At 33.0% G+C, this 144,179-nt stretch overlaps 4 protein-coding genes and 2 long non-coding RNA genes across 10 annotated transcripts in view; 3 read left to right on the top strand and 3 right to left on the bottom strand.

The window, feature by feature from the left end:
* Positions 1-15,853, bottom strand: part of LOC148277210 (facilitated trehalose transporter Tret1-like) — a 17,932-nt gene extending 2,079 nt beyond the window's left edge. The window contains exons 1-8 of one of the 2 annotated variants that reach the window (XM_088233205.1): positions 15,599-15,851; positions 14,342-14,571; positions 12,379-12,702; positions 9,489-9,600; positions 6,658-6,690; positions 4,637-4,854; positions 2,312-2,512; positions 1-157 (exon numbers count right to left, since the gene is read on the bottom strand). The exon at positions 1-157 is cut by the window's left edge and continues 2,079 nt beyond it. In XM_088233205.1, coding sequence (XP_088089331.1) covers positions 1-157; positions 2,312-2,512; positions 4,637-4,854; positions 6,658-6,690; positions 9,489-9,600; positions 12,379-12,702; positions 14,342-14,571; positions 15,599-15,662 — 1,339 coding nt within the window. In that variant the 5' untranslated portion in view covers positions 15,663-15,851. Of the gene's footprint in view, positions 158-2,311; positions 2,513-4,636; positions 4,855-6,657; positions 6,691-9,488; positions 9,601-12,378; positions 12,703-14,341; positions 14,572-15,598 lie in introns of those variants that run through there. The other variant, XR_015823553.1, reaches the window with a different exon arrangement.
* Positions 15,854-30,731: 14,878 nt separating this feature from the next.
* Positions 30,732-44,960, top strand: LOC148277209 (ionotropic receptor 75a-like). The gene is made up of 8 exons (XM_088233207.1): positions 30,732-30,859; positions 32,768-32,825; positions 34,196-34,305; positions 37,243-37,481; positions 40,817-41,028; positions 42,936-43,071; positions 43,259-43,446; positions 44,865-44,960. Exons 1-8 carry the CDS (start codon positions 30,732-30,734, stop codon positions 44,958-44,960), a joined length of 1,167 nt encoding a protein of 388 aa, XP_088089333.1.
* A 16,505-nt stretch (positions 44,961-61,465) lies between these two features.
* On the top strand, positions 61,466-107,734 carry LOC148277208 (membrane-associated transporter protein-like). Of its 2 annotated transcripts, XM_088233187.1 has the most exons (9): positions 61,466-61,719; positions 77,547-77,655; positions 79,258-79,778; positions 92,873-92,974; positions 97,889-98,034; positions 99,904-100,197; positions 102,462-102,592; positions 105,454-105,628; positions 107,094-107,734. In XM_088233187.1, exons 2-9 carry the CDS (start codon positions 77,558-77,560, stop codon positions 107,313-107,315), a joined length of 1,689 nt encoding a protein of 562 aa, XP_088089313.1. In that variant the 5' UTR covers positions 61,466-61,719; positions 77,547-77,557; the 3' UTR covers positions 107,316-107,734. The 2 variants fall into 2 exon arrangements, with proteins under 2 accessions (XP_088089313.1, XP_088089314.1); XM_088233188.1 differs by lacking the exon at positions 79,258-79,778.
* Positions 107,735-109,786: 2,052 nt separating this feature from the next.
* On the bottom strand, positions 109,787-123,395 carry JMJD7 (Jumonji domain containing 7). Of its 2 annotated transcripts, XM_088233190.1 has the most exons (6): positions 123,229-123,366; positions 122,991-123,144; positions 120,659-120,817; positions 120,158-120,324; positions 118,671-119,181; positions 109,787-109,877 (listed from the first exon to the last, which is right to left on the bottom strand). In XM_088233190.1, exons 1-6 carry the CDS (start codon positions 123,278-123,280, stop codon positions 109,865-109,867), a joined length of 1,056 nt encoding a protein of 351 aa, XP_088089316.1. In that variant the 5' UTR covers positions 123,281-123,366; the 3' UTR covers positions 109,787-109,864. The 2 variants fall into 2 exon arrangements, with proteins under 2 accessions (XP_088089316.1, XP_088089315.1); XM_088233189.1 differs by lacking the exon at positions 109,787-109,877 and having other exon boundaries at positions 118,403-119,181; positions 123,229-123,395.
* A 1,723-nt stretch (positions 123,396-125,118) lies between these two features.
* Positions 125,119-128,505, top strand: LOC148277206 (uncharacterized). Of its 2 annotated transcripts, none has more exons than XR_015823550.1 (3): positions 125,119-125,714; positions 127,315-127,456; positions 128,244-128,505. It is a non-coding gene; the product is annotated as an uncharacterized LOC148277206 (long non-coding RNA). The 2 variants fall into 2 exon arrangements; XR_015823549.1 differs by having other exon boundaries at positions 125,143-125,714; positions 127,315-127,435; positions 128,244-128,503.
* A 1,775-nt stretch (positions 128,506-130,280) lies between these two features.
* LOC148277205 (uncharacterized) lies at positions 130,281-131,656 on the bottom strand. The gene is made up of 3 exons (XR_015823552.1): positions 131,639-131,656; positions 130,606-131,345; positions 130,281-130,458 (listed from the first exon to the last, which is right to left on the bottom strand). It is a non-coding gene; the product is annotated as an uncharacterized LOC148277205 (long non-coding RNA).
* Between the last annotated feature and the right edge of the window lie 12,523 nt (positions 131,657-144,179).

The raw sequence follows: 144,179 nt of genomic DNA, 5'->3' as shown, positions 1-144,179 counted from the left end.
AGTAAATTATCAGTATGGTGAGGACGCCGAATAAAGCGAACCCCCAGAAGACGCCGTGACTCCCGAGAGCTGAAATGGCCGAAGTGTAGAACTGCGTCACGACGAAGGTACAGACCCACATCCAGGTGAAGCCGATGCTGCTCGCTAAACTCCTGACCTGTAAAAAATAAAATTTTAGCGGTTGAAATGAACATAGAATTTTTTTTTTTCAATTTTAAAAATAAAATAACGCAAATTGTAATAACATTGTAACCATGACCCGGATTCAATTAAATAAATTAGTAAAAAACTGGTGACTGGGTTTACGTAGAAAAAAATTGGAAAATTTACTCAAAAACATTCTTAAATAATAAATGGTACGAGTATAAATAATTATTGTTTAACTGTAAAATAAATAAACCAGTCGGTAAAAATGTTGTTGTTTATTTTGTATAAAAATGTCTGCCTTAAAACAGGTTGTACCTAGTTAGGCAGACTAGACATAATCCAGAGAAATCTATTACCTAAGTGTGTATGTAGTAAATAAAGAAATTGTTATTTTTGTTTATAAACCATGATAATTATTATTATGTCTTCTCTATCCCATTGAGAGTGATTAATTTGGGGATTTTTATTTTTTGCATGCACCCAAACTTTGCTTCATTTATTTATTTAACCTCGGCGTGGCAGTACATACAAAGTGAATAATGAATACAGCTGAAAATATTTAAGCATGCTTCAGAAGCATGTATACCAAAAAAAATTGACAATCGGACTCTCTAAACCCGCGAAAATTAAAATTTCTTGTTGTTTTCTGGACACCCCGTATTTGTAATGTAAATGTATGTACTTGTTATGCCAATGTACATGCAACATATGCTATTGTTTACAAGTATTTAACCCAATTTTAAATATATACATATATATTCAAAATAATGTACAAAAGTAAACAAAATCTAGATCGCGCCAAACTAATAATAAAAAAAAAATTACCGGCGCCTTTGTAACACATTTTTTTAATGGTAAAATTATCTCAAAATATTAAATGAACACAAAACAAACAAAAAAACAACCACTGTAAAAATTAAACAACACAATATATATTTTACTTAATGTTATTAAATATTTGTATTTATCCACTGACCGACTTTTCTATGTCTACCGGTTTCGAGACGTACCCGTCTCTTCGTCAGGACGCCAATTAAACCAACAGGCGGCCTCCGTGATGTAGTGGTCAAGACGCTTGACTCACGCACGGGAGGTTCCGGGTTCGATTCCCGGTGAGAACACAAAAATTAAAAATGTTATTTATCTCAAGCCTGGGTGCTCTGTGATGTAATTCACCACTGTAATTAGGCCTCCTGGCCTGTTGTGGTGCAAAAAAAATGTAAAAAAATGTAAAAAAATGTAAATGTAACATGCAAACCCCACTATACACCTTCACCATGGTTGTTGCACAAAAATATAAAACCAACACGACATGCATTTTAATAAGCGCATGCACTGATTAGGACAAACATGCACTGATTAAATTATGAAAATATTATCTTGTTTGAGAATTAATGAAAAAAGTAGAAGGGATGGAGGGAACAACTATGGTGAAGGTGTATAGTGGGTTTTGCATGTTAATAATACAAATATACTTCGACTGGATAGACAGAACTTTACACCTTGAATTTTTGATTCTTGATGAGGAAATCCTTTAATCGTTTGATTTTTTTGATTTTTTGATTTTTTTTATTTGAAAATTTATTTATAAACCCTTACGGATTATTACATTATATATTCTTCGCTGCAAACTGGTAGAGCTCTTTACCTCGGCAGGAAGCTAATTAAATAGCTTTGGTACAATATATTATTCTGCCGTCCTGCTTCCATTGAAGTTTTGTGCTCTAGACTCTACCAGTTTCATGGCTGTTATCGATCTTGTTCCATGTTGGTGACTGAGCAGGGTTTTTTCCTTATCAAATTGCTTTATTATTAGCTTAAAGTGGTAAAATTGCTTCACCATAAGTAACCCACAATGTTTAAAAATAATTGTGTCATATTTTTTGCAAATCTTTTTGATTTCTTCATTTTTAATCATTAAGAAGAGAAGTCTTTTCTGAAGGTTGTAAATTCTATCAACGTATGACTTGTGAGTTCCTCCTCAAGACAGAATTCCTTATGATATAATTGATTCTGCAAGACTTATGTAAACTAACTTATGTAATTTAAAAGGTAATATTTTCTTCAGCTGATGATGATGCATCATATCCTATGAGAAAATGTTCCTTCCTCCATCCATATTAAAATAATTACATTTATTGTGATATTATTTTGATATACAAACCTGGACGACAAAGACTTCTGAATACAAAATGTACGGAATAGGTCCGATCCCGATGGAGAATGTGCAGACACAAGTTGATAAGGCAATGATTGGTATCCAGCCGAAATGGCTAACATCATGGCCGCAGTTTTTAACGTAGAAAAATGTTCCGAGGCAAGCGGTTGAAAGGGATACAGTTGTGCAGGAAATGAGAAGAAGGATCTGAAACACATCGAACGATGATTATTATACTAGTTTAAATGGATATATTTCAAAAAGATTTACGAATCAAAATGCTGGACCATGAAGAAAAAGCTTGACCAGAAAACTCGTACTGCAAAAATTAAGATCCTCAGATGGTCCGCAGCAAGAGCGTGCCGTGAGGTTTTAGATAAGAGAAGCAGTCACTTGGTACTTGGTACATAGGTTAAATGTGTAAATACAACCATAACAATAATTCTAGTGAGTGCTTTTAAATAAATTAAAAATCAATTTTATGCCATGATTTTAGAATAAAAGAGTTATACTTCATAATTTAATATTATATTACCATCGCGTTAACCGATTCAAGTGCTAAATTTGTTGTAAACTGTCACAATATACGAAAAATGAACGCGGATTGGTTTGTTGGAATTGCTTCCATAGACATACTAAAGGTCCCAATTTGCGCACGCGCAAACTTGTGAATTCAGTACTGGGCGACCGCCTTAAAGGAATCAAAATACTTTTGTTGTTCCATATTCCAGAATTAGACGAAGTACAAGTATAGTTTACTTCAGCCCACGCATAAATGCGCAGTCGAAAGGTTGTGTGTAGGCTTGCCGTAATTTTTAGAAGTTAATAATGAAAATATTAGCTAAAATTACTAAAGATATTAGTTAACCTATTGCTGATTTTATTAAAAAAAGAAAATAGATACTGATTGTTAAAAGGTATAATTTTGAGGGACGCATTAGTTCTATCTAAAGCTAGGGTTTCCTAGGGCAGCGATGCCCGTATTTTAACGGCCGTAGTGAACGGTGATGCAGTGGACAGCCGTCGTAACGGTGACTAGAGTGTGGTTTCCTAGGAAAACGGTGTTATCAACACCATTTAACACTGTTTCCCTAGGAAATCACTCTCTAGTCGACGTTACGACGACTGTCCACTGCATCACCGTTCACTACGGCCGTTAAAATACGGGCACCGCTGTCCTAGGAAACCCTAGCTTAATGGACGGACCGCGCGTGGTACGGTATCAGGATTGCTAAGACAAAAAATGAATACTTTCGTGGTAGTTTTGGGGTCACGCCTATTCCGGAGAAACGAGAAGAGATTAGACTCCAATAGTATCTTAGAGTGATAATACGTCACTGGCTAACAGAGTCGCTAATACGGGCAAAAACCATTCTATGATTATCAACCTCGAAGTTTGGAGAAATACAAGAGGCTAGGCCGTAGCTACAAAGGTCGAAACAGTCTGCAGGATCAGGAAAACAGGCACAAAGCCCACAAGTTCTCAATATAGAAGACACAGAATTTATGAATAGTATGGAAACATAGTAAAGTTGGCAACAAACACTAATTAACCCATAATGACCGTCAACAATTTATTATTTAATGACTGTTTGGATTCCTCAAATGTATCAAACCCTCCCTCCATCCACTTGGAGTAAACTATTAAACGTTCAACAAATTACAACAGGGATGGAGAATACCTTAAATAAGGGAATATGTGAGTCTAGACATTTACAGGGCCTATGACCTGTTATTGGCTGGTTTAAGTGGCCACTTTACACACTGTGTAACATTCACCATTTTGCCCATGTTTGAACATCCATATTTCTTCAATTCTTCCATTTGTTGATTAGTGAAGTTAAAGAGCTGAAATCTTTATTGTTGTGAAGAGATTCATCTCACATAATAATTTCACATACTAAGCAACGCCTGAAAACAATTTTTAAATTTTTAAACTTCTTCTCGGACCAGTTGGTTTCATTACAATATTTGAGTTTGTCCAATTGTTCGTAGACAAAAGACTGGATTTCCGATTACAGGATTAATGACTCCCGAAGGGGTGAAATCCAGTATTTTGTCTACAAACATTTGGACAAACTAAAATATTGTATTAAACGTTCGTTGAATTCTTGGTAGGAGTGAGTGGTTATCAATATTTGATTTAAAGATTTGCCAAAACAATAGTTGGTGATTTTGTGTCCTCTACTCGGTGCAGCAAAATTAATTTGTATTCTTAAGTTTGGTGCGTCTAAGGATGAATGAATTATTTTATGTAGGTGTATGTCTGATATTTTACGTAAAAATTAGCAAAATACTAACAACATTAGAAATTAAATTATTTTCCCAAACCTTTCTTCCAAGTCTATCGACCAAGACTGTGGCAATCACCGATCCCACCAGCTGCAGTATGCCAACAATTATGCTTGACACTGCTGGAGACAATGTGCTGCCAGCATCGATGAATATACTATTGGCATATACTAATATAACGAAGATACCCATGAAGATTTGCGCTGACAATAGAAATGTGGTCAAACCAAAGGCTTTCAACGATGCCCGGGAAGTGACTGCAATAAAATTGTTTTTAAATATGGGACTGCCTGGCCGCCAAACAACAAAGTTTAACAACGGCAGGCTACCCACAAAATGAACACACACTATCGATTTTCTTAGTTTTTCCTTTTGGACTGGATAGTGCCAAATTAAAATACGAAGACATATTGTTTTAATTTTATTTTTTAAAGTAAATGCTCAAAATAGGCTCCATCATTCGCTTTGCACAGACTAAACCTTTTTATATTTTTTTTAACGATGAATCGTTTCGAAAAATATTGCAATGAATGTGTCAATAATCCCCGATTATTAAAAGCCAGTAACTATTACCAACTTTTAATAGGTTAAAAATGATATTATAATGGTAGGTACTTAATATTATGAGTTAGCAGCAACTGGCTTCTGTTAGAAATGAAAAGTATGCTAAAACATTGTTTGTCTCGTTCTTGCACTGCTGTGGTTGGTTTATTAGGGGGTGTGGTATTGTGAAGGCTATTGTATTATTTGAAAGACTTGTTTGGGTTGACATTACTTAGTCGTTTACCATCTTCCCTTACCTGTGTTACGTTTTGCTTTCCGATCTATTTAGTCAATCCTCAGAATTTGGCTTGTTTATTGTAAGACTTGGTGTAAAATGTAAAGGAACATTTAAATGAAGTTTTTCTACCCTGATGGATTGGTTGTGGGAGGCCAATAGCGTGGCTTCAAAGTTCCCAGACCTAATTCCCGTCTTTTTTTTCATTTAGGGCTCTCTAATATTCCTCTATTGAACACTTAAGGCCGAAATTAAACCAGGGCCAAATGAAGATAAGAGAAAAGGAAAATCCATTCCGTCGACTCAAAAGAAATTTTATTAAAAGGTGTAGTCTATGCAGTGCGAATGATGGAGCCTATTTTGAGCATTTACTTTAAAAAATAAAAATAAAACATCATGTCTTTGTATTTTAATTTGACACTATTAATTCCTTTTATCAAAAAAATCTTTATTCTTTACTTAGTATAGTTGCGTAATCTAACCAAAATAAACTAGCTAACTTTTTATGTACGTCTTTATTGCATAGAAAAAATATTAATTTCAACACTTGTACAATTAAAGATCACTTTTTAACATGATGCCTTAGCACTAGCCAAATGAAATTTTCAGGAAAACTTTTCCATAAATATGAGTAGTTTTTGAAATAGGATGCAGAATTTTTTCGCAATTTTTTTATAGTCTTTAAAAGTTAGTTGAAAAATTAAGTTTGAATTTTTTTTGGAAAAGTCTATTTTTTATTCGGAATTAAATCAAATAACGGCTCAAAACTGTATAGTAGGATAAAAAACCAACTATTGAGCTTCTTGTAAAAAAAAAATACTGCCCTAGACTAAATAGTTTGGCTACACTTGGAACATCCAGCCTCAAATCGGATTTTTACTAAAAATTCTTAAAAATCCGAATAACTTTTAAACGACTTAATATCGCTAAACATACATGGCGGTTAAATCGATAGGCATTCAGGTCCCCCGTCGTTCTGCCACCGATGATCCGTCCTCACAGTTACAGGCTGTATACATTTGAGAATAGCGTTCATAATTGCGGCCCTGGTAAGGCTATCTACAAATATTCATTTAAAACAAATAACTATCCCCAAAATAATTGGTCGGTGATCGGGGGAGGTCTGTTAGTTAAGCCGACGGAAGTTAGTAGTACATGCGTTAGTTTTATGGGCAGCCTGGCGTTGTTCAGCTTTGTTGTTTAGTGGACAGGCAGTCCCATAAGAGCATTATGCTTAACGTCTAGTAATGTTCAAATTATAACAATGAGAATATAAACTTACAAAGATATTTCCATGGCGATACATTTGCATTTTCTGAAACAAATTTTAAAAACATTTACTAACTTTTGTGTGGCTGTAGCGTAACAAGAGTCTACATAGGATACAAGGCAATTATTTGTTTGAATTATGAAGTCAGATTTTTTGTAATCATCAAATGAACATTTTCGTACATGGGTTTGGAAAGTGAAATTTGTATAAATATGCCCTATTTTAAGACAAAAACTAAAAAAAGAAGAAATTCGTTCCATCAGTCAGGTATTAACAGCGAACAGGAGTGCACGCTAGTTAAAGACTGGCGTATTGATGATATTTTTTATTAATATTATTATTATTTTTATTTAAAATTATTTCAACAGAGAGGGAAAACATTTTGAGAAGGGAATATGGAAGTCTTATTTTAAAAAATAATTTGTTATTTTTCAATGTTTTTTTTTTCTTTTCAAATGTTTGAACTCTAGAATATTCTGTCTTTTGCGAGGTAACATGATGTTACATCACCGCATATAAAGGAATTTTGCAGTACAGCCTTTTATAAGTTCAAATAAAGATTCGAACGTAATGTTAACATTCGGAACAATATATTAAAATTAAAAGGCACGTTATTAATTAAAAGGCACGTTATTCCTGTACTAGCTACATCTATTTCGTAGCAAATATTGCGTTGCTCTCAGTAATATTTAAAAATATAGAGATATTGTATTATCAAGATTCTCATGCAAGAAATATATTAACATATTTGAGGGTATTAGAAGCATACTTAGAAATCTCCACCAAAAACGGAAAATGAGTTATTGATGTTAAAATAAACAATACATAAAAACCTACCTACCTAAATAATAGCGTAATTCAAAACCGTCTCTAAATCTTGTAAAAACCGACTTCAATAATACTACTTGACACCGCAAACTTAGCATTGAGTTAGTGAAGCGTAATTAGAAATCTTTTTTTTCAAAGTTTTTCGCAAATATCTCAGTAACTCCTTCAAAGTTTGCTTCTAATTCTCTCATTTTCTTATTTCATATTTATTTCTATGAAACTAGCTACCATAGATACGACTCTACCCGGCAGCTGTCAATTTTTGAAAAAATGTGCTTAAAAATATAACCTATTATCTGCATTTTCCATAAATTGGATTGTATTTACGTATAAAGCAATATACCTTTTTTGTTTTTTGCAATTGCAGTGCATTTAATAGATTTTGCATCACACGCGACGCGAAGGTATCTTCCTGCGTAGCATTACGTCTGATCACGATAAAAGTACGTTAAAGAATTAAATCACCCACGAATTTTGTTAATTTTCTTTGATCTTATAGCGTGTCCATTTCAGTTTAACTAATTAGATTTCAAATATGTTATGTTATTTTTGTCCTATTATTACTTCCCATATGAAGAACAATATAAAACCAATAAACAAAAAAAACATTAGTATTTCTGTGACCTGTTATTTGCTTAAACATAATTGTTTTGCCCAGCGGAATTTTTAAATATTAAAAAAATATATATATTAATGTTAAGCGAGCAGCTGAAAGCTGCTATCTTTAAATCTATTTAAACGGAAGTTAGTTGTTGGCGCACTTAAACTTTTCCCAAACAAATCTAGTCCATTGTTGAACCCATTGAGACTACACATTGAGATCAGCTCTTGTGGCAGCTTGTTCCAACCATCAACAACCCTATTGCTCAGGAAATGCTTCCGTGGATTTAGATTGAATCTTGTTTTCTCCAGACTGAGACTGTAGCTTCGAAGACGAGCATCTCGTTTAAGCTCGAACATGGGATCCAAATTGGGCAGCTATAGTGACCGTTGAGTGAGTATCTTGTATGTTTCTTTTAGGTTACCCCTTTCTCGCCGTTCTTGCAGAGTTGTGAGACCGATAGTTTCCAGCCTCTCCACATATGGAAGCCGTTTTAGGCTCGGCGACAACTTTGTCGCTCGTCTTTGGACTCTTTCCAACAAGTTGATATCCTTAACAAAATAATGATTCAATATTTGAAACCCGTATTTGAGAGTAGATCTGATATAGGTTTTGTATATTTTTCGTAGCATATTCAGTGTTATTTATGAGAAGGCTTTTTTTATCAAGTAGATAATTGTATTGGATTTTTTCGTTATGTTTATGTGACATTCCCATTTTAAATCATCTGTTATTTCATTTAAATTTTTTATTGATAATTCTTCATGGAATTCCATTGTAATGATGTAATATGTAACTTATATTTACATATAAGTTATTAATTTAAAAAGTACTTGGTACACTTCCACTTATTTATTTTGACCAATTAGCGCTTTCACCCTCTAATGGGCATCTTCAGACTGGCAGATATTAATCACTTATATGTAAATATAAGTTATTACATCATTCTTCTGTTATTGTTATTCCTGTCTTTTTGTTGTTTCACAGTTATAAAATCTACACCATTTAGACTATATTTAAATTTGTATGGAGTGAACCGAATGCATAATTATTTGTCGAACGCAAACTTATCGGGTTATGGTCCTGCGGCTAGTGTCTCGGACTCACGGACCAAAGTACTGTGGTTCGAATCCCACTCTACCCCAACTTGATTCCCATTTTCTAATAGTGAGTTATTTACAACTCGTTGAAAATGGCCCTCAAAATTAAATATTTGGGTAAATCATAAGAACGCAAATATTTCTTTAAAAAAAAAAATCTTTTTAGAAATAAATAACAAATTGCAACAGAGATGAAGAACATTTTAGAGAAGGAATATAAAAGTGTAGGCATTTACAGGGCTTATATACCTAACTTACGCTAGGTTATAATAAAATATGCGAAAAATATACAAGATATAAACATAAAATTTTACCAAGGTTTGTATTTGTTGATTTGGATTGGGCTATTAACATTTCTATCTCTTTTTTAATTACATCGCTATCAGCTGGTAATTTTCGAAGCCACGCCAAAGATTTGATTGCTTCCTAAAACGAGAACAGTATCATTATTAATTTTTCATCATTTCGTCCTTCCACACCAAATGGTTCATAGGGCATAGCAATGGTAAACCAAACGCAGCGTATTTTAATAATATGTTTCATAAAGATAAAATGATCAATCCCGAAATTCAGGTGTTGTAGCTCAATCACAAATAACTAGCGACGTGCTTTTTTGCTAAGCATCTGAGCGATCACAATAAACAATAATAAACAACATTATTTTTAAGCATCTGAGCGATCACAATAAACAATAATGAACAACATTATTTTTGGTACGCGTATTTGTACTAGTACTTAATTTAACTCGGAAGAGTCTTAACTACATAAAATAAAGTAATCTGGTAATTAAAATACTTAACTTCAATATCAATACATAGATGGCGCTCCAACTCGCTTGTGAATGGTTTCTCGTTTGGTAACATATATACAAAAATCAAAAATGTTACCTGTGTGGATATTCGCTAATAAGCGGAATGGGAATGTTGTAGTACCTACTTAAAGTGGCCACTTAACCCAGCCAATGACAGGTCATAAGCCCTGTAAACGCTCGAATATCCATAATCCTGAATTTGAAAAAATTCTACCTCATCTCTGTAGGGATATAAATAAAAATAATGAACAAGCTTATCGCAGTCATAAGTCAACGCGTGTGTAATCTCTAAGTCGACGCTCGTGTCGGTTTGTTTTTTGTTTTCTTCGAAAATAAATTTAATACAGTTCATTGCCGAAAAATCGACGTTTACTATAAAAAATAATACAATATATTGCATTTGCAAAATAGTGAGGTGTATCAAATAGAAAAAAGTGAAAATCAAATTGTGATTACTATGGCGACTGCTTTTCTTAACATTTGACTTGCCAACCGCCGGCTAAATGAAATAAATAGTTTGATAAATAATAAATATATAAATAAAAATAGCAGTTTTGGAATATTTTCCATATTAACTAACACCGGTGAAATTTAAATATGTGATTGCGCAGCAGGATAAAAAGTCGTGAAACGTAAATATTTTGTCATTTAATATTAGGTGTTCACAGATGTTCCATTGTGATCGGGAATGCGATAAACAACCATGGTGACAAATTGTTATCACGTCGCTTATCAGAGCGTAGATAGTTATTTGCGATTGAGCTACTGGACTGAACCAGTAACAATGATAATATATTGATTCAACAATGTTTTGAGTATATCTAAACGTTTGCAGACTGGCTGGATTTCCTCCCTAGGGAGTTATTCTGATCTAAACTTGTTGCAACAGAGAGGGAAAACATTTTTGGGCAGAGAATATGGAAGTCTAGGCATTTACGAGACTAAAGACCTATCATTAGCTGGTTGAAGTGGCCACTTTACACACTGTGTAACATTCACCATTCTGCTCATATTTGAACATCTATATTCCTTCAATTCTTTCATCTGTTGATGTTTGTGAAGTTAAAGAGCTTAAACCTTTATTTATGCGGGTGAGATTCATCTGATTGAATTATTTCACCTACATACTAGGCAACGCCTGAAAATCTTATTTTATCAATCTCTATACTTCTTTATGGACCAGATGGATTTGTTTTATAATTAAATTCATTTTTTTTATTTTAAATTTTTCATTGATAAACTCTTATGGGTTAATAATAATATTTTTAACATCTTTTGTAAAGGTTGTCTGAGTCTTTAGTTAAGTTTTGTCTGGTAGTTTATTGTATAATTTCAGTCCATGGTGTATTAGTCTCGACTGTCCTTTTCTCGTTTTAGAAGGTTTCATATTATATTTTTCTGATATTCTCGCATTGTGTTGATGTTTACTCTAGTTTTTTTCAAGTTTTATTTCTTCGTCTACAATTACATCAGTGGTTAATTTATGAATACATTTCAAAGATTCTACTTTAAAGAGTTGAGTTACATTAAATTGTTTAAGTTTGTTTAAAAAATTCTTTAGTTGCTTTAGATAGAGTAGGCCATATACTAACTTTAATATTTTATTTTGCTGTCTTTGAAGTCTGTTTATGTCATTTTGATTATCTGTTCCCCATAGAAGTTGCATATAACATATTTTAGTTTTGACATAGGCTTCGTACGTAAACAATATTTTCGATTTGAAAAAAAAGACTCGATAATGTCGCTACTTTGCTAATCAAATTGTTGATATGAATTGTCCGTGTCAATTGTCTGTCTATTGTTAGTACCAAGTATTTAACATGTTCAATTTCATTTAGTCGTTCATTATTTGTGTAAGCATCTACTTTATGACATTTTTTTCTACATTCAAAATTGATAATTTTGCATTTCTTTTCATTAAGTGTAAGTAAGTTTGTGTTTTTACATTTAGTCAACATAGTAAGGTTTTCGTTTATGTCATTGTTTGTTAATACGTCTGTTTGATTTTTATAGAATAGTCGAATGTCGTCGGCAAATATGATAATTTTTCTATTAAAATTGTACAGTGATAAGTCATTAATACATATATGAAATATATAATAGTGGACCCAAAATAGATCCTTGTGGGACTCCAAAATTTACTGTTTGTATTTTTTTTTTTTCATTTACGAAGGAATACTGCTTCCGATTTGTTAAGTATGATTTTCGAAGTTTGCATTTAGTAGTTTTTTTTTTTTGTTTTTTTGTTTTTTTGTTTAATGTTACGCCATTGTCTCGGATGCTTCCCTATGCAATTTTGTGTACACTTTTTATCGTCTTAACTTTCGTCAAGTATTTCACGTCCAACTGCAGTGTTAAAACGAACCTTTTTGAAATGTTTACGAAGTACCCACCTCAATTTTGTTGGTTTTGACCAGATACGAAGGGGTTTCTGGCATCCGGCTCATCAGGATAAAGAACACAACCGTTATACCCAGTAAAATGCCAGGAACCGCAAAGTAGTTGACGTAGGCGCCGATCGTATAGATGAATACTATTCCTATGTTGAAGGCAAATATGAGGAAGCTACCCAGCGTCCCTCTGCTGTCCAGGCTCGCGACTTCTCCGGTGTACATCGGAGTCATGAGGACGATACCGGAGCCGCCCATACCAACAATCAACCTGGCGCAGATCAAGGCTACGGGATTTATTCCCGCGATTTTCAAACTCCAGGATATCTGATAAAAAAGGAATAATAAAGTGTACCAAGTATTTTAAAATCAATAACTTATATGTAAATACAAGTTATTACAATGGGATTGCATCAAGAATTGTCAATAAAAATCATTGAAATCAAATGACGTATAAAATATTGTTATGATAATAAAAAAAACATATATAGTTTTATTCAAAACAAAAAAAAATGTATAATGAATTAACTAGTAGTTAGGAATTGTATTGTTTATTTTTGCATAAAAATGTCTGCCTTAAAACAGGTTGCACCTAGTTAGGCAGACTAGACATAATCCAGAGAAATCTATAACCTCTGTATGTATGTGGTAGATAAAAAAATTGCAATTATTATTGTTATCTTTATATTAAATTAATTCCTCTGTACGTGTGATGTCACCGTACTCCTCCTAAATGGTTTAACCGATTTACGTGCGGTTTTCAGAAAAATATATATCTTTGCGCCGTGCGTGTTCGTAGATATTAAAATCTTCAATTGAATATGTAAATAAGAAGTTAGGAGAATAAGTGTTTTATTCATCGATCTACCAAGGTTGCATTCGAGGAGAATGCATTTGTCAAAAAATTGAAAGATATTGTTTTTTTGTGTATAAAAAAAGTTTGTTTTTGAATGTTTTTTAACAGCTTTTGTTTTTTGTGGATCTTAATCAGATTCTTTTCTTAAATTCCTTATAATTTCTACCAATTTATTTCTTTTTATTGGATTTTTGGTAACACTAAAATAATATGTTCACATCAAGAATATTGAATCAGTTCAACATCGATTTTTAAGAAAGATAGGCTGGAGGTTGGGCTTATCCAGAGACCTATATACGTATAATGAGTTAGAAACTACTTTGAATATATCTTCTCTTTAAGACCGTCGAAATAAATCCGACCTTATAGTCCTATTTACAATTCTCAACTCACTCTTTGATGCGCCTGAACTACTGAGCTTAATAAAATTAAATATCCCAACTAGAAACCTCAGACAAAACTTACTCTTTCATACCGATAACCATAGAACTAACAATGGTTTTCATTCCCCTATGCCCAGAATTCTTAGGTCTGCCAACAAACATACCAGTCTTGATTTCTTTCATAACAAGTTATCTTCTTTCAAACGATCACTGAATCAAATTCAATTATAAACACCTCTATCCCGCTTCCACTCCCACAAAGTTTACTATAAACCATTGAGTCTTTCTAATTTTGTTATAATAATTTTCTATGTATAAATGTGTCCATAAAAATGCCCATTGGGCGTATATATAAATAAAAAAAATATAAATATTAAATTTAATTCATTTTAAAAAATCGTATTTCTACATAAGTACACACCTTTGTTGGTGAGATGGCCGGAGTTTGACGTTTGCAAAAAGAATGCCATATTTGAAAAAATATTTATTTTATGTTTTGGAATTCAACCATAAACAAGTACCTACTTATATTCAATATTTTTTTGATATTGACAATTTTTAGTTTTGGAATTTAATCACAAACAAGTATTTGGGTACCTACTTATCAATGAAAAGTTTTTTGCCAACGTTCGGGCAGGTCAACGTCTGTCGGGTCCGCTAGTTATGAATAAACCTCAATTTTGTCTATTCTGAAGATTGTAAAATAAAGTAATTTGAAAACTGTTACCATGAACGGCACTGAAGCTACCAGAATGGATCGTTTTCGTCCAATGAAATCGGATAGCCATCCGAATACAGGCGCTCCTATGATGGCACCGATGCAGAATGATGAGGCGACCAAAGAGAATTCAGAATCAGTCAAAGGATCGCCAAGGGGTGAATCCTTACCAGCCAAAACGGGCAAAACTGGTGACACCCACCCTAATGCGCTGCCTTCAATGAATATTAGCAAATTTACTGAAAAAAAAAGTAATTTAAATCTCAAAATCTACAACCATGTTTTTTATTTATATACATAAATGCATATACAGGGTGATTGGAAGATGACTGCAAAGCTGGCGAAGATAGTATCGACAATTTAAAACCATTTAAGCCATTTTTTTTTCTTCTTTATTTTTCAAAAATATTTACATAATGGTTTTTTATGAAATTTATGAATAAAAAAATAAAAAAATACAGGTACTAATAAAATAAAATACAACAAAAATAAATTAAAGCTAGGACAAAAAAAAAACTACTACCTCAAGACAAGATCCGGTCTATCTTAGTGATTTTAAAAATCTAAAAAGACTTACACCAAAAAAGTCCAGATCTTGTCTCGAGTTTACTATACGACACAATCGGGACATTGGTGCAACGAGCCATAGTTTGCGCTGTGTTGATCGAGGAACAGCACATTATTATTTCGCTACCGGCGGATCTGAACATTGAATGCCACTTGTTCCAGTAACGATGGTACAGCAATTAAGCCATTCAGTAAATTAAACATAAATATGGAGTCAATCTTATTTCTACGTTTTTGTAGACTAGAGATTTTTAACATTGATTACATTTATCTGTAAGTGTAGTCTCCCCTCTCGAGGCCAATCATCCATGCTACTTTTCTTAGCAAACATGTTGCACCAATTCGACATGACTTATCCGGCCTACATGAAGGTAGACTAGATCACGGAGGCATATTCTAAAAGAGGACGAACAAGCGAGCAATATAGTGTTTTTTGTGAGATGTCCTGATTAGTGGGTTGGCTTCCCGAAAACCAGAAATCTACCACAGCACTCTATGATTGTTTGATTTAGAAAAAACTTGTGACGTCATTCAAGGAAGTTCATTTTTATTAAAACTATTTAAAAAAAAATTTTCGTACACTTTAGAGAAACTTCGCAAAACAATTAAATATTCTAATTTTTACCACTTGTTAGAATATTTTTTATATCCCATTTTCCGTAGCACTGAACTTCCTCATTATAAAATATAGTTACTTACCTATTCCAACTGCTATAAATTGATTCAGTACGCCACCATTTCCGGATGCACTCGGTTCTTTCATTATTTATATAATGAGTATATTTAGAAAACCTTATTTGCAAATATTGTAAATAAAATAATTGACAAACAACACCAACGGATACTGTGGTCTTCCGCTTTATTTAAGTCAGTTTAAAAGATTTTTTTACATTTGTAACAATTTGTTAATGTCATTACGTTAAAATACAAACGTTACTCTTTTGTCATTTTTCAAAAAATAATTAATTGCAAAATTTGCAGTACTTACTTATTTATTAATTATTATCGGAATCATACAGTCTTTTTATAAAACACAGGACCTTACTTATAAACTTGGTATATCGTTACGCCAAAGCATAGTGGTAGAATACGGATGGAAATTCAATTCTTTTTCAATTAATTTATTATAACAAACTAAAATTTAAGGCGTACATATTATGAAAATAAAAAAAATACACTGAAGAGGCTTTTGTCAAAGTAGTAGGAGAATCCTTCTCCGGAAAACCCCTTCAGATACATGGAACAGATCCACATCCAGAGCGATGTTTTTCAGCATAGCTTTAGCCCTACATGCTAGGGAATATAATCCTTATTCTTCTTCTTCGCGTGTCATGTCGGGTCCCCCGACGTTGACGATCACTTGGTAGGAAGCTTCCCTATCCTGAGCAGTGCGAAACAGCTCCTCCACAGTTCTAATCCTGGTCTCCTGACCCCTCTACGTCCCTCGATCTTCCCCTTCGTGACAAGCTGAAGTATGGCATATTTACCACCTCTCAACACATGGCCAAAATAAGAAATCTTACGGAGCTTAACAGTAGTGAATAACTCTCTAATAGTATTTATTTATACTTTTACATTGTTTGTATTCTTTTTTTATTCAGAATAACGTTCCCTCACTGGGGTGTCTCGTGCCGAGGCAAACATTTTACAAAATGTGGAACATGCCTAAGATTAGCTATTTAACAAAGTTGACATAATAATAACAATAAAAAAACACGTAATTAATCCAATTAACCTAATTATCATTCACATAATAAACAATGAAAAACTAAAATAATCATAAAAACATAACCAATTTATATAGACCAATAGAACAAATTTTATAAACAGTACACATTTTACATATTTGGCTTGATCCATTCATCGATCCGTGCACAACCCACCTCAACTTTCCATTTTTTAATAGCAATTTTATATTGTGAGAACTTACTCATTGTCCTTATAGATAATGGAAGTAGATTGTACACTTTTACCGAGTAGTAGGCCAATCCTCTTTGACCGAATGTTGTATTTATTTTTTTATTTTTTGCAGCATCAGAGTGGAGTATTTAGTAACTCTTGTATTTGTAACGGAAGGTAGATAGTAATGTTTACGTGCATATAGTAACAAAGCTTTTACATAAAGTTGTTTTATAGATTTTACATAAGGATTTTCAAATATACCGAGGGAGCTAGTTTTGATTGGGACTATAAAGATAATTTTTATTAAAGATTTTTGTGGAATTATTATTTGCTTGATCAGTTTGTATTGGCTCTACGTAACACTTCATTAATTAATAATAATTCTTATAACAGTGGTTAAATAAGGACGGTATTTCCATCACGATGTTACATCACCGCGCGCAAAATAATTATTTGCCACAGTCTTTTAAGAGTTAAAAGCCAGTGGTTCGACAAAAAAATGTATCAAAAATCTTATGTAATTACTGCATTAAAAATATTCACACAAAAAAGCTTCTTCTGTCATGCTCCGTGCGCCTGTTACAGATAAAAAAAAAATTACACGTGTCCTTAGATTGTGTCCATAATGTCAGTTTTGATTTATTCCGTGTGATTGAATAGTCTTCTGTGAATAGGTAATGACGTGAATTTGCGAGAGTTGCTATTTTCTTTAGTTTGTCAAGTTGACGGATTGATTTTGACGTGAGCACGATACTTATTCATAATTCGCAATTCGCTATCGATTTGACTGGGTGTGCCAAAATACTCGTATCGGTTTATATTTATTTTTCATTTTAAGTTGCAACAAGCAATTGAAGATTTTTATTAAAATAATGTGGTTACATAAATTGTAACGTGTTTTTTTTCTTTTACAATCTACTGCGACATTTATTGAGTATTTTAAAGCTATCCAAAAAAGGAATGATTTTTAGTGTAGATTTGAAGTTTTAATTTTTTTTTATCTAGGTAGAAGAAAAATGGCCTCATTCGCCCAAACCAATATTGAATCAACTGCTCCACAAATGTACAGCTTATGTAATGTTTTTGTTCTTTCATTGTGCGTTTTGTTATACAAATAATATATATGTACATAAATTATAAACATAAATACGTAATGTTTAAAACTGTCAGAATATTTTGTTAATTATCTCTGTTTATTAAGTTAGTCTTCTTTGTTTATTCTCAAATGTAAAAATATTTTTCTCAAATGTAAGTATATCGTTTAGTGTCCTCGGCACAAGTAACCCTAGCGAGGTAACATTTTTTATTATTAATCATAGTTTATAATGGAAAAAAAATGAATAAATAAAACAAAATAAATGAATAAAAAAAAATGTTTAACTTTTACAAATACGAATGTTTATACACACATATGTACATATCATGGACGGTCCGATCATAGATCGGATGAACCAAAGCTTCCCTAAAATATTGGCTTAACCTAATTTTTTTTATTTATTTATTTATATATACGCCCAATGGGCATTTTTAAGGACATATTTATACATAAAAAAATATTATAAAGGAAAGTAGAAGATACAATGGTATAAAGTAAACTTAGTGTGAGTGGAAGTGGGAGAGAGGTGTTTATAATTCAATTTGATTCAGTGATCGTTTGAAAGAAGACAACTTATTATCAAATAAATCAAGGCTGGTATGTTTGTTGGCAGATCGAAGAATTCTGGGCATAGGGGAATAATAACCATAGTTATTTACATGGTTTTCGGTATGAAAGAGTAAGTATATAATAAAATCGACTTTAAGTTAACTTGTCTTTTTAGAAACTACTTGAATATGGGTGAGAGGGTGGGTTTGTAGAAAGGGTGAGTGTGTGTTTGATACGAGTGAATATAAACAACTTTAATTTATAATGTGAAAAACAAATTATCATAAAAAAACAGAATTTTCTAAAAAAAACGTTTTTATGATGCTCTTTTTTGGACCACCTTGCACTAAATAAAATACTCGTATTATTTAAGAAGCATCTGAAAAAATTTCCGTTTACACATTAGTGAAGAATCGTTCAAAAAACATCGAATAAAATTAATTACGTTTTTAGTTAAAAACATACTGCAACGAGGAACTTCAGCCCTACGGGAAATAGGAAACAAAAAACGTGTTCTTGCGCGCGGTAAAAATTAAAGCACTAAATTGTTTTGCAAAGTTTCTTGAAAATGTTCGAAAAAAATTATTAAATTGAATTTCTTTGAGCGACGTCACTTGTTCATATGAATCAAACAATGAAAAGAGAGCTGTGAAAGAGATACGGTTTACTTACCGTAAACGGACTAATCTGCAGAACTCACAAATAATAAACGGAAGAGAACTTTTGACGACACATGCGGAGTAATTTCAGAAATACAAAACTTAAAAAAATCCTAGCTCTGATAATACGATATATAATTTTTTTTAAATTGACTAAATGTTATTAAATATTTGTATATAACCATTTACCGACTTTTCTATATCTACCGGTTTCGAGACGCACCCGTCTCTTCGTCAGGACACCAATTAAATCATCATGCAAAACCCACTATACACCTTCACCATAGTTGTAAAATCATAAAACCAACACGACATAATATGCATTTTGATAAGCACATGCGCTGATTAGGACGAACATGCACTGATTGAATTATAAAAATATTATATGTTGTTTAGGGTAAACATTACAGTGGAACATCGTATAACGGACTATATTGAAAGGTTGTTTAATTAGAACTGGTAGACATAAAAGTCGGTAAGTGGTTATATTGTATAAATGGTTGCGCGTGAATTGATTTGAGGTTAAATGAGAAAGATGGATTACAATTGACGTTATTTATTGAGTAGATACACACGAGTTACATCCTTACAATTTTGTACAGAAGGAATTTACGAAAGCGAACACTGGCGAGGAGCTGGTGGACGGGCGACACGAAATGCCAAGATAAAATATGCATATTCTTTCGCTGCACGACGTTTAATTACTTGTTCGAGCTGACGTTGCGTCGGGTTACGCGTTGCGGGCCAGAATGGTGTTCGGCCTTGCCAACTTTACGGCTTGATGGTGATGCCCTCCGCAATATACAAATATTTCATAACATTAAGTAAAATGTTTGGCCACAAAGTTAATGCTTTAAATATTGACAATATTCAAAAAAATATTCTGCTTGGTTTAACAGTCTATGTAACAAAACAAAAATATTAAAAGACCACTGAAATTCCTCACTGTAATCAAACGTTAAATAAATACAAATTCCGATCGTATATTTTACTGAAGTTATTTTTTTATTTTAGTTAGTTATTTTATTTAAACAATGACGAAAGGCGTTCTTCTAATAGTCTTTTTAGTGTTTTTATTGGCAAACGTGATGAATCTCATATCGGCTGTTGAAAATGAAGATTATGCTGATAGTCTCAAGAAGGATTTACAGTGGATGTATTCGTTGTCGATAGATTACGTTATTGAAAAGAAGATCAATTTCTTGACGTTTTTCATCTGTTGCCCCAAAAAAGGTACGCATTAAAAATTTATTAGTGAAATTTTTTGGTTATTTTATTTTAAGCACGATTTACATATTACTACAGACATGGATAACATTTTAGAAACGGAAATATGTAAGTCAAGGCATTAATTAAGAGATAACCGGTTATTTGCTGATGAATTTGGTCTCTTTACACACCTGTCATTGGCTGGTTTAAGTGTCATAAGGTCATAAGCCTTATAAATGCCTAGACTTCCATATTCCTTTCTCAATAATGTTTTCCCCCTTTGTTGGCTTTTTTGTCGTTCGAAGCAATCGAAACGCAATAAAGAAGAAACTTTTGAAACCACGTGAAATAATAAAATGATTAATCAGTAAAAATGGTCAATACCTTTATATTGCCCATTAGAAAGGCAACCTCTATGTTGAACAATATTACTTAAGACATTAATGTTTTTTACGTCTTTGAGGGTTTTTCGTTAAAGGATTCTCTTTAAAATATTCTAAAGATATAGAAGGAGTGGTCAGCGCGTTTGCCTACCATGCATAAAGTCTTGAGTTTTATTCCCGACATGGTTGATATGAAATATTTATTTGAAATGTAATTTTACACGAGAATATTTCACAGTCCCTGGACGGGTAACTGAGTTGTAAGACTGATCATTTTTCTTCATGTAACAAAAATGATCAAGATACACTGCTATTGGTATACCATGCAGTGCCCTATGCACCTTTAGGTGCGGATAGGGATTTTTTTGATTTTTTTTTATTTTCTTTTATTTAGGAAACATACAGTACAGTTACAAAGTTTTATATTTTACACAGTTAGACTTAAATCTAATGGACCAGCGAAGTTTCCATATTATAAAGTAATTTTATGTAAGGTTATTTTAATTAAAGTACAAAAAAGAGAAGGAAAAAAAACATAAATAGAAGTTACAATATTTGAGTTTGTCCAAATGTTCATAGACAAAAGACTGGATTTCACCCCCTCGGGGGTCATTAAGATTAACAAATTACAACAGGGATGAAGAATACCTTAAATAAGGGAATATGGAAGTCAAGGCATTTACAGGGCTTATGACCTGTCATTGGCTGGTTTAAGTGGCCACTTTACACACTGTGTAACATTCACCATTTTGCCTATGTTTGAACATCCATATTTCTTCAATTCTTCCATCTGTTGATTTTAGTGAAGTCAAAGAGCTGAAACCTTTATTGTTGTGAAGAGTGTTACACAGTGTGTAAAGTGAATGTTACACAGTGTGTAAAGTGAATGTTACACAGTGTGTAAAGTGAATGTCAGTCAGTTCAGTTCAGTTCAGCTCGACGCAGTCACTCAGTTCCAGTATGTAGTTCAAGTGCAGTCTCTTCAACTCCTAATCGCCGTAACACTCGTGCGACATAATTTATTATTTATTCGGGATGTATTAAATAAACATCAAAAAACAACCTTGTATCTTCTCTTTCAATCTCTAACTGGGGTAGGAGCTCCAACCCGCAACTTTCAAAATCTTACATGGACTTTTTGTTATTTACATGTGATTGAATGTACTTGTACATTTACATTCATAAAATTTAATTTAAATAGATAAAAAAATTAACGACTAACACTCGCAAGTTAATTAAAACTAATTAACTTGCGTGTGCCCGGCCGGATTGCTCGATTTAATAAACTCTTCTATATAAATGTATCTACAACTAACTACAGCGCACACTCCTCTATGAGGAGAATTCATGTGTTTACAAACGAATACGCAAATGATATAGATATATTTAATACAGCACTTTTGAATTTTAAAAGGCAGTGTATCAATTTATTATCTGCAAATTTAAATTCTTGAATAATACTTTGTTGTTTTATATTGTATACCTTTTGTGTTAAGTTATTATATCTGTATTCTTAATTATTATTTTTTACATTCTTCTAACTTTAAGACTCTTTTAATATAACCGATAGGAAAAAATGAACTTCTGTTCTCTCTACTGGAATATATGTATGTATGTACTATATGTAAGGTTAGTTTTATATATTTTCTTTTTCTTATTACTTCATTTTCAATTTTTCGCTACTTTTGTGTAAAATATGTCTGTTCTTTATAAATAAATATATGTAAAACATGTAAAAGCCTACAAGACGTTTAAATAAATAAATATCTAACCTATAGAATTATGAAAATAAAATAACTAACAAATAAAAACACAGATTTTATGCATAAGTTTTCTTGTTGTTACGTTCGTGATTTTTGTTCTAGATATGGCAGATCTGTCTAAGGTTTTTTCAAAGATTGGTATTAGAATTGTGATGAAAAGTCTGAATGATTATGATGACTCTAATCTAGATAAATATATCCAAGATCTATTGACTGCAAAGGACGGGGAATCCGGTGTTTTTATTGACTATCATTGTCCAAAGAGTGAAAGAGTGCTTCAAATGGTAACATAGATTTTTCTGTTTTTATTTTATAAAAAAAAACATTGTACCTATCAGGGAGGATTTAAAATGTCTCTAACTTCAGTGACGAATCTCTGTATTATTGAAGTTTGATAATTAGGTTTGGTGTATGTTTATTAAATGTTACACAGTGTGTAAAGTGACCACTACAACTAGCCAACGACAGGCCATACGGCCCCTAGGCCCTGTAAATGCTTAGACTTTCACATTCCCTTCTCAAAAATGTTTTCCCTCTGTTGCAACAAAAATATATCTGAATAACTCCCTAGGGAGGAAAACCAGCAAGTCTGCAAACATTTGGATATGCTTAAAACATTGTCGAATCAACTAACTGGTAAAAGAAGAAGTATAAAAGGTAAAAATCGTTTTCAGGCGTTGCCTGAAATTCACTTTCTGGTGAATTGGTTCAGCCGGATGAATTTCACCCACATGATAAAGGTTTCAGCTCTTTTACTTCACATAAGTCAACAGATGGAAGAGTTGAGGAGATGTGGATGTTTAAACATAGGTAGAATGATGAATGTTACACAGCGTGTAAAGTGGCCACTTAAACCAGCCAACGACAAGTCATCATCGTCATCATCATAGTCAGTCCCTTTCCGCACCTAATGGTGCATAGGGCATTGGTACACCAATCGCAGTGTATCTTGATCATTTTTGTTACGTGAAGGTAAGATGATCAATCTTACGCCCCAGGTACCAGTCCAGGGACTATGAAATATTCTAGTGTAAAAACACCCTTTTAAATAAATATTTCAAATCAACCGTGTCGGGAATCGAACCCGAGACCTCTTGTAAGTCTTTCAAACGCGCTGACCATTACACCACGAGGCCGACAAGTCACAAGGCCTGTAAATGCCTAGACTTCCATATTCCCTTCTCAAAAATGCCTTTCTTCTGTTTTAACAAATTTGCATCTGAATAACTCCCTAGGGAGGAAATCTAGCAAGTCTACAAACATTTCGACATATTCAAAACATTGTTATTTCCGTACTATTTACTTTTAACACTTTATTGTTTGTTTGTAAGATTTGAACTGCTATATCTTTATTTAAGTCATGATTAAAATTGATTAGGTTCATCTTGAAACTGGTAGACATAGAGAGAAGTCGGTATGTGGTTATATACAAATATTGAGGGGGATTGTACCGGATGGCATAATCCGTGAGGCGAAACTTATAAGCGAAGGTGTATATTTTAAATTCAGTAATGTCCTGCCGGTAAAACAGCTTTGTGACTACAAATTCATTGTAGATCACTTTGTTGATCCGGAAAATAAAAAAAGAGTTTCCCACACTCACAACACTAGATTAAAAACTAAGAGCTCTCTGTTTGTTCCCCGAATTACAAATTACTTCGGAGAGCGAACATTAAATTGCGTTGTTCCAAGATTGTTCAATGATCTCCAACAAACCACCATCAACATGAAAGATCTTCAAATGAAAAAAAAAGAACTGAAGAAATATCTTCTAGATACTTTATAGTGCCTGTTTATAAATAAATTTGTAAAATATAAATAAAATAAATGTAATATAAACCTGTCATAAAAAAAATGTGTCCCACCGAAAAGTCTTTGGACTTAGTGGGTAACAAATTCTTACATGTATTTTTTAATTATAAAATAAACGCTGCTCTGCAGCACTGAAACTGATTTAATAACGTTAAGTGAAATGTTTAACCAAAAAGTTAATGCATTAATATTAATTAAAAAATATATCTTTCTGCCTGCTTTTCAGTTTTATTTTTTTTAATTTGAAGGCATCTGATTTAGAAGTTTTCAATGCTTCTATGAAATGGTTGGTGGCTGATTCAACTCCTTGCAAAAGTAGCGCAATTTCTGGAGACTTGGCGTTTGAAAATATCTTTGAGATGTTTGAAAACAAATATGACGGAAACTCCAAACCGATGGATATTTTTGCTTCACTTTCCGAGAAGAATATTAGCATTGACGCTGAAATAACAGTCGCAGTGAAAAATTGTAAGTATAAACTGTTATTTTAATACTTTTACTTAGATTTTTAGCACCTTAATGTTAGAACTTCTCTCTCGCGGCAGACTATCAGATCCTGTGGTCAGATCGGCACTTGTCGTATAGTTGATTAAAAATTTACACGATTAAACGACATAGAGAATTGGAATGACTTGATTGATAGCTAAAATAACTTGTTAGCGACAGCGCTGAGACTATCAAATCACATGTAAATTCGGTGACAATTCAGTTCTTATTGGGCTGGAGAGAAAAATATTGTACCCACAGTAGGGTAATTAAAACATTTTTTTTAGTTGCAAATTATTTTTACCTTGCTTTTGTTACCCTGTAATGGATCAAACAGTTTCACTCTGTGTATCATTACAGTTCAGAAGCTCAGCTAGATTATTAGTCGCAGCAATCCGAGTGTTAAATTTGCATTCAAGCTCCCATCTCGGCCTATCGAACATTGGACAGTATGTTAGAAGATGTTCTACAGTCTGCTCAGTGATGACATCACACGGACAGCAACTATCGTCTCGCAGCCTAAAGCGATGCAGATATTCCCACATGCATCCATGCCCCGAGAGCCCGAGTTAGTTCATATGTAGGCGTTTCATGCTTCCAAAATGTTTTGGCTTCGTATGTGCTTCTCAAAAGTTGCTTCATCCACTTATTGGTAGTTTTTTCTTCATAAATTTTCCTCCACTCATTTGCTTTATCTTTTGAGAGGGACCACCTTACATGGCTTATTGGGACTTCATCAAAGTTCGGATTCATTTTTTTGACCATAGTAGCCTTAGCTAGCTGCTCTCTCATTTCGGATTTCCTCAACATGAGCTCTAACCCAGCAGAATCGAACATATATGCCTCGTGTGCTGAAAGCATAGTGAAGTTTTTGAATGTTGCTTATAATGGCAATGTCCAGACATGCTATCGCTGTAAATTGTGATAATTGCGGGACTAATTATTTTTCTTTGTATCCATAAAATTCCACTTTCAATACCAATCAGCTCCGCCTGGAAGACTGAACATTCATTTCCAAGTTTTAGTTTTCGCTAGTCTATCTCTTTGTGTTCTTTGTATACAACGAAGGCCGCTCCAATATGTCCATTTAGTTTGCCATCAGTGTAGATGTGGATAAAACTTGTTTGAGTTAGTGATAGCATATTTGTATTTTCCTCTAGATTCACTTGTATATCAGCACACTTAGCAGGATGTGGTAGTGAGTGATATTCAACTCGGCGCTGACATACACGGTCATTTGGAAGTATTTTGCTTACTCCACTACGTTTCGTTTCATCCAAAGACACGATTTCAGCAATTTTGAGATCTATGGGCTCAAGATCTGCAATTATCAGAACTGCCTAAAAATAAATCGTTCTATATCCCTTGCATATTTGTATAGAAAATAGAAGACTATTTGCTATACAAATATGTAAGGATCTTAGTTTTGAGGTGCTTTTTTTTACGTTTAATTATAAGATTATGTCTAGGGTTCAGTGGGTAGCAATACATTTAGCACAGCAACCTACATAGTGTAATACACAATAAATATAGTACATGTGGCGCAACCAATGATGATGAGTTTATACGCCATAATAAATATTATCATCGTATACAATAAATTTCATTAATATTTTCCAGGCACGTTAATGGATGTAATAACAAAATGGATAGACGCAAATGGTAATTATTCATATTTAAAAAATGTTACCCGAGTTTATAACGGATCGGACTATGCAATCGGAAGTGAAACCGAAGTATCCGTTATTTTATTCGATGTCTATAATGTGCACTTTAGAATTGGAGGGACTTTGAAAGTGACAAGAGTTGGAATGTGGGATGAAACAGAAGGTAAATATCCATCGTTCAATTTGTTAGTCAGACATCTTCAAATTACAAGTTATGGAATAGTGAGAAAGGAAATAATAGATCTAGTCAAATATTGAAAAGTTTACTTATAATCCTTTGTTGGAAATCCAGACTCGGGCAAAGACACTCATTTTTCATAGTTGCAAAACTGTTCCAATGCATTTTATAAGGACTGATGCTAGAAATTTGTTTCGTATTGTATTTCAATTGTTTTCGATTGAAAGTTTTGTTGAAGTTATGGATAAAAATAACAGATTATATTTATGTAATGTTATGTTAATGAAATCAATATTTGTAAATCAACTTTATGTAAAAGCTCTGTTACTATACGCACATAAACATTATTCTCTACCTTCCGTTACAAATACAAGAGTTACTAAATACTCCACCCTGATGCTGCAAAAAAATAAATGAATACAACCTTCGGTCAAAGAGGATTGCCCTACTACTCGGTTAAAGTGTACAATCTACTTCCATTATCCATAAGGACAATTAGTAAGTACTCACAGTATGAAATTGCTATTAAGAAATGGATAGCGGAGGTGGGTTGCACACGGATCGATGAGTGGATCAGCCAAACAGGTAAAATGTGTGTACTGTTTGTGAAATTTGGTATATTGGTCTATAAAAATTGGTTTTTATTATTATTTAAGTTTATTATGTCAATGATAATATAAATGTATATCCTAATTGATTTTTCATTCCGTTACTTTTTTTGGTCTATAAAAAAATCCTATTTTTTTTTCAATACCATAAACTATTAACACTATTATGTACCTATAACATTCAACAGCAATTGTTGTTAGTATATTAGATATTCTGAATCAGGTAGAAGAATTTTTGTACCTGGGAAGTATGTTTACTAGGGATGAAAAGACCGAGAAAATTGTTGAAAGGAGGGTGAGTGCCGGGAACAGGGCGATCGATGCCCTAAAATCTACTTTGGCAAACAAATGTTTATCGCAGGAGGCTAAACTAGCAGTTCACAACGGAGTTATAGTGCCAACTCTAATGTATGGGTGCGTAGTATGGAATTGGAAAAATGATGATAAAAGTAGGTTGAATGCTGTCGAAATGCGATCGCTCAGGCAAATGTGTGGTAAAACGATGGATGATAGGTGCACAAATGTCGAGATCCGTGAAGTGCGTAAGGCTGAGACTGCATTATCGACAGAATCAAGAAAGAGGTGGTGCGTTGGTTTAGACATGTAGAGCGAATGGACAGCGAAAGAACGGCTAAAAGGATCAACGATACGAATGTTGATGGATGCAAAAGACGAGGAAGATCGAGAAAGACATGGCACGATCAAGTTCATCAAATACTTGAAGATGGACAAGTCAAAAGTAGGAATAATCGGCGTGCGTGCATGAGAAGATGTATGAATGAAGAGGAAGCGCGGTCTGTATGCCAAGATAAAGTTATATGGCGTTCTATCCTCTCTGCCTACCCCTGCGGTGAAACGGCGTGATGGTTTGTTGTTGTTTTTGTTGTAAACTTTATAAATATTTAAGCTAGTTTGATAATGTCCTAACGAGACAAAACCCGTAACATATATTTAAAAAAAATTAAAGTAGAATTCAATCCAATAAAAGTGTTTTATTTTGGAGAACTAACCTAATTTTAAAATGGAATTCTACCAATTATCTGCATACACAAATAATTAATTTGTACTGTTTATTTAATTAGTATTAAACTATGTTATGCAATTTGTACTAATTGGCTACGGCCGTTAATAAATAAATAATTCAAATTAAATAAATAATTAATATAATATAATATTAATAATAAAGTTTTTTTTAAGGACTGAATTATTCAACCCCAGAATATAAATATTCCAGGAGAAATAACTTTGGAGGACTAACTTTGAGAGCTGTAGCAGTGGTAAGATGAAACAAAAAGTCAAACTTAACGTTACAAAAAACAATGAAATAAAAAAGTAAGCGCATTATATAAAATGTTCAAACAAAAGGATAAACATTCAAGTATCCCAGTGAAAATTAATTGAAGAAGTTTGTTGTAATTTATTACAGAAATACAGGATAAAAAATTATATAAATTTACCGAAAAAAATGTTTTTGTGGACCATTTAAAAAAAATAAAAAATAATAACAATTTTCAATATATGCCTATGTATATACGAGTAAATATAACACAAACATGATTTATATATATGCATTTAAAATTTCTACCTTTCTAATAAAGCAATATGCTCGTATTTGTATTTAGTACATCTGGGATATCCAAAAGCAAAATTAGCGATTCACAATGGAGTCCTGGTCCGGCCATGATGTATGAAAAATATTCATACAAGTTCTCATGCACGCACGCTGATTATTCCTACTATTGACATGTCCATCTTCAAGTATTTGATGGACTCGATCGTGCCATGTCTTTCTCCGTCTTCCTCGTTTTCGGCATCCATCAAAATTTGTATCGTAGATTCTTTTAGCCGTACTTTCGTTGTACATTCGCTCTACATGTCCAAACCAACTATTTCTCGATTCCTTTCTCGTCTCAGCCTTTCACAGTTCACGGATCTTGACATTTGTGCACGTATCATACGTCGTTTTACCACACATTTGCTTGAGGGACCACATTTCAACAGCATTTAACCTACTTTCATAAATATATTTCCAACTTCATCCTTCGCTTTCATACATTAGAGTTGGCACTAGAACTTTATTGTGAAATGCTAGTTTTGCCTCCTGCGAGAAACATTTGTTTGTCAAAGTAGATTTCAGTGCACCGTTCACTCTGTTCCCGGCACTCACCATCCTTTCAAGTGTCGTAAGTTCAACATATAATAATAATAATTCTGGATAACTTATATAGCGCCATTTTCGTAATATAATACCTCAAGGGCGCTTTACAAAGTGATTATATAAAGATGAAAATTTTATTTTAACTTTTTAATTTAAGAAAAATAATGTTATTTGTCACCACATGACAAGAATTTATTCAAATAATTTAGAGAACAAGTGGGTTTTAAGTTCCTTCCGAAACATCACTTCACTCTCACAGTTTCAGACTTCTGCTGGGAGAGCATTCCATACCGTAGGGCCTGCGACTGCAGATGCACGTTCGCCGAATTTAGTGCGCTGTTTGCGTAGAGGTATAATAACTTTTCCTTTCGACCTTGATGTAGCTAATCTAAGCGTAAGACGTCTGTCAGCAAGTTCATCTGGAATGCAGAGTTCCCTTAGCTATTCTGGAGCAGAGTTGTGCAGTGACTTATACATAAGCCTACATAGTTTGTATTCCACCCTCTCTGGAAAACGTTGCCAGTGCAATTCCCGAAGTAGTGGAGTGATATGACTGAACTTAGAGATTGCAAAGATTAGTCTCACTGCCGCATTCAATACAGGCTGTAGGCGAGTCATTTTATTCATTGGTAGACCTGTGTAGATACCATTACAATAATCGACTCTAGACACTACAAACGCATTTATTAATTGACGGGCGGCATCAACTGTCAAATTTTTGCGTATGCATTTAATTTGTCTCAGCTGGTAAAAGCGTGAACTTATCGTTCTACTCATTTGAGCGTCAAGAGAAAGGTCGGAATTAAGGATGACTCCCAGTAGTTTAACGGTGGGTAAAGCGGTAGACCTTACATCGGGTAGTGCCGTATCCTGAATCAAATTCTGTCGTCTGGCTGAAGCCATCCATAGTTGTTCTGTTTTAGATGGGTTCAGTGTTAGTCTGTTTTCAGCCATCCAGTTTCCTATTTTCTCAATACATCCATTAATCAAATCGGTTTACAATACAAATAAATCTGTGTATCATCTGCACAACAGTGAGACCACAATCCACATTCTTTGGTTATATTCTCTATATCTTTAGTGTACAGGAGATAGAGGAGTGGTCTGAGTACTGATCCTTGGGATACTCCAGTAGATACCTTAAATATCATCATTATATCATCGCCGTAACACTCTCGCGACATAATATAGTTTATTATTTATTCGCCACGTAATAAATACACGCATCAAACATCAACCTTGTTTCTTCTGTCAATCTTCAACTGGGCTAAGAGCCCCGAACCCCTCTCAACATGCAAAATCATACAGTAGAAACCATGTCGTTCCACCGGTAAATCCTACATACATTTTGGTGTTTTTCAGATGGCTTCATTTCCAGATAAACCAGCCCAAGAAATACTACAAGACCCAGGTTATACATACGGAGTTAACTCAATGACTAAATATAACTCCGCCCTTATAGATCTGCTTCAAGAATTATACAACTTTAAGTAAGCTTTTATCCTACAACCATGATTATGAAGGGTGTGTTTGAAACATGATACAAATTCAAATAACAGAAGCAAATATCTCTAGGATTCATTTGTATTTATTGTGTTCGAAAGAATGAAAATATACATTATAACACGTCTGCATAGAATTAAGAATAGTTTAGAAGGAGCGTAGAATCATATTTGAATACATCGGAATGTGTCCAATAATTCCCCCACTATGCCTCACTTTCGCCGTGCGCATTTGTGATGCCGCCGCGTAATGTTGCACGATTGGAAAAAATATAATTATAACACAAATGTAAGGTAAAAAAAAGCAATCTGTTAATTTCTCTAAAATTTTATTGTGCACGCGGAAATATTGATTGACGCAACAGAGTAGATAAAAAAAGGGTCATTTAATAAGAGTAATTGAATTAATAAACTTTAAACTTAAAACATAAAACAATTTTTTTTTACATAAAATGGGTATTTAGATATGAGTGTTAAATAATATTTGATGTTTAAAAGATAATGTCGGTCAAATATCCACGATAGAGTTGTTTAATCCTAGATCCAATTTTCATTATTTCTCTCATTCGATGAGCAAAGTAGGGTAAAAAAATTTACTACCCAGATAACACTAACGAAATGTTCATTTTGTTTCTTCGATAATCTGACAGATGGAAAAATAATTCAATTTTTCATGTAATGCATTTGTTACATACACATTCATTTGCTAGTTACACATGAACTGTGATTGCATCCTGTTTCTTAAAGATCCTAGCAGTATTTCTACACTTTAAAAGGGCACGACACGGCATAGTTGAATTCAAATCAGGAGTTGCGTACTGAGCGACGTCTACAAAGAAACTAATGGGTCAAAACGTAAACCTACTCATTTATGAGTTAGATAAAAATCAGTGCTTTATTATGAAACAAAATTATAAAATATAAAAACATTTAAGCATAGAATTAAGAATAGTCCAGAAAGATCGTAGAATCATATTTGAATACATCGGACTGTGTCCAATAATTCCCCCCCTATGCCCTACTTTCGCCGCGCGCATTCGTGAGGTCGCAGCGTAATGTTGCTTGATGGGAAAAAAATAATCAAAACACAAATGTAAGGTAAAAAAAAGCAATCTGTTGATTTCGCTAAAATTTTATTGTGCACGCGGAAATATTTATTCACACAACAGAGTAGATAAGTAAAGGGTCATTTAATAAGAGTATTTGAATGAATGAATTTTAAACTTGAAATATAAAACAAATTTTATTTTACATAAAACGAATATTTTTGTGTCATGTTAAATAATATTTGATATATTGAAGATAATGTCGGTCAAATGTCCACCACAGAGTTGTTCAATCCGACGTCCAATTTTCATTGATTCTTCAGGAATCATTAATATTTTCAGGAATTGCGTACTGAGCGACGTCTACAAAGAAACTAATGGGTCAAAACGTAAAAATAATCGTTTATGAGTAGTTTAGTCGCCTTCTGTTTGATGTGCGTATGCGGTTTCTGGACTATTCTTAATTCTATGCACGTCTGTTTATCTTTCAAATATATTTATTGACTCAGTTCATACACAATATATCGTACTAGCCAGTGGCGAATGGTGATTTTATTCACAGGGAAGCTATAAAAAGTATCATATTTGTACCTACATAGGAGGAACATAATATAATGTAAGTAAGATACTATAACTTGACATTTTTCAGTGGTTCTGCGTTATAAAACAACTCTCATCCATGAAATCAACTCAAACGATGTAACTTCGTGATATATTATATTATAAAGATATATTATCCATTACTTTTATATACAATTCATTAAAAAATAAATAAAAAATAGCACTATGAATTCAGTCGATATTAAGTATTCAATTGATATGTCTCAGAATTGTTACCTTTTTTTTTTAGGTTGAAGTACATTATAACAAAGGTTTGGGGAGGAATAAAACCAGACGGAAGTCAAGATGTAAGACCCATTTTCTTTTTATGTTTGCGAAATTTGTACAGAAATGGTGTCGGAAAATTGTTATTGCACAGCTATATTATTGAAATTTTTAAATTTATTTGAGAATCAGTATTCATCAGAAATGACGACGGGTATAAGGTTCTTAGCAGAATGAATACCTTATGCTGACTTTCTAATAAATACTTGGGAAATAAGTTAAAATATTCGGAATATCACAGTGCTCTAAACCATATTGTGAAATTTAATGAATTAACAAAATATTACAAAAATATTTGTTCTCAGTTCCAAGGGAAATTCGTCTTAATTTCATTTTACTATACGCTTAAAAATTTGAGCAGATGAAAGCATATTCAATTTGTATAACTTATTATGCATTATTTCTGATTTTGTAAATGTTATTGTCAATTTGTCTTTTATAATTTAAAATTGAAATAAAAGACGAGTGATACTTTAGTCCACAAGTTTGGAATATGCAGTGACCGGTTTCATCTCTTTCGCGACATCTTCGAGACTGGTATCTTTATTAAGAAATTAAATGTATTTATACAAAACAGAATATCGGACGGTCACTGGATATTCCAAATTTGTGGATTAAAATATCACTCGTCTTTTATTTCTATAATAAATTACAATTAACTTACAAATTTAAATGCATAGAACTAAGAATAGTCCAAAAAACGCATACGCACATCAAACAGAAGGCGACTAAACTACTCATAAACGAGTAGGTTTACGTTTTGACCCATTAGTTTCTTTGTAGACGTCACTCAGTACGCAATTCCTGAAAATATTAATGATTCCTGAAGATGAAAATTGGATGCCGGATTAAACAACTCTGTGGTGGACATTTGACCGACATTATCTTCAATATATCAAATATTATTTGACATGACACAAAAATATCTGTTTTATGTAAAATAAAATTTGTTTTATATTTCAAGTTTAAAATTATTGGACACAGTCCGATGTATTCAAATATGATTCTACGATCTTTCTGGACTATTCTTAATTATATGCTTAAATGTTTTTATATTTTATAATTTTGTTTCATTATAAAGCACTGATTTTTATCTAATCCAGCTATATTTAAAATCATTTTGTAATTATTTTTTGTCATGAAAGTGAACGTCCGAAGATTAACGTTAAAAATAAAAATATCAAATAAATAAAAGGCACATTGATAATATGTTAAACATTAGAATTAAATGCGACATAATAAGTAAATGAAGTTAAAAAAAACTTAATAGAGAATGAGATAATTTCAGTCCTTGAGGTACACCTAATGACACATAAAAAAAAGTAAGAATTATTAATAATGATGAAATTTTTTGACTGTCGCCCTAATTGTATTTATTTCATCATCTTTAAAGGGTATGATGGGAGTTTTGCAGAGAAGGGAGGCTGAATTGACCACGGGTATAAGGTTCTTACCAGAAAGAATACCCTATGCTGACTTTCTAATAAATACTTGGGAAATAAGGTAAAATATTCGTAATATTACCGTGCTCTAAACCATATTGTGAAATTTAATGAATTTACCAAATATTACCCATTTTATCATTGTTACATTTTTTTGTCATCATCCATTATTTTAATGAATTTAAAATGTTTTATGATGGCGATTTTTAGGAATCGTAATTATTTGTTAAATCATAGAACAAACTTACGTTTGAACACTACATTAAAAATATTGGAATGATATATATTTAAAAAAATTTTTTTTTTTTAAATATGTATTTGGACCCCTGTATTTAGTAGCCTTGCGTGTCATGTACTCTGAAAAAATTGTTTTTTTTTTGTCTCGGAAATGGGATGTTCGATCACTGATTTTGGTTTATTACCTTTATGAGTCCAATCACCATTGTTGCAAAGTTCAAGAACAATGGCGCGTGATAACTACTTTTAACTACAGTGTGGATATCTGTTAAGGATATTCCATCTTTCCTGCATTCTGCTTCAAGATTATGGCGTTGCAAACTGAAAAATGGGCACTGAAATAACAGATGTTCTATACTCTGTGAAGAAATATCATCGCATGGACAATAGTCATCATTCCTTAATTTAAACCTATATAGATAACTTCTCATAGCTCCGTGTCCGGTAAAAATTTGGGTCGTTTCGAAAGTATTTTGGTGATGATGACGAAAGTTTGCTGCATCAGCCAGCGTTGGGAAAAACATTTTAGTGATTTTACTTGTAGAAGAAGCGCGGTAATGATCCTCCCAACGCTGCTGCGTATTTTTTTATATACAGCGTTTAGCAAAGCTAAGGGGAAATTCTGAGAAGAAAGGTGCCGTTCTTTTACAAGTTGCGGCTCTTGCTCGTTCATCCGCTCTCTCATTTCCTACGATGCCAGCATGTCCTCTTATCTAGCATATTTGAATGTTCATCCCTCTTATTTTTAGATGCTTAATTTTACTCTGAATATCTAAAATGAATGAATTTACCGACCGAGTATCTGATATAGCTTGAACGCCCGAACGACAATCTGATAATATTTTTGCAATAACCCATCTCTCTGGTGGTTTCTTTAATAACCATTCGAGAGCTTCTCGTATTGCGAGTAGTTCAGCCTGAAAAACTGAGCAGAAATTATCTAATTTAAATGTTCTGCCTGGCAATTCTTTATCACTCTCAAAAGGAACGAATGCCGCTCCCACTTTTCCGTCGAGCAGGCTACCATCCGTAAAGATTCTAATTTTATTGGGAGCATAAATGGATGGAATGATATTAATGAACGGATGGATGGACGTCTTCAAAATGCATTTTTTCAATGAGGCGGGTAGAATTTGTTATTTACATAGGTAGGCTGCAAAAAAATAAAAGCAATAAGTATCGTCAACAAAAAATAAAATTTAAATTTGGTGCCATCAAAAGTGAGCAAATAAATCGCGAAAGAATTTTTAACGTTATTGAATCAATCACCTCGTCTTAATAAAAATAAAAATATGTTTTTATTACGAAAGTGGTTAGAAGACCGACTGTTTCTATACTGCTTTATTAATAATGTATAAAACTCAATATTTTTACCTTTTTTGAATAAGTTTTTTTTAAAACATTTTCTTTTCTCTCCTTTTATTTTATTTACATGTTTTAGATCTTAATATTAATAGGTGCTGTTATTTCAGATTATGTACATTGTACATGTATTGGTTGCGCCGATATTAAAGACTTATTCACTTCTATTTATAATTTATATAACAGTAAATATGTTTTTTAGAAGCAATAAATATTTTAATCCACCGACCGTACGATTCTGATTGCGCAAATGTGAATAGTTTGCGTAGGACGGCGAATGAAATGTTCTAGAATATGATATTTGTGTATCTTTTATAAGAAAATGAAATATGATATTATGCGGGAAGTGGACTGTATTTTTATGGTAAAAGGTTGATCCGGCTCGAAGGACCAAACGGTTATAGAGGGGCCATGTGGCCATGCGGAGCGGTGCGGTGAAATAGAACTAAGTATAATAACCATCTGTTGACTTTTGTGCAGTAAAAGAGCTGAAACCTTATATTTGATTGGTTTTTATGCTTTCAAAATATGAGAAAGTAAAAAGGTGAAAAAAAACTCAACAAAACTAGATAACAGGTTTAAAATATTTTTAAAGACGTGAAAATGAGAGAAAAAAATTCAACTGAAATAGATAATAAACATATACATTACGATTTTAAAACTTGAGAAAAAAATATATGGTGCTCATAAATGCAACCAAAACAAATCAAAAATAAAACGAAATAAATCAAAAATTTATACAAATGGTTGCACCGATATTAAAGACTTTTTTACTTTTATTTATAATTTATGTTCATATTTATATTACCTACATCACATTAATATTCTCACCCGCTCTCACCCATGACCCTCACCGCCTAGTAGTAGTTTAGTTAAGAATTAAACAATATTTGAGTATGTCCAAATGATTGCAGACTTGCTGGATTTCCTCCCTAGGGAGTTGTTCATATTTAAATTTATTTCAACAGAGATAAATCTCAAATCTCAAAATCCCACCCACGCGATAAAGGTTTCAGCTCTTTTACTTCACAAAAGTCAACAGATAGAAGAGTTGAGGAAATGTGGATGTTCAAACATGGGTAGAATGGTTAATGTTACACAGTGTGTAAAATGGCTACTTAAACCAGCCAACGACAAGTCATAAGCCCTGTAAATGCCTAGACTTCCATATTTCCTTCTCAAAAACGTTTTCTCCCTCTCTGTTGAAATAAATTTAAATATGTTCATTATGGTTCACTGTGATCGCTCAAATGCTTAGCATGTTTTTAAGCACGTCGATAGTTATTTGTGATGAGGCTACAGGTCGTATAATCCTACGATAAGCTTGATTCTATTGAAATATTTGGATTTTTTTGTATTAATATGATCACAAAATTAACAAAAAATAACACTTTATTAGGGTGTCTTTCTTCTTTCGGGTTCCTCCTGACTTCGACTCCGGGGGTCTATCCGGTGCGAGGTTTGCAGAGCCATTGTCCTGGGGCAGTTGGGCGGCAACTGCCACCTGCTTTCTGCTTCTCGCTGTTGTCCTCGCTGCCTCCTTATCAGCTCATACCCTCGTCAGAAACGAAAGAGACGGCAGCGAGAGCACTGTTACGTACGCAGTCTTCTCGGTGTTTGCCGCCTTCTGTCAACAAGGTAAAATATATTTAATTTGCCGAGAAAAATATGTGATACGTTTTATGTAAGAGTTAGCCCGAATTTGATAGAAAATACGAGTGAAAATATTAAAATTTGTTGCAACTATGAGGGAAAATATTTTTGAATAAATAAAAGGAATATGGGAGTCTAGTCATTTACAGGGCTTTTGACCTGTCATTGGCTGGTTTAAGTGGCCACTTTCCACCAAATAAAGTCGAAAGATTGTTTTTTTTTTATTTTATTTTATTTATTTTTTTATTAATATCCCTACAGAGATAAGGTAGAATTTTTTCAAATTCATGATTATGGATATTCGAGCGTTTACAGGGCTTATGACCTGTCATTGGCTGGGTTAAGTGGCCACTTTACGTATTACAACATTCCCCATTCCGCTTATTAGCGAATATCGACACAGGTAACATTTTTTTAAACCTTAACCCAGCCAATGACAGGTCATAAGCCCTGTAAACGCTCGAATATCCATAATCATGAATTTGAAAAAATTCTACTTCATCTCTGTAGGGATATTAATAAAAAAAATATATACCTACTCCCCCTTGGGAGAAATCCAGATTTGTGTACAAAATACACGTACTAATAATAATGTCGAAAGATTGTAATCGACAGCCTTCCAGGACGGCATGAGCCCGCAGGTTTAAAGAAGAGGCAACTTGGGTTTAGGGTCTCCTGAGACATGCGCAGCACGTGTCCGAGCCAGGTCCGCCACCGCATCTTCAAGATGATCGTTGTAGGAGGCTGCTGCGTCCGTTCTCGGACTTCAATGTTAGTTATAAAATCGAACCACCTTATACCCAATATTCTTCTCAAGCACTTACTCTCAAAACTCAGAAGTTTGGTGTTTTGAGCTTTGGTAAGGTGCCAAGATTCGTACCCATATAGGAGTACCGGCATTTTACAAGAGTTGCATATTACAAAATAAAAAATATGTATGTATTTGATTAAATTATTTTTTAAAAAACAATATTTTTTTTACCATAGATTTAGAAACAAAAACTAAACTTAAATTTTAATTATCACATTCAGTAGAAGTTTAAATCAACTAAAAAATATACTTAAAAATTGTATTTGTATAAGCTATATCTATATATGTTAAATATAATTGCTATCTATCTCACAACATTTTTTTTTTTTTTGTGTTAACATGTTATATCTAGTAAGGTAGCTAGAAAACATACTTACAATTAACATATTACAACAGAGATGAAGAACATTTAAGAAAAGGTAATATAGAAGTCCAGGCATCTACAGGGCTTAAATTATTTCACCTACATACTAGGCAACGCCTGAAAATATTATTTTTTCAATTTCTATACTTCTTCATGGACCAGGTAATTTATCAACAATATTTTGAGTTGGTCCAAATTTTCTTAAATGTTCTTCATCTCTGTTGTAATATGTTAATATAAACAGCTTCCCAGGGAGTTGAATCCAGTCCTTGTCTACGAAAATTCGGACAAACTTAAAATATTGTTGACAAAGTTTAAAGCTTTATATATTAATAATAAGATATTTTACTCCAGTAGTTACAAAAACAATCTTTTGGAACGGTACAGAAAAAGAAAACGCTTTTGTGACAATACATAAGCCCTGTAGATGCCTGGACTTCTATATTACCTTCTCTTAAATGTTCTTCATCTCTGTTGTAATATGACAAACTCAAAATATTGTTGATATTTACAATTTATATTTAGTCCATTTTTACCCCTTTGAAAAGCTGTGTCTAAGCTCAATTAAAACAATCGCCAATTATGTCGGCACTGAAACTCAATCTGATTTGTTAATTCTATGAGACTCGTGTTAATTATAATGTAATGAAGAAAATAACAATTAGTTTCATTTCCAGTGTTTGTTTCCGGTCCACAACCACGCAAAAAGGAGGTTCTCACTTTAATGAAGAAGGAAAAAATCCCAGAAGGTAATATTTATCAGTGTATGGATATTTTTTTATTATAAATAAAAAAAATACTACATGAACAAGATGTTGTACTAAATGTTATTTAATACTTTAATATAATTATTTACCGACTGATATTTGCGTTATAAAATAGGAATATAAAATAACATAAAATATTTTCATAACCTAATCAGTGCATGTAAGAGCTGCTTATGCATAGCATGTTGGTTTCATATTTTGATATTCGTGTTAAAAAACATATGAGGTGTCTTAACAATAACAATTTCTCTAAATTCATAAATCACCTTATTTCGGATTCATTATCTTTTTATTCAAGTGTCAGGCCATTCTTTCCTTTGATTCCGGTGGTCCTTGTTTTGAATTCCAATGTACCTCCCCCTGACGGCGAGTCAAGAAACCAACGCGCTCACAACGAAAAACGTACCGCGAGCGCAACAGTGATTCGAATCATCGAAAACATACACGAAACGTTAAAAGTGATTTGTGCAAGCGATAACTGTGTTTTTCTGGACCAGTGCCAAAGGGAGGAAATCGTAAGTCCTTACTCCTTTCATTAATTCCAGGATTGACACTCAAAACCATAACGTCAATTAGTTTACATAAAATCAAACGTTCCCTGTTTTCTTCAGACACGCGTATTCGACTCATTGCATGTTAAGTTTAGTTTATTTAGGACGGCCATCGCCTGTATTTCATGGGTAGGGGAAGCTAGTACCTAATAGTTCAGGATAACATTTTTTAAAATCATTTAGTATTCATTAAAATTGTTTAAATTTCTTAATTAATGTTTTTTTTTCTTTTCTTTTTTTGATTTTATTTAAAGGTACAAAATATTTCTCTTATCATTTTTTTATTAGTATGTATTTATATTAGTTACCTAAGTAGTAGTTTTAAATAATAATACATTTAATTTAAAGAAGAAAAATTTTCGTTTAGTGTTTTTCAAAATTGTTTTAATTTTTGTATTAATATGTGCTGCTTTCTTACTTTTTTTTCTTTTTTTACACGTTCAAAATATTTCTAGGACCAAATATTCAATTTTGTAAGTATTTTTATAACTATAGTAGGGCCAATTTAATAGCTCGCATTTGACATTTGTCGGTTTTAGCTCCTAGGGACTTTTACAGACTTTTTGCCAAACTTCGTTGACGAAATTTAGAAACATTAAGATTTTTGGGTTTCATGATTAAATGTGTATTTTAAATTTGTGTGAGCAGAAAAGTTTATGATATTTAAAATAGTCCTTGAAAATATGTATTAAATTTTTAAAACCAGGATCGCGTATTTTTTTTATAGATTTTCTTCGTTATAATAGTTTGCCAATAGCAGTATCAGCATTTAATTCAGTATCAATAACATAAAAAGAAATAATATACATATTCACGGGTTCTTTCAGCCATTTTCATGGATCCTAGCTTCCTCTCTGGCCGTTTCGTCTGCTTCATGACATTCCTACTCTCCCTTCTGATCTACAACTACTATACGTCTAGCGTAGTCTCCTCTTTACTGAGTGCACCACCAGCTGTACTGGGTGGTCTCCAAGATCTAATCGATGGACCTCTGGAGCTGGTGTTTGAGGATATCGGATATACAAGAGCGTTGTTTGATGTAGGTATAAATGGATCTATTGATTTTCGCCGTTGCGATTCAGCATCGCTTGGACCATAAATAGGTGTATTATAATATTATACTATTGGTGACAGGATAGTCGAAGACCATGTATTAAAAGCCTCAAATGTTACAAACCATAAATTTTTCAGGAGAGCGTTTTGAATCATACCTTTTATAACAATTATATTTTTTAATTTAATTATTTTTTTATTTGCACCACAACAGGGCAGGAAGCCCAATTATTACAGTGGTGAGTTACAGCACAGAACGCCTAAGCTTGAGAAAAATCCGATTTATTTTTTATGTTGTCACCGGGAATCGAACCAGGAACCACCCGCTTGTACTTGTCTTAACCACTACACTACGGAGTTGCCAACTGAATAAACTGGATAAACTGAATACTCCGGTTTTACTATTGTTTTTATGTCTTTTAACAAAATAAAATCATAGATATACTTCTAGTGCACTTTACAGAAATTGAAAATTATATAAATATTGCATGTGTATTTCAAAATATAATCCTTCTTTACGTGTTATGTCACTAAACTCCTCCTAAATAGCTTAACCGATTAACGAGCGATTTTTTGCATAAAATAGAGCTCTGCGCTGCGCATGTTTGTAGCTCTTAAAATTTTCAATCCAACAACAGAAATAATAGTCATTAAAAATTATATAACTTACATATTATGTACTTACACAGGGTGGCCGGAGAAGTGACGTCCAAAGGAAAAACGTAGTTGCCTCCTGGTGAGAGGTATTTGAATCACCCCCATGTATGTTCAGCGATATTGCATGATTTGGTTTTAGAAAATTTTCGACGGATCAATTAATTTTTTTTTAATTTGTAGAAAGATTTTTTATATCTTATTTTATTTAAAATTTATTTGTTTTTAAATAATATTAAAAACTGCTATAGACTCTCAGCTTTCATAATAATACAAAAAAAGTATAACTCAAATGGCTGTTATTAGCTGAAATCAGCCTTCAAAAATACTGAGGCGGAAAATTTCTATGACAATCATTTGATTAAAAAAACAATTATTGCATTTTTTATCATGAAAACTTGACTTACTTACTAATCTGCTGAAGGCATATTATTATTTAAATCATTGTAAGGTTTCTAGAATCCCATTCGTCGAGGCGCTTTGTAGCTGCAAGACGTTCGTTAAAGTAAACACCATGAACTATCAAATTTTTTCAATCTTAAAATTCATGAATAGGGCTTAGAATTCCGACCGTCCATGCGCTTTGTAAACGCTGAATGTGTTGTCCAGCCCTTATTTGTAAACGATTAAAAAAAATAATTTGAAATACAAAAATTAAAATTTTAAATAATGTTAAGGGGCTCAGTTTCATACCCTCCATGCGCTCTGTAGAAGCAAGACATGTAATCTTGCTCATTTCTGTTATTTTTTTATCAAATTTAATTATAATTTGAAACGAGGAACTAGAATCCCAACCGTCCATACGCTATGTAGCTGCAAGACGTGTTGGGATATTTATTTGAGAATAGAGCGCCTTTGAGATGATTTTTACAAAAATTACCCTTTATAATTAATCCACAATAATAATAATACTTTTAAAAGTAGTGGTAGGTAATCGATTTTTATATATTTTTTAAAATCATATAACACGAAGTATTTTACAAGTACAATACGTTGAATTACATTCCCAGGAGTTACAACAACTCAATTCAGGACATAAATAATATTTACATGAAAAAAATAACACATATTGAAAACAACAAAGAAACAAAGCAAGTTTGGCACCTTTATAACTAAATATAGCACAACAATATATACGCCAAAAAACCTATCTTACACAAGCAGAATAAATATAATATTTGATGTTTGTTTGTCGATAGAAACTGATGGTTTTAATGTTTTGCTTTGTTTGTGTTTTAGAATCCAAACTTTTATTTCCAACCAAAACGTAAACGATTGGAAAAGTTGATGGTGTCAACAAAAGTTAAAACAGATAATAGGAAGAAGCCAGTTTTTATGGAGCCTAAAGAAGGAATTGAACTTGTAAAACAGGGAGGTACGTTATATAAACTCTGAGGGAAAAATAGCTATGTAATAAATATTTTTTTAAAGAAAATATGATGTATGATGGTTTAAAAATAAATTTTAACAAATATGACAAGGCAAAACATAAGCATGCGACAAATAAAAGAAAGTATCTACATGGATCAAAATTGATTATTTTTTCGTCGACTGTTTTTAAGGATTTGCATATCATACGGAGCCTGACACTGCTAATCCTCTAATAGCTGATACCTTTGACCAGGAAGAGATTTGCGAAGTCCAAGAGCTACCAATGTTGGAAGCTTCTATATTCTTGATCACTGAAAAACACTCCCCTTTCTCCGAAGTTTTACAATTGGGTAAGAAGTGTTGGCTTATCTTGTACCAAGTTCACAAATCACAGACTTTTGAAGAGTGGTTTATTTCGTGGATTGCTAGAACCAATATTTTAAATTTGCTCATAACATGTTTATCTACTGATAAATAATTGAGAAACCGAGGCAATTTGAAAATGTTTGAATAAAAACGACGTCTGAGATTAAAAAAGATCCATTGTTGGAAGATACCATTGACACGCTTGTTTTTCATGTAACGTCGAAATATTTAGTTTTTAATTGTTTTTTTTGTCAATCTATTAACGGTACAACTTTGATTTCACCGTTTCCCTGTAGATGGTTTTGGCGATCTGGAGCTCAATCACAGATGGCTATCGACATGCTAAAAAACGTGCTAAGTATTTGAGCAATCACCACGAACAATCATGAACACGCTGAAGTTAAAGCGGTCGCGTTGCAAAACGCCATAGATAAGTTCCTGTGCGAGATTCAACCAATCCTCTTGAACTGACCGAAGTTGAATTTCGTTTTGCAACGCGACCGCTTTAACTTCAGCGTGTTCATGATTGTTCGTGGTGATCGCTCAAATACTTAGCACGTTTTTTAGCATGTCGATAGCCATCTGTGATTGAGCTCCTGGTTGATATTAAAAGATCATAGCATCATGCAATAAACTTGAACATCTGTCAACATAACCTCAAAGAAACATTAGTTAATTTGTGCCTGAATCATAAAGTTATTATCATGTCAGTTTACGAGCCAAATTCTCGTCGTTTGCAAGACGTTTTAATTTTCTGCTTTAATATGAAGCAATCTGCCGCTGAGGCTCATCAAATGCTCTCAAATACTTATGGTGGATTTTTGTGGCAAATTTGATGTAATATTCAATTGCTTTCTATTCACAAGGAACGTAGGAAACAATGCATGGTGCAATTATTGTGGTCTTGAGAAAAAATGATAATATCCAACACCAGCTTTTTGTACAAGTTAAAATACTCTCAGCGAAAGTAAGAATGAAAGAAGTAGAGTTAAAAACTAAATTAAAATCGAGGTTTATGAAATTGATGTTTTAAAAAGTAACTAGATTTATGACAAAAATAAGACCCTTGGTCTTCCAAAAGAATTTCAAATATGTGAAGGGAGTATATTCACTGTTGTCTAGATATATATACTTCAGATCATACATTTTTTATTGTCCAATGAGTGATCAACATAATTTGTATCCATTTTTTATAAAACTTCCTTATCCAATAAATGTGTCACTATTTCTTTTAATACTTAATGCTAAAATCACCAACCACACTGCAAACATCTCCTTTAAAAATAACGTCAAATTTTAGACCTTGGTACCGTTTTATGAATTTATTTATCTCCTTAATATTAATGTTTTGTAGAATAACCATCTAATGGTGATTATCCTATTATGGAACTACTATCAATTTATCACGTGAAGGACATTGTTTTATTCTAGCTTGCTAAGGACAATGGAGGCTGGTCAGGCTCGCAGGATGAAGACAATATTCCAGGCTCCATCTCTCCACTGCTCTGGAAGTGCAGGAAGAGCTAGACCAGTCCCCATTGGGAGAATAATTCCAGCTTTATTGCTTCACCTTTGGGCGGCTGTTATATCACTTATTCTGCTTGTTTTGGAAATTCTACGGAAAAGGTAACATGACTTTTAACGTAAGTATACAAAACCTTCCACTCAGCCAATTATCAAATCCCTATTCCGACCTTAATTACTCTAAAATTAATAGAATAGAAGTAAAATTTTACGCCATCGGAGGACGATAAAAAATAAGTAACAAAACAAATAAATCATCACACCGTTTTCCCGTAGGGGTAGATAGAGGATAAAATGCGACTCGACTATTTTTAACATACAAATTTGCTATTCTCTACATTCATATGTAAATCTTCTCATTCACGCACGCCGGTTAATCCAACTTTGACGTGTCTATCTTATAATATTTGCTGGATTTGGTTTTACTCGTTCTCATCGTAACTTTTTTCAGCCGTTCTTTCGCCAAACCAAAGCAGGACTCCTTTCTTTATTTTGTCGAAAATACCTGTCTCAGCCTTACTTGCATTTTGACATTTGTGCACCGATCGTACACAGTTTTAACACACATTCACCTGAGCCTGCTTTCATCCTTGTTTTTCCAATTCCATACTTCGCTCCCATACAGGACCGGCACCGGGACTTTATTGTGAACTGCAGAAGTTCTAAAATTAGTTCAGCAGCTATATATCACAATAATAATCATAAAAAGATAAAAGGAGACAGTAATTTGTAATGAGCTTTTATAAAAATAGTTGCTCCGCATGGGTTTTGTTTTAAATAACATTTTATGTAAATAGGAACTTAGATATCAGGGGACGGTCTGTAAATGTAAATTTCATACTGATTGACCAAATTTTAAAATAGATTGACAATATTTAATACGCTTTCGAATCCCAACAATGACACTTTGAAAATTAGACTTACAACAACAACAACAACAAACCATCACGCCGTTTCCCCGTAAGGGTAGGCATAGAGGATAGAACGCCACATTACTCTATCTTTGCATTCAGATCTCGCTTCTTCTACATTCATACATCTTTTCATGCACGCGCGCCGATTATTCCGACTTTTGACATGTCCATCTTCAAGTATTTGTTGGATTTGGTCATGCCATGTCTTTCTCGGTCTACCTCTATTTCTGCATCCATCAATATTCGCATTGTAAATATTCTAAGCCGATCTTTCGTTGTCCATTCGCACTACATGTCCAAACCATCGTATGGCTCCTATCTCGAATTTGTCGATAGTGCTTATCTCAGCCTTATATAAGGTACGGATCTCAACATTTGTGCATCTATCGTACATAGTTTTACCATACATTCGCGTGAGAGATCACATTTCGACAGCATTCAGCCTACTTTCATCCCTGTTTTTCCAAGTCCATACTTCGCTCCCATACATCAGGGCCGGGACCAGGACTCCGTTGTGAACTGCAAATTTTGCCTCTTGCGACAAGCATTTATTTGCCAAGGTGGATTTAAGTGCTCCGTTCACTCTGTTCCCAGCACTCACCCTCCTTTTAATATCTTTCACAGTCATTCCATCCCTAGTAAACATATTTCTCAGATTTACAAATTCCTCTACTCGTTTTAGTATAACTCCATTCACAGTGATTTCACATTTAGTCATACTTTCATTTCTTTCAAAAACCATCACATTCGATTTATCGACATTCATCAGCAAATCGCTTCCCTTGCACACATACGTTTTGAATCAACGTTCGCGTATTGTCAAACCTTATTTTATTGTTGTCATTATTTCGTATTTACTGCATTTTGTGGTTACCTACCGTATTGTATAGGACTCGTCCCACATTATTCATTCGATGTGCATCAGTTAAATTTTAAAATAAAATGCTTTTTTTTTCAGAATACGGTTTTGAAATTTAACATACTTTAAAAAAAAAAAAATAATTTAAATCATTTCGTCATTTGAATTTTAACAAAAAGGTTTCTTACTTTTTACTAAGCTCTTTATTGTACCATTTTTAATACAATTTACAAGTTTTAAACAATTATTTTTTTATACTTACGCACCCGCACACACGCACCCTCTCCCTCATTCATTCCCACACACACATGTATCCTCTCCCTCATTCATTCACGCATACACACATTCACATACACATGAATACAAACGTCACGCAAATACAATTACCAAACTTCTTTTCTTATATATTATGTGTCATTATATTTACAGTGGATTTTTTTAATTGGCTTTAGCATTGTTAAGATTTTTCTACTTATTTTGTTTATGTAATAGCTGTAAAAATCCCAAATAAAATAAAATAAAATAAAATAAAATAAAATAAAATAGAATAGAATAGAATAGAATAGAATAGAATAGAATAGAATAGAATAGAATAGAATAGAATAGAATAGAATAGAATAGAATAGAATAGAATAGAATAGAATAGAATAGAATAGAATAGAATAGAATAGAATAGAATAGAATAGAATAGAATAGAATAGAATAGAATAGAATAGAATAGAATAGAATAGAATAGAATAGAATAGAATAGAATAGAATAGAATAGAATAGAATAGAATAGAATAGAATAGAATAGAATAGAATAGAATAGAATAGAATAGAATAGAATAGAATAGAATAGAATAGAATAGAATAGAATAGAATAGAATAGAATAGAATAGAATAGAATAGAATAGAATAGAATAGAATAGAATAGAATAGAATAGAATAGAATAGAATAGAATAGAATAGAATAGAATAGAATAGAATAGAATAGAATAGAATAGAATAGAATAGAATAGAATAGAATAGAATAGAATAGAATAGAATAGAATAGAATAGAATAGAATAGAATAGAATAGAATAGAATAGAATAGAATAGAATAGAATAGAATAGAATAGAATAGAATAGAATAGAATAGAATAGAATAGAATAGAATAGAATAGAATAGAATAGAATAGAATAGAATAGAATAGAATAGAATAGAATAGAATAGAATAGAATAGAATAGAATAGAATAGAATAGAATAGAATAGAATAGAATAGAATAGAATAGAATAGAATAGAATAGAATAGAATAGAATAGAATAGAATAGAATAGAATAGAATAGAATAGAATAGAATAGAATAGAATAGAATAGAATAGAATAGAATAGAATAGAATAGAATAGAATAGAATAGAATAGAATAGAATAGAATAGAATAGAATAGAATAGAATAGAATAGAATAGAATAGAATAGAATAGAATAGAATAGAATAGAATAGAATAGAATAGAATAGAATAGAATAGAATAGAATAGAATAGAATAGAATAGAATAAAATAGAATAAAATAAAATAAAATAAAATAAAATAAAATAACATAAAATAAAATAAAATAAAATAAAATAAATAAATACATCGTAGACTTACTGTTTTGCTAATATTTTTATCGATGCCATAATATTTTTATCTAATTTACTTGTAGATGGGAAGAAAACTTGTTCAGAGGAAGAAATGGCTAAAAATATCACATGTGGCCTATAAATCAGCATGAATTTAACACCAGAGAAATAAATGATATTTTCTGTAAAAGGCTACGTACGATTTATATAGAAAGGAAAACCGAAAAAAAATGTACTACACAAAGCAACTTTGAACAGCTTCAAGAACAAAAACAAAAACAATGGCATATCACTCTGTTTTTGCATATAAATCTCGGTTCCTCTACATTTATACATCTTTTCATGCACGCACGCCGATTATTCTGACTTTTGACACGTGGATCTTCAAGTTTTGCTGAATTTGATTAAAAAGGAATATTTATGAAAATAAAACAACAACAAAAATTGTTTGAACGACAGAAGTAGTAGTATTAATAATATTTTTATGTATTCAAGGCTATATCTTTATTATTATTTTAATTTGACATTTACTGTTCTGTTTTAAAGATTTTTTTATTTTTTTGTGTATTTAATATTACAATACGCGCAAGGGACGGACATTTACAAAAATAATACGCAAACATGGTAAAAATTTTCAAAATAATAAAATGAAAAATGAACAACACGCTGGAGGGGTGGTGACGGTTTCTGGTTCTCCCGATCGGACTTGTTTCTCCACAAGCTAATATAATGAATAAATAATATACTAATTAACTAACATACCCTATCGCCATCAAAATTGGGATAATAAAATTGAGGGTCACAGACAAATTTACTATGTATACTTAATTTTCTCTGACGGCAATAGGGGAATTAAAAGCAGTAAATGTGTAGGGTATATAGTCCATAGTCGATGACACACACGTGTTAAATTAGTTCACCTGGAGCTCAATCACAGATGGCTATCGACATGCTAAAAAACGTGCTAAGTATTTGAGCGATCATCACGAACAGTCATGAACACGCTGAAGTTATCGCGGTCGCGTTGCAAAACGAAATTCAACTTCGGTCAGTTCAAGAGGATTGGTTGAATCTCGCACACGCCTTCTTTCAATTTTTCTCGAGTGCCGTATTGCATTTAGCCGGCGGTCGGCAAGCCAAATGTTAAGAAAAGCAGTCGCCATAGTAATTGTTTGTAACTTGAAAACGAAATAACAAACCGGCACGAGATTACACGCGTGTTGACTTTTTTGATTTGACGTTTGACCACGGACTACGGATACGGAACGGCTATGGCGTTTTGCAACGCGACCGCGATAACTTCAGCGTGTTCATGATTGTTCGTGGTGATCGCTCAAATACTTAGCACGTTTTTTAGCATGTCGATAGCCATCTGTGATTGAGCTCCTGAAGTAGACTAATGATCGACGATGCAATGTAATCATTTTCTATCGAATCCAAAACAACTTATATTACAACTCTAGCAATATTGCACATAAAGGCGGGATCGTCGCACTGCAGTACATTTACATCGTCCCTACCATGAAGAAATGAACTACAAAGGAATATGGTCTATAAAGAGACCACAGGACGCAGCCAACATCAGTCAGCCCGTTCAGTTAATCAGCCCAACAAGATCAGTGCAGTTCACCCAGCTCCAGCATGTAGTTCAAGTGCAGTCTCTTCAACCCATCATCGCCGCTACGCGCGCGCTACACAACCGAGTGCTGTATCTTACTCGCCATGTAATAAATACGCATTAAACAACAACCTTGTGTCTTTTCTGTCAATCTCTAACTGGGGTAGGAACTCCAGCCAAACCCAACAACCTAATCCTGCAAATGTAAATAAAAAAAACGCGAATCCTTTGTTAGTAAAGAAAATTTGATAATAAAAAAAATTGATATCGTTCAACATCTACAATATTTTATTGTCAAAATTCTCGAACGGTAGCTCAATATAACTCACCTATTGTTAGATTACAGAATACCGGGAATAAAAATGCATCACATTTTGATATATTTAGTTTATCTCTGCCTAACTTAAAAAATAAAGTGACCAACATATTTTTATCAAAAAGAGCAAATCATCTTCAGAAGATTGGGTTGGAATAGTTATAATTTGATTGATCAATGTAATTTGTTATTGTATAATTTCTTTAAAATATATATGAATTTCAAGTAAATAATAATGTGGTACAGTACGAGTATATTAATATTTCATACTCGATTTTTTTTTTAAATATTTTTTTTTTAAGCACTCTTTATACCACATATATGTAAATGGCAGAAATGCCGTATATAAATAAATAAATAAATATATAATTATTATATATCCTATGGACGTTTAAAATTACCTTTTTCATTTACGCACCGACACATACGCACCCTCACACATTCATTTACACACATTCATATACACATACACGAATACAAATACAATTTTCTAAACTCTTTTCTTATATATTATTAGATTACCAGTAGATTGTTTTGATTGGCTCTAGTATTGTCAATATATTTCTACTTATTTTTTGTGCAAATAGCTGAAAAAATCCCAAATAAATAAAGCTAAAAAAATGTTTTGGCTTAGTGCGGATCTGAAAAGAGGCCATCTGTAAAATGGATCCGGGTAAGTGGGCGGGGCACTTTCAATCCATACATGTTGGCTTGGTTCTTGTCACTAGTGTACCTTTATTGTATTATAAATGATTGTTTTAAATAAGTAAATAAATCCAATAATTTAGCGCACTTTTCAAGGATGTTTTTTTGAAGTCGGATCACTTTTTATTTTGTCGAAAGCTTTTCTAAGTCGCTGTCCTCATGAGTAAGAATCGTGACCCCTTGTGACCAGTAGCGTGCCTAGGGTCAACCAGTAAGGCATGTTTATTTTTAAAAATGTTCTTATGTGTAAACATGATGTGTGCTTTCTTCTTACAAGCAATGCAGTCTACAAAGCACCCAGATATTATGGCATATCATAAATATGTATGAAAATATTATAATATCTTTTGAAAATATTCATCAAATTATTTTTCTGAGCTCGTTTCGAATCGAGTCGAATAGTTATCTGCTTGGAATTAACGAAATTCAGAAAATTCTTATTTATATATTTTTTAAATATATGCTGTTCTTCAGATATCAATAATTACCAATATAAAAGTAATGGTAGGTACTCGCCATAATATAGAGCACGTTAGCATATTATAGTTTTTTTTTTTTTTTGAAATAATTATTTGGGTTCTTATGATTTACCCAACTGTTTAATTTTAAGGGCCTTTTTGAACGAGTTGTAAATAACTCACTATTAGAAAATGGAAATAAAGTTGGAGTAGAGTGGGATTCGAACCACGGATCTTTGGTCCGTGAGTCCGAGACACTAGCCACAGGACCACAACCCGATTCGAATCATAAAATCGGAACCCATAGATATGATACTGATTGACGATAATTAATATAGAATATAGAAAAAGGTTCATTTTGGCAGATTGTAGATAGGTAAATAAAAATAATAAAATCAATATTTAACCATATAAAAATATTATGACAAAGTTGATTTTAGGGAATTTTTCAAAAATAATCTAGCATATAATATAATGTACTTTTTTTAACAGCAGTACATTGTTCAATCGTACGCTGGTCACTGTAATTCATATGATATTAATTAACAAACTACTATAATATTTATTTATTTTATTTATTTATTTATTTATTAACGGACATTGTCCATGTATACAATTTATAAGGTTTAAATATTACAATAAAAGAGTAGTTTAAAACATTTAAAGAAAAAAGGAAGAAGCATTGACAAACATAAGGGACATCGAGACAAGATCTGGACTATTTATTTAGTGCTCGTTTAAATCGTTGTAAACTTAAACCAAAAAAGTCCAGATCCTGTCTTGAGTTAACAATACGACAAAGGCGGGTCATTGGAGAATTTAGGCCATAGTTTGTTCTATGCTGATCGATGAACAGTACTTCATTGTTTCTCAATCTACGAGTCGGAATATTTAATAATAATGTAATAGTGAACGGGAATTTAAGAAAAAGTAGTAGTTTTGGACATGTGGAACGAATAGACGGCAAAAGAACGCCTAAAAGGATTTTTAATGTTAATATTGATGGATGCAGAAAGTGAAAAAGACCGAGAAAGACGTGGCATAATTAAATTCCATAAAAAAATATAATTACAATATTTCTTGAGTTTGATTATAAAAATACCATGTTATTTAATATTCACATTAAAATTGTCACTGTTCAATTCAATTGAATTAATTTATTTTAAATACAACATGTACATTAAAAACATATATTCAATACGTAAATATTATAAAAAAGAAAAAAATATATACGAAAGAGACTCATGTCAAAGTAGTAGGAGAATCCTGCTCCGGAAAACCCCTTCGGATACATGGAACAGATCAATATCCAGAGCGATGTTGTTCAGCATAGCGGTAGCCCTTCCAACAGGCATAACCATAGGCAGATTGGTCCTGAATATCGGAATATGAAACAATCTATGCTGACGCTGTCTTAGGTAATTATCAGGAACATACAAACCAATGCTCATCATAATCTCAGAATTATCGATCATACCGCGCAACATTCCTTCTAGTCTCTAAACTGTTGTAGCCGAGCATACCCCGGAGAAACTCGGTCGGGTAGAGCCGAGGATAATACCCGCACTCTCTCATGTAGAGATACCTCAGAAACTTCTTTTGGATTTTATTAGTTAAATATTTTTGCTAAGAAAATTAAATAAACAAAAACATTTCATTAGCAATTATTTCTACACCTGACAACATTGTCCATCCTATACTAGGGCCCTCACTAACTGCCAAGTAAGGCTGGTCGACCTATAGCGATTCGGGAATTTGTCTCCAGATGTCCAGATAAGAATGACTACTTTACAAACAAGCGCGCCAAATTTTAAACTTTTTTTTTTATAGAGTCTTTATTCAATAAAATAAACATTTTATTACAATATTAATACATTATATAGAAAACAAAGTATTAAGATATATTTTGTCCCGATAAACTATTCAATAATAGTTTGTCATCGGGTGCTCAGACATTCGTTTTCATTAATAATCAAATAAGAAGAGTACAGACATAATACTGTATACGTATAAAATAATAAACATAAAAATAGTTTAAAGATATATATATTATTTTTTTTATGTAAGAAAATAGAGTAAAATAATACAATTAAAATTAAAGAATAGTAATTTAGTAATTTATTTAAACAAAAGAATTATTTGAAATTGTTAGGTTCAGATTTAGTAATTTCAATTCGAAATCGGTTAGGCAAGCCGCCGGGCTTTTATGGTAATACAGTATACATAGACATTTGTCGGTTTTAGCTTCATAGTGAGGTAACCTGCTTAAAAACATCGATTAAAGTGAATGAATCGATTCGGACTTCAAACATAATATATGTCAATTGAATTCAATTGCTATGAAAAAGTACTTATAGGTACTGTAATTTTATTTTCAAAATCATAAGTCGAATCCCTGTCCCATTATTATTTTCTATCTTAAATTTAAGGAACAAAATAAGATATGTACATAATTTAACAAAACTATCAACATTCGATTTTTCTGGGTAACATCCCTAGTGTTTAAAAAGAAAAAGGGTTCACTGATGCAACGTTGTAACGACGTTTAGAACAGAAAAAGTTTATTATGTTTATAATGGTTTATTAGTGAAAGTAAATCATAAAATTACCTTCTTTTGTCATTATTAACCTTCTTTTGTCATTATTACAATAAATATGTAATCGTAATTGAAAAAAGTTAAGCAATTGTGCAGTTCTAAATTCGAAAAAATAAATAATATTTTACTACCGCTCTTACAAGGTTATGTTGTTGAATTTTGATGAAGGGTCAAATGTGACCTATTAAATTGGCCCTACTATGGTGACCTGTTTTTGGATGGTTTTAGTTGTCATAATAAACGATTCATTGAAAAAACAAACATATAGGGACACGCCAATGGAAAATATCTATGAATTGTAAAAATAAAATTTCACTTGTGCCGCAATCCAGGGTAAAAATACGAGAATACATGTATAAAGGAAAATGACGCCGGCGCCGATGCGATGGATGGACTCATTGCGTCTAGCTCTCCATGAGATTCGGAGCATGCGTCTCTGGAGACACCACGTTTCAAAAGCGTCAATTCTTCGTCTTTCGGATACTTTGTTAAAACAGTAACTACAATATTCTAGTGAAATGTTTCAGCATTGCCTCGAAACTATCTTGGAATTCAATTATAAACTGGTTATGGCAGAACGCACAAACAAAAATATTATCTTCGGTTTGATTCCGCACAAGGTCAGATAATGAATGAATATGTCATTAATATAAATTCATGCATATTGCATAACAACATTTTTGCAAAACGTTCAGAGAGTATTTTGTCTACAATTTGTAGAAAATATATATGTCACTTCAAAAACATCAACAGATGAAAGAATTAAAAAAATATAGATGTTCTAATATGGGCAGAATGGTGAATGTTACACAGTGTGTAAAGCGGCCACTTAAACCAGCCAATGACAATGACGATAAAGTGTTATTTTTTTTAATACATATATTTATTTTTGTTAATCTTTGCTTTTAATTTTTGTATAAAATTGTAAGATTCAATATGTCCATGTATTTATAATTTTCTCAAACTGAACGGTTTGGGTAGGTAGGAAGAAATTGCTTTAAGGCAATATGCCCGCCCTTATATGTATATTTATTGTATATATATATAAAGTGTTAATAAAATAAATAAATAAAATAATGACAGGTCATAAGCCCTGTAGATGCCTAGACTTATATATTGTCTGGAAGAATGACTAGACAGGTGCCACCGTTTTGTAGCAACAATTCACGGACAGTGTATACTTGTAATGCCGTATTAAATAGACTTCATGAACTCGACAATAGTTATTCCCACGTAACTGATATATTTAGTGTAGGGTATTGTTCCTATAGAACAAACCTTTTGAACTTTTTCAAAGATGGTGAATGGTAATTATATTTATTTATTCATGCATTTTATAACAGTTTTTTGTTCACTTTTCCCAGCTGTATGAAACAGTACTCATGATTTTCTTGTTGTATTACTGTAGAATGTTTTATTATTTAAACTTTCTACGGAATATGCTGTATAATTGTAAGGTTATTTTTTAAAATTTCAATCTCTAATAATTTTTAGGTTTAATCTTTTTTTATAAATCTTAGGTATAAGAAAATTTATGTTTTTAAATTTTAAATTTTTTTTTTAAATTAAGCCAAATATTATAAATATTTGTAAAAGGCAGATTTGCCGTTTACGTTAGTAAAATAAAATAAATTACCTTCTCTAAAATTTTCTTCATCTCTGTTGTAATATGTTAAATATTTTGTGTCTACCATGTCGGGAATCGAACCCGAGAACTGTTGTATGGTAGGCAAACGCGCTGATTATTACTAGGCTGTCACAGGTTCCCAGTGAGAATTGAAATAGGTTGTGTTTATATTATTTTATTTTATATTATTTGAAACAATCTACAATACCTAGAATATGCGACCAACATAACAATATATTTACCGAGGCTGATATTTTTTGTGACAATGTATGTAAATTTAGGTAAAAAATTATAGAAATTTTTAGAGAAGCAGATATTTAACTTTATTATTATATAAATATTTTTTTATTTCGTTTCTTTTACATTCATTATATTGAACATAATTTAAATTATTGTATTAAGTGTAAACAATTTTTTTGGTGTGTGCATGAGTGCCTTACACTAATATACAAAAAAATTGGCAATATGTTAGTTATGTCAATATTAAATTGGCAGTTTTGTTCACACATAAACGACATACGACACGGTACAAATTCTAAGTACCTAACATAACACATATTCATACACAAATAACATCAACCCTGATGATGGACGCTGTAACGCTATCTGAAACGTCGGTAAAAAGTACGAACAACACACGGCATAATAACCCAGAAAAACTTATTGTGCTACATACTGTTTGTTTACCTAATAAAATAAAAACATTATCAGAAAGCCTGTTTATTTATCTAGTCAGAAAACCTTATTTTGTCAAAATCCGTTAAAATGCACTTCTTCATTAGTACTAATGATATGATTTGTTATCAATTAAGGTGTTTTAGCAATATTGAGTTAGGGACTCGGTTAAGGACTCGTTAGGGTAATCAAACTGATAAATAAGCGCGTAAACGCGCCTCCATTTTGGTGCTCGGAGGGCCGACGATACAACAATAGAGCGTAAAGATACGTGTCTCTGTACGTGCTTAATGTGTTGACGTCAAGTTTTCTAAACGGTTTTGGATTTTGTACACTCGGAGACATCTGTTCGAATCTTAATGAAACACTTGGACACGAGGAATGATCAAAATTATCGACACGACAGCGTAGCGATTTAAATGAGAGGTATGTTTGACGTTTAACACGCGTCGATAATGCAGGGTTGACACTTGATTTTGGGAGTCCCCTTTAATTTTGCGAACTATTTTTGTCAAACTTAGTTTGTATTAATAGTTGGGGTTCAAACTGTCAGTAAGGTCGCAGTGAGTCACATCTTGCAAGAGGATGTGATTCTATAAAATGCTGCGAACGCCCAGTTGCATTCCACCGGCAGCACTACTGACTAGTCCAACCTGTTAGCGTCCACGTCGCGAACCCCGGGCAATGGGATCACAGCAGATACCAAGAGGATGAAAGGCGAGTTTTTGGCGCCGCAAAATTAGAACCAACCAGCTAAGGGAAGGTAACCCCGACAGAAAATCCACCAGAGAAGGCAACGGGAAACCACCCTGGTCATATTTTCCCAGGAATCACCACGGCGAGAACATCAATAAGCAGTCATCTTGGGTGCAAAATGTAAAATAAGCTCAGGACAGATACATATACTTTCGCTGTAGTGATCGCCAACGTCGGGGGGACCCGGCAAGGCACTAGAAGAAGTAATGGCTGATGGTTAAATATTATTATTTTGCAGCGGTTTTATTGTTAATTAATTTTCTTCTTCTTCTTCAGCCTTCTGTTTTCCACTGCTGAATATTGGCCTCTTCCATATCCTTCCATTTCTTCCGGTTCCTTTTTACCCTTTACAGCGGCTATGTCGTCGGACCATCTTTTTTGAGGTCTTCCGACGCCTCTTTTACTCCCCGAATTTTTGCTTTATCTTCTCTAAAAACTGCCTTAAATTTTGTAGCCTGCTGGAAGCTGCTATAGCAAAATATAGCCGCACCGAAAAGGTTAAGTTGAATAACGTAAAAAACTAATATTATTATTGTATATTTTATAATCTCCTCAAAAATAATATTTTAATCATTAATTACGCAGGTTAAAAAGTAAAGGTTATTAGGTTAATGATTTTTTCGGAAAGGAGGAGGGGTTTCCATACATTTGAACATCTTTGCATGTGTAAGGAAAAAGGTAATAATTGTAGTATTTTTTAAAGGGGTGACGATAATCATTGGGGTTAGGGGGTCAGCTGTCGTTGGCCGCTACTAAAGAAAGATAGTATTGTAATTAATTACGAGAATGTTTTTCTCTATCTTTCAGTCTGCTACATTTTAACAGGGTTGCCAAACATCTTGAAAAATACATCGAACATTTACAATCTAACTGTTTTTTTTTTGTGTTCCAACATGTAGTCCATTTCAATGCTTAGTTACTCAAGTAAAACGTTTACGCAGCTACTGTCTCCAGTGTTTTATTTATTCATCATGATATAAATACGCTTCACGCCTCCAAAATCGTTCTCTTTTGTCAACTGAGAAGGAGTTTCCATACATCTACCTGCGTCTTACCCTACACAGGTGCTTATAGACTTGAATATGAAATTGACATATGGCTTGGAAACTACGTCACGTCAGAAGCTTACAAAAGTTAATTTGCGTTCAGCGAGCATTACAAAGACGCGTTTTGGACGCTAGTCTTCTAGGACGACCTCAGGTACTATGTCGCCTTACCGTGGACTTTATATGAAAAATGCTAGCGGGAATTTTATTGAAAATAACATAAAAAATATCGATGAGTTGTTAGATAGTGACTTTAATAGTCCTCCTAAAATCCAAACCCTATAAAAAAGTTAACATGATCAAAGTGCTTCAAATCAATCTCCAACACGTCACTGCCATTTCGATTTAGATATAGATTTATTTATTTATGACAAAATACAAGGTTTTAAAACTTTGCATGTTACATTACATTACATATTTTATTTGTACGAATATTCCCAATCAGCAAAAGTGCTGGTATGAGGGGATATTATATATAATAACACAATAGTTTAAATAAAAAGTTGATGAAATAACATCACATATCACTCGTCAAACGGGATGTAAGAACTGTTTTAAATAGGTGCTTTTTAAGTACGTAAATTTTTTTTATATTTTTTGGTTCATTAGAAAGTGAATTGTAAAAAATTGAAAAAACTGTTTCTTTTTCTGTTGGTCCTAGGTTGTTCGCAAGTTAAATTATGTGTTGCTCTTGTATTTATTTTATGTATGTTGTAGTTAAAATTAAATTTAATATTTGTCTTTATTTTATTCTTTTTCATCTTAAATATCTTTTTTTTCTGTGTAGATTAATTCTAGATTGAGCATTTTTGTTATTCTATATAAATCTGTGGTTCTAGTATATTTATTAAAATTAATGTTACTTTAATTGCTTTATTCATTGTTCTTTAAGCTTTACTGTTCTTTCTGCGATGTCAGTTGCTTATGTTCTGCGTCTATTCTCCTCATTTCTTATTTGATCACGTAGATTAACGCCTAAACTTTGTCTTTCCAATGCTCGCTGAACGTACATAAACTTTTGTAAGCTTCTGACGTGACATAGTTTCCAAGTCATATGTCAATTTTATTTTCAAGTCAATGAGCACCTCTGGTTTGCTGCTTGAATAGAACGATGTTGAGGGGTTGAGGTGTATTTATATCATGATGAATAAATGATGCACCGGAGACAGTAACTGCCTAAACGTTTTACTTGAGTCATTAAGCACTAAACTAGACCACAAGTTGGAACACACTGAGGCCGTGTGAACTGTAACTGAGGCTGCCTAATTTAACTGACTATATTACTACTAACATGATGTCCAGTGTTCACTTTTTTTCCTAGTGGAAATGCGATTTTGTATTCTACATCCCTGGCTGTCAGTGATTTGGCTGAAATGCATGCCAGCAATGATTTTTCATTAGTAATTTAGGTGTTTCGGTAATCAATTGTTAAAACACAGAAAATGTGTGATTCTGTTTCTGCACTGTCCTTAATAAAAAAGAAGGTGAGCTGACTCTAAGAATTAGTTTCCGGGTGACTCCTACACCTCTTATTTCTAAAAGTATAATTTGCTAAAGGGAGCTTAGCTTAGTCCTATTTGCCGTGGTATTTCCGCAGTTTGGTTTTTTTTTCTCCAACATTATTTTGTGTCCAAAATATACATTTTGAAATTTTTGCACGACAAATTACCAGAAGACACATTTCGAGAAAAAAATATAAAAAATATATTACAGTAGTGAATTACTGTACATAATACCCAGGCTTGAGAGCTATCATATTTAGTTTTTATACAACTACTTTGGTAAAGTACAATATTGGGATTAGCATGGTAGTATAATTAATGTCCCGACAAAGAAAAAATGAAATATTTTGCAACATTCATAATAAAACTAAATTATAAGCAAACGTATTAGACACTGTCTATTCTCATTAAGTCAAATAAATACATGCCCAGTAGCTCAATCACAAATTACTATTGACGTTCTAATAAGCGACGTGATAACATTTTCTCCCCATGGTTGTTTATCGTATTCGCGATCACAATGCAACATATGTGAACATCTAATACTAAATGTCAAAATATTTATGTTTCGCGACGTATAATCCTGCTGCACAATCAAATATTTAAATTTCACCGGTGTAAATATGGAAAATATTTGAAAAGTGCTATTTTTATTTATTATTTATAATGCTGTTTATTGCACTTATAGTTATTTCTAGCTGGCGGTTGGCAAGCCAAATGTCAAGGAAAGCAGTTGCCACAGTAATAATAATTTTATTTTCACTTTTTTGTATTAAATACTCCTTACTTTTTTGCTAATGCAACATATTGTATTATTTTTTTATACTAAACGCTATTTTTTTGCCGGCGAAGTGTATTTATTTACGAGGAAAACAAAAAACAATTCGACACGAGAGTTGATTTAGAGATTACACACGCGTTGACTTATGACTGCGATACCTTTGTTCATTATTTTTCATTGTGGTCGCTCAAATGCTAAGCATGTTTTCAAGCACGTCAATAGTTATTTGTGATTGAGCTACTGAGGTAGGCAGTATTTACATATTTTTAAAAAATACCACAAAGTTAGTCTGAATAATGTGTAGAGATGATTTAAAACACGAAAATCGTATAAAAAATTAAATAACATGTAAAAATACAAAAAAATCACAAAAAACTGGCAAAGTGTATGAAATTGAAAGAAAAATATAGAGGCAAAACTCCAAAAAGGTACAATCTGATGGAAAAATAATTTAATCTAGTGAAATAATCTATTAAATTTGATCGAATAACACTGACAAATAAAGTTGAAACACACACAAATGCTTAATTGCTGCTCGAACTGCCTCCAAAGTATTAGCTACTAAAAGCGTGTGTCATATCAGCACGTCGGTTTTATATTTTTGCGAATAAGCATGTTGGTGTAATGGGGCAGGCGCCGTGGCGCAGTTGGTAAGACGGCCAACTGTTAAACTGGCGTCGCGGGTTCGATTCCCGCAGTTGCAAGAAAAAAATCGAAGAAAGATTTTTTCTAAATTGGTCTGGGTGTTGTGGTGTATTTTTCATAACCTCCTTCCATATCCCTTCTATCCCACCTGCTGACAAGCCTCAAAACAGAGTCAGAAAAAAATGTCCTGACGAAGAGAAGAGTAGGTCTCGAACAATCGGTAGGTGGTTATTTATTTACAAATATTTCTTTACATTTATTAAAATTTTTGATCAAAAAGTTGATGGTATAAATATTTATAAAATTCAAGTTTCGTCGATATTTTTGATAACCCTGTTTTCTGTCAAGACTTTACAGAGCGAGAAAAAATACGTAAAAGAAAAATAATTTAGACGCATTCATAAACATGCGGTATTGATTAAACCAGTACATGATTACATACCATATTGATAAGGCATTCTTTTAATTATTATACGCTTTAACATGTTTCGAAATCGGTCAGACAATTAGTGACAACTTTACGAACGGAGCGAGAACTTGGAATTGGTGGGCGCGTCAAAAATGGATCGAGTTACAAATAAAAATATAAATGATATTAAATTAAGCGAAATTAAACGTGTTGTTAGAGAATTGTGAAGATTAAGATCGCCGTGTCGTTAAGTTTTAAAATCGATTAAAGGTAAGATGTCTTTAGATAACTCAGTGTTATTTTTTTAATGTATTTTGTTATTTTTGTTATTACAACAATATCGCTTTGACCAAAATGTATATTTTTTTCAAGTTTGTTGGTGGACATTGCTGGTGAATGTTAATGGTGAATGAACACAGTGTGTAAAGTGGCAACTTAAACCAGCCAATGACAGGTCATAAGCCCTGTAAAGCCTAGACCTTCATATATCCTTCTCAAAAATGGTTTCTCTTTTGGTTGCAACAAATTTAGATCTGAATAAGAATTAATTATTAAAGAGATACTTGCGGACCCGACAGACAAAGCTTGGAAAAAGACTTTTCATTGAAAAGTAGGTAATTAGGTACTTGTTTGTGATTAAATTCCAAAACTAAAAATTGTAAATATTTAATTTAAGTAGGTACCTAGGTATTTGTTTATCGTTAAATTCTAAAACATAAAATATATGTATTTTCAAATATGGTATTCTTTTTGCAAACGTCAAATTCCGGTCTTCTCACCAACAGAGGGGTGTACTTATGTAGGAATACGATTTTTTAAATGTATTGAATTTAATATTATTTTAGTATTACCAAAAATCCAGTAAAAGTAAATAAATGGGTAGAAATTAAAGGAATTTAAGAAAATAATCTGATTGAGATCCACAAAAAACAAATGCTGTTTGTAAACATTCAAAAATGAACTTTTTTAAAAACAAAACTATTTACTTTCCATTTTTTTTGTAAATGCATTCTCCTCGAATGTAACCCTGATAGATCGACGAATCAAACATTTATGCTTCTAACTTCTTTTTTACAAATTATATTGAAGATTTTAATATCTACAAACACGCACAGCGCAAAGATATATTTTTCTATGAAAACCGCACGTAAATCGGCTAAGCCGTTTAGGAGGAGTTTAGTGACATCACACGCACCGAAGAGTAATATATATAAAGATGATAAATATTCGCCTCGAAGATTTCGACGAACAGTTCATTGTAATTAATAATTGAAATAATAGGCGAATAACACTCACAAATTTAGAATAACTGGTGACCGGTTTCATTACTTTCGCGACGTCTTCTATACGGGTAGTTTTATGATATAATTAAATTGAATAAGAATGAAACAATGTTTTGAGTATGTCCAAAGTTTGCAGACAGGCTGGATTTCCTTCCTAGGGTGTTTTAAGATCTAAAATTGTTGCAACAGAGAGGAAAAACATTCTTGACACGGGAATACGGAAGTATAGGTATTTGCAGGGCTTATGACTCGTCACTGGCCATTTTGAGTGGCCACTTTACACACTGTGTAACATTCATCATTCTGCCCATGTTTGAGCCTCCACATTTCCCCAAGATTATAAAAATAATGATCGAATAATAAACATTGGTTATTGAAGGCAGCATTTTTTTTTACGAGCTCATCCAGCTGACTTCTTTCGATTCTGAGGTGCCAATCTTTTACTTCAACTGAGATTTTTTTTGTTGAAAAATTTACTTCTCAAAAGTCAACAGATGGTAGATTTGAGGAAATGTGAATGTTTAAATATAGGCAGAATGGTGAATGTGGTGTGTAAAGTGGCCACTTAAACCAGCCAATGCCATATGCCCTGTAAATGCCTAGACTTCCATTCTCTCTTCTCATAAATGTGTGTTTTCTGCGTGAAAAATATCAGTTCATGGTTTACTTCTTCGTTCTATTTCCAAGGCACTCTCTTAATACCCATCCACAATTCCTCTTTCTTCTCTAACTCATATAGTGTCCACGCGGCTCCAATGTGGAATCATCTCCTATCCACCATCAAAGATGTTGCTACATTATCTCTGTTTAAATCACGTCTGAAGAAACATCTCCTTTCTCTTCCTTAATCTCTTCTCCTTTCCTTTTCCTCTTTTTTCCTTTTTCCCATTGAGTAATAGTTTTGATTTAAGGTAATTTATAAACAAATACGTTTATTTCTATTTTTATATATCTTTAGCTTTTTAGTCTTTTTTTTCTATTGAATATGTTCTGTTACTTGAATAATAAAAAAAAACTATTATTTTATTGGTTAAATAAATAAAAAAATATATAAAAAAATCTCTCTCATTAATATACATTTTTACACTTGTCACATTCAATTAATCTTTTTTTTTAGTAACTAAAATCCCACCGAGCCACTTTCTGGGGCTTGTTGCAACTAATTTAGTACATTTGTTTATTTACTATGCACATTTACGCTCAAGGGGCGTTTACAAAAATAAGAGGGAACATTTCGTCGTTTGTCTATCTGCACCCAGTTGTTTTTTATGAAAAACAAAAACAAGAAAGGAAAACAAAAAACAAACCGACTTGAGCGTTGACTTAGAGATTACACACGCGTTGACTTATGACTGCAATACCTGAAGCATGTTCACTATTGTTCATTATGATTGCTCAAATGCTTAGCATGTTTTTAAGCACGTCGTTAGTTATTTGTGATTGAGCTACAATCTCTTTATGGACCTGGGCCCCGATCACAATGGGAAGTTAACATTTATCTTCAATTTTATCTACAAAGTTAAACTAAGTTTTCTGTATGAAATCGGGAGCCTTATGCTGGACTCATACATTTTAAGAATCGCTTACGACTTATGTAAATTGACGATTGACAGTATTCTTGAACCACCCATGCGAGTGAAGTCATTAAAAAACCAGTCAAATTTATCTCGAATGCCCCAAAGCGCTCGACATTGACAATCGAATGCGACATTGTACCTTCAGCTGTCAAACTTTCTTCGTATAAATCGTTCGCCATTTGTATTTGAATGACCAGCATTTCAATTTAGTTTTAACTAATGTAATTTCTAATTAGCAGCAGTGATAAATGTTATGATGTGTGTACCGATAAATGTGCATATAATATATTTTTATATTTGCAATCGCTTCTGAAATGACACGATTTCAAAATTATTTTATTCTTCATCGATCTCGGAGTACATGTTTGAGATAAAATAAGCTTTTAAAATACGCTAAACAAATAAGTATTATATATTTTGGTATAACAAATATGTATTGATATATTAAACAGTTTGTATACATATACAATTTATATACATATTGCCTTAAGGCAATTTCTTCCAATATACCAAACCGTTCAGTTTGAGAAAATTACAAGTACATGGATATATTGAATCTTACGATTTTATACAAAATTAAAAACAAAGGTTAATTTAAAAAATAAAAATTGACACTATACTATGAAGAGAGGAGAGGGAATGGGAAGGAAAGGAGAAGGATAAAGGAACAACTTAAATATTTAGATAGAGACATTTCAATGTAAAGTTAAATGTAAAATAAAGAAGGGGCAGGGCGTCTCTTACATTCCGCGTTTACATTCCTTAGCCAACAAATTTACTTGTGAAATAGACATTTTTAATACGACAATTATCAATTTTAAAACGTTCTTAAATGCACTGTTTGAAACAAATTATTAGTGTCGTAATAAAACTTTCTTTTTCATACAACTCTTTCTCTGTTTTTGATGTGTATTATTATTATTTTATCTCTTTCTGATATTAATTTATCAAATATTTTTGTGTGCCGTATATTATATTATTTTCACATATATACTTACTGTTAACTAATTTTCATTATTTGTTTTTAACAATAATTTGTTGATACCATTTTTTTTTATACTTATAAGTATATGAAAATGTATTTATTTTTTTGTTTGAATTCTTTACAGGTTATTTACAATTTGCTTTTAAATTCAATTACTTTTATTATATCCATATAAAATTATTTTTTTCTTTTTTACTATGTAAAGTTTCACTTTTTATTTTGCATGGCAGTATGCTTCTTATTGTTTCTAAATGTATACAAAAAAGCATTGTTTATCTTTTAAATTTTTACACACTATGTTTGTACTTAACTGTATATTTTTTGTAAATGCCCCTTGGGCGTATTGTAAAATTAGATAAATAAATAAAATAAATAAATTAGTGTGTAGATTAATTTACAATCTAGCAGCTACTACTGTTAACGAAAAGGCGGACTGTAAATGAAAAACGAATTTCATTCAGTTTTGTGATAGAGAAATATTTGAAGAAAGGATAGGAACATGGAATGGATACCTACTTTTAATATGATGTGAATGTTCTTCAATTTCGGGCACTAGATGACAAAATGCACTTAAAAATCAAACAATATTTTCAACGACGCGCGACGAATCCAACCACTTTTTATGCAATTTTATGTAAAGTGAAAAATGTTGTTTTGTTTTTGTTCTAAATCCGAATCTTCTAATTTTGAATTTCTTCCATCTTGATGTTAGGTAGGTACTATAAAGATGGGCCAAGGGAAGGATGGGAAAGAAAGGTATCGGCCAGGAATAGTATCGATAAAAGCTGTTATTTACTTAACAACTTCTATGAAAGAGAGGCAAGAAAATTAGAGAGATGAAAGGGTATTAAAAAGGTTCCTTCGTTACTAGAACGAAAAGATAGTCCGTGTTGTGATAGAGGTTGGAAGAGCTCTCTCAGATAAACCACGTGAAAACGCGGGACCGGGACACAACGCACGGTTTTTATAATCACGTGTTTACACGGCTCCAGGATACAAAGCACAAAAAAAGGAGTTAGGCCCTGTATATGTGCGAACATTGCAATGCGCAATTTGGCTCTCCATAAAGGCCAATGTTAGCAAAAATGACTTATTTCATTATTTCAAATAGATCTGAGAAGTTTCAATTGATTTAACCCAGTATTTTCATAATAATGACACATTTAAGAAACCCACAAAGCATTACATTTCACAAAAATGGGCCTGGCACAGGGTAAAATCTATGTGTATCCGGCCGGTACTCAAAGTATTAAACCAGGGCCTTAATTATGAACGCTATCTTCATCTGTACGTATCGAGACGGTATACTTAACTTCTGTACTATTTGTATCTACCCCGGTATGTCCAACTTCTTGTCATCTTGACCATATTATCGAATCCAACCAATGAATGACCCCGAAAATTTAGTCCGCTTTCCTTACATCATTAAAATTTAAAAAAGGTCTCATTTATATTTTAAACAGGCTTCTGTAATAAAAAGTGCCCACTTTAAAGCGATTATTAACTCTAATAAATCCCAATTCAAACTGAGAAATGCTCGCTTGAACATGATTTTTATATGACTTTTGACTATTACCAAGACGGTACGCTTAACTTTCGTCTGTATTTATCTACCGAATGATTACAAAACCAGCTCTTAAAACGTCACGATACGTACACTCAGGAGGATAGTAAAACAGATGGAATAAATATACTTACTAATTACTTTTTTTAAGTGGCAACATTTTTAACGCCTAGATGTAAACTCTTATGTGTTTTTGCATCTAGGCGTTCGTTTTCTAAGCTGACAGTTATGTCGGAATTTAATTCGACTTCAAAATTTACTTATTTCTCAGAACGATTTAAAAAATTAATAAATATTAATTAAAGGAAAAATTGTTCGCTGGAACAATTTTTTTGTTGCTTATAATGTGTAGATATGTGTATCGAGGGGTACTAGACCGTCGGTACAAACAGATGTAATTATCCCAAAACTTGAAGGTAAGTGGTCGGTAGTGTATCTTCGTAATTGCTCGACAGAATTTATCTTCAAATATACATTTAACGTCCTTATCTTTCCATCATAATCGAGGCCCAGCCAATGAGAGATTAAAGGCCCTGTAAATGCCTAGAATAGCATATTCACTTCTTAAATATGTTCTCTGTTTCCGTTGTAATAATACACTGATCTAATAGTAGTCGTTTGACAGCCTTACCCCAAGAACTTAGGAGATGTCTCAATTACTTTTAAATTATCAAACCTGTATTTTATCTACAATAGGTACTGATAAATAACTATAGACGTAGGTACGGACGACAGACAGAAGATATAATCGCCACTATTTATAACGAATAATCTACCAGATAAAAATGAATACATTGACATCATCTGTACTGTAACTAATATCATTTTTGAACATATTATATCTTAATTAACTCTTAAAAGACTATGGTAAATAATCACCTTGCGCGCGGTGATGTATGTAACATCGTGTTACCACTAGTAAAGGGTGGAATATTCTAAAGTTCAGACATTTAAAAAAAAAAACATGGAAACATACTGTCTAATAATTCATTTTCCATAATTTATGCGTATAAACATATAATTTAGCCCTGTTATAGAAAAATAAATTAAAAACCACAAGGACGCCGCTAATGTTTTTTTAATTTTTTTAAATATTTATAAATCATAAAACACAAAGTATTTTACAAGTATAATACGTTGAATTACATTCCCAGAAGTTACAACTCAATTCAGGACACAAATAATATTAACATTTAGAAAATAACACATATTGAGAACAACAAAGAAACAAAGCAAGTTTAGCACATTTATAACTAAATACAGCACAACAATATATCCGCCTAAAACCTTTTCTTACACAAGCAGAATAAATATATTAAAAAAACGCTTTTAAGATAAAAAAAAAAAGTAGTGAATCTACTAAGGGAGATAAGGAGATAAGATGATGCTGCCATAGTGATGATGAGAACATATCCATCTCCGTTAGTAAACATCTGGATAGCTAAGAAATGTCGTATAGTACAATGAACACATGATTATTGGAAACATAATTCGGATATACAAAACGTGTATCAGACCAAATCATGGTGTATACAACAGAGGCGAGGATAGATAGAAAGAAAATGTTACGCGCGTGCGTCCCTTATCACTGTCATCAACTGACTAACGACTGAATCTGTTTTAGATAACACCCGCCGCAGAACAGCTTCTCTGTCTTCCTTGTTTTGACTTATATTTTCATGCTCTCTCTTGTATAAGGTATCTGTAAAGATGTGTTGTTGAATTAGCGGACATTAATTCTTCGCGTGGCAAGAATAAATATTTTTTGTATGAACATTTAGCATAGTTATACAAATTTAACTTTTCAAATCGGGTGTGAAAATGTCCATTTGAAGATTCCAAAAAATACGAATTCATCGTTTAAAAAAATAAAAGAGATATATCAAGTCTTGTGGCCTATGTCGACTAGTGTGACATCACAGCCACACAAGAGTTAATGTTATTAAATATTTATATGTGACCACTTACCGACTTTTCTATGTCTACCGGTTTCGAGACGTACCCATCCCTTCATCCTTCACCATAGTTTTGGCACAAAAATATAAAACCAGCATGCCATGCATTTTAGTAGGACTCCCTTAGATGCACTGATTAGATTATGAAAATATTTCATGTTGTGGGAGAAATAGCTATAAAAAGGAGGGGATAAAGGGAGAGGCGTGAGTTTTATTTTTTTATTTATTTTTATTTGGGAAAAAAACGTCAGTTTTTACATATGCCGCATATTATACTGGTGGACGTCACGATTGAAGGTATAGCAAAGCGAAAAATAGATAATAAAAATAAATATTATACTGAATATTGCCAATATTAGTGAGAGAGTCTTTATTTACACCTTGAAGCACCATTTTTGCCATCTCATAATACGGTATGACCAAAAATGGGAGAATGTCAGTAAGTTTTTATATCTGTACTTTAGATCCTTGTATTTATTTATTTATTTTTATTTGGAAAAATCTAACAGTTTTTACATATATTGTATACAGAAAATAAGAATATATAACAGTCGATATAAGTATTCCACAGTGGTGAAAGCTATTAAGTACATTATCGGTATCAAAATAAAAGCAATTTAACAATGAAGAAATGTTAGACACTTAGATGTTGCAAATAAAATAAAAATACATATACAGTGATAAAAATAAAGTAAATTGAAACATGATAATTTTAAATTTAAAGAATAAGAAAAGAAAAAGTTATATCCAAAAATAATGTAAAATGTACAAAATATAATAATGAACATACGAGTACATACATAATTACTGACATCGTATAATTAAGCGGGTGTACTGTCTATAAGGAATCTTCTATATTTCATATGGAAGAGATGAAAAATGTCTGCGTGACCGGAGAAAACAGTATTACAATAATGACATGCTCTAAAGAAAAAGTCGTTTTTCCTTGAGTTAGTCCTAGGTACTGGCAAATTAAATGAAGTATGGAGTCTTGTTCTATCGGGTACAATGTTTACTAGTTTAAACAGGAATATTTGATCTGCAATCACTCTTCTCTACTTCATAGTTTGAATTGAATTTGGTGTACAGTGAAAATTATATATTATTAAATTTATGAATGATATAGGTATAGGGTGAGACTAACAATGGAACATAGTATAATGTGCTATATTGAAACGTTGTTTGATTATTGATCATAAGAACATGATTTTTTTAAGCTTTCTAATGTGAAATATTTCCATATTATTTAATTTTAACCCTTAATTATTGTATATTTATTTGTATGTAAGATCATTATTAAAGTCCTGATAAAAATTGATTACATGATTTGCTAATTTGAAGAAATTGTTATTGTGAAGACACCCTATGAGTTCATTAACACATAATGGTCATCCAATACCTTCTAAACTCACGCCCCAACCTCTTTTTGAAACTATTTCTCCCACAGCATAAAATATTTCCATAACCTAATCAGCGATGATGTATGATTTTAAAAAGTTTTTTTAGACATCAAAGTGAAAGAGGTCTTAAAAATTGCCTTTTGGATCACATTTTTTTTTTTTTTTTAATTTTTTTTATTTGATTTAATAGCATAATTATACATTTTTACAATTTAAAAAAAAATTCACTTGTTATATTTTTACTAAAACTAAAATCCCACCAAGCCACTTTTTGTAGCTTGTTGGTGAAGATTATATTTATACTGACTTAATAATATTATTTACATTTATAAAAACAATGAATTACATATAAAAATTAACAGCCGGAAAGATCAGAATAAACATGTTTATACAAATAATAATATATAAATTTATTTTTTAAATACAAGAAAATACATGAAAAAATAAAATATTTATACCTAAGCTACTATTTATATATAAACTCTTGATCGAGTAGCCACTCTCTTATTTTGCTCTTGTTACAATGTGAGTTAAATTTAAGTTCTTTTGGTAATAAATTAAAAATTCTAGGTACTAAATATTTGAGAGTTCTATTTCCATATTTATTGCATACTTTTGGTACTACCAAGCCATCATTAGACGTGAAGCGTGTATTATGGTTATGTTTTAAACGTAAAAACTATATAAAAAAATATTCCACACTATTTTTGGCCCGTAACCGAGGTTTAAAGTTTATAGCTGTCCGAATATTTTTTTGTTAAAAAAGGTTTAACTAAATCACATTACAAATTCGAACACGTTTTAAAACTACCGAAATGAAAAAAGTTTACACTCTGCGGAACTGATTCCGTCGAGCGCCTGGTTAATATTGACAATAACAATGGCGCATTAAAACAATATTTTCCCATTTATCACAAAACAAAGTGCAACTTACACCCTTAGTTGCTTATTTAATAAGTTTTACTTCACATTATAAAATTTAATTGGACTGATTTTCTTACTTAAATAAGAAATGACAGCCGGTTTAGCGCAAAAATTGACCTTTTCGAAATCTTCAAGCTCTGGTTTAGGGCCAAAAGTAGTATCAAATATTTTTTTTGATATTTTTTGCATTCCGAAGTATCCAAAAGGCAAAAGGCAACTTTTAAGGCCCCTTTCATTTCAAAATTCGAAAGAAAAAATATCGGCCCTCCCTAATGTATAGGTTGCCTATTAAAATGCATGGCACGCTGGTTTTATATTTTTGTGCAGCAACTATGGTGAAGGTGTATAGTGGGTTTTGCATGTTGGTTTAATTGGTGTCCTAACGAAATCGGTAGACATAGAAAAGTCGGTAAGTGGTTATATACAAATATTTAATAACATTTAGTCAAATGTTTGACCACAAAGTTAATGCTTTAAATATTAATCATATATTTTATCTTCTAATGTTTCTTCACTCCGAAAAAGATAATCTTGCTTATCAACCGATATATCTGATTGCAAGCTAATCAAATATTTGATCAATCTTATTTATTGATATTTTTTTATTATTGATGACAACAATATTCAATGCAGAATAATTATTTAACAACTGCTATTGTTTCTGTGTAAATAACTGGTAAATTATTGAAACTAAAGTATTTATTGTATTTGATTAATATTTATTTATAATAATATATAACGCACATAAATTACATAAGTGTAAGCAATAGTGGTGTCCGTTTTTTTCCAAATTTAAAATTAGCACCAAAAGGAAAAAAAAGGTGAAAGGTCTTCATTTATTTTTTATTCCAAATTTATCATGAATTTATTAAGTTTTTTAGGCTGTTCTCAAAAACGTATCAAACGTCAGTTAAAAGTATTTAAGCATTATTAAAAATTAGTTAATAATATGTAGAAATTAAGAAGTTGTAACGAAATTAATTAATTAAGAGTCCATTAAAAATAATTGTTTTGTCTCGGGTTCAACTCCTGACATGGTTGATATGAAATATTTATTTAAAATGGTGTTTTTATACCAGAATGTATCATAGTCCCTGGACTGGCACTTGACGCGTAAGACCGATCATCTTACTTTCATGTAACAAAAAAAATATCAAGATACACTGCGATTGGTGTACCAATGCAGTGACTAATGCACTATTCGGTACGGAAAGGGAACAATGAATGAAACTTTAAAATATAAACTTTTTTAATCTACAAAAAAACAACATCTTCCGAATTTTTTAATATATTCATTTTAGTCGAATCTGGAAAATCTATGAAAAACATATTTTATGCCTCTTACTTTTTTTTACTCAATATCTTAAAGATGTTATTATTAACAAACCTTGAGGACGCAGATTGCAAAATTTTGCAAAAAACCGCACGTAAATTTGTCGAGCCATTTTCGAGTTTTTGCGAGACTAATAACAGCGATTCATTTTTAAATATATATATGTAGATATAAAACGCGTTACAGGAGAGTCGTTCACAATTTTCGCTTCGCGTTATTTGAAAACCAAATTTATCGAAAAGTAAACGTGAAAAGCGAATTTAAATAACGAAACAACATATGTAAGAATGATGGTGGTATAATACTCACAGAAAATATATCTTCCACAATAGATGAAATATCATTTTGACATACTCCTGAATGGTAATCACAGCCTACCAAGTTCATCACCACGTCTCAAAAGCACGAATGATGATCTAATACAGGACGCTCCCACACTTCAAAAAATCAAAGAGGCAATCAAGGAGTTGAAGAAAGAAGAAACGAAAAGAAAAGACAACATACAAAGCGAATCAATAAAATACTAAGCGAATCAATGAACTACTGCACATGTACCTGTATAAATTAATGCAGCTTATCTGGCTGGAAAGATGTGACATTTTATCGCCTACTCGACAAAAGTCGATTGGGCATTTCGATTGCTTTGTCATAATGCTATTCTTGAAAACCCTCCAACAATTTAATTACAAAGACGAATGAAAAAGTGGCAACAATAAAAAATCCGTATTTGTGATTATTCCTATTTGAACGATTTCCTATTCCTATTCGTCGATCGCATTTCAACCGCATTCACTAGGCTTTCATCCTTCCTCTGCCAGTTTCATGTTTCACTTCCATACATAAGTGTTGGGACTTAAACTCCGTCTGCACTGCCAGTTTTAGCTTTGATTGACATATTTTTATTAGCAATTTGCGCGGTTCATTTTGTTGCCCGCATTCACTCTCCTTTCAACAACTTTTTCTACTCTTCCTTGAAAACATGCTTTCCAGATGCACACATTCTTCTACTGGTTCGAGACATTCGTTGTTTGCATTTATTATGCAGTCAGTAACCTCACTTCCCTTTTCAAATACCATAACTTTTGACTTACTTTCGTTCATCGCCAATTCGCTTTCCAGGCAAATATTCTAGAGACTATTTTTAGCAAATCCTCGTTGCTGCTTGCTAACAGAACTGCATCATCAGTATACTGCTTACAAAATCCTCTCAAATGTTCTATTCCAACGAATGGAACCATATGTGGAGAGAAATCTGGGACACTGTCAGACTGGATTCCGTCACGGTAAATCATGTTCTGGCCAAATATTTATATTGTGACAAATATAACAGAAAACTCGTGAACTTAATATTGATAATTACCACCTGTTTAACTAATTTCAAGGCAGCCTATGACAGCATCTACAGAGAAAAACTTTAAAGAGCAATGGATGATCTTGTTACGTATACCCCAAACCAACAATGTTTGAAGTGATAGCTCTAAAATTGTAAATTAAAGGAGCTGAAATCTCGGAGCCAACAGATGGAAGAGTAGATGAAATGTGTATGTTTAAACAAAGGCAGATTGGTGAATGTTACACAGTGTGTAAAGTGGCCACTGAAACCAGCCAATGACAGGTCATAAGCCCTGTTAATGCCTAGACTTTCGAGAAGGGAATACCCTTCTTGGAAAAAAAAAATTCCTCTCTGTTGCAACAAAGTTAGATCTGAATAATTCCCTACTCAAACCTACTTATACTCAAAACATCGTTGCATTAGAACATTACTTAACTAAAATATTTTTGAAAAGCTTTCGAAAGTAGTAATAAACTATTTTATTTTTTTAACACTTTGTATCCCGGAGTCGTTTAAACACGTGATAATATAACCACGCGTTGTGTAGTAGTCCCGTGTTTTCACGTGGTTTACCAGCTGTATAAAAAAGTGCATTATATTGACATCTAGTGACTTTTATCAGTACTTTTTTACAGCTAATAAACTACTTGAAAACACAGGACCGTGGCACAACGCAAGATTATTATAATCACGTGTTTACACGGCTCCGGGATACAAAGCACAAAAAAGAGTGAGCCCCTGTATATATACGAACATTGCAATGTGGCTCTCTATAAAGGCCAATGTTGGCAAAACTATCATACAAAAATGATTTATTTAATTGTTTTAAATAAATATGAGAAGTTCCAATTGATTTAATCCAGTATTTTCATAATTATGACACTTTTAAGAAACCCTTCACAAAGCATGAAATTTCACAAAAATGGGCCGGGCACAGGGTAAATTCTATGTGTATTCAGCCGGTGCTCAAAGTGTCAATAATCAAACCTCTTACTAAGCTCTCTGCTTTACCTTTTTCAATATAACTACACGTTTTAAATTATATTTTTTTACACTCTCGCATATTAACGCACATAAACACACATTCACAAACGTCGCTCACATCGAATTATGTAAACTCTTTTCTTATACATTACGTATTTATTAGATTACCAATGGTTTCTTTAATTGGCTATAGTATTGTTAATATCATAGAATACCAGAAGGCGCCTAGAACCAAGTTTGTATACATCGTACTGTGTTCAAAAGTCTCCCCTCTACACGGCACCTCGCCTGCGCGCATGCGTAAGTGGCCGCGTCATGATGCCAGACCGTGAACAATATACACAAATAAAAGATAATTTTGTTTTACGTTATGTTATATTTTGGAAAAAAAAATATTTTACTTTCTAAACTTTAAAAAAAAACAGGTACTTTTATTAGGCAAACGTAAAATAAATAATTAAATAAAAATTAAGTAATCAAGTAAATTTATACCGTTTAATATTACACTTAGGCTTATTGATGGAAAGCCGGGTAGAAAACTCCATTACCCTGACAATACTAACAAAATGAGCAAATTATTTTCTTAAACAATCTGGCAGATGGTAAAATAATCGAGTTCTTAAATAATATTATTTGCGAATTTGAATTCGCTTCTTACACGTGAAATATGATCCTACCGTATTTACTTTTGATCCCAGCAGTATTTTGACACAAGAACGACACAACAAGACTATATTGAATTTAAATCGGCAGTTGCGTATTAAGGCTGTAGTCTGATAAAATGCGCGCAAAATTAGGAAATCCTACGATTTTGCTATTTTAAAACGAATGTTTTTTTTAAATCGCGCACTAATAAAAAAACTAAAAACATAAATAAGACAAAAACAATATTTTTTAAAGGTATTTAAAAAAAAAATATACTTAAAAGTTTTATGGAACTAAAATAAAATTAACATATTACAACAGAGATGAAGAACATTTAAGAGAAGGTAATATAGAAGTCTAGGCATCTACAGGGCTTATGACCTGTCAATGGCTGGTTTAAGTGGCCACTTTACACACTGTGTAACATTCACCATTCTGCCTATATTTGAACATCTATATTCCTTCAATTCTTTTATCTGTTGATGTTTGTGAAGTTAAAGAGCTAGAACCTTTATTTATGCGGGTGAGATTCATCTAATTGAATTATTTCACCTACATACTAGGCAACGCCTGAAAATGTTATTTTTTAAATTTCTATACTTCTTCATGGACCAGGTAATTTATCAACAATATTTTGAATTTGTCCAAATTTTTGTAGACAAGGACTGGATTCAACGCTCTTTAACTTCACAAACATTAACAGACAAAAGAATTGAAGGAATATAGATGTTCAAATACAGGCAGAATGGTGAATGTTACACAGTGTGTAAAGTGGCCACTTAAACCAGCCATTGACAGGTCATAAGCCCTGTAGATGCCTAGACTTCTATATTACCTTCTCTTAAATGTTCTTCATCTCTGTTGTAATATGTTAATATAAACAGCTCCCCAGGGCGTTGAATTCAGTCCTTGTCTACAAAAATTTGGACAAATTCAAAATATTGTTAAAATATAATTACTTTAAAAACAGGCAGATTACGCCGTTTCAAATTTAGACTTAACTTAGGTATCTGGGATCTCAATAAAGACTTAGCATTGAACTAAAATTTGTTTTGATAATTTAAAGGAAATAAATTTGACATGAAAGTGGCTGCAGCAAAATTTTAACTTCTTGTTTTTGAAAAAAAAATACAAGCATTTTAAATCACATACATTTTTGTGACATTTGACTTTATTTCATATAAAATTATGCCCTGGGTAATACTTGAAAAAATATATATTTATTGAAATATTTTAGTTAAAACCTTTTTTTATTGAATTGTATTTTTTTTTTTTTAAAAGAGGATAATTCTGGTTGTAATATTCAATTTATAACAACATCTTATTAACGTTTTTATGACCTTCATACCTGCCCTTATTGGTAGCGGTAAGGGTCTGCAAAGTAACTAATGGCCAAAACGTAAAAGCTTTTAATTTGCGAGTAGTTTAGTCGGATTCAGTTTGATGCGTGTATTCGGTTTCTGGACTGATATAACTCTATGCTTAATTCATTTTTATTTTTTATTTAATCGCTGCAAAAATCCCAAATAAAATAAAATAAATAAAAAAATATTGTCTAAATTTATTTGGACAAGTATTGAATTTGACTGTATATTACAACAAAGATGGACAGTGGTTAAAGTAGCCACTTCAGGTTCATACGGCATGAAATGCTTTCCCAGCAGAGGTGCTAGGCTGTGAGAGTGAAATGATGTTTCGGAAAAAGCTTAAAACCCACTTGTTTTTTAAATCATTTTAATTAATCCGTAACATGTGATAATAAAATAATATGTTGTAATTAAATTACAAATTTAAAAGCTTCAATTAAATTAATTTATTTATAGAATCATTACGTAAAGCGCCCTTGAGGTATTATATTACGAAAATCGCGCTAAATAAGTTATACATAATAATAATAATAAAAATGAAATCTGTAAATGCCTAGACTTCCACATCTTTTCTAAAATGTTCGGATCCCCGTTATATCTACGAACAAGTTACAAAAAAATATACAATTAGTTTCAGTGGGACTTTTTAAGTAAAAATAAAGGTTTTTTTGAAGCCGTCATTATTAAAATGTTTAATGTTACTCTGTATGTCATAACAATAAATTGTTTAATTTACATTGATTTCAGAAACCATCAGAATGGTCGGGAGAGATTTTGACCTCAGAAGAGTCAATTCTGAAAACTTGAGCCTGAAAATAACTGAAACGAGGAGAAATGATTATTCTCATATATTTAGGTATGTATCTTTAAAATTATAACAGAATTTATTCAACGAAAAACATACATTTGAAAATAATTAATACATTGTAAAATATTGGGTTAACTGTTTTAAACAAAAATGTGTTTTTTTTGTAGGTTACATAACCACTTGTGTCAATTTGTTTTCAACCAAATAGACACAAGTGGTAATGTTGCAGATTCTAAAAAATAGTTTATTAATAATCTATTTATTTTTATATACGCCTAATGGGAATTTTTAAGGACATTTTTATACATATAAAATTATTATAAAGGAAAGTAAAAAGACACAATGGTATATAGAAAACTTGGTGGGAGTGGAAGCGAGGGAGAGGTGTTTATAATAGAATTTGATTCAGCGATCGTATGAAAGAAGACAACTTGTTATGAAAGGAATCAAGACTGGTATGTTTGTTGGCAGACTGAAGAATTTTGGGCATAGGGAAATGAAAACCATTGTTAGGAGCAGATGCTCCTTACTATTCACTTTTTAGTAAGTAGATAATTACAAAAATGTGAATATTTAATTACAATTACTATGGCAACTGCTTACCAGCCGCCGGCTATATGCAATAAAAAGCATGATAAATAATAAATGAAAAAATAAAAATAGTAGTTTTGGAATATTTTTTTGGTGAAATTCAAATATGTACGTGATTGCGCAGTAGGATTATACGTCGCGAAACGTAAATATTTTGACATTTAATATTAGGTGTTCACGGATGTTCCTTTGTGATCGCGAATACGATGAACAACCGTGGTAAGAAATTGTTATCACGTCGCTTATTAGCACGTTGATAGTTATTTTTGATTAAGCGTCTTACTTGCTTATCGGTTCCGGCCTTTAGACCTTGCCACTTCAGTGTGTAGCGACAGATATCGCCTTGTCAGTGGCCATCGTCAAATCATTATCATCACAAGTTAAATGGATTTGTGGGCACCGCAGCAGGTGAGGATCATCCTGCACCTCTCCGCAATCGCAGTTCATGTCATCTGCCTCCAGAAAACTCCACCTCCGTTGGTTGTATTTGCACCTAGACACCCCCTATCCTAAGTCTATTGAGAATTTTCCAAGTAGGGAAGTCCGAATTGTGGACGGTGTTTGTGCTTTCAGATGGCATTATCCAGAGCCTTTCGCCAAGTTCCTCTCCACAGATACTTTCTGCGTTTTTCTGCAGAGGTCTCTGAGTCAGTTGTGACTTTGAGGAAACTCCTTCTCGATCTCAGTCTCGGAGGAGCCATTCGATGGTCGTAAAGGGGGTGTCTAGGGTCATGGGTCTGTTTGTGTCTGTCTGTGTCCACCGCTACGTTTTTCCTGATGTTGAGTGGAGCGATTCCTATAATAGGATAAAGTTTGTGCACCGGTGTGGGCTTCAGGCAGCCAGACACCAATTGCGCCATGTCATTTACAGCAATATCCACTTGTTTGCGTGTGCTGACTTCTGGCAAACGGGACAAGCGTACTCTGCTGCGGAGACCCAAGGCAGAAGTGCGGAGTACATGGTTGTATTGATATCACATGAGTAAAAATATACGTAAATATTGCGTAGTCAACAAGTAGAAATCGAAGTTTAAATGTGTTTTTTTTTTTTATTTCTAGGAAAAAGACGTCATTCGATTTTTTACGACTATCAGCTGGAGTGATGGGCATCGAGTTTGCGTACGCTGTGGAGACTGCCTTCGTTTCACCAATCCTTCTAGAATTGGGAATAGAACATGACAAAATGACGCTGGTTTGGGCCCTCTCCCCGCTTCTTGGATTAGTCCTGGCCCCGTTTTTGGGGTCCATAAGTGACAGGTGCAAATCCAAGCTGGGTCGACGAAGACCTTTGATATTCTTCCTCTGCCTGGGAATATTTATCGGATTGATCCTAGTTCCGTACGGCAAAGACATCGGCCTGCTGTTAGGCGATACGAGAATTAGTAACAATGTTTCAAATTTAGAGTCAGTGGCCAATATGACCACGAGTTTCGGTGAAAGTGTGTTGAATAAGAGTGAACCACGAAAACTGCCAATGATTGCTGTGATTTTAACTATCTTTGGGACTGTTTTAATGGATTTTGACGCGGATGTGTGTCAAAGTCCGATCCGAACGTATTTACTCGAAGTCTGTGTACCGGGTAAGTCAAAAACTCATCGTGTTATTTTCATTTTTTTATTAAACCATACAACTTTTCTACTCCCAGTAGTTACAACAAACTCATTTTGGGACAGAATCATATTTACATAAAGGTATAGTCAGGGCTGGTTTTAGCTCTACCAGCGCCCTGGACGGGATTTCTACGGCGCCCCCTATCTTCCACCCCTTTAAACCCATACGAAAAAAGGCAAAGTTAATAATGAAATAACCATTTATTTAAAGAATACTAATAAAATTTCATTTTTCTAGCCTTTCTATCAACGATCTCTTTTATGTAAATATTTAAGGTTATGTTTTCCGCAATTTCGTTTTCGATTGACAAAGATACCAAGTTTGTCAATCTAGATTGAGATATTATCGATCATAGATACGTTTTTATCAGTTAAAGCTTAGAAAAACTCCTTTCCCAACTAGCAACGCTATAAAACAATGACAGGATTAAACACATTTTGATCAGGTAAAAATGATTTCAGACTTACGAGCTCATTACACAACATACAACCATCTATATCGGATTTAGAATCTACTGTTAATTTCAATTGGAAATTCCTACAGAGTTTTTTCCGGAGTCTTTTTTATATTGAACAGAAAAGACCAAGATTTCGAGTACTCGTTTAACTTTTCAAATTTTTCATTGAGTAAAATAAAGGTAGTGTCCAAAAAGCTGTGGAAAAATTCAATTTCCAATTTCTTTTTTGGAGGAGTTATAGGCTCATGGTGGGCCATTATAACGAGTTTGTCGCTCTATTAAGGAAATTTGCGAGTAAGATGGATTCGCTCGATGAGCGAGAGGATAAAATGGGGCGCCTGCAGCGCCCCTTTATATCTGGCGCCCGTAGTATGAAGGCTGTCTGGAGATCCAAGTGACCGAGAGGAAAAACCAAATGCCACCTATATAACGGCGGCATAAAACTTATTCTCCTCTATGGATGCGAATCGTGGCACCTCACAAGGGCCCAAAACACCAAAATTCTGAGTTCTGAGAATAAATATCTCAGAAGAATCTTGGGTGTGCGATGGTTTGACTTTGGGAGTAATGAAGTAATAAGAGAACGGACGCAGCAAATTCAGGTGACAACTATCGTCAAGCGGAAACAATACAGTTGGCTGGGCAATATACTGCTAATGCGTCCTGGTATTCCAAACGAAATTATAGCGCGGTATAGCGCGTTTTTGCGTACTAAATACGCATTATAGCGCGCTGTAAACGCGTTCAGAATACCAGCCCTGAAAGCCTTAACCACGCTTGCCTACTTTTCAAGGCATCAAGTTCTCGACGTCCTGGACGTCCACTGCTGACTGTTTGTCGGCAGCTTATGTCAGAACTTCAGGACGAAAACCTAACTAACGAGAATGCAAAGGAATTAGCAGCCGATAGATATGCATGGAAGCTCTTTGTGGATACTATATGCTCCAACTTCGGAACGGACATGGAATGATAAATGATGATATTGAAGTCCGAGAACGGAAGCAGCAGTTTCCTATAACGAGCGTTTTGAGGAAGCGGCGTTAGACCTGGATTGGACATGTGCTGCGGACGCCTTGGAAGACCCTTAACCCAAATTGCCTCTTCTATACACCCGCGGGTTCCTGCCATCCTGGAAGGCTGCTGATGTCGATCTTTCGGCTTTATTCATCGGAACTTAGGAAAGCGGGATTGACGTGGGAGGAGGCGAGAGTATTGGAAGGCGATAGGGTATCCTGTAGATCAGTCACAAATAACTATCGACGTGCTATTATTAAGCGACGCGATAAAAAAATCTCACCATGGTTTTATATCGTATTCGCGACCACAATTGAACATCCGCGAACACCTAATATTAAATGTCAAAATATTTACTTTTTATAATCCTGCTGCGCAATCACATATTTGAATTTCACTGGTGTAAATATGGAAAATATTCCAAAACTGCTATTTTTAAAAAAAAAATTCACGCTATTTATTGCATTTAGCCGGCGGTCGGCAAGCCAAATGTCAAGAAAAGTAGTCGCCGTAGTAATTGTAATTTAATTTTCCCTTTTTTGTAAAGGATACTCCTTATTATTTTGCAAATGCAATTTATTGTATTATTTTTTATGGTAAACTCCGATTTCTCGCCCGTGAACTGTATTTATTTACGAGGAAAACAAAAAACAAACCGATGCGAGCCTTGACTTAGAGATTACACTCACATTAATTTATGACTGCGATAACTTAGGCATGTTCATTATGATCGCTCAAATGCTTAGCATGTTTTAAAGCACGTCGACGGTTATTTGTGATTGAGCTATAGGAGGCGTCTGGCGATGTCCACATGCTTCTTTTTGGAGCGAATGAATAAAAATATTAAAACAATACAACGCGCAATGGTTAAATCCTTAAACTTTAAAAACAAATTATGAATGCATTAAAACTTAGATGATTTCGACAAAATCACAAATATTATTGTAATTAGAAATTATTTGGAATATTTTATTAACTTATTTACCCACCGCGTGCTATAAATCATAAAAATATGTCAGACTTTTATCTCAGAATTTGACTTTAACCTTTAGCCTTTGATAAAAGATCCTACGGTCTTTATTATGCTACAATACCAGACATTTTTTTCATAACAATAAAAACTACTGTTAACATTTTAACAAGGTCGGTTTTAATCTTCTGTTAGCATCCACATCCAGACAATATTTTTTGCCATACGATAGTACTTAAAAACATTATCTATTCAGTGTTAAAAACCGTCTACGGCATGGGTGGTCAACGCGGGGCCCGCGGAGCTAAATCATACAAGGGAAGGAGTTTTTCATTACAAGATTCTCTTACTTTTTTAACATATTATTCTTTGGATATCATGTATACTAATGTGTTTTTTTTATAAATACCTAATTTTACCTAATTATTTTAATTATTTCTATATGTATGAACTAAGATATTCAATTTTTTAATGTACATATATATGAATAAATAAATAAATTTAAAAAAAAAAAAACAAATATTTTTACTACAATATTTGAGTTTGTCCAAATGTTCGTAGACAAAAGACTGGATTTTACCCCCTTGGGAGTCATTAAGATTAACAAATTACAGCAGGGATGGAGAATACCTTAAATACGGAAATATGGAAGTCTAGGCATTTACAGGGCTTATGACCTGTCATTGGATGGTAAGCCCATAAGCCCTGTAAAGGCTTAGACTTCCATATTCCTTTATTTAAGGTATTCTCCATCCCTGTTGTAAGTTGTTAAATATTTTTACTTTTAGTCAACCTAAAACAACCAAAAGGAATGCGGTCGTCCCAAGCAAAAGGGGAGTTTTTCCTCAAAAATTACAAAATGAGATAAATATGAGGTGATGTTCTACATGAAATTTCGAAAAATTTGATACTATTATTATTTTATCATTATTCAATGAGCAATTAAAAAAACATTTCAGTGCGAAAAACAATATAATATACTTTAAACATTTTTAGCAATTATTTTATTTATTTATTTTACAGATTTAAAACGCCCAGAGGTTCATTGTTTCAGTTCCCGACTAGCTAGGAAATTCCAGTGTTTATAAAAGACCTTATTTTTATCTGTATTTTTTTTCATTTCATTAAATGATACTTGAAAAATTTAAATAATAATAATATCCAAAAAATTCAATATAACTATAAATTAAAAATAAAAAAACAACCGTTTATATTTAGTTGATTATAGAAATAAAAGACAAATTCGGAATATCCAATGACCGGTTTCATCGCTTTCGTGACATCTTCGAGACGTTTATATTTATTTTTATTTTTTTTATAAAAGAATTATTTGCTTTCTGATTTACCCCAATTTTTAATTTTAAAAGCCACTTTCAACGAGTTGTAAATAACTCACTATAAGAAAATGGAATCAAGTTGGGGTAGAGTGGGATTCGAACCACAGACCTTTGGTCCGTGAGTCCGAGACACTTGCCACAGGACAATCAAATTAGATCAAATACTTTCATAATTAACTATTATGATCGTCTTGAGTACTTTCATATCTACTCAATTCAGAAAGATTTTGGCTGGTTTGATATTCTTGCACAAATTAACGTCTAACTGTATAGATGCCCATGATATCCTTGCTCAGTTTAAACATAATTTACCTCATCGTAACTTGCGTACCAATGCTGTTTTTGCTATGGGAAATTATAAAACCAACATCGGATTATTTTCCCCTTTGCCAAGGATTCTCAGAACAGTGAACAAAATCTCGTTAAACGGAACTGTCGATGTGTTTCTACAGCAAAGGCAAGCATTCAAGAAACAAGCGATGTTGTCACTCCTGACTCGCGATGACACACTTACCACATCCGCCTAGATTATGCCATAATTATACGTTTAGTAAATTTCAATAGATTTTAAGATTGTTTAGATTATGTGTCATTATATATATCGTCAATGTCAATCTGTTAGGGCTTCCATAAGTCTGTTAACTGGCTAAAAAAAAAAAAAAAATATATCTGTAAATTTTGTGTGGTTTTGGTAGCATAGTTTTGAGTGACAGGTTCTCCTTTATTACATTTAGATTGCCCAAAGAGCATAAAATAAATAAAGGTGTCTGAGATCCTAATCAACGGCCGATCAACTGAGGCTCGTAGTACCGATGAAACGAGGCCCGGAGGGTCAATTACATTAGGCCCGAAGGGCCTAATCCCCTAGCATGTAACAGTGGGCGATAGCCGACCATGGCTTGTTACTAGTATATAGTTTAACTATTAGCACAGAAGTGAGAGAGAAATACAAATATAGTGCACGAAATTCGTTTGTTGGCCTCGGACCGTCACACGGCCACCTGCGCATTTTGCGTGATCATTACAGAGTTTCCAATACTTTGCAAAAAAAATAATTAAATCTTTTTTTTACGTTAACGTTAGCAAAAACATCTTGTTTCGTATTTTTTAAACTGAATATAGGATTATTCTCTATGACATTTAAGTTTGTAAGTGAAAATTCTTGAATAAAGTTCATTGTAATTTATTATATAAATAAAACACGAGTGATACTTTAATCTACAAATTTGGAATATCCGGTGACCGGTTTCATCGCTTTCGCGACATCTTCGAGACTGGTCGAAATGAAACCGGTCACTGAATATTCCAAATTTGTGGATTAAAGTATCACTCGTGTTTTATTTATATAATAAATTATTCTCTATGAATTATTATAAAAATAAAACTTTGTTACTAGTGTTACACAATTATTATTATTTTACAAGAACACTACTATAGTTTTGGGAGAGCACTCCTCCCATTGACGGGTGATATAAAACTTATATAGTAAACACAGGACATTGTTCACAGTGTCATAGAATTCAAACAAAAAATAAACTTAAATTAATATTTAATAAATTTATTTATATAATAATTTATAATGAAGTTTTACGAAGTGAATGCCGATTCAGTTAAAAATATTATTGTCTTATTATTTAAACAAAAGTATTTTAACTGTTAGGGGTAAGTTTTTAAATGGTGTTTCTTACGAAAATATCGACATGTTTTGTTTTGCACCTTAAACAATATACACAACATTTTTATCACTAAACAAATAAAGGAATGTAAAAATATAAGGTTTTAAGGAAATTAAGGTGTGAAAACTTTTCCTATTGCTTTAGATGTATCTGACTAGAAAAGGATAATATTGCAATGATCTGCATTTAAAATATAAAAATTATGTATTCTCATTTAAAAACTCAAATTCAAAAATATTTTCAAGGCTGCTTTTTGTTAAAGAAATACGATTAAGCGTGAAAATAACCCCCGCAGAGAATATCCCAGAAAAGATTGTATTATTTATGAATTCTGTCTCTGTAAGGGTGAAGAATTCAGTTTTAAAGTGGCCACTTAAACCAGCCAATAACAGGTCATAAGCCCTGTAAACGCCTAGACATCCATATTTCCTTCGCAAAAATGATTTCTATCTCTGCTGCAACAAATTTAAATATGAATAACTCCCTAGGGAGGAAATCTAGCCAGTCTGCAAGCATTTGGACACACGCAAAACATTGTGTTTTTTAGTCACAAAGTGTATGGCGTTTCTTTTTTATTCGTTAAGTTAATTTATCAATGTTTGATTATGTCCAAATGCTTGCAGACTGGCTGGATTTCCTCCCTAGGGAGTTGTTCATATTTAAATTTATTTCAACAGAGAGGGAAAAATATTTGAGAAGGGAATATGGAAGTCTAGGCATTTACAGGGCTTATGACCTGTCATTGGCTGGTTTAGGTCATAAGCCCTGTAAATGCCTAGACTTCCATTTTCCCTTCTCAAATATTTTTCCCTCTCTGTTGAAATAAATTTAAATTAATAATTCATGTTCGTCCATTTTGTTAGTGAAGCAAAGTATTTTTTTACGTTTCTGTTTGTCATATCATAAACATAACAACAATCGTAAACATAACAATTTTATACTGTGATATTTATCATTCCAGACTAACGTTTAAATTATTTAAAAAAATAAATAACTGTAATTATCAAATAGGTGCGAAGGTTTTCAGGGTCGCTGTTATCAATATATGATATCGTGTGTGTTGGATTTGTTCCTACATTTCAGCTACCATTGCAGGAGCCATCTTCACAGTTTACCCTGAAGATGGCTCCTGCAAAGGTAGCTGAAACGTCGGAACAAATCCAACACATACGGTATCACTAAAAAACTAACATATTGACCTGTAATTATGTTTTTTTTTATTTCAATTATTTAATGACTGTTTAAAAAGCGCTGGCGGTGTTTTCACGCAGCGAGACGGTGCCAATACTGCCAATCCAATATTCACGTTATTTGCTTTTAAGCATGCGATTACGGATGACGCACTCGTTCGGCGGTACGTTTGTCATGCCGTGAACCCTATATTATGATTTTTTTGATTAACTGGGGTCGTTTGGTTCTTGTTAATGGAAAATGTTAAAAACTAACAATTTAAGCTAATTTCAGGTTCTTTTTGAACAGCTGCATGTCCTTTTTCAGTTTTTGTGTATATTTATATGTATTTTCAATGTTTTATTTATTTATTTAACTTTTTGTTCATAATGTTATTTGTATATTTGCGGGCTTATTGCCAAATGGCAATTACCTCAAACCAACCAATAAAATAAAAGTTTTATTTTTATAATTCAATTTACAGAACATATTTAATAGAAAAAAAATATTAAAAAGCTAACGATATATTAAAATAAAAATAAACGTATTTGTTTTTAAATTACCTTAAATCAAAACTATCAATGGGAAAAAGGAAAGGAGGAGAGATTAAGGAAGAGAAAGGAGATTTTTCTTCAGACGTGATTCAAACAGAGATAATGTAGTAACATTGACCTACTACTCGGTTAAAGTGTACAATCTACTTCCATTATCCATAAGGACAATTAGTAAGTTCTCACAATATAAAATTGCTATTAAGAAATGGATAGTGGAGGTGGGTTGCGCACGGATCGATGAGTGGATCAAGCCAAATAGGTAAAATGTGTGTACTGTTTATGAAATTTGTTCTATTGGTCTATATAAATTGGTTATGTTTTTTATGATTATTTTAGTTTTTTATTGTTTATTATGTCAATGATAATTAGGTTAGTTGAATAAATAACGTTTTTTTATTGTTATTATTATGTTAACTTTGTTAAATAGCCAATCTTAGGCATGTTTCACATTTTGTAAAATGTTTCCCTCGGCACGGGACACCCCAGTGAGGGAACATTATTATGTTTAAAAAAAAGAATTTAAAAAAAATCTTATCGGTGGATGGGAGATGATTCCACAGTCGAGCCGCATGGACACTATATGAGTTAGAGAAGAAAAAGGAATTGTGGATGGGTATTAAGAGAGTGCCTTGAGAATTTGAACGAAGTGGTAAACCATGAACTGATAAGCGTTGAAATTTTCCACGCAGGTATAAAGGAGCGTTAGGACCATGAAGTACATTGAACAGAAGTGAGAGGGAGTGATAGTCTCTCCGCTGTCTAATTTTGAGCCATTTTAGTTGCCTACGATAATCAGAAATGTGGTCATATATCCGAAGACCAAAAATGTACCTTATACATGTATTCTGAAGTCATTCAAGTTTATCGAGTTGCTCACAGCTTAAATCAGTCATGGAAACATCAGCGTAATCTAGAATGGGTAGTAGTTATGCTTGTACAAGGGTGCATTTAGTATTAATGGGTAAGAATTTTTGCAACCTTCTAAGTGAGTGTAGACTGAAAAATATTTTGCTGCTTAATTCATTAGTATGAGCTCGCCAGCAGAGATGTTCATCCTATACTATCATTCATTCATCCTTCACCGCTCCTCATTAATTTTCTTCTTTTCCTTCCCACTGTCTCCTTGTTTTGTCCATATTTCTTTTATTCTTTTAATTTATTTAAAAATATAGTATGTTTATTCTTCATGTAGTTTAAGCCATCGTCGCTTTATTTTAGTATAATTCTGATATTGGATGGCAAGCTCAACTATTTTATATAAACATTTTTTTATAGTTTATATTCATAATCATGTAACCTGTACATCTGTTTGTATTATAAATAAATAAAATAAAATAATTCAAGAAGAAAATACGAGAATAAGTTTAAATGAAGAAAAAATGAGATTGCATTTCCTTTTGAAATCAATACTGAGTCATTATTCGCAATTGAGAAATGATCATGAAATTAATTTGTGAGTACACGTTTATATCGCTATTTTAGTATCCAAAAAATCTGTATTTTCGTAACTATCTACAATTTACCTAAATATTTTAATTTTGGGGCTATTTTCAAAGCGTTGTAAATAACTCAATATTAGAAAATGGTAATCAATTTGGGGTAGACTAAGGATTGGATCTCGGACCTCTAATTCGTGTGTCTACAGCGCTAGCCATGGGACCACAACCCGATTACAAAATGCTTAAATGTTATATCCCCGACACAGGCGGGTCAAGGTATGCTATGTTGCATTATTACCGAGTGTTTCTTTAAAATTATATTTTATTGAAACAGGTGGTTCATGATCCAAACAGGGGTGCACTGATGCCACAATGCGCCGGAGCGTCGACTCGTTTTAGGAAAAAATATGTATATGAAAAAAGATATTTAGTTTTTCTACTTGGTTTTTCGTATTTTTTATTTTCTCTCTATCTATCCTCACCTCTGTTGTATACACCATGATTTGGTCTGACACATGTTTTGTATATCCAATTTATGTTTTCAATAATCATGTGTTCATTGGTTTACTAACTGAGATGGATATGTTCTCATCATCACTATAGCAGCATCATCTGCATGGCATGTGATGTTAATGACCTTATTTCCCTTAGTAGATTCACTATTTATTTTTATTCTTAAAGCGTTTTTTTAATATATTTATTCTGCTTGTGTAAGAAAAGCTTTTTGGCGTATATATTGTTGTGCTATATTTAGTTATAAAGGTGCTAAATTTGCTTTGTTTCTTTGTTGTTCTCATTATGTGTTATTTTCTAAATGTTAATATTATTTGTGTCCCGAATTGAGTTGTTGTAACTTCTGGGAATGTAATTCAACGTATTATACTTGTAAAATACTTTGTGTTAGATGATTTATAAATAAAAAATAAAAATTTGAAAAAAATTCCCGTAGATGAAAACCCCATGTGAGGCACTGAGGTATGATTAAAAAGAGATGATGCTTCATATAACAATAATTTGAAATTATGTTCTGAAAAATAAACGTTATCACCTTAACTTTGGGGTGCAGAACGCGTAGTACAGTAAGAGTGTTCTCTGTAAGGGTGTTCCAGTGTTCCACGGAGCCTGAATAGACACAAACAAGCCATCACGCCGCGCCGCGCGGGTTAGGCAAATAAAGGCAGAGAGGACATTATTTGAATATTATAATTAAGAGACCAAATTATAGAATTGAATTTAAGCAAGCTGCAAACAAAGGAATTATAAAGCGTTTTTGCGATTTTCCGGGATTGAAATGGCTTAGATTTTCGCAAAATAAATCCTCAAATTTTAGGTGCTCTCATGGAGATAAAATAAATGTGATAGTTGAATTTGAGTTTATCAAAAGTTATCCCAAACGTTCATTAAAATCGTGTTGTTAATTGAATAAATGCATTTGATAAAGAAGCGATTGATAATAAGATAAAAATAATTAATAACCAAATAAACAGTATTTCTTTAAGTCCTCTTCTATCTAGCTTCAAAAATATTGATATCAAATTACCACCCTTGTAAGGAAAAAAAATACTTGAATTATTGGGTCCACATGTAGTATTTAGTGAACATGATAAAATTAAAATAGGAATTAATTCATTACTTATGCAAACCTTGACGAAGAAGCTTGTTTGCTTTGAAACAGGTCGGTGGAAAAAAAAATAGTGGTTAAAAACAAAGTTGTTTTAACAATATTTTGAGTTTGTCCAAATTTTTGTAGACAAGGACTGGATTCAACTCCCTGGGGAGCTGTTTATATTAATATATTACAACAGAGATGAAAAAAATTTAAGAGAATGTAATATGGAAGTCTAGGCATCTACAGGGCTTATGACCTGTCAATGGCTGGTTTAAGTGGCCACTTTACACACTGTGTTCAAACGATCACTGAATCAAATTAATTTATAAACACCTCTCTTCCCGCTTCCACTCCCACAAACTCTATTTTTTATGTATAAATATGTCCTTAAATGCCCATTGGGCGTATATATAAATAAATAAATAAGGACGTATAAAAAAACCACTAAAACTGCAATTCGAGATCTGTGGGCGAGGTCAATTTTAAACCAATTTAAGAGTGAATCATACACCCCGAATCTCTGAAGTTTTAATAAAAAACGATTCACCTCATCAAAATCGTAGAAATCTGTATATATGGCTCAACCTGCAAATTGTTATCGATGCTGTTACTCAAAAATGGGGTGTATTGGATAAGATTTGTATGATAAATTTAACACGTTAGAATTCAGTAGTGGAATTAATTCTGGACTCTTTTAGAAATTCTTTAAAATTTCACATTTATTCACCATACTAACTTTACTTTCTAGCCAGTCATAAAAAAAACAATTAAAATATATTACAGTTTTAAATAGTGTATTTGTTGCACAAAAATCCATAATTAAAATAATACTCACAGTCCCGATACAGACATCTAATGAAGAAATATTCCATAAATCACAACTTATGACACCAAAACAATTATCCGCTAAAACAATACTCACTTATAGATTCAAAAACTACTCTTACTCAAATGAAGGACATAACCCCCCACAATACATCACATACAAATAATATAGTCACTAGATCCTCAACACATAGACAACTTAAACAAATACAAACTAATACCACTTTTGGATAAAGGGATTTTGAGTATTATTCAATCAAAATCTATAACCTACTTCCACTATCTATTAAAGCAATTAGTAATGAAAAAATGTTTAAAAAGGCTATAAAAAAATTGATAGTGGAGCTAGGTAAAAATAAAATGGATTGTCTCATTCGCCCATACCAATACTGAATCAACTACTCCACAACTGTATAACTTATGTTGGGTTTTTGTTATTTTCATTGTGTGTTTTGTAATATAAATAATATATATGTACATAAATACCTTGTATGTTTATTTTTTAAGTTAGTCTTCTTTGTTTATTCTCAAATGTAATTTCTAAAAACTAAATTGTTAAGGGTCCTCGGCGCGGGAAACCCCAGTGAAGTCACATTATGTTTATTATTAATTATAGTTAGTAAGCGAAAAATATGAATAAATAAATACATTTTGAAAAAAAATATTCTATAAAAAAACGTTCGATGCTGTGGCATAATTATTTTTATTTTTATAAAAATAAATAATAGGGACACGCCAATGGTAAATAAATATCTAAAGTTTGTAAAAAAATATTGCTCTAGTGACATTATCCAGGGGAAATACGTGTTTGTATGAAGAAAGGTGAGACCGCGTTACAATGCATTCAAATTGACACGTCCTGTTATCTCAACTAATTACTTTTGAGATAAATTAATCACCATAAGCAATGTCGTTTTAATGCTGTAATAACAACATTGACACTGATGAACTTTGCAAACTTTTCACTCCATTTTCGTATCATTTTACTTAAAAAAAAACATTAATAAAATGGTCAGATACAGTTTATTAGCTCCAAAAGAATGCATGAATTGCTAACGTGGAAAGATGAGGTGGTCGGTATACCCGTTTTTTTATAAAAAGTCCGCTGTGAAGAAATTCGGTCTTAATTTTTTTTATTTGTTAATAAACTATCTAACTCAGAATTGCGGGATAGGGAGGATGCTATAAATCACGTCCATTGTTAATTTCACAAAAAAAAAAACATATAAAATTTACAATTAAAAAATTATGAATGTATCCATCTGATTTAGTATTTACAGAATTTGGTGCAAGTAGTAGAAGAAATATAATTTATTTTCAGATACAATTTTTCATAATTGGACTTCATAGACTGGTGCTTGAGGCGTGCCCTATGCACCATTAGAGGCGGAAAGGATGATGATGATCTTATCTGTTAATATTAAAATAATTGTAGTGTTGTTAAGTTTGGAAACGTTTTTCAAATAAATCGCGATGCGTACTCTTTGCTAGCTTTACCCTACGATAGATATTATGGACGACCTGTTCAAAACCGTATAGCTAAGGTCGGGGTTCTTCTTCTTCTTCTTGCATTGCCTTGTCAGGTCCCCCCGACGTTGGCGATCACTACAGCGAAAGCATGGTCCAGGATAACCATCGGTCCTGCGCTACTCAGGGCCAGGATAACCGCTTGTTGGATGTACTCGCCATTGTGATAGTTGGGGTTCAGCAACCTCATAATTTCTGCTCCCATTGGGGCAACGAACGTCGCTGGCATTCTGTTATATTTTAACGACCTGACAGAGATGCTTTGTGGACACCATATATTTTTCAACTTCGAACTGGGTTGTGGTCCCGTGGTAGCATTGTGGTCTCACGGGCCTAAGGTTCAAATCCCACTCTACCACAACTCGATTTCCATTTTTACAGCACAAGCTATTTACGACTTTTCGGAAATGGTCTGAAAATTTAAGTATTTCACGTTTTTTAAATTTTAGTGTTTTAATCATAAATTTTGTTTCCATTTTTACAGAGGATCATGCAAAAGGTCTGAGCATATTCACCGTAATGACAGGAGTCGGAGGATTCTTAGGATACGTAATCGGAGGAGTTGACTGGAATGCCCTGGTCATAGGTAAGTTACCAACCAATGACTAACTAATATTTTGGGGAATTGAATAAATTCTCGTTCTTTTTTTCTCGAAAATTAATGTTTTATTAACTCTTAAAAGACCGTGGTAAATAATCCCTTTACGCGCGGTAATGTAACATCGTTACCACTAGTAAAAGACGGAATATTCTAATGTTCAGGCATTTGAAAAAAAAGCATGGAGACAAACTGTTTTATAATTTCTTTTCCATATTTTTTGCAAATAGACATATAATTAAGCACTGTTTATGCAAAATAAATAAACAATAAAAAATACGCCGCTCATATTACGCGCGTGCGTCCCCCATCACTGTCATCAACCGACTGAATACTGAATCTGTTTTACACAACACCCGCCACAAAACAGCGTCTCTGTCTTCCTTGTTATGAGTTTTATCTTCGCGCTCTCTCTTATGCAGATGTGTTGCTAAATCAGCGGACCTTTATTCTTCGCATAGCAAGGATAAATATTTTTTGTGTTAACATCCGGCACAGTTATAAAAAATGTACTTTCCAAACCCGATGTGAAAATGTCCATTTGAAGATTCGAAAAAATTCGAGTTCATCGTTTCAAAAAATAAGAGAGATATATCAAGTCTTGTGTCCTATGTCGACTAGTGTGACATCACAGCCACACAAGAGTTTAAAAAGAATATGTCGTTGAAAGTATTGTCCATCGCTAACCAATACTTTCTCTCATCTTTCTGGCAGCATACGAATGCCATCTTAAAAGAAAGACTCGTCTTTTGAGGTTATCCACGAATCGATCCATTTTTTGGAATCTTCATAAGAATGGACGTGCTGCTCAGCCAAACCATAAGTTATCGATTGGAATAAGTGATAATTGGAAAAAACAATGTCCGGTGAATGCGGTGCGTGGGTAAAGCTAGGGTTTCCTAGGACAGCGGTGCCCGTATTTTAACGGCCGTAGTGAACGGTGATGCAGTGGACAGCCGTCGTAACGGTGACTAGAGTGTGGTTTCCTAGGAAAACGGTGTTATCAACACAATGCTCGGCCACATGCTGCAAGTCCCGTCAGTATTCCATACACAAGATAAGATTTTCACTTAAAGATTCTTCTCATCGTTTCTTTGAATCCCTTAAAATAAATATGTGTTTATGTTTTTCCTTTTTTAAAAAAATGTTATTACTATTTTATTTTATTTTTACATCTGAGCATGTTTTTCATTCTTTATTTCCATTCTTAATTCTTAATTACTCTTTCAAATTTTCTTCATTTTTAATATTATTTCCATTTGTAAATACTCACTACAAACTACAAACCTTAAAATATATTTTTTTCACTTAAATTTTAATTTTAAAACAACTTTCATTTATGTTTTCTTTTTCCTTCTCTTTTTTATACTTTCATAATTAACCTTACATTTAATTGCTTTTTAATATGGAAACTTCACTGGTCCATTAGAATTAAGTCCAATTGTGTAAAATATTTAACTTTGTAACTGTACTGTATGTTTCCTGAATAAAAGAAAATAAAAATAAGGCTTGAAAATATTCAGAAAACATTTTTGAGACATCTCAATTGGAGATCCAGATTTACGGACCTTAACTATAAAACTTCTTGTCATAAACATAATATACTCAGTCTTGAGGATCGTCGTTTGTTATTAGATATGGGTATTTTACATGACATTCTTAATGGACGTCTTGATAGTCCTATTCTGGTTTCTGAGTTGGCCCTTAATGTACCTGGCTAACGCACCCGTCACACGAATCTATCTCTTTTCCATGAACCTACAGTTCGCACCAACTATGCACAGAACTCTCCTCTGATTCGCTTGAAGCGTAATAATAATGTATTTTTCAATAACATAGGCACATTTAACTGCAGTAAACTCACTTTCAAAACAAGAATTAAAAAACTATTATATGAAAAAAAATATGTTTCTTTATAAAAAAAAATATATTTTTACATTATAAATTTAAGATGTTTCTATTCACTCATAATAAACACACACTCACCCTGTCTATAAATCCACCCTCACACCCATATACACTCACACACGTATTCACATACCTACCAAAACCACACTCCACTCACTTACACACGCATCCTCACACAAAAAACTCGCACATATGCACTTTTATGAATCTAACTGAACTGGATTTTTATAATTGTATTTATGTGAAAAACTGATTTGGCTTTATTTTGTATTTTTTTATGATGTTGTGTATATTTTTTGTATTGCTGTTGTTTTTCTGAATAAACAAAAACAAATTAAAAAAAACATACTTGGAAACGCTCAAATGGGCAGTGTAAAGCTAGGGTTTCTTAGGACAGCGGTGCCCGTATTTTAACGGCCGTAGTGAACGGTGATGCAGTGGACAGCCGTCGTAACGGTGACTAGAGTGTGGTTTCCTAGGAAAACGGTGTTATCAACAACAACAACAACGGTGGATTTATAGACAGGGTGAGTGTGTGTTTATTATGAGTGAATAGAAACATCTTAAATTTATAATGTAAAAATATTTTTTTTTTTATAAAGAAACATATTTTTTTTCATATAATAGTTTTTTAATTCTTGTTTTGAAAGTGAGTTTACTGCAGTTAAATGTGCCTATGTTATTGAAAAATACATTATTATTACGCTTCAAGCGAATCAGAGGAGAGTTCTGTGCATAGTTGGTGCGAACTGTAGGTTCATGGAAAAGAGATAGATTCGTGTGACGGGTGCGTTAGCCAGGTACATTAAGGGCCAACTCAGAAACCAGAATAGGACTATCAAGACGTCCATTAAGAATGTCATGTAAAATACCCATATCTAATAACAAACGACGATCCTCAAGACTGAGTATATTATGTTTATGACAAGAAGTTTTATAGTTAAGGTCCGTAAATCTGGATCTCCAATTGAGATGTCTCAAAAATGTTTTCTGAATATTTTCAAGCCTTATTTTTATTTTCTTTTATTCAGGAAACATACAGTACAGTTACAAAGTTAAATATTTTACACAATTGGACTTAATTCTAATGGACCAGTGAAGTTTCCATATTAAAAAGCAATTAAATGTAAGGTTAATTATGAAAGTATAAAAAAGAGAAGGAAAAAGAAAACATAAATGAAAGTTGTTTTAAAATTAAAATTTAAGTGAAAAAAATATATTTTAAGGTTTGTAGTTTGTAGTGAGTATTTACAAATGGAAATAATATTAAAAATGAAGAAAATTTGAAAGAGTAATTAAGAATTAAGAATGGAAATAAAGAATGAAAAACATGCTCAGATGTAAAAATAAAATAAAATAGTAATAACATTTTTTTAAAAAAGGAAAAACATAAACACATATTTATTTTAAGGGATTCAAAGAAACGATGAGAAGAATCTTTAAGTGAAAATCTTATCTTGTGTATGGAATACTGACGGGACTTGCAGCATGTGGCCGAGCATTGTTGTGCTCCAAAATTACTTTGACGAGTCTCTCCTCGTCTTCCGGCCGTTTTTCCCTCAATACTCGGATCAAACGCATTGATACATTTTAGTCAATAGTCGATAGCGATCTCCCGTGATGGTTTTGTTGAGTTCAAGGAGCTCACAATACACGTTTCGAGACGTACCCGCCTCTTCGTCAGGACACTCACTACACCAACATGCAAATACTAAAATACACTTTCACCTATACCCTAGTATATACCATAGTATATATAGTAAAAAATACATAAATTACATACAGAGTTAAAGAGGATGCGAACACCACCATGTCCCAACACGCACTAACATTAGGTTAATAATATTTATTTATATAAAAAATTATTTCAATAGAGAGGGAAAACATTTTTGAAGAAGGAAATATGGAAGTCTAGGCATTTACAGGGCTTATGACCTGTCATTGGCTGGTTTAAGTGGCCACTTTACACATTATGTAACATTCACTATTCTGCCCATGTTTGAACATCCGCATTTCCTCAACTCTTCCATCTGTTGACTTTTGTGAAGTAAAAGCAGTAAGTAGAATTAACTACCTGGTAAAAGAAGAAGTATAAAAGTTGGAAAATTGTTTTCAAGCGTTGCCCAGTAGGTGATTTGGTTCGGCCGGATGAATCTCACCAACGTGATAAAGCTTTCAGCTCTTTTACTTCACAAAAGTCAACAGATGGAAGAGTTGAGGAAATGTGGATGTTCAGATATGAGCAGAATGGTGAATGTTACACAGTGTGTAAAGTGGCCACTTAAACCAGCCAATGACAGGTCACAAGCCCTGTAAATGCCCAGACATCCATATTCCTTTCTCAAAAATGTTTTCCCTCTCTGTTGAAATAATTTTAAATATGAATAAACTCCCTAGGAAGGGAATCCAGCCAGTCTGCAAGCATTTGGAAATACTTAAACATTGTTGAATTCACCTCCAGGTTATTTAATTTAAGTCCTTTCTAAGTATTTGAATTTCAAATTTCAACTCCTGGATACTTATCAAAATCGTGATTTCAATGGCAAACTCTAAATAATAATTATTGCTTAAACATCTCATTTGTTCTTTAATGCGAATGCCTAGCCCCCCCATCCCCACACATTCCGCAACATATCACTTAATATTATCAACCTTATTTAAGTGCATGTTTGGACATGGTGGTGTTGATATGTAGATCGGTGTTGGTTCATCCTACAAACGCATACACAACGTGTCAGCTTTTGCAGGGTGAACCCGGTCAAATTACCACGCCGGGTGGATTAGCGTGGCATGTGTGAAAAGGGCCATTAGTGTCTTTTTGACTATTTATTTTTGATTCAACTGATGTTTGAATGTTCTCTTTTGCTAATTTATATTTATTATTAATTTCGCAATATTATTTCACTCAGTCATTGTTTATAAGTTTTACTACGCGATATATACGTGAGTGGGTGTAATATTAGTGCGGTCATTTGTATAGGTGAAATATTCTAGGGACCTGGCTGGGAGGGAACATCAAGACTGTGTTCAAGCTGATCATCATCATATTCACGACTTGCATCGCCATCACCCTCACCAGCTTCAGGGAGATTCCTCTGGCAGATATTAAGAGCAGCGAGGACGACACAGAAGTAAAACTGGTAAGTGGCAAACTAATTTAATTACAATACTTAAGCCTGAATTAAAATAAATTTCCTAATGTTTTCTTTCACAATAAATAAGTACTAACATATTACAACAGAGACGAAGAACATTTTAGAGAAGGTAATTTATAAGTCTAGGCATCTACAAGGCTTATGACCTGTCGTTGCCTGGTTTAAGTGGCATCTTTACACACTTTATTTTATTTTATTAATAAATCATGTAACACAAAGTATTTTACAAGTGTAATACGTTGAATTACATTCCCAGGAGTCACAACAACTCAATTCGGGACATAAATAATATTAACATTTAGAAAATAACACATATTGAGAACAACAAAGAAACAAAGCAAGTTTAGCACATTTATAACTAAATATACAACAACAATATATACGCCTAAAACCTTTGAGACGAAGAGACGAAGAAAATTTTAGAGAAGGTAATATATAAGTCTAGGCATCTACAAGGCTTATGACCTGTCGTTGCCTGGTTTAAGTGGCATCTTTACACATTTTATTTTATTTTATTAATAAATCATGTAACACAAAGTATTTTACAAGTGTAATACGTTGAATTACATTCCCAGGAGTCACAACAACTCAATTCGGGACTTAAATAATATTAACATTTAGAAAATAACACATATTGAGAACAACAAAGAAACAAAGCAAGTTAACCACATTTATAACTAAATATACAACAACAATATATACGCCTAAAACCTTTGAGACGAAGAGACGAAGAACATTTTAGAGAAGGTAATATATAAGTCTAGGCATCTACAAGGCTTATGACCTGTCGTTGCCTGGTTTAAGTGGCATCTTTACACATTTTATTTTATTTTATTAATAAATCATGTAACACAAAGTATTTTACAAGTGTAATGTGTTGAATTACATTCCCAGGAGTCACAACAACTCAATTCGGGACATAAATAATATTAACATTTAGAAAATAACACATATTGAGAACAACAAAGAAACAAAGCAAGTTTAGCACATTTATAACTAAATATACAACAACAATATATACGCCTAAAGCCTTTGAGACGAATTAAAATATTTTTTTAGAACGAATAAAATTTAAAAAAATAAAACATGAAAAAAAGCAAATGGTTGCTTACTTCTGCAGAGGTGAAACGAGGAGGGGGAAGGGGGGAGTCTGACACTGCACCGCGCTCCCCTCACTTCTCCCCTGCAGACGTAAGCAACCATTTGTTTTTTTACATATTTTATTTAAAAAAAAATTCTTCTTTCTAATTATTTTTTTAAATATGCTATTATGTCTTCTTGCCCATACGGTTTCAGATGTGACAGGGTTTAAAGAACACCCTGTATAATCACATTTAAAGCGCCCTTGAGGTATTATATTATGAAAATGGCGCTGTATAAGTTATCCATAATAATAATGATTTAATTCAGTAAAGAGAAGAAAAGTGCTTTGAAAAAAATTTTTTATACAAAACAATTATATAAGAAAATATATAATATGAACGAGTTAATATAATTATTAAACCTCGATAAAGTTCCAAAATGTTTTTCATTTTTGCTTTTTCATGTTTGCGTATATACTTCGTTCAGATTTTTGGTTACCTATGTGTATTTACTTGTTACTATTGTAAGTTATGCAATTTTATTATCTTTATCACTTCTTCGCAGTCTCAATCCTGGGGATTAGTTTGCAGCAAAGTCCCGCATCTCGTCCTCCATTGGTCTCTATTTTCTGCAGCCCTCTTCAGCTCGACATATGAGGCGCAGTTTAAATCTTCGCACACTTACTCCAAATATTCCCGTCGGGGGCGCCCTCTATAATTTTTTATTATGCATTTATAAGTGTGCATTTGTGTACGTACGTATTTTTTGCAGATTATTATACCGGACATAAAAGTGATCGGTAATAGCAATGGGCAGATAGGGGACTCGAAGGTGGAGCCTCTTCTCAAAGCCGCAGCCGTCCAGTACGATAATGACAAGACGAGGGCGAACGAGAGGGGAGAGAAACCCCTGACGATATCCAAATACTGCAAGTCTCTGACGTCCATGCCCAGCTCCATGAGGGTCCTCTTCTTGACCAACCTGCTGACGTGGATGTCGCACCTCAGTTACTCGCTCTACTTCACGGATTTCGTGGGGGAGTGCGTGTACGGAGGAGATCCAGCGGTAAAAATATTCCTTTTAATAAATTGGTCATTTCATTTATTTTTATTTCACAAACAATATCACAATTTATACGAGGCGTGTTCAGAAAATAATGGGAGTTTTTCAATTTTGCGGCTTCGGAGAGTCCGATTTTCGTGTCCGACTTTCATTCCGGGGATGCAAACACCACCATGTCCGAACATGCACTTAAATTTGGTTCATAATATTCGGCAATATGTTGCAGAATTTGTGGTGGTGGGGATTAAGAGGGGAGGAGCTAAGGAGTTGAAATAGGTCAAATTTAAAGAAAAAAGTGGGCTATATTGAAAAGACATTTTATCATTTATTAGAGGAATATTATTTTTTGATGTAAAATACTTCGTCTCGAAACCAGTAGACATAAAAAGTCGGTAAGTGGTTAATATTTTCTACAATTATCAAAATGTTTGACCACAAAGTGCATCGAACATAAATAATAGATACTTTTGTGCTTATCAAGTTGTGTAAAAAAAGTTAATTAAACCGCTGTCATGTAAAGTTGAAAAAAAAGTTTGTTTTTGAATGTTTACAAACAGCATTTGTTTTTTGTGGATCTCAATCAGATTCTTTACTTAAATTCCTTAAAATTTCTACCCATTTATTTCTTTTTATTGGATTTTTGGTAACACTAAAATAATATTGATTTCAATCGTATTCCTACTTCAGTACACCCCTTTGTTGGTGAAACGACTGGAGTTGGACGTTTGCAAAAAGAATGCCATATACGAAAAAATATTTATTTTATGTTTTGGAATTCAACCATAAACAAGTAGGTACCTACTTAAATTTAATATTTGAATATTAACTATTTTAAGTATTGGAATTTGATCACAAGCACTTACCTAGGTACCTCTACTTATCAATAAAAAGTATTTTTCCAAGGCAAGCCAACGTTCGGGCAGGACATCTGTCGGGTCAGCTAGTACCTGAATATAACGGAATACATTTAAAAATATTGCCTCTACTGCCCAATGGGCCTGCCACACACTCGACGAGTGGCATATAAAGTAGCGAGGAAAGGAGGCGGAGACGCAGTGCGGCAACATTACTCGTCATGCCGCACGTCATGCTCCTCGTCGTGCCCACCGCTCCCAAATTTGTCGGTATTTGAGCGCGAGTCAAAGGACCGGCAATATGATCGCGAGTAGGTGTCCACATAATGGCGCGGTCGCAGTTCGCATCGAGCGCTCACACAAGACGCACTCGTCATTTTTGAATGATGTATATTTCTTTGTATGACATTTTTTTATTTGTTTTTTTTTACAATATACCTAAGAGGTAAAACAGAGTATTAAAAAAATAAAGGATAATTACATAGCAATGAAATACATATTAACAGTAAAAATAGTTTTTGCAAGACCTGTTGTAATCTTACTCCTTTTTATTAATCATATTATTTTATTTTTTTAAGTATCATTAATACACTAAATTTATTTGTCAATTTTTAAAATGTGTAAATGGGGGCTAAATTTCTAATTGTCCATGCGCTCTGCAGCTGCAAGACGTCCTGTAATCTAGCTCCTATCTGTTATAATTTTTTATTGATCTTAATTGAAAACGAGGAACAAGAATCCCAACCGTCCATGCGCTCTGTAGCTGCAAGACGTACTGGGATATTTATTAATTGTACAGCGCCCTTGAGGTGATTTTTCACAAAAATGGCGCTATGTAAATTATCCAACTATATATATATATATATAAATATTAAAAAATTCCACAAAGGCATGGCCTGCTCGTGGGTATACAAGAAATGTTTGTGAATTTTTGCTCCTATAATAAATAGACTGGTATAATATTTATGTGTAATATAAGAAAGAGAAAAGAAAATTTTCTGTAAAAGATTATAAGGTACTTTTTTATTTTATAGTAATTAAAAAAATATATAAAAAAACATAAAAATATTCCATAATATACATTGATATGTATATTATAAATGTACTGTATGCTGTACTAAAAATGCGTAGCGCACACGCTTTCACAGTTTCACCGTCCATTGTATAGAAAGACAAATGACAAGTGCGCTTAATTGCGCGAGTAGAGCGGTGTGTGGGTGGAGAGGGCAACATCGCGCGAGAGGGCGGAAGCGCGAGGAGCATGAGCATGAGCATGAGCAGCGCAAGGAGCATTTTGAAGATGTTTCCAGCTATTCTGAGACTTTCTGGCAACTCGTTTAGTAAAACAGCCATTTTGACCTATCTTTACAGTTAGTATAGAATTTGAAATAATGTGTTTATTTTTTATTTTAGGCAGCTCTTGGTACACCAGAATTGGATATGTATAACCAGGGGGTAAGATTTGGCTGCTGGGGGCTGGCGATATATTGCTTGGCGTGCGCCGCATATTCCACAATTATCGATTGGCTGATTAAATCTTACAGGTAATCATAATTTTATTATCATTTTATTTTCCAACATCATCATCATAATTCCCTTTGCGCAACTAATGGTGCATAGGGTACTGCATTGGTACCCCAATCGCAGCGTATCTTGATAAAGTTTTGTTACATAAGGGTAAAATGATCAGTCTTACGCTTCAGGTACCAGTCCAGGGACTATTTATTTATTTACGGTCATTAATGCAATTCATAGAGATAAATATAACAATATAATAACAATTAAAAACATTAAAAAGAAGAAAAGAAACATTGACAAACATAAGGGACATCGAGACAAAATCTGGACTATTTATTTAGTCAACAATATTTTGAGTTTGTCCAAATTTTTGTAGACAAGGACTGGATTTAATTCCCTGGGGAGCTGTTAATATTGGCATATTACAACAGAGATGAAGAACATTTTAAAGAAGGTAAGATAGAAGTCTAGACATCTACAGGCTTATGACCTGTCATTGGCTGATTTAAGTGGCCATTTTACATACTGTGTAACATTCACCATTCTGTTTGTGAAGTTTAAGAGCTGAAACCTTTATTTATGCGGGTGAGATGCATCTAATTGAATTATTTCACCTACATACTAGGCAACGCCTGCAAATATTGGCAGAATGGTGAATTTTGCACGGTGTGTAAAGTGGCCACTTAAACAAGCCAATGACAGGTCGTAAGCCCTGTAGATGCCTAGACTTCTGTATTATCTTTTCTATTATGTTTTTCTTATCTCTGTTGTAATATTTAATTTATTTAGTGCTCGTTTAAATCGTTGTAAACCTTAATCAAAAAAGTCCGGATCTTGTCTCGAGTTAACAACACGATAAAGACGGTTGCAGAATTAAGGCCATAGTTTGTGATATGCTGATCGATGAACAGTACCTCATTGTTTCTCAGCCTACGAGTTGGAATATCGAATTTTGCTTTTCCCAGTAATGATGGCACATCGATTATACTATTTAGTATGCCAATCATAAATATGGAGTCAATATCAGTTCTACGTTTTTGTAGATTAGACTTACTAAACATTGACTCTATATCAGCATATGAATAGTTACCTCTCTCTACCAGTGCAAATGGTGATTTTATTTACAAGAAAGCTGTAAAAAAATATCATATATTTGTACCTACATATAAGGTACATAATATAATGTAAGTAATATATACCATAAATTGATGTTGTTCTGTGTGATACAACAACTCTCATCCATGAAATCAACTGAAACGATGTAACTTCGTGATATATTATATCAATAATATATTATATTATAGCAATTATTGAACCACACGTTAACTACTGTAGTAGCATTTTATTTTTATCAAACAAAGAAAACAAAGATAAACTAACTGTATTACAAAATAAAGCCTTTAGAATCATTTTGAAAAAAAAACAGATACACGAGGGTAAAGTTGATGGTAAATGAAATGAAATTATTAACATATAAACAAAGAATATTTTACAATACAATGATATTTGTTCATAAAATTATAAACTCTAATAAAAAAAACAGAATTTTGGAAAAAAATTGATCGGAACCAGCATGAACATGATCACAATACTAGAGAAAAGAACAAAATTAGACTTCCATTTAGGAAAAAGGCAAAGTCACAAAATTCAATTTTATTTAAAGCAATTAAAAAGTGTTACGAAATGGAAAAAAATATTTATGAAGAAAAAAACATATCAAAATTTAAAGTAATGGTCAAGACATATGTGATAAACAATTTATAAATTAAATATATTTGCAATGTTATTATTAGAGCACACATAACAATATGTATGATATGTGTGCCCTACTTTAAGATTTAAATAAATAAAAAATAAAAAAAAAAAATAAAAAATCAAGAATTAATATTAAAAATATTTATCAATAATTAATCCCAAATATTTTATATAATGTACTGATTCAAGTATTTCAGAGCATGTTTTTTATTGATTGTCATTATTACCAGTGCTATTCTAACCGGGCAAAAGTCATCATGACTTATTATGGAATGGATGTGCCATAGGATCTCCTCATCAGCACTTCTGCATCCCGCCTTCAGGTCAACAGTATGATGATAAAGAACGCATGAGACTGCTAACAAATACATATTTTAATTTAATATATTAAAACAAAACAAAATCACTTTGTTTTTATGTACCACTTATATTTTTTTATAATTTGACAACCAACTAGTTTCGGCAATACCATGCCTTCTTCAGGGTTAATTACAAACTAACATAACGTATATAATTTTTTTCACAGTGAAGGTAGAGTGGGCGTGGCTACGGGGTTATAGAAGAGAGGGGGTTTGTATGTGGATTTAGGGAGAGGGAACATATTTAAAATTGGACTATTACTAAGATTTATTTGATTATTAATAATATTTAAATTTTTATTTACAGCCTTTCTAATCTCCAATATTTCAAAATAATCAAGTGCATTTCCTTTTTTGTTTGTACGTAGAATTTCGATGCCATCTTCAAAGTTGAATGAGTGACTATTGTTAGGATATGGTCAGCAAACTAAGAGAAATTATTGTTTTTAAGACATCTCATATGTTTTTTAACTCTAGTTTTAAAAGTATGTGATGTTTTTCCTATATAAAATGACTTGCAGTCATGGCACATTAACTTGTAAATACCTGATCGATCTAATTTATCAGTTCTTTGTTTAGTGTTTTTTAGTATACTTTCTATATTATTGGTTGTGTAAAATGCTGGTTTTATGTCATCCGGTAAATCTCGATGATAAAAACAAAGTGATTTTATCTTATTTTAATATATTAAATAATAATGTTCCACAAAATAAGTGTTTCAAACATCAAACATATTTTCATATTTACTTAATCAGAATGTTTCTTCTTTCCAGGGCCAAAACCGTTTTCATCGGAGGATTGTTATTCTTCTCATCTGGAATGACTACATTAGTTCTGGTCAGAACTAAAATGGCCGTTCTTTTGCTCAGTATTACTTCAGGGGTGGCGTACAGCACCCTCTCGACTATACCGTATCTTATATTAGCGCAATACCACACCAAGGGAACAGTAAGCAAACATACATATATATTCATATCAGCCTAATAGCACTGACGTATAATAAATAAACACTATAGCGATCTCGCTTTAATCCCAATACATTTTTTCGCATATTGTTATCCTATTCTAAAAACATAGTTACGTATTAACGACTCCTCTAACATATGCAGTAGGTTTGCATATTTTTGCATTCCAATGTGATGCCCACTTGACAAGCCTTCAGCCACCCGCGCTTAAACCACGCCCCGCAAGACCCCCAAATTTTTCATCCCCCTTAATTTTGGCCTTTATAAGGCAAATTCAGAGTAATCTGGGTCGTATTTTACCATTTTGCTTACCCGTCTTCTTGATTATCTCTGGTAAAGACACCCAATCAGGGCTCTTCTAGTTTAATCAGTCTGCTTTCCTTGTTTGGAACTTTCTGGTACTAAGGAACGCCTTGGCTCTTGCCCCGTAAGATTATACTGATCGGCCTCTGCCACCTAGTCGCTTACCTTATTTAGTTCAACCGGGCTCTTTGGCCAGATATTAATCTGATTACTGATTAATTGATCCCTGGTACCTACTCAGTGAAGTACGAATGCTGGATGTTAGGCCCTTTCGTCAACTTCTGAATACGGTGCGAGACATCAATTTCTAGGAAGAGATAGTTCGCTGTATGAAGCGACGTCTACAAAGAAACTAATGGGTCAAAACATAAACCTACTTATTTATGAGTAGTTTAGTATCCTTCTGTTTGATGAGCGTTTGCGGTTTCTGGACTATTCTTAATTCTATGGTAAAATATAACCAGACGTGTTATAACACATTATTTATAAGATTTAGCAAATATTGGGGTGCCCTCAACATTTTAATGAATTATTTTAACCGATACATGGAGGAATATCGAAAGATTTAACACAATATTTATTATATTTGTAAAGATATTAAATGCATTGTGTACTAGCTACACATCACCAGGTCCGTGATTATGATGGAAAGCTTCCGGTAAGGAAAACTTCTACTGTATGATGAAAAACGTCCGTTGCTGACTCTTCGGCAGTTCATGTTGAAACTACAGACATGCCCGGGGGCAAGAGCTGGACACGATGGACCAAGATGTGGACACCGTTTGCTTCAACTAGGGAGCGGACATGGAGTGATGATAGACATAATGAAGCGTAAGACTGATCATCTCACCTTGATGTACCAATCCAGTGCCCTATGCATCATTAGGTGCAGAAAGGGAATAATGATGATGAAAGGTTAAAATCGCGATATAGGTATGAAATTGAAAATTAAACTCATTTATTGACAAAAAAAAACATAGCTTTTTTGTATGAGTAAAACCGATAGAAAGACCCACGGTCTTTAAAACGGTTTCAGGTATGTGATGTGGAGGAAGTGCTTTCACTGTAACATTTCATTGTTTTTCTACCTTCGTGTAACAGATGATCGCATTGCCCTTTTAACCATTTACTTTTGTACCTTTCAGTTTGGGAATGATGCGGACTCCAGCGCCACTCCTCCGCGAGGCCTCGGGTTGGACATGGCCATCATCGGCTCCACGATATTCCTGGCACAATTGTCTCTCTCCCTCGGCCTGGGTTGGTTGATACAGCTGGGGGGCGGCTCCTCAGCTGTCATTTGGACAGCGGCCATTTTGTCATTGTTTGCCGCCATTTCGGCCACACAAGTTACCTACTTAGATCTGTAAGAACTACTTTGAACGACGTCACTGGTTTATACGAATCAACCAATGATAGAGTTATCGAAGATTTAATGGACCGATGGGCAGAACTTATCGAGAATAAGCGGAAAAGAGCCTCTGACGTCATACGCGAAATTCACAACTTTAAAAAATCATAGTGCTGATAATACGATATATAAAAATTTAAAAAACACTGAACTTTCAGAGAAAAGTTAGCATCTTTTGATTTTCCAATATCTGGGAATTGGCAACCTCCTCTATGCAGCGATTACAAACGCAAGCATCATCGGTACATATCGAAACGGTAGATATAAACCAACATCGATGTTTATTTACGAAAATTCAAAGTATCTTCGTAAGGCACCTGTAATTGAACATGTTTAGAAAATAAAATTGTAAACATATTATATTTTTCATACAGAAAACTTAGTTTTACTTTGTAGATAAAATTTAAGATAAATTTTAACTTCCTATTAGAATACGGAACCGGTATGCCAAACGAATATTCCAATTAATAATTCAATCAATTCATTCGTTCATTCATTTATTTATTAATTCATTAAATTACTAATTCCTCGGGATGAATTACTGCATTTGGACCTTCATTCAAATGAATTTAGTAATCGAATGCATTTGATTATTTTCATTCAAATGAATAATCTTTAATTCATCGTTAATTTAATGAGAGACTACTGTTTATCAAAGAGGAAACACAATTTTTCGACTGGAAATAGGGATGTGATCCCCAGAGATTTCATAATTACCTACTTCAGGATGTCAGAAGAAAAGTTCTATGAATATTGTAAATAGTAGAGATAACATAAAAAAATCAGGATACATCATTTAGGAGCAAACAGATATTAACGCCGAACGCGGACTGACTGACGCCGCCAGGTCTGGTGCGGTTTATTTCATCCAGAACAGAGAAAATAATATTTTGTGTTGCTGCGATGCGCCGTGCAGTGCAGCGCAGCGACGCTCTAGCGCTGCTTGACCTTAAAGCTCATATACAGGGATCTTTAAACCCGGCCCTCAATCCTTTCCCACAGAATCTCACCTCTCCACGCGGCCACTTGTCCGCTTTAGAGTGCAATATACACGGTTTTCCAAGGCCAGACCGCGAAACTTCAGAGGAACATTCCTCATGGTAAGCTTTAAAAAAAATCCTTATAAAATTTTTCCAAAAAGTCATTTAATTTTTTTTTTTATCTCAAAATGTAGTAAATCCTTAATTTCTCGGACAAGCAGTCCCTCCACAAACCTCCACATAGGGTAAAATAATATATTGTAGTGTATATAAGGTAGAAAATTTAGTTTAGCAATTAGACTGTAGTTTTTCACGACACTTTTGATATAGATTGCATTTTTATGGGTTGTTATGCCGCAACTGCATCATCTATCAGCCCTGATAATGGACCCTGAAATAATGTAATGTGGCTCAATGCGCCCAAAAGGCATAAAAACCCCAGAAAATACAAACATGGTAATTATTATATTTATTTCATTTTAAAATTGTAATGACTTTCTATATTCAAAAAATAAACCATTTGTGAAGATGATGAGTTCATATTTGGAAAAGAAACTATTTCAAATAAAACAAAGGATTTTTATGGCGTTTTATTTTAACATAAATATAATTTAAGAACAGTCACACAAATTCAACAAGTATAAGTTTGAGCAATAATTATACAAAACAAGTATTCGTTGAAGATTTAGGATAAATAACACAGAAACGTGCTTATTTCTATCACAAGTAATCCCATGTTACAATCTAATACATTACATACATACGTATATGACCTGTACAAGTAATGTGCTGAGTATGAAACCTGTATTATAAAAACATATATTATTGATAATTAAAATGCTTTACTCCATTCCTAAACAAAGATTGTCAGAAAATGCTTCTTGCTAGCAACAAAGGGGAACTACAATTCTTGGTAACAAAGGTCTACGATGTATGCCAGGGAGTGATTTGCCGATAAATGTTGATAAATCGAATGAAATAGTTTTTTAAATATATCAAAGTATGACTAAATGTGAGATCATTGTGAATGCTGTTCTGAAACAGGTAGAGACATCTGTATATCTGGGAAGTACGTTTACTAGGGATGGAAATATTGAGAAAGGTACTGAAAGGAGGGTGAGTGCCGGGAACAGGGTGAACAGTGCACTAAAATCAACGTTGGCAAATAAAGGTTTGTCGCAGGAGGCGAAAAAGGGCATTAGCAAAGGAGTCACACAAGTCCGTTAAGCAGTCCAGTTTGAGTTCCAACACTTGTGTATGGAAGTGAAACATGGAACTAGCAGAGGAAGGATCAAATGCGATCTCTTTTTGAAGAATGTGTGGAAAAATCAATGTACATGGTATGTCCGAAAAGTAATGTTGGTGATTCAATTGAAAAAACACTTATTGATCCAATCAGTGGAACATATTGGAAGATTTAAAAATAGGCTTCATCTGCGCCGATAGATCACTTCCAGTAATATTTCCAGGGATCGGAGGCATCACGGTAAGCCTTTTCCTGAATGTCCTCCGTGCAAGCCTCTTTGACTCAGTCAACTGTCCTGAAACGATATCCTGTCATTGGGGTTTTTAAGCGCGGGAACAAGAAGAAGTCTGGGGGAGCCACGTAAGGACTGTAAGCCGGCTGGAGAACCGTTGGCATCTTTGATTCGACCAGGAAAGCGGTGCAGGCCAGCGCGTTGTCATGTTGAAGTTTCGAATCGTCACAAGCTTAAGAATGGTACTTTTTGGAATGTTTAATGTCTGTGCCATTGAATAAAAACTTCTGTTTAAAGAGTTCTGTCACACGAGTCACATTTTCTTAGTCGGTGGTCGTCGATGGCCTTCCTGCACAGGCTTCATCGCTGACTTCTTAACGGGCTACAAAAAATGCGTCGTGCCACCGGTGGACTTGGCGTTCCGATAAACAATCATCACCGAAGGCCATCTTTACCATGGGAAAAGTTTTCACTGTGGACTTGCCGAGTTTCACACAAAACTTGATGGCAATCTTTTGTTCTATCGAGCGCTGCATCGCGGTTTGCATGGGAGACGAAAATGAATTTCACAAAAATGCCTGTTCTTCTTTTCCGGATGGTCGGAGACGACTAAGCAACCACGCGTGCATAGGCAGATTTCCCCCTTCACCGATCTCAATCGGTCCGAGCGCACTGTGATGTGCATTCGCTGCACAGCTAAATCACCGACATTACTTTTCAAACAAACCATGTATGACAGGGTTACGAATGATGAAATCAGGCGAGAGTGTAAATCTGAGACAGGTATAATAAGATTAATGAAGGATCACTCAGACAGTTTGATCGTGTAGAAAGAACGATAAAAAAGTTATAGGTAGGTATATGGCGAGAATGAATGGTAAGATAAGACGAGGATGCCTATCCCTACGGAGAAATGGCGTGAAGGTAGAAGTAATAGTCGTTTTTAAGAATACTTGTGTTAATATTTGTTTCGTCTTTTTGGTTCTGGAACTTGGCAGTCGGGTAAGTCGAAAAGTAGAAAAAAACGCTTGATTTAGGTTTAGTATATTTTTCTGACAGATTTAGCAGTACAATAGTAATTTCTTCAGGTGAGTGTAACAAACAGGGCGTAGATGTCTCGAATAAAGTAACTGGAAGTGTAGTGCGAAGATAAGACATATGAAAGTAGAGGAAGCGAGGTCCGTATGTAAAGACAGAGTGATACGGCGTTTTATTCTCTCCGCCTACCCCGCGGGGGAACGGCCCACTAATCTAACTGACTGTTCCCCTTTTATACAGAAGAATATTTAGTTTGTTATGAATCAAATGGCCGATGCCAAGACGCGCCTGTTCAAAATTAAAGCGGCCTTAACAAACTACATAATTCCAAAACATGAAATAAGTATTTCCTTTAAAAGATAAATTACCGCGCAGCAAATCTAAATATTTTAGATCTTTCTTATTTATTACATAACAGTCTAAAAATAATAATAAAACAAAGGTACATCTTTGCAGCTTCAAAACTAAAATATGAGTACAAAGAAAGTGTTAAAATAAATTATATCATACAAAAAATATACATGTGCATATGTGATAAGACAATCAGAATACTCGAGTAGGCCGAATACAAAATTAAAATATCTTCAGAAATCTGCTCATAAAAGGTCGAAACAATATTGATTAGCTGTTATTCCTTAAATAGTAGATTATGTTACGTATAAATAGTGCTTTATTTTTTATACAAATAGATTTAGTGCAAAAAGAAGAAATATGAAAATAAAGAAAGACATCTATGTATCATTACATACATTATTCCAGCAATGAGGAAGTTCTGTAGTTAATATATATATATATATATATATGTATATGTGTGAACAGACTATCAAACTGAGTCATTTTTTTTTTAATATAACATATTCTAATCACTATGATTTTTTGAAGTTTGATAGTTTTGGTTAATATGGTTAATGTGTCAATTTTTTGTTAATACTCGTCTAAATGAAAAGGAAATAAATTATGTGAACTGACAGCTCATACGAATTTGGCAGTTACGATTCTTAACAAATCAAAAAACTTTAACAGTGCATGATTTAAATTGAAATCCGAGCTTAAGTTTCGAAGTTATCATGTATAAACAACCACAATTATTATTTTTTCAAATATGAGGGTATTATTTGCAAGCATGGCTCGTTCCAATACGGAACGAGATGTGTTTACAAACAAAATCCTCATATGTTTTCTGGTGAAATCATTAATTGCATTTACTAAATATTTTTTTACAAAATCTCATCTATTGAAGCAATTTATAGAAATGGTTTTATAAGTATGGATTATGTCCAAAATATGTTAAAAAACTGTTGTTGAGTAAAACATTCGAAGTGATTTTTATCAGTATAGTCAGTAATTAATGAAGAGGGTTTTACCAGTATATCGACGATTTATGTATTTTAATACTATAAGATTATTTATAATCAATAAATCAAATCAACTTCTATATAATATAAAATATGAAAAGTTTTATTGCCAATTTATTACTAGGCTGATTAAGTTCAATGTGTCTCAGATTAAGTCATTTTGTTTAGCCAAACACATAAAACAAAATAACAGTTTGACAAACATTCAAATCTGTATGAAAATACTAATGAAAAATTGACTTAGAGAAGATATTTGAACCCACACGCATTTGAAAAAGTAATCTTTAAAATATCTACGTATGTAGTATGTTTCAAAGGTGAAAGAAATTTAATATACATGGACATTTTGACAAATCTGTGGCTTGGGTCTAAAAGGGACAATATTTTAAATCACAACATTAAAGGACAGTAATTTTACAGATATTTTGTGATGTTATAATACACTATTTGAGGTGTTAATTATTATCAGTAAAAAACAACTTTCAAATCGGGGGCTTAGGGTCATAAGGGCGAAACTACAAAAAATGCTGTTTTGTGTCAAGTACTAATCTGATATCCAAACAAAATATCCTGTTAGTGACAAAAAGATGAAACTCATCCGATAAGTAGTTACCTAGATAAATTTGTGTGAAACTACAAATGAAGCGTTTTGTTTAAAGTCAGAAGAATAAAACACCTTTTACATCATTTTGTTAATTTACTAATGTAAGCGCAAGTTAGGGTCATATAGACGAAAGCGTAGTTTCATATTTTTGTCTCTAAAACATTTTATGCTCTATTAACTGTATTTTTTATTTTCTTTATTTGTTACCCTTAAAAGACAGTATTATTTTTTGAAAACTGTTTTATCATTTATCTCAAAACTGTGTTTTTGTAGTTTCGCCCTTATGACCCTTAACCCCCGAAATATGTGTGTGTATATAAAATTGGTAAATATGCATATTTTTTCAACAACATCTACAAAATGTTGGCGAGAAAAAAACAAATCTGACATTGGCCCTCTTAGATTCAAGACACAGAGTTAATCTATACTAAAAATTTTATAGACATGCATTAGTTTATTACAAGTTTTGAAACCTATAAATTTGTTAATTATTTACAGAGAAGTCTAAAAAAGTAAAAATTCCAATTTTATTGAAATTATTTTATGATATTTTAAATCATTATCCTTAGAATAATAATTCTCTAAAGAAACCCTTAAGCTCTACTGCATAGAACAAAAGTGTTCCAAATTTTTGGTTTGGTTTTAGTTTGGTTTTTGGTTTAACAACAAACGTGTCAACGACGGTTTCAGTTTGGGCTCCCAATCCTGAACCCAGTACCAACAACCCGTTGCATTGCTGTAATCTGTAGCAAACTTCGTGGTCAACAATCATAGAATGGTTATTCTCCATATATTTGGTTATTACTCCAAGTTAATATCCATATTTAGTAGATAAATTGAACTGGGTTGTAGTCCCATGGTAGTGTTGTGGACTCGCAGATCGAAGGTCTGAGGTTCAAATCCCATTCGACCACGACTCAATTCCCATTTATCCAGCACAAGTTAGGAACGCCTTAAGAGAACAGGCGGAGTCTGGGAATTTTGATAAATAGGTATTTGAACATTGTTTTTCTGTAACTTTCTCGCAAATGCCTCAGCGATATTGTGGGAAAAACACAACTGGACGTCGGACTGATTTTGCCTAACTGAAAAACTTAACCGATTTGGTTATTTTTTTCAAGAAAGAGTATCAGAATGAAATTGTCTGCGTCGGTACCTTTTCCGTTTTTCAATTTTTTTTATCATATTTGTATACCGTGCGTCCAAAGATAGCAGATAAAACTAAGCGCTTTTTTGGGGTTTCGGATGGTCCTAGCTTCCATAAGAAACCATTTATCAAAAAAGTAAAACAGTAGAGACGCCATTGGTAAATATTCATAGTGTGCAAAAAAATCACAATCCAGCGAGAAAATAAAGGAATGCGTTTGTATGAAGAAAAGTCAGACCGACCGCCTTTCACTCTTCAAAGGGCAAAATTAATTATTTTAGAATCTGAATTTAAAATGTTATATTTTAAAATACTTATTGTCCAAATAAAATAAATTAGATTAAAATCAATGAATAATATTTTTTAGATTTTCAGAAAAATTAAATTTTTCATCAGTCAATATATTGACCAATGATTGTTTAGAGCAGTGTTTTCCAAGGTGGGGGGCGTACGCCCCACCGGTGGAGCATAATGTCTCACAGGTGGGGCACCACGCTTCAGAGATGGACAGGTCGGCATTCCACATATAAAGGGGAATACTCATCGATCATACAAAAAAATGCCTGAGATGTACAAAATTGAAATGTACGCCAAATTGAACTTAAAATAGAATGAAACTCGTTACAATTTCAATAATTATCTAAAAACACAGAAACTGTGCAGGATGTAGGAATAATGGCATGGATTTGCGAAGAAACTAACACAAAATATTCTAATATTACTTTGCATGCCAGAAAATCATTATTATCCTTTCTCTTATCTTATTTGGTGGGGTTTTAGCGCCAGCCATAAGCGATTTACTCATTAAACAACAAAATCGATTGAATATAGCTAATAGAGAAATAGAGGGGACCTAAGACTGAAATTAACTAAGTTAGACCCGGACATCAAATTTCTTTGTAGCAAGCGTAACTGAATTTAATCATGAATTAGGCGTCATGATATGTGTGTTTGTACTCAATTTCAATTGTCACTTGTATTTTATTATTGTTTTCATTTTTATTTTATTCTACATAATTACATTTTCAATTTGTGTTTTGTAATCATTTCAGTTATAATAAATGTATCAGAATAGGTTTTATTTCATTAGGGGTTCATATGTTTACAAACATATTACAATATGATTTGAAAATTCACCTGCTGTTTAACTTAAAAAGATGCCGGTGGGGCATCTGACCTTTGTGAAAAGACTACGGTGGGGCATGGCATAATGAAGGCTGGGAAACACTGGTTTAGAGTCATATTAGAAAATAAATTTATATAATAAAAATACACAGACATTCTTTACAAAATGTTATTATGGAATAGAAACAATTACAAAAAAAGTATAAATATCAGTAATTACATTTTTTGACAATGGCATAAACACATGAATTTCTAGATAACCGCGCAAACTTCACGCGGTTGGAACAATAACTTAACTAACGACTGTTCTGGACAACGTATTGAAGTAACATAGTTGAAATTTTTAGGGGCAGCATTGGAAATATGACCCTTAAAGCGACGGGTTAGTATATTAACCAATTTCGGCCTTTGCCCTATAAAGGGTTAATGATGAAATAAAAATTTAAATAATTGGCAACTAATACAAACTCAAGTATATCTATTTCATCAATTAAAAAAAATAATAACAATAATACAATTTTTTAACATTTTAAAATATAAAACTGGTGCCAAAATCTCATTTAACAATAATAATTTTTATCAATGTTGAGTGATATTAGAGTTTTTTGTAGATATTTCTTGATAAAGAGCATTCATTATACTTTTTAATATATTTAAGGGAAAGCGCTCGTAACGCAGGTGCTCCCTGACCAAAAACACTGGCAGTGCCTTTTTTTACATTTTGTCAACTTGTATTATAAATATTAAATACAATAATACTATGATGTAATAAGTCTAAAGTGGTGTTGTAAACGAGCATACAATACGAACGTCAGCCCGCGCATCGGAACTAACATTCTACACACGTTGTACGTAACTAAATCACATAAATTCTTACCAATATTCTGTAAGTACGCATGCTCAAAGTGAACTACATATCTACGTATGCGCTGGCACTGCACGGATTACGTATATTATCTCCCGTATCTTATTATCCTAATCCCAAAATATCGAACTAATAACCATCAATCTGTTTTCAATGCGGCAACGAGGCTTATTACGGGAGTAAAAAAATATTCTCACATCTCATGACATCTTCGAGATTTGCACTGGTTAAAAAGCCCAGAGAGAATAAAATACAAGCTTTGCTGGACAGTATTCCAATCCCTTCATGAAATGGCTCTGAGATACCTATCGGACCTTTGTATTAGGGAAAATACCACTACATTTGGTAATTGTGGTTTTTCCGTTGCCGGCCCCTCTGCCTGGAACCAATTGCCTTCAAACTTAAGAACCATCGACAGTCCCAGTCAGTTCAGATCCCAACTAAAATCTCACTTCTTTAGTTTATCATACCCTGATTTTTAAACCAGAAAATATAATACATCACTTTAGTTTAATTAGAATGTAAGTTTAAGTATACAATTGTAAAGCACCCTTGAGGTGATTTTTCACAAAAATGCCGCTATATAAATCAGCCAAATATTATGATTATTATTATTCTCTCTTTAACGCATGATTTACTGCTATGGAACACAGTCCATCTCGGTCAAGTCACGTTTTCACCAGATCTGATAATTTTCATACAAATTTATGTGAAATCTCATGCAAATCAAAACATGCACTGTGACGATTGACGCATGCGTGAGATGACTAGGCAAGAAGTTCATCCGTTAGAGTCGATCTCCCTAGATATTTTGGAGCAATAAAATATTCATACAGTGTTGCAATAAGTCCCGGTTTCTTTTTACTACATAATATCGTGGGGTAATTACTACAGCTTTACTAGGCAACTTTAAAATCAGCACATTTGAGTTACCTACTAATAAAACATTTGTATCTTCCTTCATGAATGTTGCAAATATGCAAGTTGTGATGCATTCAAATCACCAAATGATTTGAATGCATGACTTGTATATTTGAAGCATTCATGGAGCAGTACAAAAAAAAAAGATTTTAGTCAGTAACTCACAAATGCTGATTTTTAAGTTATTTCGTTGTAGTAATTACGCGAATTAACGATAGAACGTCCAACACCGTGTCCTTCTGGGAGGACAACCCGGGAAGAACAGATCATGCCAGCAGGATTTATTTTATGGTAAGATTTGTACTGCTACTGCTCGCAGTACCTATAACTACTATGCCCCATGAATGACTCTACGTGTTTTCGCCATTTTGTTCATTTAAAAAATGTAGATTTCGCTCGTACTCGAACACTACATCTTATACTCACAGCCATTTCAGCTAGACTGAATGTAGAAACATGACTAAAAAACTTGCTAAGAAAGAAAGATGCACTACTGAAAAAACTGTATCCTGTTAAAAGGTCTAGAAATCTTAATATAATAATTGAAAAATGCATCCTACCGTTAGGTCACAATGTCGACAAAAAGATGTTATATTTTTAATTAATAAATTAAATTAGGATTCGCACAATTGAGGGGGTCAAAAGCGAAAATGCCACTGTCCATGATCACTGTTTTTGAAAATACAAAAAACAAACCAGTAATGAAAAGATTATTTCTTACTTAAATATTTAGAACATAAAATAAATAGTATTTACGCTTAATTATTGTGAGTAAATATTACTTACTGACTTTTGATGTCTACCGGTTTAGAGATGTACCCGCCTCTTCGCCACTACACTCACTACAACACGCAACTACTAAAATACACTTTCACCTTTACCGTCATCGTAGTATATAGAGTAAAAAATACATAAATTACATGCAGAGTCAAAGGGGATGCGAACACCACCATGTCCCAACACGCACTAACATTAGGTTAATAATATTTAGCAATATGAAGCAGAATATGTGGGGGTGGAAGTTAGGAAGGAAAGGGGCTAAGAGGTTGAACGTCACACACTTGGTTAATTTTTAAATCAGAAAGTGGGCTACATTGAAAAGACATTTGATTATTTATTAGGGCAATATTATTTTTTAAAGTTTTTCGTAAATACTATGTATACTACGTTGATGGTAAAGGTGAAAGTGTATTTTAGTATTTGCATGTTGGTGCAGTGAGTGTCCTGATGAAGAGACGGGTCCGTTCCGAAACCGGTAGACATAAAAAGTCAGTAAGTGGTTAAATGCTAATATTTACTAGCATAGATTAAAATGTTTGACCACAAAGTTTATGCTTTGAATATAAATAGTATTTTTGATACTTGTTATACCACACACAAGTTGCACATTGAACTTAAAAGAAATAGTCTCATCGCTACTGGTTTTGTTAGTCTACCCAAAAACAGCGATCATGGCCAGTGGAGTTTTTGCTTTTAACCCCCTCAATTCAAAGCAAAATACCCATAATAAATCTTGGTTACTGATGAAAATCTTACTTTTGTGAATAGTATTTGTCTTCGAAATAGTCAGAAAACCTTCCGGTAATTTTCAGATATGTACAATAACTAACTTTCAACCTAATTCCATATGTATAATATTATGTAAGTGAGTCTATTCCGCTTATTTTTCCTTCATAGTTACATTTGTCCCTACATAAATACTTCGAGTATTAGTGCATATAAATAGACTTAAAACTCAAATTTGCACATCTTTTCAAGCATTTTAAAGTAGCAGTATTTAATATCATAGTCCATATCATACCAGTAATTGACCGCAATGCATCCATGACTCTGCCTGACGTGGTGAAACCACAAACTAGGCAAGTACAGGCAATCTCCCTTCTCGACCGTCACGTGAAACAAATGAGCGTGCCTAAATTCCGGAAAGGACTTCAAATCCGGGTGAACGGGATCGATGGCGATCCAGGGCAGAATTCTGGGTTTGAAATCCGAAGATTCGACAGAGTCGTTTTTGTTTAAAGATTTGTCGTCGACTTCTTTTTTCCTCGGAGTGTCTTTTAAATTTTCCGAACTCTGGCTAACGTTTAGCTGTTTTATATCTTTTTCCACGGATGAAACGCTCGAGTCCAGTTTCTGTGATTCGTAGATCGGTTTGATTCGGAAGTTGAGGTCCTTGTCTTCATTGACTTGTTCGTAGACGCCAACCGGATATTTCTTGTAAGGAACGTAAGGTAAGTCAGTCGGCGGAATGAGGAGAAAATCTTTTTTCCCATCTATTACGCAGTAGATATTCTCGTATGGGTCTTTGTGCACTGTAAAAAAGATGTCAAAGATTATTGATCAATAAAACTATGTCAATCGGTTGCCCCGTTGAGACGTGAAGGAAACACAAACACAGTTTCAAATTTAAAATATTAGTATTGATATCAGCCATTTAACTGCTTAAATTATTGATTTTCAGAGTGTTTGAGTTTACTGTTTACCATATTGATGTGCCATATATACATGTTTTTTAAAAAATAATATTTTTTATGTTTCTGATTCTATATTTGTGGTGATATACTCATGTGTTTGTGCCAACTAATTTGCTAGTCCCATCTCAACACAGGACTTTTAGTCCCATGGAGTTGGGACTTATGTCTCAAATAATGTCTCAAATAATGAACATGTGTTTGTGTCAACTAATTTGCTGGTCCCATCTCAACACATGACTTTTAGTCCCATGGAGTTGGGACTTATGTCTCAAATAATGTACAATAAACATGTGTTTGTGTCAACTAATTTGCTAGTCCCATCTCAACACAGGACTTTTAGTCCCATGGAGTTGGGACTTATGTCTTAAATAATGTACAATAAACATGAGTTTGTGTCAACTAATTTGCTAGTCTCATCTCAACACAAATTTTAGTCCCATGGAGTTGGGACTTATGTCTCAAATAATGTACAATAAACTTATGTATGTGAATAAATAAATAAATAAAAAAATAAATATTTTCAGCAAATAAAATTTGTTTGCCTTAGTAGTGTTGTGCCGTTATACTAGAGACAAAATATGGTTCAGATAATCATTTGAAAAAAACGAAATGCTGTCCTATATTATCCATACAGTATTGCCATTTGAACGGTAGTTGATTAATGCTTTTGCCGTAAAACTCCTGTGGGTAAGAGTCGGCCAATGCAATAAGGATTCAATAAACAATATCGTCTAGATGTAGGCGACTATTTATATACAAATTGAACCGGAGTGAGAATAAAAAAAAGATTTAGAAAGAGATCATCTTCACTTACTAGAAGTAATGGCTCTACTGTCTCCCATCCAGAAATTGATAGCGTCGGGCAGTTTCCCAAAGGCCTCACTGGCGAAGGAGATGTCACACTTCACGTCTGCTATCAGCTCGGAAAAGTCTTCCGTCAAGTTGGAGTTCTGGCGCTGTATGTACGGAATGAAACCAGATCTGGAATGGGTAATACAAGAATGGAAAACATTGGTAATAAAAGCAAATGGCCGAAAAAGTAAGTACAGTAAGTAGTGAACAAAAGCCCCAGTGAGGGCTGCTAGACTCTGTTGACGTCCATAACAATACTCGTACGTAATGTTTGTAAGAAGCGCACCTGGCAGGCTTGACGTGTGATGTGACACCCACTGCGAGCTGCTTTTATGTGCTCGTTTTTAATCCGAAAATTATGAAATAAAACTTGTTTTTATACATCGATTGTTATGAAAAACAAATATAGTAATTAGATTATTAATACGGACAGTGAAAAAATAGTTTCCAGTGTTCATATTACCTTTTATCATCCAAACAGTCGAGAAACTCATCCATTCTCATTTGTCTCTCCTCCGGCATCACAAAATATTCTTTCTGCGTCTCTTCATCCCAAGCCACTCCATCTGCATATCCATTGGGAGTTATTGCCACTGTTACTTCCTTGTCTGCTAATTCAGTCCTATAAAATAGTAACATACCAATATTATACCCTAATCAAAGCTTGAAAATACCATTTGTCTGTCGTTGAATAGTCCTAAATGCCAGACACGATGGCGAAGCTCGGTGCTTGCTGCCGTTGCTACAGTGAATTGTACTTTTAAAATGTTTTCATAGATATAATAACTAAACAAACATTTATTTATTTATTTATATATACACCAGATCGGCATTTTTAAGGACATATTTATACATAGAAAATTATTATAAAGAAAAGTAGAAAGACGCAATGGTGTATAGTAGACTTGGTGGGAGTGGAAGCGGGAGAGAGGTGTTTATAATTGAATTTGATTCAGTGATCGTTTGAAAGAAGACAAATTGTTATCAAAGAAATCAAGACTGGTATGTTTGTTGGCAGATTTAAGAATTTTGGGCATAGGGGAATGAAAACCATAGTTAGTTCTATGGTTATCGGTATGAAAAAGTAAGTTTTGTCTGAGGTTTCTAGTTGGAATATTTAATTTACTGTGAAATTTCTCTTCAATGTATGGAGAAAAAAACATCAAAATACCTAAGTCGTATCTATTTACACATTAGTTAGACAATCGCGTGTTTAACCCTTTTAGTGCCATTATTTTCTACCCATATATAATTAAAAATGTCTTATTTTTTATGTCATTTACCCCTATCTCCAGAAAAGGCATCGCTTCCAAAAATTACCCAATTCAAAAAATAATTTCGGTGTTTTCTTAAAAAAAACTTGAACATGAATAATAAAATAAAAAGAAAATTATGGAAATGTATATTATATATTGTGAAGTTTGTTTATCGTATTGAATATCCAGTGGTAAGTATGTGAATTTGGTGAAGGTTACATCGTCATTTTCGCAGTCTATATTTGCTCCGTGTCAGCAAAATAATTGTTATCCTCACTATTATCACCATCACTTAAAAATTGCATTATGCGGTGTGAGCGCATCACAATGTCACTCCCACTATCACTTTCTTCACAACTATTTTCATATTCCAACATTTTGGGTAAAATTTTAATTTTCTGGATCTTTATATATTGTATTTATTAATAATATAATAATTTGAACCTTATGTAATACGTACAAAGTAAAAAAATAACAATGCGTGCAAGCGACCTTCCTCACCGCGCGCTAAACAGCTACTGATTCCGTGAACGCTGTCGCGCTCGTGGCACTTTAAACTTCTATACACTTGTATACACGTCGGCACTATAACAGTTTAACATTGTAGAAAAACAAACTAAGTTATTCCACTTTGTTTATAATTTTCACCAGTGACAGGGTTTTGTCTTGACAATAACACTCAATTCTTGAAGAAGGATTAATTTGTAGGGATGAAATGCCAAATCTCCATGAAGAATTATCCTCAAATAGCGGTGTGACATCCTCAAATCAACTGCGTGCTTTCGAGCTGAGCATTTTGATGACCGCTCAAATGCGAGCCAACTGCATTTTTCTGAGGGTTTTAACAGTTTGGGTGCACCTTCTCGTAAGTTTTACTTTTGATCTGATAAAGCTCAGCCTCATCAAGTGAGTGTTATCACTAGAGCCCGCCCAGGGCACTGCAAATTGAAAAAACACCTTGCTAGAATGAACCTTTCCGAAAGTTTTAGATGTAGGTTCTGCGTGCAGATGAGGAATCACCTATACAAATTCTATGTGAATGTGATGCCTTACATCATAAACGGAGCTTCTTCCTCGGTGGACCACTGGTTAAACCTGAGGATGTTAAAGAGCTCGCCCCATGCCTAATAGCCCGATACTTTACGGATCTGGGCTTGGAGAGGGAGATTTAGCAAAATGCAAACTCTCACCTTCCACACAGTGGCCAGGCTTTTTATGGACCTGGGCTTGGAGGGGGAGATTTAGAAAAATGTAAACTCTCGCCTTCCACACAGTAGCCAGGCTCTGTATAGACCTGGGCTTGGAGGACGAGAACTATTCACGGGGACCCGTCGCAATAGATCTTCACAGGTCGCGGTGACGTCAGGAGCTTGCGTGGCACTGACCCCCAGCACTAAGAATAAGAATAGGATACCTATTCGATTTTTAATTGAGTGTTAAAACAGTAGATATAGATCACAACAGTTTATCTAATATTATATTGTTTACATTTAAATGATAGGAGTTGTTAATTTGATGTCAGTCGCAAAAATATCAAACCTCAAATAGTTGATGTTCCATTTTTGTACAGCCGGCCAATTTTGAACGCAATTCTTTAACAAAACAGGAATATTCTTGGAAACATAGTTCCTGTAAAACTCCAGAGCATCGGGCAACTCGTATTCCGTCGCTATTTCCTGATCTAAATACAGTTCTGAAACAATCACAATTTAAACGTCATAATTTTTTGAGGCGGTTCTCTTTTGAAAAAAATACAACTGTAAAATTATTCAAGTACCTGAAGATTCTATCCTCAAGACTTCAAAACAATCTTTGACGTTTGCCGCCATTAGGATGTAAATATTTTTATTCACAAAACGGGTAAACTTTTATGATTAAAACATTTTAATGTAAGACTGATGTTCCGAGTTTTGACAGAAGCTGGTATTGTTTATTTAAAAATCTGACGTTTCGCCTGATATTTTGTTATGGCCGTAAAAATTTATCGTTTGCAGATAGGCAACAAGTGTGTGTCATGAGTAGGATAATTATTTTAATCGGGGCTAGTTAGAAAAAAAATGGAAAATTATTCATTTACTTTATTTATTTTTGTGGTTTCATATTCACATATTTATTATGATGTTTTACATTTTGTTATGTACAAAATTAGCCTAATGCATACTCAGTTTAGATATTTTATTTTGTTTTTTGAAGATGAGTCATCTAAACCAGAATTTCACAATTTTTTTAAGCCTTCAAACCGGTGAAAATATTTTTTAAAAATTGCGGACCGGTAACGCAGGGTAAAAACTTTTAAAAATGTAGTATTTTGCTTATTGGTTTTTATTATATTATAACAGGTATAGAAACAACAAATGAGGCTTTTTTTAATACAGGAAATTTAAAATGAGCGACAAGTATTTTTGCCGACCGGCAAAATGTTTTAACGGACCGGTGGTTGGGAAATGTTTACATAAAGCCTTTAAAATTAGAGGAAGCTAATCCTAATTATTATGATTAGTTTCCCTATTCTAAGACAGTAAATGTGTTTTTTGTAGTTATTATTATCATAAATAATTAACACTGTTCATGTCAAAAACTATTTTTATGCGTTTTGACAGCATTTACATGACACAATTAATGCGAGCATGACAAAATTAATATTTAAAAGATAATTGAATTAAAAGGTAAAAAGTAAAATAAAAGATAAAATAAAATGAATCTAGATTCATATTACCTAAATCTTATGTCATTATCAGTAAAACTAGATAATTATAATTTCCATTTACTCATAATAATGAAACAAAAATATTGTTTAGTGCTAGATAATAATTGACGACAATGGCTCTGACAAGCTGTGGTAATAAAAGCACTAAGTGATTTGTTTAAAATACGTATTTTATTGTAGATAATAATATAAATTATTGTCTACCTACGTACCATTTTTGTATTCACAATTATTATTCATTAGCACGTATCTGTTTAATTCACGTAGGTACCTAACTACAACGTAATTAATCAAAGTTTATTGACAAGTTTCTCTAAAATGAAAATTATCACGAATAAAATAAAGTATAAGTTGGTAAGTATTTTATTAGGTTAGGTAAGGTTACCACCGGAGTTTGCCAAGGTTGCGTCCTTGCACCGTTTCTTTTTATAATCATTATGGACTTCATCCTTAAAAATTAAATTCCACTTCTTTTTCTTGTGGTGCCTTATCAGATCCCCCTGACGCTGGTGATCACTACAGCGAAAGCATCTTAGTACTGCACTACTCTGAGGCCTTATCTGCAGTGATTACATCGTTTTAAATGTGATCCTATTACCCAGGGTTTGCCACGTGGACGCTAACGAGTTGGACTAGTCAGTAGTGTTGCCGGTGGAATGCAAATAGGCATTCGCAGCATTTAATAGAATCACACCCTCCAGCAAAATGTGACTCACTGCGACCCATTTGACTGTTTGAACCCCTCAATTCCACTAGATCGAGGAATATCCATCTCTGCCCCCTAACAACTCTGTGACCTAGAGTATGCCGATGATGCGGTTATAATTGACGATTCAGTCGGGGGTCTTCAGCAGTGGTATTCTGATCACTCTCGACACCCACGAGATGATCTCGACTTTCGGACGAGAATATAACGTGGTGTAATTTAGGGATTTTTATTTTTTGAACGCGGTTAAACTTGGTTTTCTATATGGCAGTTCTGATGATTACATGTCAAATTACGTAAATGAATTCGAACACATAAAACCAAAAATAATGATTTTCAATAGAAACATTATTGTGACCTTAAGAATGACCCAAAATACTTAATTATGTTGAATTTACCAAACCTCAATCGTTATTTCTCGTTATTTAGACGGTTTTATAATTGACGTTTCATAGTTCGATATCTACCCGCAAGAGCGTGAGTGTCGAAAATGAGAAAATATACTCGTGCGCATGCGTCACTGACGAGATGAATATACCTATTACAAAATATAACGCTTTTGCTATCCTGATGAAAATTTATAACGTTTGCCATGTGGGGTATTTATTTTTTCTTCACGTCAAACTGTACTTTTTATATTGCAACAATGCAAAACATAAACAAACATACAGTGACAGTTCAACTACTTATGTAAATGATAAGTATGCCCCGGATCTACATGTCCTTAGGGATTTTGTTTATTTTTATAGAACCTCTGTGAAATACCTACTGTACTCTATAGAAACTTGCATACGAACCACAGCGTCCCTAAATGTACATCTTGCGCGACAACAGGAATCATCATTTGAAGGTATGTTCATCTAATTCGGTATTTTAATCAAACTTATATATTGTGTACGGTTTAAACTTACCTTACGAGTTTTTTCTCAAGTTGTTAACAACTGATTAATCATTATAATATTTATAAATTGTAAAAGGTTAAGAATAAGCTAGTGTTAGTAAAAAATAAACAAACCACCAAGCCGTTTTCCCCGGGACAGCCAGAGGATATACAACACACATGCGTTTGCAGTCATACAAAATCTCATACATGTGTGCTGATTTTTCCAACTTTTGAAGTATTACCATATCCGCAGTGGTACTGCAATACCGCTACTGCGAACTGTTAGTTTTAATTGTTGATATTCGTAATGTAAATAATTATTATGTATGTAAATACTTATCGTTTCAGCAGTATTTTGGTTTGGTTAAAATCGCAAGGAATATATTAACAGCTTTTATGTTCCCCTTTAATTTTTTTTTGATAATTAGGCTTCCCGCCCACTAGGCAGCCCGGCTGCTGCAGTCAAAATTTTGCGCAGCCAGCCTGACGGCCAGTCCAAATAAAATGGATGTGGAAGATGTTTTTGTTTACATTTTATTTCGTAAGAAACGCAAACCAAAAAGAAGATATTGAATTCATCCTTTACTTGAAAGGGTTCATTTCAAAATTATTTTATGGATCTTCTGTATCGAAAGTCAATTCGTTTCATAAAATACTTCTGGCTGCTACGACAAGTGCGCGGAGACTGAGGCAGTCACATACATTTGCTTTGTCTCGTTCTGGCTCCAGGCAGCCAGTTGGCTGCCGTGCACGTCAAACGCGTTCTAATGGCTGCCGCAGCCAGGAATTCTTGGCTGCCTAGTGTGCGGTATCTAATAAGCCGTCATATGTAGTATTAGCTGCCGCAGCCAGGCTGCCTAGTGGGAGGGAGCCTTACAAAGTATTGCCGTACCGCCCGTACCACTGATGAGATCTTTCTCAAATAATTTGTTGGGTTCGGTCATGCCATCTCTTTTTTGGTCTTCTTTGTTCATTAGTCTTCCTCATAATTAATATTTATTTTATTAGTGGTTTAGTGGTGGTATTTCAATTTTATTTATTCATATATATGTACATTACAAAATAGAACATCTTAATTCACACATATAGAAATAATGAAAATAAAAAGGTAAAATTAGGTAGTTATAAAAATAACACAGGTATACATAATATCCAGAAAATAATATGTTAAAAAAGTAAGAGAATCTTGTAACGACAAACTCCCTCAGAGACGTGAAAAATTACAAATGTTTATTAAGAAACAATGAAAGACAATTGGACATGCATACACATAAGATATTTAATTTTGCTAAACCCATCACCCTTTATAATAGCTCACAGCATGTGTTATAAAAAGGATACAATATTATTAAGGTTATTGTAATATAATATAATTTATGTTATGAATAGTGGTGTTTAAATATACCTTTGCACTAAAACAAATATTATATCAATATTAATAATAATAGTAGTAAATAGTAAGCTCTATAAATGTCTAGACTTTTAATGATATTATCTTCTAAAAAAAATCTCATTCTGTTTTAGAACATCTGTAAATAATTTAACCTTTATAAGTGTATTTTTTCAGATTATATTAAACCAGTAAAGCGGATCTTTCGAAGGGATGATATCGATTGGCTCTTTAAATTTATGCTGTAATGGAATATATGGATATCAAACTATAGGATATATTCGTCATCTGCTTGGAGGTGGGACACATTGTTTATTAAGTAATTCAAGTTTTTTTTGCACTCTTGAAAATTCTCATTTTAAATTGTAATTTACTAAAAAATGAAAGATAAGTGGTACTTAAATTCACAAATCTGAAATAATCAGTAGCAAGATTCGTCGCTACACCTTTATGACTGATATCTTTATTATAAAGATAAATCTAAATAAAAAGGATACAATACTTCAGTTATTATTATAAAAATTGTAATATATATATTTTTATCGTTAAGATACCAGTCTGGGTATTAAAGATGTTGCAAAAACAATGAAATATCACTACCTACACAGTTATTATACATTTGTATATTTAAATATCAATCATCATTTATTTCCATATTAAACTATTTATTAGATTTGCTTTAAATAATATCCAATTTGTTATTTTTTCAAATGTTTTTTTATTACCAAACAGATTAAGAGCCAAAGTACATAAGAACTTTTTTTAAATAAAGTAAGTACTATTAAAATATCTTGTATTAGTTTGAAATTCATATTATATTAAATATTTTCTCTACAGCTCACGTTGGCATGTCCTAACAAAAGGAAATTTGTCACCATATGGAAAATACAAAGTTATACCATTACATATGACATCGCTTATATCATTTTGAATATTTAGAATTAATCAGCTTACACATATTTACACATACCTGATGAATAACTTCCAACTAACCTAAATAAGATATATTTTACTATTTTAAGTGCTTATTTTAGTATGTCATTTTGTAATAAATGTAATTAAAAATGTATTGTAAATTATATAATTTTTTGTTTTTTTATTTTTAGCAAAGAGGAAATATCAAATGTTGCAATTTGGTGTCAATTTTTAACACCTTTATGATCATCTGAGAAAATAGGAGTAAATATGTGGCAGAGCAGAAAAGCGGACTACAGAAATGAGTCTACAACAACTACATCAAACACTCAAACCTTTTCTCACAAATGTAGAGCATTAGCTAAATTCTAGTTAGTTTTTTGTAGTTCTTTTTTATTATTTTATACCTAAAAACTTATAAACTACAGTGCAAGTACTGTTATTGAAAAAATATTTTGGTGTTTTAGTTTCCTTTTCACACGTAATTAAAATATAGTCATATCTCACACATAAATATTTAAACACATATTTCAAATATAAGGAACCTTAATGTGATCACTTTCACCGGGAGAAATAAGGGCTCTGGCCAAGAATTGTATTTACTTTAGTTTTAGTTAGTTAGTTTTACGAAAACAGTACATTTGAAATTATTTTTATTTATATTACCTTTTGTTACAAGAAAATGTATTCTCACATCCTCTCAACGCGTTTGCTTATCATGCAAGAGGTCTCAGGTTCAGTTCCTGACATGGTAGACATGAAATATTTATTTTAAAAGGTGATTTTACAGTACAATATTTCATAGTCCCTTGACTGGCACCCCAAGCGTACGATTGATCATCTTTTCTTTAAGTAACAAAAATATCAAGATACGCTGCGATTGGTGTACCAATGCAGTGCCCTATGCAATTAGGTGCGGAATTGAAATGATGATGATGATTACCTACATTTATTTATTCTACGGTATAAAAATTCATTATATATTTATATATTTTTTTAAAAGAGATTTGTGTTCTTATGATTTACTTAAACATTTAATTTTGAGGGCCATTTTCGACGAGCTGTAAATAACTCTCTATTAAAAATAGGAATCAAGTTGGGATGGAATGGGATTCTAACCACGGACCTTTGAACCGTGAGTCCATGACGATAGTCATAGGACCACAACCCAATTTAACTCAATTGATTCACAGTTTACATATTAATGTACTGATTTGTTTTAGGCTGTTGCCGTGTTATGCCATAATAATAAGCATAGGGGGAAAAAATCTAGTGAAATTAAAATAACAATATTAAAGTCCAAAAAAATGTAAAATACACATAAAAATTATAAAAAGTTACAAAAAATTAAATTTAGTCGATTAAAAAAAAGTTTTTTTTTTTACTTTATTAATTATTTGTGCATGTTGTGTTCACATTTAATTCATGAAAAATTTCTAAACGTAACAAATTTTGATATTATACCAATTTATTGTATTGTTCATTATTTGTAAGCCATAAAAAATAAAATAAAAACGATCTTAAATGTCAATATGCATATTCAACATAACATTTAAAAAAAATAATACAGACTATGGATATGGTACCATAGTGAAAATAAATAAAACAATGTTATGAGTATGTCCAAATACTTGTGGACTGGCTGGATTTCCTCCCTAGGGAGAAATAGTTTAATAAAATTCAATTTGGTCATAAGCCCTGTAAATGCCCATACTTCCATATTCTCTTCTCAAAAATGTTTTCCCTCTCTGTTGCAACAAATTTAGAATAAATTGATTAAATATATTATGCTCTATTATTCCCTTTATGGCAACCAACAATGAACTCAAATTCTAGGAAACATAATATTGCATACCCTTTGTCCGTGTCCAAACTGACAAAGGAAACAGTTCTGCTTAAAAAATGAAAGCAGAACCCTGGACGAGCGTTTTCGGCTTTATGGCAACTCTTATGTAAATTCTGGAAAAGGAAATTGGGTAGAGATATGTCTGCCTCGTAGGGTAGTAGTCGGAGCGTTTGCCGACCGTGCTTGAGGTCCCAAGTTCGATTCCTGGCAGGATCAACAGAAAATATTTATTCTTAACGTTCACTGCAATGTTTCAGTCCCTGGAATAGCACCTGAAGTGTAAGATTGATCACCTTACCTTCATGTAACTGATGATGAAATATGCTGCATTTGATGCGCCGATGCAGTGCCCTATGCACCACACGGTGAGGATAGGGAAATGATGAGATACCTTACACAACCTTAATGAAAATAATTAGTTACTTTATTTTTTGGTTTGACACCTTTTAGTAATTGAGAATGTCAGAAGAATAAGTATATTTCAACAATATGGGATCAAACAAACAGATCTTGCACAGGTTCATTTTGTACTCACACATTCAGAGATTGTGACATCAAATCTGAAAATAAGGATTTAAAATTTATATGCATTTTGATTTGATATTTAAACCTTACAGCTACAATTGTAATTTGAGCAAAAATTGTTCTTGCATGTAATGATTCATTATGTTATCAGTATACAGACATATAATTACAGTATCACTAACCATTAGAGTGACATCTTGTCCCAAGGATTGAAATACAGTAGACTTATATATAGTAGAGTATAATTGTTTCCTGAAAATGTGTGCGAATGTTGAATGTTCGAAAGTCGAGGGATGTAAAAAATATGTATTTTTAAATTTCGATATAATTAAGTTAATGAGGTGGGTTTAAGTGCTTTCAGGTGGTTTCTTTATAAATTTGTCAAGATTTAGTTAAATACTACTATATTTTTTGTTTTCTTGATAAAGAGTTCTATATAATAACATGCTGTATCCAATTTTCAAAATAGATAAAGCTTCATTCATATTTTTTACTGTCAAAGACAATTTTATCAGCTTTTTCCTTACATTAACTGTGTATTTCATTTACCAGTTGTTGCAAATAAGCATTCATTTGACAGAGGTTCTGAGTGATATTCAATTAACTCATTAACATCTTCATTGTTGAAGTCCTATACTATATCATCTGTGATAGTTTCCAGAGTTTCTTCAAAATTCATAAAATCCATCGTTTGCGGGCATAATTGTTTACAGGAACCTTTCATTTTTTATTTCAGCCCACAAGTATCCAATATTGCTTATTGCGTTCCATATATTACAATTCTACTGAAATTGTCTTAATGTAGGCACACCTTCCTTGTCAGTTTCCTTAATGACCTGATTCATTATTTTCCTCATAACACATTATCTTAACATAGTTATCACTAGTTAACCGAGGGAGCACCTGCATTATTGATAAAAATCTGTAAAAAACAAAATTTATTTAAATGTGTGAAATAGTGAATTACGCAAAAGTAGAAAGTACAAAAGCTGACAGCCGACCGTATGTCTTTGGGAATACTAAACAATCAATCAATGCATCGTCTTGTCATTCAATTAGCTTCAATATGGCAATCTTTAGGAACCTTTATAGCATGATTAAGATGCATTAAATGTGTATCCCGAGTTTCGTACGATAATTTATGTATATATAAATTAATAATTAATATAAATTAGAAACGAATTTAGTGTTAAAATATAATCAACACCGACTGACATACTCAAACTGTGCCAGATCTGGATCGAGGAAAAAAGACCTCAAATCGATCTGACTAATATTTTGACAGTATATTACGTGTTTAAATTGATTCAATGTATTAATTACGAGTACTTACCTGTATTAACTCCGTTATTCTTGACAAAGACTAAAAATGTCCAGACAAATTAAAAAAAACTTACGAACCTCCAATTTATGAGCACAAATGAATTTGTCGTAATTTGTATAATGGCGTCTTTTGAGTTTTTACAGATGACGCAATATATTTAATTGCCAATTTAGTAGCCCACAATAAAAAATAAACATACATTTTTAAAAACAAAACATCTCGCGGGTCGCATGTTTGACGTTTGCCAGATTTACAAGGTTAGTTTATTTGTATGTTGTGCGCATGCGTGGTTTTAACGATACCTATTACGAGATTCGTTCAGGATACCAAAATGATTTTAACGAGGTAGAGAGGCCCACGAGAGTGGTTCAGAATACCACCCCAGGTCACTGTAGATCAGCTAAATAGGTACTCCGCATGTATGGGTTTAAAACTCGATTTAGCAAAAACCCATGTACTGTGTAATACTTTGTGCATTGATGCTCTAAATCCCCTGACTCTGTCCAACCAAATCACTGAAAGGGTTGAGAGTCACAAATATATCTTTCAGAATATGGCAGCTTTCAAAAAGAACTGGGAGTGCGGTTAGGAGTAGCAGGCGCCACATTCAACAGTATGAAGGCTGTCTGAAGATCAGATATTTCCTAAGTGAAAACCCAATGCCGCCTATATAACGTTTGCATAACACCTATTCTCCTCTACGGATACGAATCGTAGCATCTCACTTGGGCCCAAAATCGCAAAATTCTGAGTTTTGAGAATAGGTGTCTCAGAAGAATCTTAGGTGTGCGGTGGTTTGACTTTGTGAGGAATGAAGTAATAAGAGAACGGACCCAGCAAATTCCGGTGGTAACTGTCGCTGAGCGAAGGCGATACGGTTGGCTAGGCCGTATACTGCGGATGTCTATTGAGAGCTTTAACCACGCTTGCCTATTTTACAAGGCATCAGGTTCTCGACGTCGTGGACGTCCATTTCATTAAAAAAAAAAAAACATTTATTTTTTTTGCACCAAAACAGGCCAGGAGGCCCAATTACAGTGGTGAATTACATTACAAAACAACCAGGCTTGAGAAAAATCACATTTTTATTTTTTTTGTGTTCTCACCGGGAATCGAACCCGGAACCTTCCGTGCGTGAGTCAAGCGTCTTGACCACTACACCACGGAGGCCGCCATTGCAGACTGTTAGTCGGCAGTTTATGTCAGATCTTCGGGACGAGAACCTGACTTGGGTGGACGCAAAGAAGTTGGCAGCCAATAGAGATGCATGGAAGCTCTTTGTGGATACCATATTCTCCAACTAAGGAGCAGACATGGAATGATGATGAAGTATTTCATTTTCATAATACTATTATTTTGACATATTTGAGTCGTCGAGTTATAAAACCCACTCTGGTGCTTAATCACAAATAACTATCGACGTGCTAATAAGCGACGTGATAACAATTTCTTACCATGGCTGTTTATCGTATTCGCGATCACAATGGAACATCCATGAACACCTAATATTAAATGTCAAAATATTTACGTTTCGCGACGTATAATCCTGCTGCGCAATCACATATTTGAATTTCACCGGTGTAAATATGGAAACTATTCCAAAACTACTCGTTTTATTAATTAATTAATTAATTATTTATCATGCTATTTATTGCATTTAGCCGGCGATTGACAAGCCAAATATGAAAATATCAAGAAAAGCAGTCGCTATGGTATTCGTAATTTAATTTGAACTTTTTTGTAAAAGTTACTCCTAACTATTTGGCAAATGCAATCTGTTGTATTATTTTTTGTAGCAAACGCCGATTTTTCGCTAGTGAACTGTATTTATTTACGAGGAAAACAAAAAACAAACCGACTCGAGCGTTGACTTACAAATTACACACGCGTTGGCTTATTACTGCGATAACTCAAGCAGTTCATTATTGTTCATTGTGATCGCTCAAATGCCTAGCATGTTTTTAAGCACGTTGATAGTTAACAAATTACAACAGGGATGGAGAATACCTTAGAAAAGGGAATATGGAAGTCTTGGCATCTACAGGGCTTATGGGCTGGTTTAAGTGGTCGCTTTACACACTGTGTAACATTCACCATTTTTGCCTATGTTTGAACATCCACATTTCTTCATTTCTTCCATTTGTTTATTAATTGCTAATTCCCCTCCTTTGTCAATCTGAATGACTCCCGAGGGGATGAAATCCAGTCAGAAAAGAAGAGGAAGTAAAAAAGTTTTCTACTGTTTACAAGGAGATAATTCTTATTTTGCACCCGACTTCACTTTGCTTCATATATGGCCACACTGATTAAATGTCAAATTATGTGAAGTACACAGTTTTGTATTTGACATTGAAATTACTATGTTCTCACTAATTTTATTCATAGTTTCTTCTGGCCTAACTAACATTCTGTAGGCCCATCAAGCAACGATTCCAATTGTGTAAAAATATTGTGCTAAAAGCGACGACTTACAAACCGGGTTAAGGCCAATGTTCGACAAGATGTCAACAGTGTATATTACCATTATTGCCGAGACAATAAACGACCGTCCTGAAATGCTTCAGTTGCGTTAGAAAGTTTTTTTTTGGTAATTTCCTTAAGTAACCGATCGCTATGATTATTGGCTAATTATAATTAATATCCATGATTCCATTTCAACAGCTGTCCCTCTGGAGAAAACTGCTCCACGAACCGTATCTCAAAATGGCGGACACGTTTTGAAAGCACCGATGGCAGTGACGGAAAAGTTTGTCTACGAATTTGGTAATTCAAAATTGCTTGACCGCAGAATAATTTATTATTACACCTGTCAGATTTTATAAGTTTGTAACTTAGTAAAAGTGGACCTTATTTCGAAGTATACCAACCGCACATTGGCGTAGTGCCTTCTGTACCTAATATCAGGTGCGGATTAAGTCATATTTTATTTTAATAATAAAATAAATAAAACAACTTTGTTTTTAACCACTAATTTTTATTTTTCACCGACCGGTTTTAAAGCAAACAAGCTTCATCGTCAAGGTTTACGAACTTGTTTGCTTTGAAACCGGTCCGTGAAAAATAAAAATTAGTGGTTAAAAACAAAGTTGTTTTATTTAATTTATTATTATGAATAACCACAAAGTTAGTGCTTTAAATATAAACTTTACATATTTTATTTATTTATCATCATATTATATTACATACAGAAAATTACAATTTATACAAAGCTGCTTTGACTCCCTAACTAGGGCCACTCACCTCGTTCTAAGATAGTCAAAAAAATATAAAAAACAGTAATCAATATATAGAAACAGTTATAAAGATGGAGAAAAAGTGAAAAACAAAGTAAAAAATGGAGCAATAACGTGGTAAAAAATGTAGCAAAAACATAGTAAAAATAAAGTAATAAATGTAGTGAAAACATAGTAAAAAACATTAAAAATATTTAAAAATGTATTTTAAAATATTTTAAAACTCAGTAAAATGCGAAATAAAAACAGAATACATAGTAAGAAACATATTTAAAATCCTAGTAAAAAAATGAATATGTGTGTATAGCAAAAAGCATATGTAAAAAATGTAACAAAATACCGAGTAGAAAGAAAGAAAAAAACATTAAAAAATAAAGTAAAAGATATGATAAAAAAAAATACGTAGTAAAAATAAATTAAAAAGTCACGAGGATCTAAAAAAATTAAATCAGTAAAAAACTAAAAATACATTTTAATAATTCGAATTAAAACATGTGTTGGCCATTACTATATTACTCGTGAATATAATACAACAGAGTTGAAGAAAGTTTTATAGAAAATAATATATAATTCTAGGCATTTACAGGGCTGTCGTTGGCTGGTTTAAGTGGCCGCTTTACACACTGAGTAACATTCACCATTTTGCCAATGTTTGATGATATAATATATTCCTTCAATTCTTCCATATGTTGCTCTTTGTGAAGTTGAAGAGCTAAATCCTTTATGGATGCGTGTGAGATTCTGACTTAATTATTTAACTTACATACCTGCTTATTAGGCAACACCTGAAAATAATTTTAAATTTGTATACTTCTTCTTGGACCAGCTCAATACCCTAGTTCAATAGGAAAATAACTCAAAATACCTCATTTTGAGTAACTGCATTGATTTTTTAATTATTTTTTTAATAACTTTACTAACTACTTTTACATTAATGATAATGTTCCCTAGTCAAATTTGGCTTATTTCTTATTGAAATATGGAAAGGGGGTGTTTCTTTACCATCTAGAATCACTAACTCCAAAGTTTAAGATTTTTACTTATTTCCCTATAGAATATCGAGCTGGTTTTATCGTCAATATTTTGGGTTTTGTCGTATTACACAAATCAGAAAATAAAAAAAGCAATATCTTCCAGCAAGCCTAAAAACAGATTGGTCAAAAGAAGAGTCGGTCAAACATTTGTACTAAAAAATATATGTCAAAAGCAGGCGCGTTCCGTCCATCCATATTGTGGATGTGGCGCATCCCTTGAATATTTTAAAATAAGAATATGTATTTTGTTATTAAAAATTTTAAACACACACTTTTTACTCTGAAAATTCAAACAGAATTGGGGTGAGTCTTATGATCCGATGCATCTTATCGTCCGTAAAATACGGTATATCCCAATCAGCCCGCATGTTCATTCAAATAGACAAGAACCCCTAAGTACTTCTCTATTTTTTTTTGTAAACATCGGTAATCGGCATTACACAGAAAAGTTCGTTTTTAACATTGACAGCTAGCTGGCGTCTGACTGGTTTGTTTGATTTGGAGCAAATTCCTATTGTGCTTATAAATGATTTGTAAGGTAAGTTTTAATAAACATATTTCATTAAATTAAATTAAATTAACCGAATAATATTGCAAGATAGTAAAACACTGAATTTCGTAGGTTGAATATAAATTTGAGACCCATGGTTTATGAGAAAAATGATAAATAATTTGTCAAGTAGAAAAAAAAAAAAACACAAATTTCAAATAATTCCCGTAGTATAGACAGAACTAATAATATTTTTTTTATATCCACAGGAATTAATTCAGGTCTGAAAGGGATATGTTGCATATCTGTATTTTTTATTTAATTTATATACACGCTGATTACCTAATTGAAAACAAAATTTATTTATTTATTATATAAATAAAAGACGAGTGATACTTTAATCCACAAATTTGGAATATCCAGTGACCGGTTTCATCGCTTTCGCGACATCTTCGAGACTGGTATCTTTATTAAGGAGTTCAATGTATTTATACAAAACAAAGGTAAGGATTTTGTTATCAAAATTACATGAAAGTAAATAAAATAAAGTTATTTTTATCTTAATAATCATTATCAAACTCCTTAATGAAGATACCAGTCTCGAAGATGTCGCGAAAGCGATGAAACCGGTAACCGGTTATTCCAAATTTGTGGATTAAAGTATCACTCGTCTTTTATTTATATAATAAATTACAATGAACTTCCATCAAGAATTTTCACTTACAAACTTAAATGTTTTAAATTTATTTTTATTCTAATTAACCTATTATTTGTGTATAGTAAAGTTTAATACAAAGAATAAACAGAATTATTATAATACAATACACCAGATTTATGATAATCATCAGAACATCATGATTGACCGTTGAATATATCATCAATTAGGCGCTCGTTCTATTACATTATTATTATTAGGATGAATTTAGGTAAAAGTGTCTTCAAAGGGTCATTTACATTTTATTTTGAGGTTATATGAAGTTCAAATCAAGTTTTTTATTCCATGTCGTGACCTGTTTATATTTTAAAAATAAAAGTCAGTGTTGAACTATGCGCTAATATTAAATTTATTTAGTCCTCTCATGTAATTATTGGATAATTCTTCTTATCGTCCTCTCCCCGATGGAGGTTGGATATCATTGCAGCCATTCTGACTTTGTTGGCAGCCGCCTTGAACAAGGACCGAGTGCTGCGATGGAACCAGTCACGCAAGTTCTTCGGCCAAGAGTTGCGCCTTCTTCCTGCACTGCGTCTTCCATCAATCCTTCTCTGTAGGATGACTTGTAGAATGCTATATTGTTCACCTCTCATCACATGCCCGAAGTTCTTAAGTTTTCTTTTCTTAATGGTAGTCAGTACCTGTCTTTTTTTTCCAATCGTCGGAGAACGACGTCGTTTCGGACTCTGTCCGCCCAGTAGATTTAAATATCCCTAATATTTCAATACGTTTAATACAAAGGTAAGCTAACAACTAATGCACACATGCTTGAGAACACGAAAAAATAACAAATAAGAGGATCGGGCACACAGTACATTCAAGTACAATTTTCAAGCTTCAAAATTATATATTTATTTTTTAACAGTCACCGTTCAGCCTTACACATGTCTTCCAAGGTGTAAAAAGTTTTTTCGTTCCACCATTGAAAAATTCTTCCGACTTTTCTCGAATCCAGGAATTGCTATCTGCCTTCACCTCATCATCCGAGGTATAATGATTACCCTCAAGTCTCTTGAGTAGAGGATATCACAAGGCGTAAGATCGGGGGAGTAAAGAGGGTGTGTCACGGTTATGGATGTAAAATTATGTAATTTTACCAAAAGGAGGGGTAAAATACATTAATTTACGGTTTTTTACTGTAATTTTCGGAAAAAAACGAATATAATGTACTAATGTCTTTTATCGGAGATATAAAAAAATGAGTAGCTTTGTTTTAGGACACGTTAAACGCCGTTCAAGGTCGCAAACTTAAGGTTTTACTAAGGACCCTATGTCCACCGATCTCAAAACAACATGAGTTTCAAAACATAATAACCTTTTTTGTCAAAAAAATTAAAATAAAAACCGAATGACCTTGAACGTCCCATACTTATAATAAATCTTGACAACCTTCTCGGTGGATCTAAACCTGGTTTTCACTATCATGCGATGTGTCCTAAAACAAAGCTATTCGTATTTGTTATATCTTCGAAAAAGAAAAATCAGTACGTCATATTCGTTTTTACCGAAAATTACCGCAAAAGACTGAAAAATACCATATTTTACCAAAATCTGATAAAATTTTCATAAAAAAAAAACGGCGGTAATTTTACCGCCTTGCATCTCTAGTCACGGTAGCGCTGCAACAGTTGTTCGCAGTATTCCAATCGATGCTGTTTTCGTCTCTGAGACAGCGTGGTACCCATCATACACAGATTTCGTGGTATCCCAATTGTTCAATAATGAAGCCGACACGTTAATTGGGTATTCCAATATGCTTTTGAGTGAGTCGTCGGTCATTTTGAATCAGATCGTCTACGGGTTTGCGATGTTTATCGTCCGTGTCAGTGATCGGACGTCCGATGCGTGTTTCATCAGCAATTATAGCTTTTCCAGGCTAGCAACCACGAAATTTACTACCCGTTGACTTACAGTAGACATAACTTACTTCCACATACCACCTGGTGCGCTTCTGAAGGTCATTTCGTTCGCGTTCTACAAGCATGTGTGCATTAATTTTCAACCTACCCTTGTATATTGGGGACTTGAACAATTTTTCACTGTTTTTCGTTCGACGTCTGTCGGCTTCAATTTGTACGGCACCCAATTTCCATGCCTTTCAATCAATCCTAGTAAAAAAAACGTTTTGAAACTGTTGAGTGATCAACTCTTAATGATTCTGCAAGTTCATTTAGCGTCTTACATGGGTCTTCGTCGAGTAATTCTTCAAATTCTTCGTCTTCAAACCAGTTTCCTTGCTTTAAAATCATTCCCAATTAAAAAAACGTTTGAAAACTGTTAAGTGATCAACTCCTTATGATTCTGCAAGTTCATTTTGCGTCTTACGCGAGTCTTCATCGAGTAATGCTTCCAATTCTTCGTCTTCACACGTTTTCGGTGCGCCAGAGCGTCAAAATCATTATTTCTGACATAACATGGTCTCAATAAGTTTTGACAAGAATCTTATAGGCTTCAGCTGCAGATTGTTTTTGAAAAAAACTAATGCAGTAAAATTCTTTCTTTGGCACGAAATTCAACATGTTTAACGATAGCGTACATAGGTAAAGTATGTTGTTTACACTTCAGCGGAATAACATACACAGTCATTTCAAGCCTAATGGTGGAGCTTCACGATAAAGTTAGCTGTAGTATTGCCAGTATAAAAAGGTTAATACAACACCATCTGCCAAGAAGCAGCGAGAACATATTCAGTCAACTTAAAAGTGAACTTCTTAGCTTACTACAGTCTCCATCGTGCGTATCTGAAGTAAGATCCTTTTTGTAAATAACGCGTTTAGCTCCAGAAAGTGCTTCAATTAGTTCCTTCCTCAGATCAGAAGCAGATATTATACCATCTCCGAAAGCTTCATCCTCTATTTTCCTTTCAGTATCAGCTCTCAGTCTCCTGCTCTATTTCTTAGCTCCCTCATCATGATAATATCCTCACTATAGTTCATCTTGTTAATAATTTTAGTTTTGACAGTTTCATGTTCTGTTGCTTTTTCCCCACCTTTGATTATTTCTGCAAACCTTTGCTGCTACTGGCCAGGTTCTTTTTGGACACGGAGCTCTGGATGGAGAGGCTGGTATCAACGGATACCTACGATTATTATGGCATAATTAAGTACTTCATAAAAATCAATCAACGAAAGAATTCAAGAAATAATCACCATTGTCCTATCCGTGCCCAGTGGTGCATTGGGCATTGCAATGGTACACCAAATGCAGCGTGTCTTGAACAACTGATTCATGAAGGTGAGGTGATCAGTGTCACGCTTCAAGCGCCAGTGAAATATGAAATATTGCAATCCACTTTTAAACAAAAAATATTTGTTTTTTTCAGGAATCGAACCCGGGACTTTAAGCATGGTAGGTAAATATGCCAAACACTACACCCTAAGACAGGCTTATTGCCACTTCATTTCTGTTTTGTAGATTTTTTACTGAGAATAACTAGGTATATTTTTTGCACCTAACAGGCTAAAAGGCCCAATAGGGATATAGATATATATATATATATTTTAAACATTTTATTGTTATAAAGGTCTATGAAATACTGTCTAGTTAAAAAAAATTGTTACTTATCAGTAGCATGAAAAATATTTTAAAATTTGTAATTTTGAATTCCCGCAAAAACTATCATTACAACGTCACGATTTATGTCAATTTTCAACTTTGTTCCAAACCATTAAATTTTATACATAGCACCGTCACGAATTTTGACGTCACACCTGTCAATGCCACTTTCACAACACGGACTATCTCTTCGTTCTAGTAACGAGAGAACCCTTTTAATACCCTGTCATCGCTCTAATTTTTTTGCCTCCTCTTTCACAGTAGTAGCCGCTCGATTGTGGAATAATCTACCCACTAATGTAAGAGACGCCCCTTCATTATTTACATTTAAGTCAAGATTGAAATGTCACTATCTAAATATTTAAATTGTTCCTTTATCCTTTTTCTTTCCTTCCCATCCCCTCTCCTCTCTTCATAATATAGTGTAATTTTTTATATATTTTTTTTATATATATATTTATTTTTGTTAATCTTTGCTTTCAATTTTTGCATAAAATTGTAAGATTCAATATGTCCATGTATTTATAATTTTCTCAAACTGAACGTTTTGGGTAGGTAGGAAGAAATTGCCTTAAGACAATATGCCCGCCCTTATATGTATATTTATTGTATATGTATATAAAGTGTCAAATAAATAAATGCCAAACATGTTGCATTTTTCTAGTGACATATGTTTTCAACAATATTTGAGTATGTCCATATGCTTGCAGACTAGCTGGATTTCCTCCCTAGGGAGTTATTCATATTTAAATTTAAGGAAATGTGGATGTTCAAACATGGGCAGAATGGTGAATGTTACACAGTGTTTAAAGTGGCCACTTATACCAGCCAATGACAAGTCATAAGCCCTGTTAATGCCTAGACTTCTATATTCCCTTCTCAAAAATGTTTTACCTCTCTGTTGAAATAAATTTAGATTTTTATTTTTTAATATTTTATTTTTAACAGTTATGTAAGAACATTTCTCCACAATATCTATATTGATTTTAAAAATACAATGAATTATTCTAAATCAATTTAATATATTTTTATCGATATTTGTAGTACGTGATATTTCCCTGTCAATGAGGTAAATTACTTGAGAAAAATCACATTTATACTTTTGAATTCTCACTAGAAATCGAACCCGGAACCTTCCGTGTAAGATAAGTATCTTTGCCGTTGCACCACGGAGGTCTCTTTAATCAGAAAATAAATATTTTTTGTTTTATTATTTTTACAATACCTGCCCTTTGTCATTAATTACAACATCATCCTTTGTTTTTTATAAGCGTCTTAATCGCAAAACGTTCTATGGCATCAATATGAAAATAATAATCATTATTGTTATCTATTTTATGCTCACAAGAATATTCAAATAAGGAAAAAATAATATTGGCGTCATTGCTGAGGTTTGGGATGAATAAAAACAGTATTATTTATCCTCGAAATATTTAACTTATAATTTATTCAAACTACACTAGCCACTATACATATAATAAATAATGTTTTGATTACTTCCAAATGTTTGAAGTAATCAAAAAAAAAAATTAAGATCTAACTTTGATAAAAATAGGAAATAAAAATAATAAATATATATTACGTTTGCTACCTTTATTAAAAAATAATGACTACTAATTTTTATTATTTTATTTATCATTATCATAATTATCATTTTCTTTTAACACTTATGGTGCATAGGGCACTGCATTTGTACACCAATTGCAGCGTTTCTTAATAATTTTTTGAAATTTTTGAATTTTTTTTTTTACAGTGTTAATTGTAGATATTGGCTTATTGCCAAATGGCGATTTCTTCTAACTAACCAATAAAATAAACTAAAATATTTTTGTAATTCATGTTACAAAACATAATAATAATAATCATATTTGGCTGATTTATGTAGCGCATTTTTTGTATACCTAAAATTACATTCTAACTTAACTAAAGTGATATATTATATTTCCAGATTTAAAATTGAGGGTATGATAGTCTAAAGAAGTGGGATTTTAGTTGGGATCTGAACTGACTGGGACTGTCGATGATTCGTAAGTTTGAAGGCAATTGGTTCCAGGCAGAGGGGCCGGCGGCGGCAAAAGCACGATCTCCAAATCTAGTGTTTGGAGAGCGCCGGATTTCGACAAGTTTTCCTCTTCCGGAATCAAATGCTGACCTAAGAGTAGATTTTCTTTGACATGTATTTACCTAATACAAAGGTCCGATAGGTATTTTGGAGGCATTTCATGAATATTCTCTCTGGGCTTTTTAACCAGTGCAAGTCTCGAAGATGTCGTGAGATGTGAGAATATTTTTTTACTCCCGTAATAAGCCTTGCTGCTGCAATGACATATTCAATAGAAAGTAAAAATACAAAAGCTAAAGATATAAAAAAATAGAAATAACTGTATTTGTTTAGGAGTTGTTTTGGACTATAAACTGACATACAACGAGCATATAGATAATACAGTAAATAAATCACTGAAATTACTTGGCTTCATTAACAGAATATCCTCTGATTTTACTAATGTCCGTACAATCAAAACTCTTTATTGCTCAACTGTTCGCCCTCTTCTTGAATATGCCTCAGTGGTCTGGTCTCCATTATATGTCAATCGCATAAATCACATTGAATCAGTCCAACACCGCTTGCTTCGAAAAATAGCGTGGATGCTTGGACTAGAGAGAGATAATTATTCTTATGCTGAAATAGAGTCAATGTTAAATATTTCTAGTCTACAAAAACGTAGAACTAATATTGACTCCATATATATGTTCGGCATACTAAATGGTATAATCGATGTTCCATCATTACTGGGACAAGTAAAATTCAATATTCCGACTCGTAGATTGAGAAACAATGAAGTACTGTTCATCGATCAGCATAGAACAAACTATGGCCTAAATTCTCCAATGACCCGCCTTTGTCGTATTGTTAACTCAAGACAGGATCTGGACTTTTTTGGTTTAAGTTTACAACGATTTAAACGAGCACTAAATAAATAGTCCAGATCTTGTCTCGATGTCCCTTATGTTTGTCAATGCTTCTTTTTTTTTTCTTTAAATGTTTTAAACTACTCTTTTATTGTAATATTTAAACCCTATTAATTGTTTACATGGACAATGTCCGTTAATAAATAAATAAATAAATAAATAAGTAAATAAATTACCTTAAATCACTTTTGCTAATGGGAAAAAAGAAAAAAATTGGAAAGAGGAAAGGAGGAGAGATTAAGGAAGTGGAATGAGACGTTTTTTCAGACCTGATTTAAGCAGACATACTTTAGTAACATCTTTGATGGTGGATGGGAAATTATTCCACAGTCGAGCCGCATGGACGTTATATGGCCCTTTTCACACATGCCATGCAAATCCACCCGGCGCGGCGCGGTAATTTTACCGGGTTCTCCCAAGTGTGACGCTTGTGTC

The sequence above is a fragment of the Micrasema longulum genome, unplaced genomic scaffold (assembly GCF_059751315.1).
Source record: "Micrasema longulum isolate JH-2025_06_02 unplaced genomic scaffold, ASM5975131v1 h1tg001068l, whole genome shotgun sequence".
Classification (NCBI taxonomy): domain Eukaryota; kingdom Metazoa; phylum Arthropoda; class Insecta; order Trichoptera; family Brachycentridae; genus Micrasema; species Micrasema longulum.
The sequence above is the reverse complement of the archived record's forward strand: the minus strand, read 5'-3'. Positions and strand labels throughout refer to the sequence as shown.

Bases quoted from the DNA above. Each gene is read 5' to 3' on its own strand.
- LOC148277209 (XM_088233207.1), top strand. From the start codon at position 30,732: ATGGCTTCATTTCCAGATAAACCAGCCCAAGAAATACTACAAGACCCA. The intron at 37,482-40,816 runs GTAAAATATATT...GGGTTCTTTCAG, and splicing joins TGCCGCCTTCTGTCAACAAG to CCATTTTCATGGATCCTAGC. The intron at 43,072-43,258 runs GTACGTTATATA...ACTGTTTTTAAG, and splicing joins TGAACTTGTAAAACAGGGAG to GATTTGCATATCATACGGAG.
- LOC148277208 (XM_088233187.1), top strand. From the start codon at position 77,558: ATGGTCGGGAGAGATTTTGACCTCAGAAGAGTCAATTCTGAAAACTTG. The intron at 77,656-79,257 runs GTATGTATCTTT...TTTTATTTCTAG, and splicing joins GATTATTCTCATATATTTAG to GAAAAAGACGTCATTCGATT. The intron at 79,779-92,872 runs GTAAGTCAAAAA...CCATTTTTACAG, and splicing joins ACTCGAAGTCTGTGTACCGG to AGGATCATGCAAAAGGTCTG.
- JMJD7 (XM_088233189.1), bottom strand. From the start codon at position 123,280: ATGGCGGCAAACGTCAAAGATTGTTTTGAAGTCTTGAGGATAGAATCT. The intron at 123,145-123,228 runs GTACTTGAATAA...TGATTGTTTCAG, and splicing joins CTTGAGGATAGAATCTTCAG to AACTGTATTTAGATCAGGAA. The intron at 119,182-120,157 runs GTAAGTGAAGAT...TCTTTTTTACAG, and splicing joins CAGTAGAGCCATTACTTCTA to TGCACAAAGACCCATACGAG.